This window comes from Maylandia zebra, linkage group LG22 (genome assembly GCF_041146795.1).
Source record: "Maylandia zebra isolate NMK-2024a linkage group LG22, Mzebra_GT3a, whole genome shotgun sequence".
NCBI classification, from domain to species: Eukaryota; Metazoa; Chordata; class Actinopteri; order Cichliformes; family Cichlidae; genus Maylandia; species Maylandia zebra.
The window spans coordinates 20210296-20331073 of NC_135187.1; the positions used below are offsets into that span (position 1 = coordinate 20210296).

Below are 120778 nucleotides of genomic sequence, written 5' to 3' on the forward strand. Positions count from 1 at the left end.
CTCCATTAAACCTACAGTATTGTCCGTGACTACCATACAATACGATGTTTTCCAAAAAAAAAAGGGTGAGAGAAGAAAAAATACAGATAAAAACTAGTTTGGTGAACACAGTGGGGAGTTTTTCTACTAGAGAGCAGGATTTTACACTCAGAAGTTTGTGGAAAACCAAAAACAGATACAAGTCAGAAATGTCCAGCCTATTACACCACCGACCAGAATCCAGGTGTACAGTGAAGGTAACAGTTATCGCTGAATTTGTAAGTTTACTCACAAAGAAACTAACAGTCTCAAAGGTTTACGATAGCTGAATATTAATGGAGAGAGACAGAAACTGATCGTCTACAACCTAGCAGGAATTCTGACTCTCACAGATTGGCCAGCAAGAAACTTGATGAGAAGGTGACAACTGTTGGTGAGATTATTCAGAAACAGAAGAAATATAAAATGACCTTCAGTCGCTCTCAGTCTGGCGAGCCCATAAGGCAAGATCTCGCCTCATGGGCTGAGGATGATCATGAAAGGTGGTGGTGGTGGTGGAACAACCCAAAACTACATGGGAAGAGCATCGGCGTAACTTTGTGCTGAACTCCGGGGCGGTCAAGATCTCTGTCTAAATAAATCTGGGTAAATTCCCAGATGATTAAACATGCAACTGTTTTGCTGGTAATACCTGAAACGAGTAAAGAAAATCAACAGAATATTTACGCAAGATAAATTATAATTTTATTGGGGGGGGGGGCTTATATTGGTTGGGTCTGATTATTGGCGGAGTCATAACCCCCCCCTAACCCCCATGGAAATTACGCCCCTGGGGAAGAGCTTGATAATGATTTGAAGCCACTTGGGACCACAGAGACCAAGAACACCACTGGTAATACACAACACCATAATGTACTGAAATCTTGCAGTGCCCGCAAGGTTCCCCTGCAGAAGACGGCACATGGTGCTTGTAATGTGTTTTTTTTTTTTGTTGTTCATTTTGTTGCAAATTACCAAACTTACAAATACAGCAGGGGATCAATTATTTCACCCACTGTGCTTGATGATGACGTGGCTGTAGCTCAGGAGGTACGAGGTCACATACTAATCGGAAGGTTGTTGGTTCGATCCCTGGCTGCTCTAGTATGCATGCCGAATATCCTTGAGCAACATACTAACCCTAAATTGCTCTCTAATGCATCCATCCATCAAATGTTAGAAAGCACTTACGTAAGGAAAAAACAAAAAAACAGACAAAAGTGCCTGTGTGAATGGATGAAAGAGACAAGTTGCATAAAGCGCATTGAGTGCTCAGCTAGAGAGGACAACCATTTACCATGAGAACAGCCCGGCGACAGACAATCTTACCTGGTTTCATTTCACGAGAAAGAAAAAAAAAAAACTCCTCGAAACATGCTAAAAACTTTCCATCATTTTTTCTAAGTCAAATTTTGGACTTCCTTTGTAAAGCACTTTACTGTAATTTTTCACAAAAATATGTTGAGTGCACTGGATTACAGAATGCCTGCAAGGTAGGAGAAATCTATTAAAAAGTCAAGAGACAGCAGCAATATTTGCAAAATGGTCATCTTTAATACACTCACGTTTCCACAGAGGATAAAAATGTGATCCCTAGTGTCTAGCAGTCATATATCATTGCTGCGTACTGGACTGCTTGCACACTACCTATACACATACGTGACATACATGAAAGACATTTAATCAACTGATCCCAAGGCACAAACATGCAACACAAGCCCTGCCTCTGATGGCACTCAGAATTGAATTGTTCCTTCAAGAATACAGTTCGCCATGCCAATGGTTACTTGGATGACCTGTATAAATACGCAGTCTGTATAGAAATCCTGCTGAGTCTTCTTCTTTGAATCTAAAACACTTTGAAGTGTCTAAGCAAAATACCGCCCAAAGGTCATGGTGTTTTTACCATCTTGCTTCCACCCATCAAATCCGTTCAGCTGTGTGCAGACAGACTGCAGGGCATGTGTGCTGTGGGTTTGTCCTGTGACTGACCCATGACTTAACTGGCTGTCACAGGGACTGCATGGCATGCCAGCAAGCAGCTGTGGCCTCGGTGCCTCAGTTAGGCCTGTGGCCCTCAGTCAAAGTGTCTCTCTGGGTGTGAGAGACATAATAGTGTCAGTGTTGGTGGTGCTAAAGAGCCCGTTTGTTGATGTTGAAGATTTTGACAGAGTGGTCGGCACTGGCGCTGGCGAGCTGGACCCAGGAGCTCTCCTCCTCGATTTCACTCTCTCCATCACCCTGTCCATCCTTCTTGCCATTCCCCCGACCTGCTCGGCCAGTCTTGGGCCTCCAGCGGAGCCGTTTTACTGCCAGAGTGTGGCTTTGTCTGTGAGAGGATGTGTGATGAAAGGAGACAACAGAATACTTGTCTGGATGACAAAACAAGCTTTCAGACAAAATCTACACAACTGACATCCCATCTATTTTACACTAAACCATAATTTTTCTGTTAAACACACAACACAAAAACTTTGTTTGGTATATTTTGCTACACCTGGGTTTGACCATCTTTTCCCTTCACAACTACCTTAATTGTTCTTGGCAAAGATTCAGCAAGGTGTTTAAACAATCCTCAGAGGTCATATGAGTAATGTGGTCTCATTCTCATGTTTAAGAAACCAGTTTAAGATGATTTGAGCTTTGTGACATGGTGTGTTATCCTGCTGGAAGCAGCCATCAGAAAATGGGTACACTGTGGTCATAAAGGGATGGACTTGGTCTGCAACAATAGGCAGTTAAGTAGAAACAATGCTCAGTGGTTCCAGGGGCCGTAAATGTGGCAAGAAAGTACCTTTGATTTGTATTTATATTATTATAATACATATTAAAGTTCTTTTGTTATATGTTGTTCATTTTTACCTGCAGTAACCAATGAATTTTCCAACTTATATATCATCTTAAAATATGAAAAAAAAGGCGTATCTGAGGTGTGACTTCCTGATACAAAGACTGTGCAACCTATCTTGATCTTTACAGACTATAGTGGCATAGACCAGTGTGAGATAAAACATCGACAGAACCAAAATTAAGGTACCGGTTGATGCCATCTGCATCTCCTCTTCAAAAGGAAGCAGACATAATCTCCATCACACTTATCTAATTTTTTATTATTATTATTATTTAAATGGTAAATGACAGAAAGCTTCTGGTTCTCAACAGCAATCAGAGTGAAGACCTACAACTGACACTGTGATGAACCTCAGATCGACTGCATGTGTGCAGTAAGGATACGAGGTGTCTGTTTCTCTGCAGCAGCTCCAGTCGTCTCCTGCAGGCTCGCTGCCAGGGCTCCACCTGTACAGCCGGATCCTGCCACACTCCAGGCCAACTGCAAGCAGGTAGCTGCGGAAAGTAGGAAGGAAACACAACAAAATCGAACTTCAGAGCAGACCTCGTTTTCCTTTGCTCTGACCTAGATGTCTTGAACCAGTACTGTCACTCTTCGCTACAAGAGTTAGACATTTTTACCACATTTAATTCCATTTCAGCACAGTATGAGTGAACCTCCGGGGTCTTTAGATGAGAACATGAAGCAGTTTAGTGTCAGCCACAGTCATGTCATGTGTTTAAATTAATTGGATATAATGTTTCTTTATGTGAGGTTAACAGCTTCTAAACCAATTAAACAATCAGTTAACTGATGAGCAGTTTAAGGGAGAAGAAAATAGTTCAAAACTGCAGCTTCAAATTAATGAAACAAACTTCCAAAGTACCGAAGACAGATATAAGACCTGGCCAGTCGATATGATGGTAGTTGGATGTCATGTAACACAAACCTGTCACTAGAGCAGAGTACAGGGCAGAACGCTATAGCAGTAGCAGAATCGCCCACATCTAAGATGGAAGAGCACGGTTTAATCTCAGGAGGCAGCACAGGGTCTCCAGAGTCCAAACTACATGGGCCCCATACTATCACCTGGACACACACACACACACACACACACACACACACACACACACACACACACACACACACACACACACACACACACACACACACACACTTTGTTTAGAAAAAAATGCTACAACTCAAGGGTGCAACCAGGTGGTATTATTGTCAACGCATAATGTGACGCAACATTTAAAAATTACCTTCTTGTCTCGACTTGATGTTACAAAGAATTTGCCGTCAGGGCTCCAGTCACATGACCAGATGATTCGGCTGTGTATGGCTGTGTCCTTCTCTGTGTGCGCATACAGCGAGAACAGGGGCTCTATATGGAAACGGGAACAAAGAGCAAGAGAGATCATACAAACAACTGCATTCAAACGATGGTATGAGTGCCGGCACTACATGTATTGTGTCACATTTCATCTCCACAACAACACTTTTCCAACAGAGGATGAGCTGGTAGCAAAACTTTGTGTTATGATTACTGCAGCATGACATCAGCACGTTTAGATCCCTGCCTCACAGCTCAGTAGCAACAAAGACTCTCCCGAGCGACAAATAAACAACCGAACAAGACAGAGAACCTCATTCCAGCCCTCCATTTCACTCAGTTTTGGTTTATGACCTGCTGCTGTTTATTTCCCTAGCCTAAGTCATTTCAGCCTCCAGATTGGTTTCCCTAGAGAGCTTGTTTGTATGCTGCTGGCAGCTGCCTGCCTGCATGTCTGCAGTAGTCCTGCTCTCCACTGGCTCTCTCTCACACACGCACACACGCACACACACACACATAGCATAATTATTGTAAAACATCAGCACTGCCACAAAAGTCCGAGTTAACCAAAGTGTTGAGGTTTGTGTTCAAAGGATTCTCCTTCTCCCTCCTTCACAATCTTTCATTAACACGACTGGCTGTTGAGCTATATCACATCACACACAGATGGGGACTGGAGACACAGACTATAGAGAAAGTGTCCATTTTGATAAAACACACAAAACGTATCAAGAAGACTAAAAGGTAGAACATATAAAAGCCCACTCAGGTTAAAAAAAAACAAAAAGGAGGAGGAGAGAGAAGGTGACAATGTCTCCAAGGCCAAGACAAAATAGGGCGGTGGAGGGAAACGCTCAGGCAAAACAGGTAGGGGCCAGAAGATGTGTGAATAGAATAGAGGTAGTCATTTGTTTGATCAGCTCTGACTTCATTTAACCTTCCCTAGTCTGAAGGTAGGAGACTGTGCGTGTCCTCGTGCGTGCTCCTCACAATCACCTTGAGTGATTCAGCAGTCAACCAGAACAGACGGGGAGCCCCCCGCCCCTGGAAAAAGCAAAAAAACAAAAAACCCTGTAATCCCTTGCCATTTCTCTTAAAGAGAAACCAAAGACCAACACACACACACACACACACACACACACACACACACACACACACACACACACACACTCAGCTATCTTAGTGAGGACCTTCATTGACATAATGGTTTTCCTAGCCCCTTACCCTAACCATTAAAAATGAATGCCTAACCCTAAACCTAACCAAAACCTAATTGTAACCCTGACACTAAAACCACATTTTGAGCCTCAAAAAGGCCTTTAAACCTGTGAAGACCGGTTAGTGTGTCCTCACAAGTGACTGTTGGTTCTCACAAGTATAGTAGAATGCAGATTTCGGACCTCACAAAGATAGCTAGACAGGAACACACACACACACACACACACCACCCTGCCTCTGCGTAGCCCACCATTCAGGCGAACAGAGGAGTGCGGGACGCCTCTGTCAGTGCCCATTAACACCATCCGGAGAAGCCAAGAGAAACATAAGATGCTTTACCAGGTGCAGGAGGAGGTAATCCTTAGGGCTTAAATGTCGTTTTCTGTTCACCTTAAATGCAGGATTGAGTTATTTGTAGAGTCTGTGTGCTGAGGTTCTCTCATATAAACATCCTCTCCAAGAACACACTCCTGTTGACAACAGCAACAGCTCTACACAGAACTTAGGCCAACAGAAATCCAATATCTGAGCTAGTTTTTTCTTTCTCTTTTAAATAAAATGTTTGATTGTTTTCAAATGTATTGTTTCTCAAGGTTTATTGATTATCTGGATCTATATTCACAATGTTTCAGATGTTTGAGAATTAGATTTGGGAGATGTTTTCTACCTACTTAGAGTGAAAGTATAAAATTAAGAGCACCTCTCACAGTATCACACCATTAGTAAACACATATATGTAGGGGAGGTGTGGGAAGCCAGATCGGGCGCCCCCCCCTTCCGGCTCTCCTCTTTGCTCTCTCCCATCTCGTCCCTTTTGTCTCACTTCTCTCTATCACCTTTTCTATCCCTTTGAACAAGTGAGGCTCCATAAATGCTAAAGAGGTAAGTATTATTTCTCAGTTGCAGTGAATAGATAGGAGCAATTAAACTGTAGAAAACTAAACAGAAGAAAGAACAAGAGAAATAATAATTTAACATAAACCAGTGACACACTCAACCCTGATCAACCCCAGCAGGGCCTCCTTGGATGAGGGTGTCTAATGATAATGGCCGAAACACCCGATGAATCCAAGGTCCACTACTGACGATGTGTCCCAAATCTTAATACGATAACCTAGATCAGATCTCTACTTACTCTGAATTCAGAAGTATTATGAGGACATGGTCGGTAGTAACAATGGTCATAAAAAGTATAAAAACATGTCAATACCTCGGCATGTCAGAGCACTGACTGTATTGCTGATGTTACTGATGGTGACAGGAAGGCTCTAACATTTGGAGGATGTGGTCAACCAGTAAGACCACGCCCCCATGATCATAACCTATCAGTTGATTATCATCATCTAAGAGGATACAAGTCGTATGGAAAATCTGTAGCAAAGCGATATCACTTCATACATGAAACATGTATCAACACCAAAAATCTCATGCTAATGACTTTGCCATATTAATATTGCTCAGTACACTAGGAGCGAGAACTTGTAATTGTAAGTAGTGTGCATGAAGCATATGCTGTGAAAATGGAGAAATGTTTGCAAAACAACAAAGCACAGCTTGGGTGAAGATCCATTAGGTGATCACTGTGTGCAATTTTGATTAAATTCTGACCAATCCTCCAGTGCAATCTATTACAATTTGGCTTTTATCCACCAATGTCTTCAAATTCAACTATGATTTATGGTTGAAAATTCAGAAAAAGTTTTATAACTTATGTTAAACCTATGTTTTTGACAAGTGAGATGTGTAATGTCATAATATAGAAAGAACCCTATAAAGATTTTAAATATGCTACATTTGAACTCTGACCTCTTCTTCAAGGCCAATAGAGTCATCTAAAGGTCAAAGTGATAACACTATATAGTTATTTAAAAAAACCTTTCTTTCTATCAGTTTATATTTAAAGCATACAGGCTTAATCCCTGGCCTCTTCTTCAAGGTCAAATAAGGCCATAAAATGTCTCACTTTTACATTTTACATCTGTCTTTCTTTCAAGTTGACTCCAAAATGCATTATATGTTTCAAGAAAGTATTGTTAAGAGAAAGTAAATAAGCTGCCTAGTTAGTTAGAAATATATTGTGGTACATTTCTAGATACTAGATAGTAGATGTAGTAGACAAATATAGTAAGCTCAATTTATTTATGTCCAGTTATTTACAAATCATTGCCTATTACGTAGTATTACCTACTCCTTCATGATGTTCGTACAATTAGAGTATCTGTCATGCTACCTTTATCTGATTTTAATTCCACAGTTTTTAAAGTATGTCTAAAAAGAGCAAAGAAAACAAAACAAAATGAATATACAGAAAACACAACAATGTTGCCTTAAAAGTAAATGCTGCCCAGAAAGCGAGCTGCCTTAGCCGAGGTTTGTACTCTGTGACTGCCGGGTGAACAGACAGATGATGATCTTTCAGCTGGATGAGCTAAAAACTCTGTAATGTCGGGATTACAGCTTCATACCACTTCTGGCAGAGCTCCTTTTTATCATCAGTGAATATTTATCACCCTTTATCACTCTGCTCGTGTGTCTGGAGACTCTGACTGAATAAATCTGGGACCAAACAGATACCTTATGCCAGATGTGACTGGTTAGAATCTAAGTTGTACTGATTATGTAATAAAATGAAATCAACAAATTTATTTATTTAATAGATCATAAAAAGGCAAAAAAAAAAAAAACATTAAAAAGACAAGCAAAGTGAGACTGTTTTATTGGATGGTTGTTCCATGGCATCGTTTAAGATTTGAGTCCAGAGACGATTTCTCACTCAGAAAGCTCTCACCCAATGTGAATCCTGACAGTGTTGACCTTAGAGAGACAAATCTATTTCTCTGACCATGTCAAAACCACTGAGTTAAGTCACAAAGGAGGGTAAAGGTCAAAAGAAATTGACAAAATGACTGAGAGAGCGCTAAAACTGAGACTTTTCAGCTGATATTTGCTGGGTTAAATTGGGCCAATTTCATCTGTAGCTGACCGCAGCATGACTACTCTTCAAGGTAATTGGGGGATATTTAACCTCATTATCTCCACTTTCAGCAGTGTATACACTCTTAAATTTGCTCTTAATAGTTTAATATTTAATAGTTTTCAGTGAGTCACCATCAGTGAGTGATGGTTGGCAAATCCTGTCTAATGACAGGATTTGCCAACCATCACATTTTTAGTGCAAGACACCAGCTCTCAAAGTGCGTAAACAAATCTCACACCTACCGCAAGGAAGCATCAAAGTATCCTCTTTATGGGTTAAACTGGCTTTTTGCACACAGCACACAATCTGAAGATCACACTTTTTAAACATTTTAGCACCTACACTGACCCACAAACACCACTGGAAGTGGGAAAGACAGTTTTTGTGGCTTTAGCTGAAGTTGGCAAACACACAGAGGCCTCTTTATATTCACAAACCGTTCATGTACCTTCAGTGTTTTCTCATTTACTTCTCTACAATTTCACAGATCAGAGCCCCAATATCACAAATCCCAGTTTAACACGAAACTATAAATATCATTGTGGTTTGTCTTTATCAGCGCATGCAAAGGCTACTGCATCGTGCTTTATGTCTGTATTTATTCAAAGTGTTACTTCAGAATTTTCTTTTCAAGCTTCATCCCAGAGAGCATAGATTTGATGAGATCTCTGCAATCCACCGCAGAGGATTTGATGTATTCTGCATGGTAATTACCCATTTGAAAGCCTGTTTCAAATCACTGCTCTACCTACAAATGTGGAATTATAAGCCTTGAAGGAGGGAAGTAAGCACCAATCGTTCATTTTGGTCAGTCTGGTCAGTTTCAAATCTTTCCTATATTAAATCCATTTTGGACTCGATTCATTCAGTGCATCACTTGTTTGGCTCTTCATAGTATTAATGAGGGGAGTCCTTCCAATAAGGCCAGCTTGACTCGAAATTCAATTTGGAGGAAATCTGCTCTGTGGGTTTACCTTATTTTAATTATTTGGAATTAGGGGAGCAATTCCATGTGCCAGAAGGCATTGTCGTTTTTTCTTAATATTCACTCAAGCACATTTTTTAATTAAACTGAATTTATTTACAAAGCATTATGAGGAACTAACGTCTCATCCTGAGTCACGCTGCATTTGAAAATCTAATCCTGAAGACCAAACACTAATAACCCTGTAAAACAGACTTCCTTATTAGTCTGTGTTGTCCTCATTTCTCACCTGGACTTTCAGGTGTGGGGAGATTCCTTCTCCATAAAGACCAAGTGCGATCTCGGGAAACAGCCAACAGGAGCTGTGCATCAGGTGAAAAGGCCATTTGGGTAACCGTGAGGGTGTGACATGGAAGAACCTGCAGCTGACGCCATGTGGTTGTACTCCACAGCAGCACTGCTGCATGCTCAGCTTTGGATGCCTGGAAAGATAGTAAGGGGTCAGTTCATTGTCAGACATAAAACACACAATGCTTTATAAAAGCACCTGTGTCTACTTTATAAGCTACTTCCACAGTTGAAGTGTTCCACAATGAAACAAGATTATTTCACAAAAAACAAAAACTACCACGATCAAAACAATTAGCACCCCTGATGCTAACAGTCAGTTCTGTATCATTTTCTCAAGCTCCTCCAGATTTGATGGTCTTCTGGCATGGACTTTGGTCTTCGGTGCACCTTACAGGTTTTCAGTGGAATTCAAGTTGGGGCTTCTTGCAGGCCACTCAGTAACATTTACTTTGGTCTTATGGAGGTAGTTCTTCACCAGGAGCGACGTATGTTTTAGGTGGTTGTTGTGTTAAAAGACAAAGAGACAACCCAGACCCAGTTTTGCTGCCAACTACTTGAGGTTGTCTTTCAAAATCTTTACATATTATAGCATCCCCATAATACATCCACCTCCGTGTTTCACTGTGAGGACGGGGGTTTGGGTTGTACACCTTTCTCTTCTTCTTTCAAACATAAACAGTGCCTCTGTGGCCAAAGAGCTCTCGTTTCCAGTACGCATAAACTTTCTGCAGGTCGTTCTTTCTTACTTTAGTCTAGATTCAAGCTGTCTCATCTGCAGAAGTTTCCTTGGTATGCAACCTCACACTTCATTCCAGTGCAGGGATCTAGTGGTTGTCTTCTTTGAGACCACAGTTCCTGACCTGGCTAAGTCATTCAATGATATCTTAGCAGTTGTTCTGGTGTCTTTAGACTCACACTTGTTTTCTTTCCAGAGTCTTTCAAACCTTTTGCTTCCTACCCTCTGCCAAATTTGTTCTGTACTGTGTGGTACTCTGTGATGATACTTCTCACTCCAGATCTTAACACTTGGAAATGCTGTGATAACTTTGCATATCCATCTCTGCTTTGTGAGCATCAACAAATCTTTTTATCAAATCTAAACTGATTGATTTTGTTTTGGGCATGATGCTTTCTCAAGTAACTGATCAAACTCTCACTGAAGTTTTTATAGTGTGTAAATTGGAAGATAACTCTCAGTTTGAACTTGATTTTTAGAAGCTTTGAGCATTACAAAGTTAAAGTACACCATTGCACAGCAGTGGTTTCTGCTTTGACTCAAAGAGGTCCGTTTTTCAGGGGGTCTAATAATATAGACCCTGGTAATCTCGTTTTTTTTCCTGAAATAATTCTGTTATTGTGTGCAAACAAAAATGATTTATGCTTTCTAAAGAAAACTTTTTTAAAAAAGTCTAGAAATACTATGTTGAAAATCCCACGGTCTGTTGAAAAGAAAAAAACATTTTTGACAAAAACCTTCAATTTCACAGGGGCTTAATAATTCTGTCTGAGTCTGATGTTTTGCACAAAATATATCTTGAAGAGTAAAGGGATTCCATTTAATAAATACTGGATCAAAAATATACATTCACCCACATAGAAATAAATCTGGTGTTGCTGAAATTAAGAGAATATCTTAACGTAGTGCCTCTTAATGGTCTATGAAGTATCCGTGATTAACTACAGCTGGTAATTTATTTGTGCAAACATAAAGGGTTTCACAGCTCACACAGTAAAATGTTAACGTTCAAGGATCTCAGTGAGGATCCGAGAAAGAGGATCACAGATTTAGACAAGTTAGTAATGTCTCTTTCTGCATAATTCAAGATGATCTGTTCAAACAGCTGCACAAGATCTGAAAACACCCTCAGTTATAAGGAAGTTGGTTTGGGTGGTCAGAAACAATCCAGACACCACAAAGGTACAGGTCTGCATAAACTGGAAGCTGCTGGACATTGCTGTCTACTCTCAAGTGAGTCTTACATGGCTACGTAAGGACAGGCTGCTGTCCAATAAAGAAGGACCTGGCTCGTAGCTAATGCTAATGCTTGTAGCTGACCACATGGACGAAGAAATAAAACCTCTGAAGGAAAGTGTTATGATCAGATGAGACCAAAATTAAGTTGTTTGGCTACAAGTATTGTCAGGTCAGCCTGGGATTTTAGAAAATATTGGGACCTAGAGGAAAATAAATCAACATACGGACTGGAAAGCAAACCAAGTAGAACCAATCTGCAGTCTGATTTGCCAAGCAGAGCGTTAAAAAGACCCACAAAGCAACAAGAGCAGCAGCAGTCCAGAAGTTTTGAGATATACGTGCACAGAGTGATGAAAATAAAAATTAACTGTATTTAAAGCACATTTGGGTCACTTTGTCACAAACTTTGTATACAGGAAATTATGGGCTTATGGTGATGTGTACATTTATTAGCATATAGGTTTTTATTTTTACATCTGGTTTTTGCTTTGAAGGTTTTTCATCTAAAGATCTATTGACCCGATGATTAGTGTTGAACTAATTGAATCTATTAAAAAAGAAAATCAATTAAAATTTACATGGTTATTGAGGGGAATCTAATAAAACCCATTTGGGTAAATGAAAACAATCTCTTAAGCAACGAAAATGCACAAATTTACATAACTGGACAAATAAATCTAGTGAAGTAAAGGTATCATAGTGCTGGGCAATAGAATCTGTGGGACTGGCATACGTGGTTGTAGTAATTAAGGCAAACTACCTCAGAAATCTTCAACATAACTTCAAACCATCAGCCTGACAGCTGAAGCTTGAACACAGTGGGTGCTTCAAAAGGTCACTGAGCCCAAACACACATTAAATGTGGTTGTGGAATAAGTAAAACAGCCAAAGTCCTGTCCTCAAGTCCTGTCCTCAAACTTATTTACAAGTGTGTGGACTGTGCTTACAGCCATGTGAAAGTCAAAGTATACCTCGATGCTTCCAAAGGAATTAAGAGGGTAAGCAGCAGCCAGATGTTGCTGATCAAATGCATGCGATTAATTGATCATCAGCAGGTGTGAGTCTTGGCAGTTTGCTGGTCTGGAGCATTTGGGTATGTGTGAACACAATTCCACCAGTGGATGTCCCAAGGTCAAACCACACAATGCTCAGAGAAATTATATTTAAAACAAACAAACAAAAACACTTTAGAGCTATATCTCAGACTCTACAGACCTCAGTTGCCATGTTATGACAGCACAATTAGAAGAAGACTGAGGCTGCCTCTTCTCTCTAAAAAGAACAAGGCGACGTCACACAGAAAACGATTATTTCGAGTTATTGCTGTTAAGGTGGTTCTACAAGCTACTGAATGATGGTTGTACTTGGTTTTTCACAGGACTCTGTGAAACTGTGCTTATAAGAGTATTCAAATATTAAACTGGAAATATATTAAGTGTCTTCCATGTATAATTGTGATTCTGTATGTATTGGGGCGGCAATCTTTTTATTCCTAACTGTGGGTTTTGCCCAATCATTGAGCCCCATAAAAGGTCAAAGAAAGCATTGAAAGCCTGATATTGCCTTGGCAATCATTTGTATGATGACTGTAATTAAACTTTCGACTGCAATTGCAGGGCTGACTGTGACATGCAGTCCGGCCTGGAGCTTATCAAACTGACCTTGCATGCAGATGCCACCACTGTTCTGCTGCTGTCAGACGCAAGACAGAACATCTCAAAGCCGTGCCCGTACCTGTGGACAGGGGACAATCATACAGAGGTTAACCATGAACAGCCACTCTGACTGTGCAGAAGGACAGATATATGTTACAGACAGACAGGGAAGGGATGCATGGTGAGGCAGAACAGAGGAAGAGCTCCCAGTGTGACAGTAAATTAAATATTCTTTTATTCCAGAGTGTCACTCCAACAAGCTTCCAGGCTCGAGCCGTCGCCACTTGCTGACAGGTAAATAATTAGAGTGTGAAATTAAAATACTGATCTGTGATGACTAGTCCTTCTCCTGCTGACACAGATGAACAATGATGATGCTCTAGCTAATCACTCACGGCCTAATTGCTTTTAGCTTGCCATCACCTGGTTGTTTTAAAATGCCAACAAGCTCAAACTGCAGTCTGCAACTCAGTGGAAAGAATTTCCAGCCTCTACCAGCCAGCTTTCAAACACTGCAGCAATTTGGCCACAACAGGGAGAGGATTATTTATGCCACAAAAAATAATTTAGTCACTTACTCATTTTAATGTTTCTATTCTGCACTAAATGATTCAAGGGATGAAGCCAAATGAAGGTAGAAAAATGCTTTTCAACACACACAGTGTTCGCACCTCAAATAAATGGCCGTGTCGTCTGTCATGTTTATGGTGGAATGACCGGTAAATGGATTTAACATTGGCCAAAGTGTGGCAATATATTCAATCTGGAGAAGTGGCTCATGGGAAGCCGAGTAGCTGGATTCTGACTGATGAATATGCCGCTGGAGTTGTGGGTGCAGAGGTGAGGGGGTAACAAAGAAGTCTATGTAGGGAAATCTATTATTTTCAGATAGAGTAGAAACTTTTCAATAGAAGACACAAGGAAACACTGATGTCTTTATAGACACAAATATATCAATAAGTATGTCAGCATTTCACTTACAGCAGGTAACAGAAAATACATGTAAGATTTAGATACTCACAGTTTCTGGACCTCAGGCCAAAGTGTGTTCTGGAGAAGATGATCCTCTGGTGGTGGCTCTGCACACACACACACACACACACACACACACACACACACACACACACAAAATACAAATAGTTTGCTGTTATTTGTAATGCCCTGAAATCTTAGTTGTTCAAAAATAATCAACAATCAGCTGAATAAACAAGGAATGACTGTTATAATCTGAATTTAAATGTGTATCTGGAATCCACACAAATTAAAGAGCAAAGAAAGACCTTAAAGGATTATAAGGGGGTTTAGTAAAGCCCTTTCAGAAACAACATCACTAGTATTTGCGGAACATAATGTACCACACTCAGTAGCTACACTGGGACACAGCTACGTGTTAATAGCTGCTTTGATAGTTACAGGCATGTAAACACACACGCTCCAGAGTTTAGTAGACTGAATAAGACGATTACGAGACTGTAGATTACAAACTGTGACTAAGCACACATCATCATTTGCTTTCAGATCCTGATCGATCCCGTCTCCAAGTCAGGGATAATTTCTGAAGGTATTTAAACAGCCTCCAGATGTGGTGTGAATAAATGAGTGGCAATGTTTTTTGATTCTGTTGATGTCCGATGCTGCAGATATGTAAGAAACTCAAAGACTTTTAAACTGCAGAAATCAGAATAACAAGTTGGTTATTCAGTTTGTTAACACTTCACCAGAAAGTTTGTTGAGCATAAGAAAAAAAATCTGATCCTAAGATTTTATACTATTTGCAGAAAATAAAATTATAATATATTTTTTAGAATTCAAAGGAGTTCTTTGGGGGAGAGGGAGACTGGAAACAGGTGTCTCCTGCTCTTGCCAAATTTTGTTTTCTTAACTTGTGAACAGGCTGCACTTTCAGACATTAGGTAGGCACACTCAAAAGCTCTCAGAAAATTGGAATTTAGACTAAAACTAAGCTTTAGTCTAAATTCAACCTAGACTCAAGCTGTTTATTAGCGTACAGATAGTGTGCAAACAGGGCAGGATACTGAAAGATGTTTAAATACTTAAGAATATTTAGAATAATTAGAAAAGTGCAGATTGTGTATTGTACCTGTGCATTAAAAAGTAGACATGTAACGTCCAATAAGTTAGTGTATATACAAGCTGAGAAAAGTAATGCGCAGTTATAACAGTAGAAGTTGCTACAGCGCTGATGTAAACATCTATGTTTGTTGGGAGCAGTTCTGATTGTACAGTCTGACAGCTGCAGGGAGGAAGGACATGCATCGAGGATGCAGCAGTCTCGCACTGAAGGAGCTCTGGTGCACATTAGGTTAGGGTGTAGTGTTTCAGAAGGGTTTGTGGTTAGGCTGTAACTATGACAGAAGTGTGTGACTATCCCCTTTCAAAAAGGTTTATGATACAGACTGAAAAGGAGAAACACTAAGAACATGATAATCAGCTCAAGACAATGTCTCACATTCGCATGTTTACATTTAATTGCATGAAATCCTGAGAAATAAAACCCATCACCCTAAAAGCAACACATTATTTTGCAATAACAACCTGTTTCTTTCTACTGTGTGTTTCTTAACATTTGCTGGTGTTCATGGGGGATTAAATGATGCCCAACTCTTTCCCTCACATCACCGGATCTGCACAAGTTCAGTTTCCCTTTCTGAGGCATGTAGTCGATAGCTGCACTTTTTGCGTTTTTGCTATCGGACATGGGCTCCCCTTTTAGCCTGATTATTCATTTCTCTCCTTGCCCGCAGAACCCAATCAAACAAGTAAAAATGCATTGTTAACAGCGGTCTCCACACTTGGTTGCTCCCGACATAGCCCGGGGTCATCAATACTTAAACTTTGCAATCACATAAACCCGCTTTCTAATTAGCATTGCAGATTAAGGAGTGGCTTCAATCATGCTGATGACAGCCCTTGACACCCTCTAGCCCAGGGGTTTTAAAAGGCTGCACTACTTTCTTTTCATTTGACTCTCGTTCAATTCCCATTTGCCTGTTTCCTACAATTACCTTCTCTTTTGTTCCCCTAGTTTTCCTTTTCCTCGGTGACCGTTTTAAACCTTCTCTGTTTTTAAATGATCAGTTTTCAAACTTTTTTTCTGGCTCCTGTCTTTATTAATTTATTTTCTTGTTGCTTCTGCTTGCATTACTGGCTCCAGACCGCTCTTCTTTTTCCAAACTTTCTCCTGCTGTGATACCATCAGCCTTCAGCAGCCCACCTCCCCAAGAGAAAACACAGTGGACTCTATAAATAAAGCTCTAACTAACTGCATATCATCGGCTCTTATAAGAGCAACCAGCAATAGGCATATCTCTCAAACTCTTAAATGACGAGTATGACTCAGGCTTTTAGACTCGAGAGGGAAACAGGGATGCCCTTTTGGCTTCAAAATTATTTATCAGAGAGGTTTACCACATTTTAAGTGAGACTAGGTCATCTGTAAAAATACTTGAAAGTGTAGATCATGCAGCAGTACCTGTCAGGTTGAGTGGGTGGAAGTAAGACTCCTGGTATTGGTCAGATACCCTGTTGAACTGCTCCCCCTCTTCTTTGTTTTTCGGCACAAGGTCACCTGGAAATTGAAATTATACTGTTACATTATGCAAAAGCGATGAACAAACCCGCATATGAATAAGCTTTCTCAAACTACAGAGTGAAGCGAAATTGATTTTTGATGGAAATCATCAAACAAAACTGTGGTGTAATTTTTTTATTTTACCCTGAAATACAGCCTTGTTGGACAGCCCGAGGGCAGGTGTGCTGGCTCCTTCTGGGAGGTCGGCAGAGTCCTGACATAGTTGAAACAAACGCAGAAGGTATATTCATGTGTTAGAGACTGCAAAGGCTTTTTAAGGGGACTGAACAGTCCATTAAGTACTTTTCAGAGAATAAAGCTTTCGTAAGATTTAATTCCAAACATTTCCACCAATGGGAATAATATACCTTCAGAATAAAATCAAATATTCTTTAGATACACATTTAGCTGAACACTTACACAGGATGTTAACAGAGTTTCTTTTGAAGTCCCAGATATATTAGCAAAGTTCTCCACAAAGTTACGAGGTGCTTGAAATACTCTCAGGACCTTCTCATCAGCTCCAGACACAAACTGAAACCTCCCGATCATGGCCAGACACTGCATGTCGTATCCATGGATCTGCGGCCGAGAGATTTCATGCCACGTGACCTGCAGTGATGACAGCCACAAAAACATATGCTGAACACGTGGCTCTGTTCATTTGGTCGCGTTGGGCAGTGCCTCCCTTTTCGATAGATCTCTGATGTTTGGGGATTTATTTTCTTGGCCCAAAACCCAGGCCTTTGAAACGACGCCAAATACACCATTGATTCTCTCGTGCAAGTGAAACATTTCCAGCTTAAGATTCAAAGTGTTCTCACAGGGGACGATGGAAGCCTCCATTGTGATAACTAGATTTCATTTGGCACTAGAATCAGGTGGTATTGTGGCAATAATCCAAACTGGCAACTTGAATAATGTAGTGGAAGCAGGAAGCGTGACTACAAATGTTTCTACCCCAACTGAATGCTAAACTGGTATGTCTTGCCCTGCTTCTAAAATGCTAGGTGGATGACTATATTGGCAATTTAGAAGTGTAATCTTTTACTTTAATATATTACCCCACTGCAATATTGGTTTCAGTCCCAGCTGAGTCATCTTAGAATATATATAGTGTTGAAACTAAATTAGATATAGCCTAAAGACATTTTAAAAAAAATGGAAAGAATAATACACTAGAACCTGCATATATATTTTGGCGTAGGCAAACGGCCTACGCCAAAAAAGAACAACACGCTAAGTAGCAACTGTTAGGACGAGCCAAGACGAAGCAAATCATTTGAATGGCAACGATATTCATTAAATACAAGTGCATGAAATATGATTGATATATTAAATGATGAAAAAAAATAAATGCAGTGCGGCCACAAGTAGTCGTTTTTTAACTAAAATTCTAAATCTTAATTAAATCTGAATTTACTGTAAGGAATATGAACTTTTGATGGGTATGTTTTCTATTATCAGTGTATCCCAAGCATTCATCATATAGAGCGAGCAAAGTATAATTAAACTGTGAAATATTACTGTACTGTTAATAACTGGGCACCTATTTCTTTAATCTTGCCACTGAATGAGGATACACGTAGAAATCAGAACGGTTTTATTTCATGACAATGTGAGATTTAACATGTATCCAAATCACTAGACAAAGATTACCATTTGGCACAGTCACACAGTCATGGTCAGCAACTCCTGTTAACATCTAATCGCTGCCAGATACTGGATGAAATCATTCCTGTGATTACTTTGATGGCAAGCAGACTGCTGCAGTTGCCCCTTGTTTGCATGGAAGACTCTGGCTTGCGCACACTTGCCATTTTTTCTCTGAGCTGGAGTGAAACTTGAAAAAGTGTGCAGAGTACACACATTCCCCATAGCATTCCTGTATAAAGTACCATTCCCTGAAATGTAAGACCTCCCACTGGTCTCTAGGCCTGTGTGACTGGGGCCTGAGAAGTAGTAAGTCATTAATCATGTGGTTCAACACAAGTTAAGAACCTTGGGATAATCTTTAACACAAATTTGACATCTGAGAGACAAAAAAACATACTGTGGATGTTGTGCATGTTTTGTTACATCTAAACTGGACTGCTGTGATACACTGGAGTTAGTCAATCATCTTTTACCCCTTTTCAATGAGTCCAAAAATAAAAAACCAAGAACCAAGAGAGCCTTGCACTGCCTCCTTGTGCATTACAGAGTTAAAAAGTGGTGCTGTTTCTGTTTAAATCCTTATATGGTCTTGTACCGGCAAATGTGGTAGATATGCCGGTACAAGACCAAAACACCTCAGACAAGTATCAGCTGACCATTTTTAAATCTAAGTAGAAGACATAACTTTTCGGTCAAGCTTTCAGAAACGAATGATTTCTGGAACTGAGATTGAAGGATTGGCTGCTGTTGGATTATTTCAGGGAAACACTGAATGTGTGCATGTTCGACACGGCACGGATTGTAGGGTTTATGCTAAACGAAGCTTGAATTTTTGTTGAGCAGCGAGAAAAAAAGAAATAACTAATATACCTCAAACACATTTTCATGGTATCATATCTCTAAAGCCATATAGTGAGACGGAAAGGTCACTGTAACTGCTGTTGTTATGATTCAATGCTGCTAATTTTGCATCTGTTTTTACCTTTTTGCTCTCTTGTGTCCTCCATGGAGTAAATAGCCTGGTGGTCTGGTCAGAGCCCACACTGAGGATGAACTCACCCTCAGGATCCCAGCTCAGGTCCTGAACTGCATTAAAGTGACCTGATATCACAACTCCAGGTCTCCACTCTCCCTGGAAGAAAGGATCCTAACTGCTCAGCTGGTTTTAGACATTAACAGCTATATCAGTGGTACATGTTCCTGTCTCAGAGGCAAATTTATTTTAAAACACAACCTCAGGTTTGTGTTGAACTGTAAATGTAAGTTCCAACTGGGTATAAATGTAAACCCAGTTGTCTCAGAATTAAATCATTGGGCCTTGAGACATTTATTCAATTTCAGGGACAAGCAACAAAGACAAATGCTAAGCCAGTCATACTGAGTGGCAGGCAGGAAACCTGGTGTGACTAATTACACTCAAATACACTCTCACAGTGAAGCCGAGGGGAAATGCACAAACAGTGAATCTTATTTCAAATTGAACTGCCACTCTGCTTCAACATAAAAACGATGTATACTTCTTCTGGAAATAATGGGGGAAAAAAACGTTAAGATGCAACTAAGTAAAGGACATTGACTTGAAAGTTTGAGTATAATCACCACATCTATGGCTCTCACCTCTTTGTCTAGGTCCTTGCACCAGAGATGTAGTGCACCGTGAAAAGCATGAGCTAGAATCATGGAGCCGTCTGCACTCATCTGGCAGCCGTAGAAGCCTAAAGTGTTACCACCAACCTCCCCAACACGCACCTGGCGGGAAAGGAAAAAAAAATAACTGAGGGAAAACTTATTGGGATGCATTATTTAAAAAAAAAAACTTTGTGAGGAACCTAGAAGTAATGCTAAAACTAGCTTCTTTTTATCTCAGTCTACTCACAAAAGTGAAGCCACTCCTCTGTTTCGACTCGACTACTGTAATAAGCTTTATTCATGTGTCAGTGTGTCACTGCTTAGCCGACTGCAGCTGCTCCAAAGCACTGCTGCGTGGTTATCAACTGGCACGTGCAATTGAGACCCCACATATCTCCCACATTATCTCAGTGTCCCTATACTGGTTGCCTGTGAGTTCAAAATAAAAGTCAAGATTTTATTATTCGCTTTTAAGGCATTATATGGGTTGGGGCCTTCTTGGCTCTCTGATCTTTCAACATATCACAGAGGTCTGCAAATGCTCCTATCTGTACAGAGGTCCAGATTAAAGCATGGAGGAGATCAGGCCTTTGCAGTTGCTCTACTCACAAAATGTGGCTGCCAAACTGCCTCTTCACATCTGGACCCTTTTGTATTCTTTGGCTTTTAAATCAGAATGAGCTGCGAGCCTTTTGTGTGTGAGGGTTGCTCATCTTATGTTTCCTTTCTTAAACTATGTCAATTTGTCCCATGCTTTTATGTTATTTGATTATTTAAGATGTATAGTAGATTTCTATATAAGTAAACTTGACTCAACAATCATCGCTGACATTAACGTGCATTAAGTGTCACATACAGAGAAATAGCAGCGGCGTAAAGAAAGGATCCTGCTGCATATAACAATCTCACATGCAGTAGTGCATAAAGCTCATGTGTCTCCTCTTGGTTCTATGTAAGCCTACACGCTGAGGTTTATGCAAAACAGGTTGAGGGAGGGAGAAGTTAGGATTGTCAAAGCTCTTCTCAGTCTCCCTCTAAGACTTATTAACTAACAGACTCCGTAATAGCAGACAGAAGCAGGAAAAAAATAAAAACCTAACAAATTAAGCCAGCAAGCCAGATGAGAAATTATGTAAAATGAGACTTATTAGTCTCATTGAATAATAATAAGAAATTAAAAATTAAAATAATAAAAATTGAGTTGAATAAACTCTGCCCCCCTCCAAACAAATACATTTGTCTAATACATAATGAATGCAATTGCAGCCCAGCGTATCACATTAAACAAATAATGATGAAAAATGTTTGAGCTTAAAAACACTGAGAGATTTGCATAAATTGGATTTGGTTGAGAGCTCGTGACCCGTACATCATGCTATATAGAGACTAAACCCTCCATGTGGTGTGAGCTCGCAGTACAAAAGACATCCAATTTTAAAATTACCAGTAATCGTGGCCAGAAAAACGACTGACTCCTTTAGGATTTTCATCACCTGTCCAATCACGTGCACCTTGCCTTTGTGCATACAGACAGTTTTGTATTGAATTTTGTGGATTCAAATCGCTGCCTGTAACAGAAAACCCATTTTGATTTAAGTGCAGTTACCAATTACCCAAACAAATGAAAATTCACTGTTTAAACCTATGAGGTCATCCGAACTCACTTTAAGTTTCTTTAAAGTTTATTCTAAGGCAAGAAGAGAAAAGAAGCGAAATACATAAATCAAGTTTGATATAAGAAGTTAAAGGAGAACTGCAACAACAAAAAATTTATATTCCACAAGAACTAGATGGCAACAAGAATACAGACTATAAAGCTTTGCTTTAGTTCCAAAGATAAACTGCACTGGATTAATTCAACCATTCATTGAAATTAATACCCAAAGAAAATTTAAATTACATCCTGAAATAGACGACAATATTAGTATTGTGCTGTTGCTTATATAACCAGTACAATTCAATGTGGGATTACGCGACAGAAATAACTTAAAAACAATGCAGAAATTAATCAGAGTATTCAGGCCACAGGGAGCCGTTTTAACCATGAGCTGTCAAGTGATGCAACCAGAACTACCTTCATCCTTCAACAGTGATAGACACACCGAGTCTGTACACTTCAAGGACAGCGGGCATATTGCAGACCAGGTTAACTTCTCACTGCCATGAAGAATTCAAACAATTAAAAGCTTTATTGGGCCTTGAGGCCTTGGAGGCAAACTGGGCCCAAAGGGGAGATCTATTCAAATCGATAGCAGTCAAACCAAACCTCGAGTGTTACGCTGCTCCCTCAGCAGCACTGTGTTCTGTATCCAGGTATCTCTTCCATCTTTAATTAGCCCATGCCTTAAAATGATATATGTACTGGCTATGAGGAAATTTGAGAATTGCTAAATTCACACTTTTTCCCCTATTGTACAGCTTGGTCAGTAACCTTTGTTTTGTTTTGTTTTTAAAAAGGGTAGTTTATTGTCACCAGTGACCTGAGGCAAACTGCAGAACACACAGTGAACAATGTGTATCAAACAAAGACCTTAAGAGGCTACGCAAAAACACAGTATCAGCAGAACATACATAATTTAGCTACGGCAGTGTACTGTATGTGGAAGTAAACTGAGGATCTCAATCATCCTACGTTCTCGCCTGCATATACTGGTCAACAGTGACCTTCAAAATAATGCCCGTATGCAGGCTGAAACACAGCGGAACTAATGGCAGCGATAAAGGCATGCCTTTACTTTGAATGGCACAATCTTCCAGCCATCTAGAAAGAGACAGAGTAAGAGAGAGGAAAGAGAGACCGCCTGGAAGAAACATAGATGCCGAGATTGAGAGAGAACGGGATGCAACATTAAGCAGATTGATTTTAAAATTCTGCACACAAGGGGCAGCCGTAAATCGTGTAAAAACTCGCAGAGGCAAAAAGCCGTCATCTGTCTTGTTTACGAGAGCAGGAACAATATGGATGTGTGGTGTGCCTTATCGCTGGACAGTGGGTAGTGGGAGTATTTGGGAGTAATAGAACAAGGACGGTAAAAATGGGGAGGTATATATCATTCTCAGAGAGAGAGAGCTTAGCCATACTGAGAAAACCCATTCAGCATGAAGCACAGGTATTAAAACCCATTTTTTTTTTTTTTTTTTGGAGCAACACTGAAAGATGGTGAGAGCGGCTTTTCGGTTTTTCTCAGTCCTGTAAAAAAATACAATGCGTGTAAAATATAATAAAAGATATAGTGAATGATTATTTCCATGATATATGCAAAAATGGACTTCTCTTAATTATCTTGGCAGACATTTAGCATAATCTACAGTGTGGGAATATTTGTGCTTGCCTCAGAAAAGATCTGACAGAATAAGAATGAATCAATGACGTGTACACTATTTGTAACAGAAAAGGGCCGCCTATTTATTACAGTGCTCTCAGTATAAAGTTTGCAGGGTGTTTAACTGAGTTCAGACTGTCACGTGTGGGTTATTACTTGAAATATTATTTGGCAATTCATTTTCAACTTGAAAGTGGTTCATTAGGAAGTACAGATAAAAATGTTTTCGTGTAAAAGAATATTTTTTTTTAGCTTTTTGTGTTTATGATTTGGTTTTGTCTTTGTTAATTCTTTTTAAAAACACTTTTTTAGTACTTTAACGCTTGTGTACACATAATGTTAACAGCAACAGAAACTAATGTCTTTAATTTTTAGAGAAAACTGATACATCTCAGAACCCAATGCAACTTCTTCAGGTTTTCAATTTTCAGTAACGCAGTAGTGTGCAAAAGTCTTGGGCCGCCTATCGTTTCTTAATTTTGCTCAAGAATGATGGGAAATGGCTGCAGTGATTTCATGAAACATACAAAACTACATGGAAAAACAGTACGTAAGGAACAAACGACCATTTTAACGAACTTTAAAATTAATATTTGGTTTGTTCTTCAGCGCAGCCTGATCGTGTTGCAATATGGATCATGCTGGTGAAATGCAGCTCCAAACCATGAAAAGCATGGCTGTAGATACTCACTATTGTACCTCCTTTCTAATGCCACACCTAAACCTTGACAGCCACCTTTCCACTGAGACCATTTCTGATGAGTCTTCAGTGAAGAGCAGACACAAAGACGATGCAGAAATTCCAAATGCCTCCATCAGGTCTTTGCTTTATTTCTTCCTTTGGTATTTTCCAACTAACGTAACGGCAGAATATGTGCTTTTGTGACAGACTGCTAGTAATAAAGGGTCTAAAGATGCAAGTTAAAAATGGTTGTTTGCTGCGTTGTTTGTCATGTGTGGTTCATTTCTCGAATTAGGTGCCCTTTTTGTGCCTGAATGATTCGTAGGTCAACATTAGGTAGCTTATCATAAACTTAAAACAAACACATTCCTATGAAAATGGTCATGTACAAACCTCGAAGAACTATTGCTCAAGACCTCTTTAAAAACTTACAAGAAAGTCTGGGTCCTTGGAAAAAATATAAAGAAATGGCATGTAGCTCAAGATTTTTGCAAAAAGAAAATAATAAAAATCACATGTTTTGCATTACTGACACGGTTGACTTGCTGATTTTTTTTTAACTACAGACTCACTTTGCATGAAATGAACTACTTGTAGCGTCATCTATAAAACAGAACTCTCTTTGGACTTTGTTGCTTTCTGTGATCTGCCATGCGACTAAGTGTACCCTGAGGAGGATACATACGCCAAGGTCTAAATAAAAGGTTATCTTCAGACACACACGCACACACAAACTGATAATCCCTCTAGGTGTTGTGGTGGCCCACTGTGGTCAGTTGAAGATGTTAATTACCAGTGTGCCTCGTTAGTGAGATGTGCTTTACGCAGCGGTGGGCCCCAACCATCCCACTGCTAGCCCTGCTCTCCATTAAATCTCACCAATTACTCTAATCAGCGTAAAGAAGTGGAGCGCTTCTTTGTAAAAAACAGCTAATTAAGGCACACATGTCTGGTCATTTAGCTCTGTGGGACCCCCCCCCAAAAAAATGCTAGTCTCAAAAAAGAAAACCTTTGTGAGGGTAGAGAAAACACTCAAATGCCTTTAATTCCCAAAAACATATCATTATATAAATTGAGTTTAATTCAATTCAAGGTGTCATTGTTGTACCTGTGTGTTTCTGGTGTAAGTGACAAAGCGTCTGCAGGCAGGGGAAACTGTCAGTTCAAAGGGTTTGAATCTCAAAAAGAAATGGAGGGGAGAGCAAAGAGAGGAAGAGACTCGTATGCTATGCACTCTTACATTCAGCAAAAAGCTTATTTCAGGTATGGGGGTTATTTCTTTATTCTTGGTATCAAGAGAAAAAAATCTGGCTATGGAGGGAGATTGGCTGCACTAAACTTGACGCCCATCGCTGCTTATTCTTTCCCCTCTGACTGCTTTGTCTAATCATACTGGGAAGAATTTGTGACATCAATGCTCGCTTCAGGTCGTAATCATCGTCCCTTTGTCGGATTCTAGACTTTTAGAATTTTCTCCTTTCTGTAGTCTTTGTTGCTCGTCGCTCTGAATGTGGACGATGAGATCAAAGGTGCAAAAATGCAACTGATCAAGTGTGGAATCTTATTCATTACTGCAGAATGTGATCACAGCCGAGGTGCCTGCCATGACGAGGTCAGCCACTTCTGTTCAACTGGATGAGTGCGATGTGTGTGTGAGAGCATTTTTGGTCCACCATTCTGGGATGCCTCTGCGTCCGAGCATATCTTTGGCAGTAGTTTGTATCAGACGCCTATGCAGTAAGTGTCAGGTATGAAGGAAGGTACTCTGAGGTAGCCCTGAACCACATGAGAATAGGCTTTGCACAAAAAAAGAAAAAGCTGTGGGGCAGATGGGCAGAGAACTGTTTTTTCTTTGCCATCCACACTTGAGTTAAATTTAGTCTCATTCTAGCACAACAGCAGCTGTTTGGGCACCAAAGACACGAGGTGGAGGGGGGAGGAAGAAAAGGAGGCCAGAGATGATGTCAGAAGGGGATAGAAAAAGAAAGGGAGGAGAACATTATGAAAGGTGGGTGTAAAGAGTCAAAAAGAAAGACTGATGATTAAAAAAAAAAAAAATAGGAAAGGTGCTGCAGTCAGAGGCTATGGCACATCTTCCACCAGCAGCCTCTCCATCTCTTGTTGGATGTGTTAGGGAATGGGCTGTTAAAAAAGGGGGGCTCAGTGTGAGTAAGTAATAGAAGGGAGGATGGGGGGAGGACAACACCGGCTTTGCTAAACTCACAGTGCTGGGCTCAGCGCCTCTTCATCACTGTCTATCACTTCTATTCCTGACACTTCAATGTCAGGGAGAGTGGAAACTGACGCAAGGGCACTGACAGCAGGAGAAGGGATACTGTGGACGGAGGGTGCAGGGTGGGGGGTGGGGGGATTCAGGCTCCAGATCATGTCACAAGCAACTGAAAGGAAAACTGGCCAAAATAGACTGAGGAGGTGGGTGTGCGAGTCTCCGTGGATGTGTGAACAAACCCTGTGCTGACTATCAAGAATGACTGAATTCACTTATTGTATATGTGTGTAGGCTCTGTGGACCTGCATGCACAACACTGACCTTCTCTATCCACACTCCAGAACCCTCCTCAGGAGCCCAGAGGATCATGGTTTTGTCCATAGAGGCGGAGAGCAAACAGAGACGCTGTTGCAGCTCGCCACCTGCAGGAGGAGATAAAGAGATCTATTTTCAGGAAAAGCATGGAGATCAAAAAATTGCTTAACAGTTGATCATTAGGCCAGTGCTTCTCCATCTTTATCACGTTTCAGCTGAAGTACATCCTACTCCCAACATCCTTTGTTCTCGGCCGCATGTGCAAATTATTTGAACAGTCAAATTTTCATAGCATGTTTTTTTTTTAACTACTTATTTTAATCATCTCAGCGACCTCTTTACTTTTAGTGCAGCACAAAAACTCAAGGAGTACTGATGAACATGTTTTGCTCTTTTCAAACTGACTGCTCTCTATTTACAACAAACACCAAGAACAAGACAAGATCACAAATGATGGTGCTGTGGTTAAAAGCTCTCTGCTCCCCAAACACACAGATAGCTGCAGGCATGACTGCTTTCCATGCAAAGACCACCAAACTGCAGGGAGAGTGCAACTGTCATTTCGTGAAGTGTTTTTCAGTTTGGACACATGTGTCTGCATCATAATTATTGTAACTTATGTTGACTTATAAATTAAAAATAAAAGATTGTTTGTATTGATGTATCTGAAGCAAAGATATATGTAAACCAGAGTTTAAAGCAAGAATTTATCGCATACATCGGTCATTCCTTTGAGGACTAATTAAGTCAATAACTTTTAACACTTCTATTTTTCTTTTTCCTTTTAAAATGTCACAGTCTCTCGCTGGCTTTTGTAAGCCAAGACTGAAAGACAAAAGGGGAAAAAAAACATGCCTCTTGTGTCCAAGCCAATTCATTTACTTCCACCAGCTGTGGAAATTGAGTAAGTGATTGAAATGTTTTTTTCTCTGAATCTATAATAAATGGTCTGATTGTGTTTTTGACTAACTAATAGATTGTAGCAATGACCTACTGGCAAATTTATGCAAGTGCATGCCCAAAAATGGGCGTCATAGCAGGCATTTCCTCCCAGGTTTTAATCAAGGTACCTTGATAGAGAGGAGGCTGCCAGTGAACCCCATACACCCAGTTCTCATGGCCTGCCAGCACCGTTTCAAGGGACACAGCATACACCGAGGACTTATCTGTAGAAAGAACACAAATGAAGCCTAAAAAAAACAGCTTAAAAACAACAACAAAAAAACCTCCACAGGAAATAGTGTCTGATTACGAGAACAACTGCATGAAATTTGAAAAATTCCACACACAAAAAAACAATTATGTATAAACATACATACAGGTCTGTAACCATCATGTGCCATTAAACCTTCAAAAACCTTCTCTCTTCATTTGGCTAATTAGCGCCCCTTTTATAATCAAGCCTGGGTGGCCCACTCACCTCTCTCCTTCACTTCAAAAATGTCCTCTTTCATTTTGATGATGCTGTGATTGTCCTCTGCATGGGTGTCTGTGCCAGACTTGGCACACAGCCTCCACACTCTGATGAGAGAGTCCTGCGAACAGCTGGCTAATAACAGCTCCCCACCTGAATGAGTGAGAGTTAAAAACCCAAAAACCTTCACTACAAAGTTATTTTGTGTCGGCTCTTAAAATATTCTATTGCAGAATCTATCCTCACTTTGCATCGTTTTATTTAATCAGATCATGTCCTTCAATGAAATGTGTGGTATTATGAAATATAGTTGTATTGTTTTGGTGCGAACAGAAGCAATGACAGTCCAAAAAACCATAGAGAGATCAGACACATTAGTATACTTGAACGTGTTGAAAACCTCATCACTTCTTTGTACTGTTCTGTGTGGAATAATTGTACATCTTCCGTGACTTTAAATAACAAGAACTGGGTGTACAAATTTAAAATTATTTGAGATTGGTGTCCACAGACCCGGCTTTTAAGCGTAGTCCACAGATTTTCAATAGGGTTGAGGTCAGGGCTTAGACAAGTCTCTTTCAGAAGCTTTTCTAAACAGCTGCAGATTCCACAATCACCAGTTTATAGAACTGTACAACTTATCTGGGCATGTCAAAACTTTGCCAAGGTCTGGAAGAAGACCCAAACTGTTACCCTCAAATAAGACGAAGTTGGTTAGAAGCAACCCATGAACCATCAAGGCTCAACCCCTTCATGAACTGGAAAGCATGGTGGTGGTAGCATCATGCTCTGGATGGAATGAATGAGATGGAATAACAAAGTTGGAAGAATACCTTCAAATTCTTCAACTTCACTGCAAAACAACAACTAGATGGTTAAAATGCGGATATTTGGCAGAAGAGTGGCAAATATCCAGTCAGAATTATGCCAGAAGCTTGTTGGTGGCTAAAACAAAATATATAAAGTTATGCAGAGTGTAGGCTAATTTCCCACAGACAGTCATTTGATTCATCATAAATTTAAAATCATTATTTATAGCACCTTTGAATAAAACTTCCACTGATTTCTAACAGAAGTCAGCGTGCTTCAGCACTCAGTTTCAAGCAGAGCTCATCGTGCTTAAAGTGGTCAAAGGCGAGCCACGTGGGACAATTAAATACTGAGCCTTAGTTTTCAGCCTTGTAATGAGCATTAAAGCCTCAGCTAGATGTTTAATTTCACTTTGATCACTTATCTGTTAGTTAGGAGAAGATTGCTGCTGAGTGTGATGTAGCCAGTCAGAACACAGGTATGCGGGTCAAATACGCGCCGACAAGTGGCAAACAAAGCACATGCCACTATTCCTGAGTGTGCCCGTCTCTCACACTGGTGTTTTAGTTTTAGTGCAGTAACCACCGTTCCATTTTTATCTCTGCCAAGATAAACAGATATAACAAAAAAAAAAAATCCTGTGTTGCTACCACCAAAGGCCTCCAGAATGCTGGGATAAGAAGGATGAAGCCATTATAGTTTGTCAATCATAGCATAATGACACTAATGATAACGACAGCCATGATTTGTTTTGCTACTCGCCTCAAACTGTGCCGAAACGACGCGCAGTGGTGACTACTTCTTATGCAACAGTGTTTTTAAAACGAGAACTGGGCATCAAAGTCATTTTTAACTTTGACTTTTAATTTATGATACTTTCACTATCTTAATCTTGCAGTTTCTGCACAGTCTGCGAAAAGGCCAACACGGCCATGTTTTCTGACCATTTAATTATGAGGAAAAATAGCAAACATATTAAAAGCCTTTCAAGTGAGACTTCTTTCTACAAAGCTTTTAGTGCATGACAGATGTCAAGCTGATTTTAAAGTAACGTATAATTAAACCTAGTGAAAAAAAAACAGATTAAAAGAGAGAAATACAAAACTAGAAATCATGTTCTGAACCCCAATATTGTACAGCTATGATAAACTGCTCCTCTACTGCTCCAATTTGCCATCTGTCGAATCATAAAAGAACAGACTGATTTATTTAACTACCCTCGCAGCAGAGAGAGGGTTTTTGTCATTCCTGTGAGAATACTTCATATAAACAAACTTCATTCTCTCTCTTTTTTGGCTCGTAGCTTGGCAGCACCGAGTAGGTCATAGACTGTGAGTAGGAAGGAGACACTGGTGAAGAGGGTTGGTTAAGGAGATGAAATAGCTTTTACACAGTCAGAACAGTGCAGTAATGAAGTGCCCTTGAAGAGGGTTACACAATTAGTAGAGCCTGGATTGGATCCATGCATTACCGGGTGCTATCAAAATAGTCTGAATGCAGTGGATGGTGAGGCTGGACTTTGGCATGGAAAGATGGAAACCACATGCATGCTTTAGACATTTTCTGGGTCTGTGAGGAGAAAATTGCCTTTCCACTTCTTTGTTTTTCAATTTGCAAAGGTCAAAGACCACATGTCAGCCTTTCTTGTCAAATTGGTTAAAGGCCAGGACAGGAAATCTACTCCCACCTCTCAGCATTTACTCAGCAACATGTTATCTAACTCTTTCAACGCCCAGAAACTGCATTATCCCGCTTTCTTAAGATCGACTAAAGATAAGTGAGAAATCAAGCGCATGCTTTTCAAGCTCTGGAAGATAAAACACTACCATAACAGAAAAAAGAAAATAAGATAAAAAGGGTAAATAAAGGGATAAAGGGACTCCAGACCACAAAGTTATCAAGTCCTTTTTTCTTTAATATGTTCGGTGCCCGTAACAGGTCCCTTTTTAGTAAGCTTAGTACATTTATTACCCACAGAACTCTTTGACCAGTAACAAACATTATTTTATTCAATTTTTAATAACTAAAAATGATAAAATAATGATTGTTACTGAATGTTGATTCAGCATGATTGTGTCTTTGTGCAAAACCTTTTAGTCAGCCGTCAGATCTTTACATTTTGCTTCTAAGGAGAAAGACTTCCAGTTTTTCAAAGCCGTCTTTAGCAATAGTTTTCCAGGTTTTCAAAGTTATTCCTTGGCAAACATCCAAAGAAGAGCTTTAAATGTCCTTCAAGAAGGTTTTTGAAATATTCCTAAAACTACATAAAGAAATTACAAGAGAGCTCGAAAGAGTTCAGCCTATGTTGAAGAATAAAGGTGGCCATACCAACGGCTGACTTTGTTTGCCTTACATACTGTGTTTACATATATAACTGCAAACGTTTCAATCAATTGTTGCATCTATTATAACTATTATAATAAAATGAAGTGAGAGATCGCTCAAGACTTACTGTACTTTGATTTTTAATTAAATGTGTCACACGTACACTCTACTACGATACTAACCTTCTTATACAGCTGATACAAAGAGTCTACACACATTACCACTCACCTGTAGATGCCCACTCCACTCCACGAACCCAGTCTTCATGTCCTTGCAGGGACATGGCTCTCTGCAGCTATTGTAGAGGGATTAAAAAGGGTCAGACACTGCCCTCTAACTGTGGAAATTCAAAGGAAAGCGTACACACAAAGAACATAAAAGAGCATTTCCTGAAAGAAATATCAACCCGAGCTTACCTGCCCATCGGCCTGCACATAGAGATGCACCCGAGAGTCATCACCCCCACAGGCCAATATGGGAACTGTGAGAAGAAGTTTTCACACAGTCACAAAAGCACGCGCATACACACACACACACACACACACACACTCTCGCTCTCACAGCAGGCTTCATGCATTTACATCCCCATCTAGGTTTTATAAACAGAAGCGGAATGGAAAGGAAGCAGCACAGCATGAATCAGACAGAAAAGCGTGTAAAATTGCGAGGCAAAATGACGCGAGACACTTCAAACGGAGACAGAGTTTTGAATGTTTGAATATGATGTTCAGTTACAGGCTCTAAAGCAGTCGTGTAAATTGAGATGGATGACAAGAGAGGAAAAAAGAATGTATGTGTGAGTGTGTGTGTCTCATAACTTAAGAGATGTCTATGGATGAACGGCTTAGGCTTACCTCTGCTGCCTGGCAACAGTACCAGAGAGACATCCATCATGAAACCGCTGCCAAAGGACAAGTTATGGAGGCACTCAGCTGAGGAAAGGAAACATACATGAAATTAAACTTTAAACACGATGTAATAACAGGAAATAATTTAAGATAATACAGATGACATTATACATGTGGACACAGAGTTTTCCCCCCGCCGATGAAGAGAGTACATTTCGAGCCACTGCTCTTCAAACAGCACCGATCTGAAATAGACTGTATTCTTAACTGGGAATATAACCCAAGGTGATGCCTAGTGCACAAAAACGCACGCTTGAGCTCGACAACTGTCAGGCTTCATTAATGTTTTTCTGCACTGAGACCTGGACGAGAACTCTCAGCAAAGAGGAGACGTTACGGGGGACAGCTAGAAACAAGGGAAGGATCATGGATGACAGACAGGAACACGAAAGATGCTCACAGTTTTTACCAGGGATAATTCTACAGCTTTGTATGATACGGGGTATAAAAAATTCCATCTAAAATTTGGCCTTTTTATTTCTTTTTTAAATCACCAGCAAGTTGTTTTACCTACGTTTAGAAACATACACGTTACCCTTTAGAAGAACAATCAGATAATGAAGCCTTTAGATGTTCAAGGGGAATTTATGACTCTAGTTAGGAAAGTCTGAGGCTCATTCAGTTTGCAAGGTGATCGGTACCTGTAACCAATTATTGTGCACATGGTGACTTAGTTTTAAGATTTATATCAGAGAGAAGAGTGAGTTAGTTTGGAAGCTTTGAAGGTAAAGCTTTACAAATAAATACATCTAATTCTTCTTAAATGTAAGTAAGTCCACTGAACCATGAAGACAGTCTACTGTAAGTGCTGTGGCATACATGACAAGCCTAAATAGTTTTGCAGCACAGCGCTAATCAAGTTACAAACATTGCCATGCTCTCTGAAAGCCATTACTAGACAGGTAATCAGAAACAGTATGATAAACTCAAATAATTAACATTTTATATGTCAGTTAATAGTTGGTATATAGAGGGGAAAGGATGCTGAAGCATTCTAGCTTGTGGCTGTAGACCCCCTACGTTTCCAGGTCATGTAATTTAGTTAATATCTTGTGAAATCTTAAAGGACACAAAAATGTTGTTCTTTTAAAGCTCTTCACAAATGATTGCTTTTTCTTTGTGGTAAACGCTTTGCAGTGCTACCACTTTAGGGATCTCTGTTGAAACACATCAAACAATATGTGAAGAGAACTATAGATCTTTAGAGTAGCCATGCCTCATAAGAAGAAGACATAACTTCTGACTAATCACACTCTTAACCAGCTCCATATTGTTTCAGACTGAACTGCAGTAGCTTTGAATGATTCATCGTTCAAAATTATCCTCATTTAGCTTATCTTTGGTCTTGACGCAGCCCCTCAGTTCATCCACTGTATGAAATAAGATCTTCTAGCTTCTCTCCTTTTAATTCAATTACTCTTGATTTTGTGTCGGGCTTCTGTGATTATGCTGCCTTCCAGTTACAAAGGAAGTTAGCTGTTGGGAACTCGGGAGTTACTCCTGAGTTAATGAATTCCAGGAAAAGCGTATTTAGCTTATTTGGCTTATTTAGTGAGCCACAAATACACAACAGTGGCAGGACAGAATATTATTATGTGTTTACTACTGTTTATGGTCATTGCAGCCATCTCGGACTATTAACTCTGGGTTCTTGGGGCTGCTTCAACATCCTAAGCAGGAAATCCAAGCTGAGGGGCTGTTCCTCTCTATGGGAACATCATTCAAGTTTAATATAAGTAGAATTGTAGTGTAACTATCAATTTCAGGAATCACAGCAACTGTAATTGATGAATAAATCAGTCACTCTTTTTTTTGTCTCTTACCTTGTTTGGCATCACAGCAGAGCCAGAGTTTAACTGTGGAGTCTGATGCTGAGGAGGCCACCAGTATCTTTGAGTCCTCCACGTAGATGGCATCAGCAGCACATACTGGACCAGTGTGGCCCTTACACTCAACAGACTGGATAAACTGGAAACATCACATTTTATTTATTTTTTTAATCCACCTGTGCTACCCTATATGCTGCCAAATCATGATGGAGATCACTTCAGAAAGTATGGCCATTATTATGGAGAGGAATCAAACATTTCTCCAAGGAGCATGCACTTGCTTTACTAGCTGTTTAAAGAGGTGGCAAGGTGTAAGAAACAGTATGAGCAATATGTGCTGCGGCTGCTTCACCTTTCCATCCTGTTGAGCTTCCCAGAGGATGAGCCGATTGTCTGATCCTCCTGAGACTAGATGACCCTCTGGAGCTGTGACAATAACAGTAACACGGTTTTGATGGTTTGGCGCACATAACACAGTAACAACTACTGTAAACATAAATCTTGTAGCATATGGCAACGTTTTTGGAATATAGTTTCTCAATGTGCCAGGAGTCTCTGAAGAGCTCGCTGTAGGCTTCCTGCAGAATAAGGTGACTAACCTGCACAGTGTCCTGACAGGAATATAGCTCAACACGAGTGCAACCTCTGCGAGGCTCTTAAAGAACAGCTGCCTTTGTGGCAGCACGAGCAGCATTGGATCAACAACGGAAACAAACAAACAAACACACACACACACACACACACACACACACACACACACACACACACAAGCAGTTTGACAGCCATCAGCTCCATTCTCTCCACACTCACCGCTGTCCTCTCTGTGAACCCACTGGACCGCATTAACTCTGCTGGTGTGTCCGTTTAGAAGAGCTACAACTCTCCTCTCCTAAAGAAAGAACAAGTTTACTGGAGTAATAAAAACAAATATCGGCCCATTTAAAACTTCAGCATGCTCGTCGCTGGCTGTGACAGCTAACAGCGGGTTCTCAGTAGAAAGTGACGGCCTGTCCTACCTCTGGGTCGTATAGAGCCACCGAGTTACATGTCCCATAAGCGATAGTTCCTCCGCGACCCCAAGAAACAACATTTGGCGTCCTGTTTGCACAACAAGCTACATGGCATGTTTCAATTACGGCCGCCGCCATCTTGAAAGCTGAAGTTGTGGAGTTACTGTAAATGTGGCCGGGGCTAAACGGTACCGTTGTGACAACGGTTCCACATTTTGAGCACAGTGAATGTTATTTTTTTTAAAACAATTTACACACGTCTATAACGTGACTTATTTTAATAATATTAATATTTTAATTACAATATGGGTGCTTACTGTGGACTAGTGACAGATATCTCGGGGAGGATTAGTTGTAGTTGCGCTACCGATTGGAGTCCAGTAGATGGCGTAATGCTATCACAAATCCATAGACACGCTACAGACGCGCAACAATTTGAAGGCAAAACCTGAACTTTTGACTCCTGAAGTGAGAATATCGAGCGACACTGTTGACTAGAGTAGTAGGAGCGAAAAGTGAAGAATTAATGCCAAGATGTACTGAAGCTGCCTCAAAACATCACTAAGACAGGAAGGGAAGGGTTTTCCCCTTTATTAAGTCACAAAGGACATTTTATAACTCATTGTAACACCTTATGCATAATATGCTCTAATTTGTATTGTATTGATATTATAACATTAATAAAATAGTATACATAATAAGCTATTTGTGTGATCTTCGATCTCTAGCATGGCTGAATTAAAGTAAAATAGGATAACAGTGAGGTGATTATTTGTTATTCTGTGGAGATTTCGTTTCATCTCCCCTACAGGGAATTTTGAAGGCCAGACAAAAACAAAACTGTTGGAGATTTAGAGCCTTATTTGGAGATATTTTAGCAGGATGGATGATTGGAGATTTTCTCTTGTCTTGTGCCTGAAGGACAGTCACACTGCATCAGACAATGTACAAATATATACAACTGTGGATTTGTATAAAATATGTGTATGTACTATAGAGACGCTAGCTCTTATAGGGCAAGTGAGTGCCATTTCAATTAAAATCTCAATTAAAACTCTCTCTCAACAATCAACACGCCATAGCATAAGCACAGAGCTGTGTCAGACTGCATCATCTACTTGTCACTCTATATTGAGGGTGAGTGATCGCAGCTGAGCTAGCTGCTAGCCAGACAACCTTACTTGTAATGAAAAAAAAAAGAAAAAGAAAAAAGCCCCCTGGGTCTTTTGGGCTTGCACAGCTGACACTTTTGTAACAAGGAGTTTTCGGGGCACCTATTTGACAGGATCAGAGGGGAAAATGATGGTGACTGTGAGGCCTTAAGTCATATCATAAATGACAGTGTAGCAAAGACAAACAGGAACAGGCCCAAATAATAAGGAAAGAGAGAAAGGATGAAGAAAGGGAGAGTGTTGGGCCTGTGTTGGCTCACCTCTGACCAAGCTGACTTACGGTATACGGGTGTGACAAAGACAAAACAGACACCCTGTCACCAACACTTCAGCAGAAAATAGATTATGCCCGACTTGCTATTGTTGTCCCTCCTCATTCACAGTGAAGCAGGATTTAGACAGACTTGGCAGGGTGAGACAACCTCTCTATGGGGCGCACGCCATGTGGAGGATACCCTATGGCTCTCATCTTTGGAGTGTCAGCTCATGAGTGGCAGAAAAGCCATTTTCAGATGCAGCCAAAGAGCTTCATCTGTGACGAAGTATCTGTATTATCTCTCATCCGCTTGTGTCTCTGTGGTTGCTTACATAATGCATGATTAATTTGATCAAATGTAACAGGTCATTGGAGGAGAGGGGAGATTTACTTAGGAAAGATCCCATTCATCTCTCATAAAGTGGAAAACGGGGTGTATATGGTTATGTGAACACATCTTTACACAGTACAAACTCTTGTAATTCAATTTACAAAGAAAGTACTTTAATTTATCCAGCTGATGCACTCTGCATCAGTTCTGATGGCCTCATCATGTGGTTATGATTGGAAGATAAAAACGTTGTTTCCTGCTATTCTGTGTATGTCAGCAAGGTCAGTTTGATAAGAAATCCACAGTAATGGATTTATGATTATTTAACAGAGTCTGGAGTCTGTATCATGACAAAGGTTGTGGATATAAATGCAGGTTTCTTTACTTTTTCTGTGTTTTCATTAAATATAGAACTTTTCATGTTACATTAATGATAAACTTAATACTATTCTTTCTGTTGTTACTTCAGAAAGTCTGAATTGTGACAGAAATGTATAAACACACTTCTAAATAATGTCTACAAAATTGTGAAAATCTCACAAGGATGAATGAATGCACAAAATGTCTTTAAATGTTCCACTCATTCATTTTATTGTACCATTTGTTACCTACAGGTGCAACCAAGGATCTCTGAAGATAGTTTTGTTAGAATATAGCAAATTATGGAATCACTGGATTAAATTTTATATTCTACAAGAGTACTTATGGGCTGATGGATGATGAAGAGACCTAATATATTTTTTAAATATCTAATAAAATAGTGTTCTGGTTTTTCAAACCCAGAAAAAGGCATACTTTGCCTCTGTGGTTGCAAGAGTCTACAAAAGCACACCTAATGAGTCTATAGTCATGCTTTTACAATTCCAAACTCCCACGTGATAACAGCATTTTGCAACAGCTTACTGTGAATACTTTCTCCGAGCTCTTTCTTCAAGGTGAAAGGAGTGGGATTATCTTGGTGCGCACTTGCGTGCGAGAATGCAAATTAAACTAATAACCATTTATGTGTGTCATCTCCACACGGCCCCATGTGTTTGTTATTTCAAACAGCAGAAAGCATCTCTGACAAGCGAGGCAGCCTTCAGAAAAAGGGGGGGGGGGAAAGGAAAAAAGATGGTCTGGATGAAAACAGAATGATAATGAGGCTATGTGAGGTGTCCGCGATTATGTAACAGCAGAAATAGAGACGTGGAAAAGCCGAGATTGCAGGGCCGGGGTGTCTGCATGCCACTTTGCTGCTGCCTGGTTTTGTTTATGTACAATTAAATTTGTCTTGTCCCCGAGGGCGCCTCCTTGGCAGAAGGATAGCATGACCCGCTTCTTATTAGCACTTGTACTTAACTCTCCTTTTTATTTTGAACATATTAAAATGTCTTTCCAGCCAGTGTCTGTTATTCTCTGCATATTGTTTTCACTCAGGCAGTGCAATATCCTCTGACCACCACAGCTTTTATTAACATAAACACCTGGGATTAAACTCATCTAACATTACAAACAACTGAAACCTTTAAGCCGTAACATAACCATAGGTAAGTTAAATAAAGTCAATGCAAATCCAGCTGAACAGCCAAACAGGACGCCTGACCTCAGCCTGAACTCCTCTCTTTCACAGAGGTCTCCGCGGTCACTGTATCGTGCTAAGGGGATGAGTTCAGCTGCAGGTCTCTGTCAAGGCCACGGCAGCTTTACGTGCAAGACCTAAGTTCATCTGATCGGCGCGCTGTAGGTTACATGAATTTCTAAGCTGTGCATAAAAACTGCATTAAGCTGCTAAGAAAAACAATGAAAAATAATGTTGTACGAATGTGTGAGGAAGATTGTGATCACAAACGTGCGCGTTAAAAGCATGCTTTCGTGCAGGCATGGGTTGTTTCCTCCAGCTGAAAATGTTCTACTGTTTTAAAAAAATGCAAGGGGAAAAAAATCCATCAACATTCCACTACAATCCTCCCTTTGAAATCCCCAAATTTCAATCTACTTATCCAGCAGGGGACTATGACTGAGTGCACTCATTTTACATCTTGTAGACTGCGAAATCACTATCTCTTTAGCCTCAGCAGTTCCCGTCCCAGGAGCTGTACGACCAGAAGGAATGATCCAGCGAGAGAGGGAAGTCAGCACTTCTAAAGCACGGGAAGAGACAGTAGCAGCTGTTAGCAACACAATCACACCACGCACAAGCATCTTTTATTTAATGAGCAATACCTTTGGACTGTGCGAGACGAACATACACATCAGGGACTCCCTGCTTATGTGCCGTTTCAGGCAAATTGTCAAAAATGGAGCATGCCTCAAAGAGATTAGAGGCAAAAGAGCAAATATTGAACATTCCAGAACAAATGAGATGCTGTTTAGAAAAACAAGTCAGTGTCACAGCTCAGATGTGGCGATGACAAAAAAGGGAAAGAAACAAGAACAGACACGCAACTGCGTTTGGTTGAGATTGTGTACTCGAAGCTATCCGTCTTGGTGATAACTAATCTATTTCAGTCAAAATGTTACAGGATGTATCATATTTCTTATCTCAGTCTTCCACTCGAACTTAAAAGCTGTGACCAGCATAATTTCAGCCAAAACGAGCTAATACACCACAATGCAAAAAGGAGCCCAAGTGGAGTTTATCGCCTTATCAGCTGGAAAAGAGCCTCAGTGCAGATTACCAAGAAACATACAGATACTATCTAGCTGGTAGTAGAGCCATTCATCAAGGTGGAACAGAACCTTGTCCACACAACAGCCAACCTACTTGCATGCCTTCATAATGATGCATTGCAAACGTGTGTATTTGTGTGGGTGTGTACATGTCTGCTTGTGTATATATGTGTGTATGTGTGTGGAGTGAAACCAATGTAAACAGGGAGGGTTAGACTAAAGCATAGCTCTGGGGCTTTAAATAAATACTGGCTAGGCCTGACAGTGGCAGACACATACACTCACACAAACACAATAGTTGTCTCCACTGCTGACACAAGAGTGCCAGCCAGCCACCATAGGTGATGATAAAGCAGGCAGCAAAAGACGTCACTAACAGTGCCACGGTGCTTATAAGCCGTATCTGGTCTCTGCCATCTGCTGTGTTTGTAATGTGAATCGTTTCTCACCACTTGTCATCCACTGACTGCACTTGTAAAGTTAGAAATAGCTTCCGGACCTGCTTGAGGAAACTGAGAATTTTGGCAGTCGTTTGGTCGGCCTCGGATACAGGCAACCATAAAGTACACTCGGTTCTGTTCTGCGGATACAAGTCACCAGGTTACGAAATAAGAAGAGGCATTACAAGGATGAGACGTTTCCTCCTCATTTCGGAGTGTGAAAGAAAAGATTTAAAGAGCCTCAGGTTTGTAGAATTCAAACATAGGCTGTGATCTGTAAAAGGACTGGACATTTGGGAGATACATCTGGGTAAGTTCAGTAGAGATACATATTTTGACTCTCTCTCATGGCCAAATAATGAAAAGCAGAGGGGGGGAAAGGGTTGTAAAAGGAAGTCAGCAACACCTCTAACTGAAATGACTGTCATTAGTGATGCAAAGCTTTCATAACTAAATTTTCAGTCATTTATTAAAGTCTGAGTAGGAAATACTTGTTTTCATTGTAGGAATTCAGGCAGATCCAGACAACAAAATATCGGCGTTCAGTGCCGTTTAGCTGATTTCCACCAAAATAAGGAGGCAGAATTAAAACACAAGAACTTTACTGCAGGCTTACCAATGCAGTCACTCGAGATCCCTTTTTAGTTTCACAGCCTAGAGGACATCAAATGGTACATCATGAAAATGAATGTTTTCCCTCAAGACAGACAAAGGGTAACATTTGTAACTTCATAAGATCCCAGTCCATGTGCTTTAGTGCTGCCTGGCTTTAATTGGTATATCTGGTGAGGCTTTCCAGAGGGAGAGTAAGGCATTCTCACACTCCAGGGGATAACATAGGATTCTGTGTCTCAGAGATCAAACCAGAGCTGTGGTGTGAGGGAGGCAATGCCCCTTCCTCTCTGATGCCCAGAACCATGAAATCTCCATTCAATAGCAATAAAAAAAAGTACATTTACATCAATTAATGATACATTTCCCTTTATAATGTCCCTTCTGTTGCACACGAGGCGCACTATAGATCATTTTGAAATGTAATTAATACTTAAATGACGTAAGTGTAATTGCCACGTGCGTGAACACGTACTGTATATTAAAACATAAATAGCTCGTCACTGTGCAGTGCACGCAATGATGAACTGCTCAGCGCTCCCCACTTAAGCAGTCAGCAGTGAAAACCCGACTGCGTGTGCGTGCTCTGTGCGTGGTTGCCCACAGTGGTGTGCTGCAGTCCGCTCCCTGCCGTAGTTGAGTAAAGTACATGGACATTAGCGGGCGCAGCGGCACAACCACCGAGCTGGAGTGGATTAAAACTGCGTGCGTGCGTGGAGAGCCACTCGACGACCGACTGCGAAACCCCCGGAGTGTAATCCCAAGTCCGTTATACCAGTTTGCAAATGCGAAACAGCAAAGCAGAGGCTGTCGGTAAACTCAGTTAGTGGCGTGCATTGTGTGTGCGTGTATGTGTGTGTGAGAGTGTGTGTCAATCAGGGAGAGAGGGAGAGAAAGCTCGGCGGGAATGGCTTCATCTCCGTGCGGCAACAGTAACTTTGATTCCGGTCTGGAAATCAAAACTCGCTCGGTGGAGCAGACGCTTATTCCTTTAGTTTCGCAGGTGAGTACTCCGGAAACCTAAACCGTGACGTTTAGTTATCGCATTCGAAGCCCTTGTGCTCTCAAACCACACTTCGACTTTACAGCTGTGTCGAGCACATGACACCGATTCTGTTGTTTACCTATTTGTGCACTGTGTCTGCAGTGCGTGCTTCCTTCCCGTGCTGCGTTTAAAAGCAGTCCCACGTGCGAATAGTTTATCAAGTTACGACACTGTGGTAGTCCTGTAACTGTTGTAGAAAACGGAAAAAGTAACGATACTCAAAGTTGTCTTAAGTTACAAAGGTGGGCACAGCCAAGTCTGAGGAAAATAAGCTGTGGATACGCTGAACGGGTAACTTGGGAAGTTTGTGATTTACAGAATTACATAACAGACTAGAATAATGCAGGGTAGTGAAACTGTTCACACCCAGAAGGCAATAAAATGAATTATGATGATGGTTCTTTATCTTTTTGAGACGATCACAAACTCTCCAGGAAGTCTTCACACTCTTCAGAGAGTAGCCCAGAAGCCGTAAGTTTTCCCTGAAGTCCTCCTTCGCTGTTCCCGAGCTGTGGCTCTCTCTTCTCTAATTGAGCCACTTTGAAGCACGTGCTTTGTTTTTCAATAAACACAGGAAAATGAAGGACCCACTTAAGGCCACTGCACTCCCTCAGCAACTCTCCACTCTTACACACTTTAACAGTCCCCGGATTAAACAAAACAAGGAGCTTAGGTCAATAAGTTAATGAATCGTTTTACTGTATGTTGGTTAGAAGCTGGAGGCTGTTTGGGCCATTTTAGGCTTTAATTTGCATGACTATCTTCCGCTCTTGTTTCCAGCATGTCACAAAAATGGGGAAGTCGTCTGCTCCTGAATAGGGAAGTGACCACTAGTCTTATAAATGCTAATATCCCCCTGTTTTGTAGGACAGGGTTGTGGTTTTCACATGAAAGACAGTGGGAGAAATCAGCATCTCACTGCTGGGTGAACAGAGTCTGGATAATACCACACTGGGAGGCCCATGACACTGTCCCTGCCCCTCCTGTGCTCACTGGCAACCTGCTTCCTCCCTCTCATTGCACAGGCTCATTTGAAAGATATAAGGTCATCCTGTCCCGAATAGATATGGGTTACTTATCAGAAAAGGACATCTGTTAGAGGGATGTGCTTTCCATGTAGTATGATAACTCAGGGCTAAATCTGTGCGAGCGTATACCGGCAGTGCAAGCAGGAGTTTGGGGAACAATATTCACACTAAGTACTGCTGTAATAATGCGCAAAAGTGTACAATAAATGTCCCATCCCTTGTGTTAGTGTAATATTTGCTGTCCAGCAAACTTATGGTGCACTCCTGCCTGCTGAGTTATTGGCTGGGCTCCCGTCTGTAGAGGGGTAAACTGTAATATGCATTCAGCTTATTACAGTCCATAGAGGGCCTCAAGGACAGTGTTTCCTAATTTTCTTTTTTTCTCAGTGTAAGGCCTGTCCCCATAGCAACAGAGCTCTGCAATGCTGAAAGAAACCACATTTTCAAGGACCGTCAACTCCATATGTAACATTTTGTTGTTGTTTTGTCATAAGATCAAGGTCACTGTTAACTGATACACAGGTTCCTCTTTGTGTGCAAAAATGCACAACTTTTCCTTTTATTTTTATTATTATTTTTTTTTTTTTAAAGAAATGATTCTGAGCATGAAATGATTAGTCTATTTTACCGAAGTAATAATTTTGACAATCTGATTCTGACAATGGATGTTATTTGAATTTAGATTATGAAATTAGACGTCCTCTGGGGGCTTAAGTCAGCCTTTTCTGCTGTTTGTGGAGATGCAATTGATTCAAAGAATAATTGCTGAAGGTAGAAAATTGTTTGTATGATTCTGATTTCCTAGAAATAGTTTCCATAAAAACCCCCAACAAAAAACGTATATTATAGTGAACTTCTTTACGGAGTCACTTAGTTGGATTTTACATGGATTGCTTAGTAAATCTCAAGCATTAGGTGTGGTAGTTTTTTTTTAATTTTTTTTTTTTACAGATTGTAAATAATCAGATAAATTGAATGAAATTATAAAATTTTTTAAGTCAAATCATTAATTTTGAAAGGTCATGATGGTTATTCTGACACTGGTGGTTGTAAATATGTGGTTTTTGGTGTTTGTGCACGCTAGGACAGTGCTAGGTTATAGTTCGTAACAATTGGGACTCTGATTTGAGTAATCGTGACCAGCTAGCCTTCATTTTCTGTCTAAAATGCAGTGAATAGAAAAGCAACAAAGCTGCTGTCTTGTCATAATTCAAGAAGGACCGTAAACTTTATTCTGATTGTAAGGATGGTGACTTGCAGGTGTCACGTATGATAATAAACTGCTTATTGAGATTCCACAATGAATGTGCAAAAATTATTGGCAACAAAACAACTGTTAGTATTCTAAATAGTTTTTCCAGTAAGAAACTGCTGTTGTAGATTACAGTAGGTACGCTGGAAAATAACGGCTAATATATTTGCAAGAACTTCACCGTAAATTACAGGAAAACAATCCTGGACACTTGCTGTTTATGTGTGTTTTTGTATATGCACTGAATGAGAGAAAAAGAAATCGCTTTGCGAGAAAAGTCAGTAGAAAGGCTGATGGTTAACCCAGCTGTGATAATAAAATTACCTGGCTTCAGGTGTGTATGATAACTTTGTTAACGGCGTTATGTGACATTTCTGAGAATGAGTATTGCCATACATGTGCATCAATTGAATTAGTGTGGGCTGTGCTCTGCAGCTTGTCTTCTTAAGGAGCGTTGTATGCATGCGCGTGTGTGTGTGTGTGTGTGTGTGGATCTCATAACTATCAAAGCGGAAATGAAAAAGCAGTGTCAGTCTGAGAGCCTACGTTTGATAAGGTTTTATGTTGTTTACTCTCCCCTTTTATTTTTTAATTATTTATTTCCTCTCCTCTCGCCTTGTTGACGTTGATATCCTCAGGCCTCTGTTATCAGCTTCACTCCCACCAGGGTGTAATTATAGGCCAGGGAAACCTCCCCGTCTTGCACTTCATACATATACACAAACTGGATAGATGCACGCAGTCCCACCTACGTCTTTCCTTTTTATGCATACTGATTATTTTGTGTATGCATTTTTTTTTTATGTTTGTCTGGGGTTTTTTTTTTTTTTTTTTTTTTGCACCAGTAGGTCAGAGTCATTCCCAACTTTCCAGCTGGTCTGAGATTCTGCAATTTAAATGAGTCCTGTTTTCTTAATGGACCACCTGGATGCTTTCGGGCTGCGTTCTTTATCATTTTGACCAGTTCCTTCCTTTTCTCCTTCGACTTCTTTTTTTCAAACTACAAAATGCATTTTCTTGATTTCTAAACGACACATTCTCCTATGTTAATACAAATTTTGTAATATGCTTTGCTTCACCTTTGCCATCGGTTTTGTATTCAGGGACATGGTGAGGCTAATGAATTGCTCTGGTGGTGGTCAAAATGTAATGGCCATCATGCAGAGAGAAGGGGAAACTAAAGCAAACACGTCTGCTGTTGTGTGTGCGTGCTACCTGTGATGTGGCCTATAGCCAGCTGGAAGGCAATTAGCAATACTCTGGATGCTTTTTCCTTGAGATCCGATTCCTGTTTTGAAGTGGTAATTAGTGGGGGGAAAAAACAGTTATGTTCCTGGGCTTTTATAATTGAGGTGTGTTTTCCTATTAAAAACGCAGCAGCCCAGTCTGGGTGCGGACATGGTGGTCCACACTGATGAAGTGTAAAGGTGCTGTTTTGAAGCAAAGACTTGTGGGAACGAATAGGAGCTTGGGAATAATCTCTAAGACTTTGATCAGATTGGTGTACGTTAAACACTCGTGACACCCTGGCCTTGTGATTACATAGCTCAGCTGTCTCCATCATTTTTCTTCAGGCCCGAGCCAGGAGTTTCTTAAAAGATTTTCTCCTATAATTGGGCCTGGAAAATCCGTTCTCTGTCTGCGTTTGTTAGCATCGACTTTGTCATGCTTCCAGGGGTTCTGTGGTGGTTGCAGTTTTGCTTTCTGAAGTGTTATAGAACACTGTGGGGGGGGAGAAAAAAGCTTTCCCGTGTTCTTTTTGCTCTCAACCTGGATTGAAATGGCATATTTATCACCCAAACAAATGCTCAGGGGAAAGTCGGAGGATGTGATTTTTCTCAAAGCTTTGCCATTTTGCCATAAATTTCAACATTAAACAAAAAAGCTGACAAAACACGCTTCATAAACATACTCCAAACTTAACGGCTTCGTAAGCACGGCCATCAGTCAAATTTCCGTTCCGCCCTCTGGAAATACTGGAAATTGAATTTTACTGAGGTACGAGGCTCTATTTCCTTCCTAATGTTCCTGGTCCTATAGTAGAGTGACATGACAAACGTCCAGGTAGTGAAGTTGTTTTTTATATCTAGACAGAGGCATTACTGTTGCCATGAGCCCTAACAGATCTCCGTCCTCGAGTCGTATGATGATAATGGAGACAAATGGGTCCCTGGCATGAAAGTAAAACCACATGAGGATAGCAACGCACTCCAAGCTTGCACGTGAATACACACTCATAAATCAGAGCATATAAATATAACATGATTGGGACAACATATGCCTTTATTGTATATGTGGGAGATGGGTGGGGAATTCCACAGTGGTTTGAGCGTCTTTGTATCTGTGTACTCTGATGTGTGTGATTGTCTGCTCACGGATAACAGAATCTACACAGATCTGTGGTGGTGGGATTGTGGTTTTCATGTGTCATCGTCTGTTTTGTGTTCTGCTGCTACAGGTTGTCACCCCGTCCAAGTTCAACCCACTGTGGTGGTGACTAAAACAGAACGCCTGATAACACAATTTGAGAGCAACCTTTTTTCCTGTTACGTCAGTATCAGTGAAAGATGCTGATTAATGGCCACGCTATTTACACAAACACTCCCAATCACCAGTGTTGGGAAGGTAAAATATATTCCACTACAGATTACAGAATACATGCCCCCAAAATGTAGTTTGTAACATATTTTGTTAAGTTACTCAATGCAAGGAACGTATTCTGAATACTTTAGATTACTTGATATAATGTCATGCTTTTTACAACTACATGAATGTACTATTGCTGTGTGATTTATTACTATTACTGAAGGTTACTTGCCACCAAGCTAACATTGTTAGCTGAGGTTAGTTCATAGACTGCTTTCCGAACTGCACATGATTATTTGCAGCTAGCAGGTTTTTAATGTTATCCAAGTCTAACAGTCAGCAGTCTATGAACTAACGCCAGCTAACAATGTTAGCTTGGTGGCGGGTAGCTTTTAGTAATAGTAATAAATCACACAGCAATAGTACATTGAAGTGGCACATAACCCAGGTAGCTACCACAACTAAAACATAATAGTTGCAGTAGGCTAGTGAACTTACTTTCAGATGTTTCTTTGGGTTGGAGGTGGAGGCTTTTGACGCTGAAAGTAGCTTGGTTGCTGGCAAACAGAGTTTGCATTGCACGGTCAGATTTGGCCCATCCCTTTTTTTTTTTTTTTCTTTAAATGTGAAGTGGTGTCAGAATTTCCAAGTAAGAAATGCATTCCTGCCTGTACACTGCTGGCTCTGGGTCCATTGTGTAACTGATGCCACCAGGATTAACATGACGCTTACATTAGAGCCTCTAATTCCGACAATGCGTGGAATTACCAGAATTAGAGAGGGGATAGCCTAACATATGAAACAGGAAAAGACCGCTGTGAAATCCATTTATTTCAACAAAGTAACTGTATTCCAATTATCATCTTTTTTTGGGTAACTGTAACGGAATACAGTTACTCTTATTGTGTATTTTAAATACGTAACGCTGGTACATGTATTCTGTTACTCCCCAACACTGCCAATCACTCATATTTCCATACAGTATATTAGGGCTGTTCAATATAACGATATATATGGGATGACGATATAAAAACGTCTATAGTTTCATTTTACGCTATCGTTGTTTCGTGGTGTCACAAAATAAACAGTTTACAGCAATATTTTTTCATTGTTTTGATGGTCACTGTAGTGGCTATATTAATTTCTTAAAGTTATCTCTTTCTCTTATATTTAATATAACTACACTACGGACGGACAAGCGCCTGTTTTTATGCGTTGTCGTTAACAACAACGATGGTAAAACCATCGCGTGTCCGCTCGTTTATTTTCCACATAAACCTTTCACAATAAAGCTCAAGATCCTGTTGAGACTTTTCAAAATAAACTGAATCAAGTGAAAGAGTAGGCAGATTATTTACAGATGAGGAGTAAAAAAGAGCCGCCAGGTGCTAAAAAATAAACCTTAGACTCAAACGTTAGAACAGGCTTTTCCCCACAGCACGCTGTGTAATAAATACTCACAAAGAAAACTGCGGCCGTTACAACTTATTTCTAAATGTATCGGTTAAAACACTCGACTCCAGGTACACGACGCCCAGCTGGAAACACTTCATGAAAGTTGAGCTGCCCGAGAGTCACAGAATTTACAGAAAATGTTAAATTTTGATTTTATATCGTTATCGGGACGATAGAATTCTTATATCGGGATATGAGATTTTGGTCATATCGCACAGTCCTACACTATATACCCTTTTCCCCTCTAAAGAAACTGGGAGATCGTGCGGTTTTGCAGGTTGGTTCTACACATGGGCTCTCAGCTGGTTTAAAGATCTAATATATGAATTGCAGTGAGCCTGACTCGCATTATTGTTGAATAAATGACGCTCTTTGGCATGTCCTTGTTCAGCAGTAGGAAGTAAACAGTCAACAAGCCTGTTTCATCAAAGTGAAATGAGATGCAATTCCACTCGGCTCCCCTTGTTTTCTAGTAAAGTGGTTGCATTAGGCAGCTAACTTTGTCAATTTGGAGAATCCACATTCTCTCTTCTGATGATTAAATCCACTCTTCTAAGCCTCCCACCCTGACTCATATTCACTTTTCATTGCATTTCTCTAACACAAACACACACTCAGTGTCATGTAAACACACATGTGCAGAGCTTAAATGATCGGTGTTTCCCCCTTGTCCCCTCGAGCGGTCTTTTCATTATTGCTATCAGGGGAGTCATTACAGATTGCTGTTCTCTTTAAGTGCAGATAAAAGGGTCTGTCTTACATGTCGAGCCGTTGACCTTTCCTCGGTTAATATACTTCCAGACGAGAAAAGTGCTTCTTTTTTTTTGCCTGTGTGTGTGTGTGTGTGTGTGTGTGTGTGTGTGTGTGTCTTCATTTATGTGTGTGCGCACCTGAAACCTCCAAATAACCTGGCCCAATGGGATCAGTCACCTAGAGGGAACAGCAGAGTTAATTTAATGGTGCAAGAAGGCAATCTCACGCTCTGCAATTTAACTTATTTGAAAGGTGAGGCTAATAGCAGAAGGTGCTTTTAATTGTCTAAGGAGAAGCCACTGCCTCTGACCGAGATGTATGGCTATATCCTGAAGGCTGATAAAGTATTGATTAAGCCCCTCTCCCATCATCAGTCAGCCTCAAATTGCTTTCATTCAGTCTTTCATTGACCATCAAATGAAAATGGGGAACAGACTCATTTTGTCAGTTTGTGAAAACTTGGGTCCTAGTTGTCTGCAGTAACACTGAGTGTTTGGTTTTTATCCGTCAAGGTTTTACAATTTTCCGCCGTCAGATTCCTGAGAGAAGAAGTGACAATAACAAAACTGCTGTCAGTGGATTCTTATCTCGACTAACCAGGATATTATTTTTGTAAAGATATGTTGCCATGCATTTTTTTTTTCTTTTTTGCAAATTACTATAAATTTTTTAAAATTCTGTTATCACCGCAACTTCCCTGAGCTCACTGTTAATATGATCTGCCACCGTGTTCACGCACTGTGTGTGAATGATCCTCCAAGACCTGCAGAGGCTCTTAGGTGCTTATTATTCCTGTTTAATATCAAGTGATTGTCTGGCCCATTGCCGCCCTGTGCTTACAGTATATTTTTCTGAGTTATGATGATGAGGTAGTGATGGGACATCTCATAAGTATGAGCACACAGGAGGAAATCTCTCTGTCGGTGAAGATGTGATGCCTAATGTGGCGTGATGTTTTGTGTTGTCCAGCCTCACACCCTGCGGATTAAGATGGATGTATAAACACATGGCTGAAGCACAAACAAGGACATATGTATTAAGAAACCTCACAACCGTTTCCTAGGCTCTCATTCTGTAGCTGTACATAAGGAATATTTTACTAAAATAGCACAGATACAGGTTGAATAGCTTTCTCTGTTTTTTAAACTGTGCTCGCTAAGAAGTAAGATATAGTGTTGCTGTACATGCTGTTAGGACATGCAGACTGAAGAGTGAGACAGGACAGGCCTCTTACTGTAATCTTGTAGGCATGCACTCTCCTATTTGCCTTGTCATGTACTGCTAGAGATATGACATGATATATCTATATTATCTGCTGCCTGGACAACCGCAGGTAAACACACCACTGTTTGGCAGGCAGCTGTTTGTTTCTTGTTGTTTTCCTCTTTGTGTGTCTGTGGCTGAGCATTGTGATCATTCTGGTCTTGAGCCCATGACATTGACCTGACAGTTTTACACACTGTGGGGTTTAGAGGTTAAGCTCTGCAAATCCTGGTTATGACAGGAACCCTTTCTACGTTTCCAGGTAAACCATTGCACCATCCTATAGTTTCATGGTAAGGGTGACGTCTTTATATGAAAGTGGAGGTTGCTGTCACTGAAAATATCGCACCAGTCAGTGTTACTATTCCTTTCTGTACTTGATCAGCCGGTCCTTGTCACGATCTTCTTACCTCTGTCCTCCTGGCTTGCATTGTAAGGAATGTAGAAATATCTCAAAGTGAAAAACAAAACCAAGTCTAGGAAACGAAGCAGTCTTTAAGCATTAGTTGGATATAAGTATAATTATCTTTTTGATCATGTATTATCTATAAAGGTTTTCTGACACTCATCCCAGAGCTGTCCAAGTCTTCCTGTTTGTTCTTCTCTCCTTCCCCATCAGCAACATTGCTAACTTTACCTCCGAGGAATCCTTCAGCCTGGCTTGTATGTGTTAATTGCTTTCTTCAAGCGTCTTTGAACTTCTCCCCCCCTCGATAATGAGTTCTTTTAAAAAGATGAGGTTTGACATGATAGAACAAAGACAGTGTGAAGGGCACAGGGAACATAGAATACCAAACATTTTCTGTAATTCAGAACAATTTCAAAGTTGCCGTGTCACCTTTGCCATCACTTAATGTCTGCACTGTTTGATTAAAAATTGATTTTTTATTTTATTTTAGTTTCTTTGTTAATCTTTTGATTACTTAAATGATAAATTTCACTTTATGCTAAATTGGCAAGCATGCCACTTTTAATTTAGTATTTAGTATTTATTTATTTATTGTCATTGTCAAGAACAATGAAATTGCGTTTGGGGCTTCCATACAACCCAAAAATTCAGTGCGATATCACTTTTAGTGACTACTTCAACCTCAAGCAGTCGTGTTGAGTGACTGCCAGATCACCTCACTTTGTGGGGTGATTCAGGGTGTGTCTGTAAGGAAGTATCAGTGTGTAAGATGCTGTAGCACCTCGTTTGTATGTCTTCCACCCTTCCTCTGTTGCTCTGCCCAATTTCCTGATTTCGTTTTCCTGTCACACCCCTTTCTCTTTTGGTCTTTAGTTCTGCCTTTAGCCTTGTGCCTGTTTTCTTCTCACCACTCTCCACTTACCTTTCAGTTTTCTAACTATTAATCTCAACTTCTCCAGAGAGTTAGGGGCTCTATATCACCTCATTAATTATGCAGCTTGCTGAAAACCTAGCTAGAGGCTGCAGGTATAGCCTCAGCTGAATAGCTCAGCCCAATCATTTCTTTGGATCTTTCCCTCTTTCTTCTCTACCGTAAAATGAGACGCAATCTTCGGGACTGCATCCATTCTGAAGAACACTAATGGGAATAGCATGTAACCAGCTGAGCCAGATTTGGCCGTCTCTTTCTCTGACATAGAATGGATGAAGATGATGCTATTCTTACCACGTTTTGTCTGAGCGTCACATATCTTCAGGGGAAATGTTTTCTGAAAGGAATGCAATGTTGAAAGCACAGCTGTAAAGAGATAGGATCTTGGACATTTTGAAAAGACTTTGTATCAAGAATGGGTTTATATAATTTTAACTTGCAGGATTGAGCTATGTTTGTAATTGTCAGATTTCCATGGGCTAACTATAATGAAATGGAAAAGCAATACATTCCCCTGTGTCAGTTTTGGCCGGCGGTCATAGGTTCTGTCCAATAATATGACGTGAGACTGGAGTAAAAGACCTCCATGGATTGGCACTTTATTAAAGAAGGAGCATGATAACAGCACAAACACTAACTACAACTAAACCAAATGGCTTCCTTTTATACTCTACCTTTTCAGGTGAACATCCGGAATAGCCCAAGTATGGGGGTTAACTAATCAACATGAAAACATAACCCTCCACACAAACAAACATACAATAACATTAAAGAACATCACAAACATATACATATTTCCAACACATACTATAAACAAACCAATAACATAAGCTTCACCCATTTCTATCTAAATTAAAACCCTCTTTAACCATACTCCCTAACCTGGCACATTGGTCTGCTCCAAGAGCTCTTAAACAGGTGATTGAGCCTCTTTTGCTCCACATCCTGCAAGAAGCAACCAGGACAGGTGAGTACCTTTACAAGTTCTCATTTCACATATGTTTAGGTTATTGATAAATGATTAACTGCAAACAGCTCTAACTTTGGCTCTTCTCCGACACAGGTAGGATGGCCAGTCCCACTGTCTCTTTTCAGTTAAAAGCTGTCAATTTAATCATATGTCAAATAACCTAATAAAAGACTCCATAAGAACTAATGTGTTTTCTTTATTACCCTATTTTAAATTCCTAATCCAACAATTAATCACTAACAATACCCCCCTGGTCTCCATTACACCCTGCCTCTCAAGCAGACTTTTATCCTTTTGATGAGCTCCAGTGCGATTGCCTAATGCTGCGTTCACACTGGAAGTGATGTGGCGACCGTATAAAGTGAATGAAACTATGAGCAAAAATACCCACTGGCGGCACAAAGTGGGAGGGACCCAAGATGAACTTTTCTCAAGTTATAAGTCAGCCAATGAGAATGTACCATACTGCTAATTGACAAATGACCTTATAGTAAATGCATTAATAGGTTACCTAGGCACCAGGAGGCTAGGATGTCTGTGAGCGACCAGCTGTCAGCTTCACAGCAATGCACGACGACTGAACCACTACCAGTGTGGGTACAACTTTAGACTACAGCTGGAGATGGTAGTTCTTGTTCTGTGGGCTCTGTGTAGGAGCCCATGAAATGGATAACCAGCTTCTGAATGTTCTGGTTAGAGCAGAACGTCTGTCAACAGGTGCAGTGGATAAAAGTGGCGTACAACAACATCCTTTCGTAGAAGCAGCAAAAAGAAATCAAGGACCACCCCAGCAATCTCGCCACAGCAGTCTGATTAGCAGCGCCAAAAACTTTCAGAATAACAGTGAGGCATCGATGGCAGATGGCATTATCTCAGTTGCATGAAAAGTAAGTCCCCTATACACTCAGGTGGCTATCAATATACCTGGGCAGCCTGCCAGGTAAAGTTCGTGTGCGGCAAACACTCTGACACCTAGCTCTTGGTATGAGGAAGATGTTCTCATCTTGTCACCGTTTCTAGATGACTGGAGCCAGCGGGTGACAGCTGGGGCCAGTCAGCTGGGATTCATAGCCCAGTGTGTACATGTGTACTTAAGAACACATACACCCAGGACCAACACCTATAAATAAGTTAAAGTCACTCTACTCCTATAAATAAAGTTCTAGTTGTTCTGGGCATTTCTCTGGATCTGCTATCTGAATGACTGAAAAGAGCTCTTGATATGAAAACTAATATTAAAATGTGAGTGTGAGAGTTAGTGATTTTAGAAAAGAGTGTTTACTGCATCGTCAGTAAACACTCGTCTATGGGTTGCAGGTACTGGTTCATGTTAATGTCGTTTGATGTTTAAATTCTGCACCGATGGACCTCAAACCACTTGAAGACATAGGTATGTGTCATGTAGTGAAAGCACGTTCCCGAAGCCCCTGTGAGAATGTGTTAGGGAGTCTGTGTGTGTCACAACACAGGCCTTTATACAGCCTGCAGTTAGGGGGGGCTGCATTCCTTTAAGGGCTCAAGTTTCGAGCTCCCACAATGTGCGTGTGTGCATGTGTGTGTGGTGTCTGAAATTGTGCCTCCATGTTCTTTAAAGGGCATCACGACTGAGGTCAAAAGTCAAAGTCTCAAAGGGCAAAAACCTTGATTCTGGCTGGTATGCATGTGTTTGTCTGCCCCCCCCCCCCCCCCCCTTCATTCATCGGTGAATCCTCCAGCTCAGCGTATAACGTTCCGTGTTGTGGCTTCTGATGTTTGGTCTGACACACTTCATTGCTTTATTAATGCAGTACTTCACTTTCTAAAGTCCCTTTCTTCTCACATGTCAAACCTTCAAGACAACATTCTTAGGAATTTATCTCCGTCTGTTCGAGAATGTCTCTTGCTCTGGGGCTAGTTTGTAGCTGCGTTGGCTTTTGTCTACACCTGACAACTCGCATTTCTAAATGCTTCCTTTCATTTTGTAAGAAGTTGACCCAAACCCTCCCCCCCCCCTCCAAAAAACGCAGTAGCCCAGAATTCCCAGAGGTAGCTTGTGGAAATCATTTTGGTGGTTTTCATCAGATTTGACCTTCAATAGGCAGCTGAGAAATGAAGCACATTTTTCTTTGTCACTTTGCTTTTTCATTCACCAAAAAACAAGCCGTGATTAGTTTCGGAACAGACCAGTGTTTCTGACAGGTGCATTTGGTCAGCTTCCCCTGCTCCTGCAGAACATGCTGTTGCTGAGTGAGGCCGTCACAGAGCCTGGTTAGGCCGCTTTCACACACTTTTCACTGCACACTACTACTTGTATTAGTTGTCCATTACTTGTAATTACTTGTAATTACCAATTATGATGACTGATGGAATGTTTTCCAGGCCAAGTTGGCAAGCAGTTCGGATTTTCCTGTTGAGGATTTTATACAATTACCCAGTCATTAAACATGGCTCAGCATGAGGACAACCTGAGGGGGGTGACTTTCATGTGTTTTGGTTGTATTGTTCATAACTTCGGGTTTCGTAGGGGGGCAGTCGTCGTCATGCAACACCGCATTCAAGAAAATCACCCAAAGACAAATATTAGCTGCAATGTTCCAGGCTAAAAAATAAGTCAACACTTCTAAGCAAACTCTCCTGTCTTTGTTTTACTCGCAGGATGTTGGTTTGCGAGCTTGTGATGATGTGAGAATATAAGCTTTAATACCCCTGATTGTTTTGGGTTATACTCGTGGTTTCATCTAAATAGATGTTGCTTGATGATGGATCTGGAGATGTATTTCTAGCAGGTTGCTTACGGTTATTATTCCAACTTTTATTTTCCTTGTACACAAGATACTCATCAATCTTTAGTGGTGGCTCAGGAGGTCTTGATTGAGATAATTAAAGGGCAGAATGAGGACTACGATAAAAGACTCATCAGGAGTTGGAGTTTGCCTTTTTCATGTGCTTTCAAATGTTTCAACAACAAAGATAAATCTTAGAGGGAAGTCAGATGCAAGGACAAAGCAGATACAGTGCTTAGGGCCACGTTGTGTTTGGTTTTTCTTTTTTTCTTTTTTTTATGGGTTCAGAGGTTTCAAAGAAAACAATTTGCCACAGTCCATTTGAATTTCTACACCCTATGTTTCTTTTGAAGGTGTATGTAGGGTGAAATTGACTAAAATATTTAACTTCTAGGAAGAAAATTGTTTCCATGTTTGACTTTGTGCCACTTCTCTGCTGTTATACCCGCTACAGAATACCAGACAGCTTTTAGACTGCAGGTTTAAGTTATTTATCAGTTGGAAATTTTGGTCTGTTTATGCACACCAACAACGGACCATGTCTGCAAATGAAGACATCCACTAAAATGGTATATATATATATATTTTTTTACTACTCCTTGATATGCAATGACTTGCCCAAAATGAATGTTACGAAACAAAACAAGACTTAGTGTCTAAGCAAAGGCTTCTGAGCAACACCGTCTGGAATTTCTAACCTGCTTCTGGATGTGAAAAGAGATTGAAGACTTCACATTTAGATATCATGAGTGATGTCTCGATGGTTTTTTTTTCTTCAGTGTTTTGCCGTCTTTGTGACATTGACTTGCCAGATTAAATAACTGCTGTACTCTGGTGAGGCTTTCTTGGGGTGGGGTAGGGAGGGGGTTTGGGGCCATGGGGTGGACGTCACTATGAAACTCCTCGGTCTTCAATGGAACAAAGAGCTCAGTGTAGCCTGGAGAAATCTCTAGCTGCATATGGTGTACGTTTCCAAATGGGTGGGATCTCATCTGCATTGCCTCGCTGCCTGAGCCAGAGATGTCTTTGATATTGCATCTTGGATGTTTTGCAAAAACGTGCTTAGATCAAAGATATCTGTGCTGCCAGGCTGGCTGTCTTGGTTTTACTTTGATAACAGCTTGATCCATGTAAAAACAGTTAGATCCAAGTAATTAGCGTCATTGTCCGCTATTCTTTCTGTCTGTTTTGAGTTGGTTAGAAGCTGACACGGCATGGTTTACACTCTGAGACTAGGATATGCCTCCTAGAAGCTTTCAGTAGATGAGGCTTTTGGCCATCCTTTTGATGTAAGTAGGAAAATCTAAGCTTTTTTTCTCTCTTTTTTAAATTCATCCAAAATATATTTGTTATACTATTTGTAAGTGGTAGTCTGTTACAGGTGTGCCAGCATTATGATGCTGAGAAAAAAATACTTTAGCACCATTCAGGCCGGAGCCACTCTTATAAAATATGAAAGGAGATATGTTTTGATTTCATTATTTAATATTCTTTTGAAAGAAGAACTTCATCTGCATTGTGTTTTGCTCAATAATAAAAGTGTCTCTCTCTCAGCTATAAACTCTCAGATGGTTTTAGCAAATTACTTTTTGTACTCTTTATGAATACTGCTTTTCAGTAGGTGACTTTTTTTGACTCCCCCAAAACATTTTTCACACTTCACTTGCAAAAACCTGAATCCACTCTGCATCACGTAGGACAGAAAATGGTCTCAGTAATACTGTACAGATGTTACTGAATAATTTATCATATTCACATGTAAGCAGCATTCAGTATGCGATTCAATCTTGAAACTGAGGGTAGGTGATAAAACTGCCTCCTGTTATTCCAAAAAAAGCAAATCCGAAGCTTCAGCTTGGCATAAAAACTCAGAAGAAAAATGGCTACATTGACACTGTTTTTATTATTATTCTTTGAATCCTAATTTATGTCTATATGCAATATGTCTTTGATACAGCAGTTGCAACACATAGCACACACTCAGATGCACAAAAAAACCAAAACAAAACACTGCTCTTAGTAAAGATAATGAGCTAAATGTTAACCAGCGTCGCTACCCGTAAAGAGAGATGATGTCCTAATTGCAAGTCTGTGGCACATATGATGGTGTGAATTTGTCCAAATGAAGCTGTAAGGAACTTTAATCTAAAATTACAGTTTTGTAAAGTCAGCAGTCTCACGAATCCCAAGCCTAGAATAGCTGCAGCTATGCCCGTGATGCTAACGATTTCCCAGACTTTATGCTAACTAACTGGTGGCTATAACTTCAGTGCTCTTAATTTTGATATGAAAATATTAAAACTTATAGTTATTTTATCTATACAAACAGTTGATTTTCTTCTACTTATCCAGTTTAGGGTCAGCCCGTGACCACACCCTACATATGTTGGCAGGCTGTTGCAGAAAGACACCGAGCAATCTTTGGACTGTGGGAGGAAGCCAGAGTACCTGGAGTGAACCCATGCAAACACAGGGAGAATGTGCAAATCGAACTCTGCAGTAAATTCTAATGGCTCCACGTGCACAGCAGCAAAGCCAGCGCAAGGGGTCTTTTCATAACGTGTAGCTTTTTAAAATCATTATAAAGGGTTTCACTTTTCAGTGAGGCTGTGTGATTAGGGGGCAGGGATAGCTCAGTAGGTAGAGTGGTGGCTTCATGATCGGAAGGTTAGTGGTTTGATTCCCCTGAACAGCTACCCTGAGGTACCCCTGAGCAAGGTACCGTTCCTGCTCCCCGGGCGCCCAGTGGCTGCCCACTGCTTCACTTGAGTGAATGGGTTAAATGCAGAGAAGAATTTCCCCACTGGGATCAATAAAGTATACGTTATTATTATTAATAGCTGACAATAAATTTGCAGATTAAAAAAAAAAAATACTATTATTGTGCTGCGACTGTAAAGGGTTTCAAAGCAAAACAAGGTCGTGAACCACAACAGCACTTTGTGTCATGGTCTAGTGCTCTACAAACCGAAGGGATCGATTCCCTTCTCTGCTCTCCTTCCCATCTTGGTTAACCTTGGATTGTGGTTAACAGAGCAAAAATTGATCCGCAGCTATGGTTTGTTTGTCTACCCCCCAGCAAGGACTACTGAATCAGAGGTCACTCTCCACACACTGCCTCATACACTCTATTCTCTAAACTTGCTCTTAATGGAAAAAGAGCAATATCTCTCAGAAAGTTTTCAGATAATGTAGAGTTTTTGGCTCCGTGCCTCCTCTCGGTCATATCTTTTGTGTTCCTGCCTTAGTTCTCTACCCTTTTCCTTATTTACTGTATATCCTCTTCATTCTCCTTTCTATCTCTTCATCACAGCTGTCCATCTGTTTCTCTCCCAGGTTTATCATTCTCTCTTATCAGCTGCTGGTTCCTCTAGACTTCCTGCACCTCATATCAGCCGTACTGATTACACTGTAGCAGCGCTTTGCTTTCAATAGACTATGTGTTACTGTCAGTGCATGCACAAACAAACCAGAGCGGTGGGGTGGGGTTTCATTTCTCTCATAGCTATGTTTTCTACTTAGTTAAGTAGTTCATCTACTCAAATGTCAAGGAAGCACGTTAGCACTAAGCAGCTTAATAAAGGTGTAAAATGGTCATTGGTTTAATAACCTTTGATTTGCTTTGGTTTGTGGGGGGAAAAAAAATAAAATTGTCAACTCACAGACTGCCTGAACCTCAGAGTGACTCTGGAGAGCTCTGTGCTCAGCCCACTCAATGGGCCCCACTTAAGACTTGATAGATTTCCCATTATTTTTAGACTGCAGTGATGGAGTACCAGGTAGCACACACCCATTTCTGCTTTCCTCTGAGCTTCTTGCTTCCTGTGTGGAAGCACTGCCCAACAATGGCACACAAACACTAAGCCAGTCTGCTGCAAAGCCCCAGAGATAAATGCTTCTTCATGTGAAACAATCACAAAAATGTAATCTGGAAACCCCGGGCCATGCTTCCATCCCTCTATTTGGAAATCTGTCTCTAAGAGGTTTCAGAGCAGCTTTGAACACTTGAACCGTGGCAGAACACGGCGGATCGATGCCAAGCAATAATTCCAGGCAATAAGTGGGATTATATTTGTCGTTTATTTGACAGTGAATGGTCCCTTGGAAAATATGAGCTCAGTTTATTGGTTTGTCTACTGTGTGCCAGCCATGCAATCTATTCGGCTACTCTGCTTTCCTCTGCATATTCGCGGCCAGACAGATCTGATTAACTGTCACACTGATACAATGTGGACCCACTTGCTCTTCGTAATCATACCAGCTGCAAAATAAGACGAGAATCCAAAGATGTTTAATTCTAACATTTCATTTTTGCTTTGTTTAATTTTGGGAACATGATAGAATAATATCAAAGGGTGTGAAGAGTGTTGTGGTAGAAGGGACAGATGTGTTCAAGGTGGGGGTGGTATGACATCAGGGATCGGCTCTGAGACGCTTCTTGTTTGAAATGGTGATGGACAGGCTGACACATGAGGTCAGGCAGGAGTCTCATTGGACTATGATGTTTGCACACGGCATAGTGATCTGTAGTGAGGGCAGGGAGCTGGTAAAAGACAACCTGGAGTGCTGGAGGTATGCTCTGGAGAGAAGAGAAATGAAAGTCAGTAAAAGCAGGACAGAATGTATCTGTGTGCGTGTGCGTGCGTGTGCGTGCGTGTGCGTGCGTGCGTGTGTGTGTGTGTGTGTGTGTGTGTGTGTGTGAGAAAAAAGGCAGACAGGTAAAATTAAAAAAAGATGAATATGCAAAGAGCAGAGGTATTGAAGGTGACTGAGTTTAAATACCTGGGGTCAACCATCCAAAGCAACAGACAGTAGGTGGAGATAAGCGTCAGGGGGGATTTATGACAGAAGGATAATAATAATGATAATAATAATAATAATAATGGATACTTTATTGATCCCCATGGGGAAATTACTTGTTTTTCTCTGCATTTGACCCATTCACTCAGTGAAGCAGTGGGCAGCCCACTAAGCAGGCGCCCGGGGAGCAGTGTGTAGGGACGGTACCTTGCTCAGGGGTAGCAGCAGGAGTGAAAGGGATGATTTACTAGAGTGTAGTGAGACTGTTATGATGCGTGGTTTTAGGGAAGGATTTAGAAGGATTTTATCGGGAGTGACCAGAATGAACATCAGATAGACAGCTCAGGTTGAGAGGTTTGGAGTTAAAGCTAGAGAGGCAAGGCTGAGATGGTCTGGACATATGGACAGGAAGGATGGTGAAGATGGACCTGCCAGGCAGGAGGAAAACCTCAGAGATGATTTGTGGATGTAATGAAGGAGGACTTGCACAGGGTTGGTGTGACAGAGGAGGAGGGAGAGCGAGATGGAGGTAGGTGATCCGCCCAAGAGACCACTAAAGGGAACAGTTGAAAAAAGATGATTTATGGAACATCATAAATGTAGTTTTTGGGGGTTGTTTTTGAGGCAGAGCCAAAAAAAAAGTTTTAAAGAAATCTGTGTAGTCAGCATTAAAAATATTTTTGATTGATTCACCCCCTTGTTTAATTGCTTCAAGTTCTTTGTCCAGTTAAACATATTTGCATTTTTTTTTTATTGTATTCAAAGGGCTCCCTGCAGAGTCAGATAATCTAGCCAAGGCTGAGTTCCTTTCACACACAAAAGCTGATGAAGCGCTTGCTGTTGTGCTCCGAAAAAAACAAGTTTAGTTTATAAAACACAATGTGCCAGAATACTGATTCAATTTCTAATGTATTTGTACCCCTTTGCTGTTCACATATGTTTCGCACATACAGTAAAGGGAAATGTTTTAATTAAGTTATTAAATGTCCTGTAAAGTACCATGTTTCCTCTTGCATGTTAAAGCCATCAGGCCTCATGGATATAAAAGCTGTGCGACTTTGGTGTTTTATTAGTTTGCTTTACATCGAGCCTACCCACACAGCTAAGACGACGGTGGAGAAAGTGTAGGTACAAGTCTGTCAATGTCTCTGAGTGCCCCAACAAGAGACTCGTCGTCAGCATGAAAAAAAAATTTCTGCAGAGATTGACAAATTTTATCACTGCTAAAAGTGCTTCCGTTAAGGAGCGAGTAAAATGTATGCATACTTATGCCAATAGGATATTTCAGTTCTCCTTTTTAATGCATTTGCAAACAGTTGCTGTGTCATTATGTAGAAGGGATGAAAAGAAGAAGAAATACTTTTGATAACCGATTGGAACATAAAAGTGCTATAATGCAGAACAACCATCATGTTAATCTTCACGAATGCTTATCCTAGGAAACAAATGCAATTTTGGTACATTTTGAAATGTAACATAGCAACCTAACATATGAGTGCGCCAGTCAGGAAGAAAAGGTTAGGAAACGAGATGAGCCGCCGCCTCGGGGCGTTCTGTACGGGGTGCTAACCCCCGCAGCACACGTATTCCTAGGCTACATCCCCCAAGTACACTGGGGGAGGAGGTGAACAGTTGAGACAGCCGAAGTGAGTTTGACCCAACAGTTACACTATGTTCAGATCACCCCTCTGCTCTCCTTGGTTGACCCCACTCGCTGACTTTCTCTTTGTCTCTCTCCATTTCTCTCTCCCTCCCTCTCTCTCCGTCTCCCTCCCACCGACTATCCACCGAATTACGTGAGCAAGAGGAATGAAAAGATGTATTGTGTTCTTTTGAATGCGAGCTGCGTGTGTTTGTGTTCGAGTAGCTGCCATCCTCTACCGCTATGCAGACATTGCGGCCTTAGCATGCTACAGTGGTCAGAGGAGAAAGGGATGTGTTTTAAGCACCATTGTATTTACCGCCCTTTTCATCATGTCATAAGTCCAGTGTTGCTTGCAGTGCACACAGAGGCTCCATTTCAACAGTCACACTTGTACACAAGTTATTTTACTCACTGAATCATGTGGAGAGTGGAAGTTAGCCCAGTGAAATTGCAACGTACACTCTGGTTACTGTATAGGTTTTGCATCAGAGTCCAAGTTGGCAAACTGCGTCCACTAAAACTACCATTTAGACAGCAATGTCGCTTTTTTCTTCTGTGCAGTCTTGAAATGGAGCCATCTGACTACTTTACAGTGATGATGAAGACACACCAGTCTTTAATTATCAAAAAAGGGTAAGAATTACCTCAAAAAACAAGAGATTGGGAAGGTTAGATTTATTTTTCACAGCTGCTTTCTTTTAATGTGCAGACAATTTTTTTTTTTTTTTTTTTTTTTTTTTTTTTCTGGAAATCTGAACGGCATGCGATGAGAAAAGGATTCGATGAACTGTTTATATTCATTTTGCAGTGATGGAAGCTTCTAGATGACATGAAAACTGCACTCTTAATTCAACTCCAGACCATTTTCACGATTTTTTTAAAAAAGATTTGTAACAAGAATATATCATATATTAGCACTTTTTTTTTCCCTGACAAAAAAACCATAAAATAAGAGAGCCTGTGACAAACACACTTTGCAGACATGATACTCTATTGTCCTTCTTGAGCAGCTGCTTAAACGCAGTGGGATGCAGCTAGTTTTTATTCATCAGCGATAACCTTTCTCGCTGATGTTTGCTGTGGATTCAATCTGTCTGTCCACATATTCAAATGTCACCTCTCATTGCTAAGCGAGAGCTTGAAGGCCAAAGAGTGCCCTTTTCTCATACAACTCAGATGGGGTACAGTCTGATGAAAATCCAACCTCATTCAACTGCTACACTGTATTCTGTTCAGGTTGTCTTTACTGTCAAAGAGCCCTTCTTTCTGTTTGCCTGCCTCTGCATCTGCAAGCCTCATTACGCCCCCACTTCTCCCTGTCTACCTCCATCAGTGTCCCCGCATGCTTGTCTGTCTCATCAGCTTCATCTCTGTTGGCATACATGAGCGAGTGGGCTACGGTTCATGCCATGTTCTCGTCTTCTGACTCGTGACCTTCGTCACTCGCGTCTAGACTTTAATCAAACAAAGGAAAGTAACACAGTGAGTTACAGATTTAACAATTTCGACTGACAAACAAGAAAACACGACTGTGTAAAACAAAAAAACCCAGCTTATTAAAGCTCGCTTGAGCAATAATAACAGAATTATATAAAAATACACTGAGGGAGCCCTGGTATTCACCACAACAGGGAATGCTCAATTCAAAGCCAGTTTGACAGGTTGTCAGCTCAGTTCAGTATAAACACTGGAAGCAAGGGAACCAGCTACATTGGCTTTGTCCGAAAATAACAAAAATCTAAATACTGGAACCTTTTGAGGACAATTTGTGGAGGTGAGAATCGGTTCTTTTGCTAGAACCAGCAACTTCCCTTCGGCCTTTTCTGGTTTCTTGCCAACATAACAGTACAAGTACAAAAGTTCAGGAAGATGCAGTTATTTTACAAAATTTTGAACTGTTCCGTCAAAATGACCCGAGGCGCCAGGTGTAAAAAATCTTGATAAATACTATGGGCAGCAATCCAATACCAACATTTACCAACATTTACTGACTCTATAAAATTGTACTGTAATTATTATATCTTTAGTATGACATTTTATGGCTTACATTTGTCATTCGTGAGGGAATTGAAATTTTACCAGATGTTTTGGTATTCTGTTTGGCTCACTTCAGAGGCCGGTTTTAACACAGTCTGTTTCAGAAAATCTCATCTTTTCCTGTTGTTGTAATCGTGTTCCTCTGTGAGCTCAGTGCCATCTGGGAATCCCTGTGCTCCCACATCGATGGAGTGTAGGGATCCCTCTAGAGACACAGTCACGCTCACAGTCTTGTGCTTTCGGCCCGTGAAGTACATTTTGTGACAAGGGAGGCATCAGCGGGCATAAACTGAGGTTCTGGTCTGAAGGCTGCCGTCTCGGGCTTCGGGAGCTTTTAATGGGGCCACCAAATCGAAGTGATCTGAAGTTGGTCTCCGAAAAAGATTTCCAAGGTCATAAACCTGTAGCTTTCTGCGTGGCCTCTGCAAGTTCATTACAGCAAGCACAGCTGTGTGTGCTGATAAGACCTACTTTTTCTGTCACTTTGTTCTCCTCTGTTTCTGTGGCTGATCTTCCCCTACGCACTTACATGTTATAAAGAGTAATAATGCATATCTGTAAGTGACAGGTATATAGTATGCATCTCTACCAAATAACCATGGACGGAGAGACAGATGGATATTCCAGCCTCGATTCGAGGGCTTATTAACTTCTTTAAGCTGCAGTGTTCTTCCTCGCTTCTGTTACTTTTCCTTACAGTACAAGTGGTTTGGGCATGGTGCCAAAATAAGGCTTTAAAAACAGCATAAAGATTAAAATTTACACTCCTCAGGGTGTTATATAGCACAGACAGACTTGTGGTACAGTAGGTGTGATGGTTCCTGCAGGTGTGTGTGTGAGTGTGCTAAATGAAAATAGCTCTGCATATGCAGTCTAATTCCCAAAGAATGCATGACTAGTCGAGACTACATATGGATGTGGTTTAGCTCGGCTTTAATGCTAAATTGAACTGCAGCCTTGTGGTTGTAATTTAACAAAGTCCACCACAAAAAACTTCTGGTGCGAAAGGTGAATTTTGCTGCATTAGCTGACTCTGTAGCGCTTACTGTTGTATTTGTAGGCAGCTGTAAGGGATTAAATTTAGTGTTTTTATATCTTTGTTAGACGTGGGCATGACGCGTTAATGCAGAATATTCCTGTTAACTGGCCACTGGCCATTGTTTAGCAGTGTTTGTGTTTAGTAATGACCGGTGCTGTCCTGAACACTGTCCATATCCATATGGGCCACTTTCCCAGTCAGTGTGCGTGTGTGTGTGCTTAGTTTAATCACTTGTACATTGAAATCACAAGGGATGAATGTGCATATGCTGTCTAAGTAATGTGTTAATGCAGAGTAAGAGTAGGATGGTGCAGTTATGCACATGTACGGTGTACCCTTAAGGATGCAGCTTAAGCACTGCAAGCTGTTACTGTACTGTATGTACTGCAGCAGTGCAGCTCTAGGGACAGACTAAAATCACTTGCTGCACACAGAAGGAGTGTAAAGAAGAGAGGGATGGAGGTAGAAGGGGAGACGGAAGACTTCTAAAGTCACAGAGGAAGGAAGTGTGAAACAGAGGATGACTGTAGGTATTCATTGAGGAAGAAATAAAGACGAGGTAAAGAGCGATGTAGATGTGACATGTCCTTGACTTTATTCTTTTCTTCCCTTCACCTCTCCTCATCTATCTGCGTTCGCGCTACTTCCAACTCCCTTGTCTCTCTTTTCATCTCTTCATATATTAGAGTCTGGCAGTCAACCAGCGCAGCATCGAACTCCTGTCTGCTTGCGGCCAATTTGGAAGGAATTGCTCACCCATTAAAGCGCATGTTCACTGCGACTTTCATCCCTTTCCTCTTATGTGTTTTTCTTCCTTCTCTTCCTCTCTCTCGCTGTCCTGGGTGAACAACCAGCCCGTCTCTCCTTGCATCAATAAAGACCAAACTGAAACTTGGATTTTTCAAGGGTACCACTGCTCATATTCAAAGACGGGGAAAGCAGGGGGGGAAACAAAAATAGTGGAAAACACAAACACTTATGGCGTCCTTTTGGGTGCAGTACTCCTCGCAACAATGATTCCTTTGTGCTGTAATAGGCTGAAATGAGACCTGGAAGTGTTCTTTTTCCCATTTCACAGTGATCCATAGGCTGTAGAGTCTATTTAATGAGAGATACAATCTTAGGCGCACACAAACAGACGGCTGCCAAAGTTTTAACAGATGGAACGTATTTTTTTCTTTACATATCAACAAGGACAAACACAAAAAGACAGTCAGATTAACTTGGTAAACCCTCAAAATCCCATCCTTTCGTGAACCTCGGGACCAAAAATGGTCCCGCCCCAAAAGTGCTCTAAAAATGTTATATATCAATATTTTTTTCTACTTTAAATTAGTCAATCTTTTAAAACTACTTCTGCTTAAAATATCCATGTCAAGTTTTAATTATATTTTCATTGTTTTAACCCTTTAAATCCCAGTTTTATTACATGAGCGCCCTGTTTTTTTAGCCCCAAAAAACAAAAAAACTAAATATTTTCCAAAAAAAACATTTGAAGTAATATTTTATTGTTATTATAATTAGGCCTTTAGATGGACAAAAGATTGGCACGAACATTAATTTCGATCCGGTTTTAATTTTTTTTCCAGAAGCCAAAAATGTCCCCAGGCGGCGCTGCTGCTCCTGCTCCCCCGGGGAGGAGTGCCTCTGCCGCGGGTGTGTTTCGCGCAGCGCCGGAGCATATGGTTCCGCTACCACGTGAAAACAAATACGTCATTTCCTGTTGATTTAAAAAAAAAAAAAAAAATCAAACGAACCTAAGGGCAGAAAATGGTCCGGAACGAGCAGCGGGCCAAGCTGCTGCTGTACGCGGGAAATTAGTGTGCCTTTTCCGGGTATCTGTCTCGAGCAGGCCGCTGGAGAACATGTGTATGTTCCAGCAGGCGTCACATGTGGAGCAAGGGCGCCACCCGGTGGACAAATAAAAAAATTACAACTCTAAGGCCTGTAGTCCAAAACGAAACCTAAGCCGGAAACCTGACGATCCCTTTGACCGTAATTTTTCTGGCGTGAAAAATAGCGTTTATAATGGGTTTCAATGGGGCACAAATCGGCCACGAGGTTCGGTAGTGGATGTATGCCTTTTATTCAGCCATTTAAGCTCATTTAAAAAACTCAGACTGAAATTTTAAAATAAAATGGGAAAAAAATACATGTTTGAAAATTTGGCTATACTCCATTAAACACAGTGGAAATGGCGTGGAATTAAAAAACGGAAAGGCCACGAAATGGTCCCAGGTTCTACCAAGGGTTTTAAAGGAAAAAGCACAACAAAACTCATTTTCATCCATTCAGCAGCTAAATATGACCAAGATGTCAAAACTCTCTTTTTAGTTCTTTCCACCTCATCCGCTTCTCTTTTCACGAGCTGTCACCTCCTTCTTTTGTACCCAAAAAGGGAGGAAAAAAACATGCAGCAGTTCTCCAGCAAATCAAATACCTGTATCTGCAAATATGCATGAAAATGCTTACGGGGGCAAAAAAGGGGAAAAGAGCTCTGCTGTCACCACACATGGATGGGTATTTTTCCCCCCCACATAGTTCCATTAGCTGGATTTGTAGCTATTTCTGTCTAAACTCTAGAAAAAAGTCTCTTTGCTTCAGATAAATTCCCTTTATCGGGAGGGAAAGTGAAGCTTAGAAGCACAGATATAAATTAGATGAATAAGGAGACCAACACAACACTTGCCGAGCAAGCAATTATTGTAATAAATGTCAACAATGTGTGTTTAATAGGGCCCCATCAGGGCTGTAGGATCAGCTTGTTCATACTCACGTTTATCTTGCTGCCTTTGCTTTTATTAAATGACAAGATTGATGCAAATTTGCCATCGGAGAAGAGGCTCTGAATTGATCTGTTTTGAGTAAATTCGATTTCTCCTCCACAGCAACACCCATTTATCTAGACGTTCATACATCTAAATGAGAACAGAAAAAAAACAGGCAGAGAAAAAGAAAAGAATGACTCAGATAATGCCAAACTTTCACCTAGTACTGCCATTCAGTCAGTAGCCACGGGAAGCAGCCGCAAATGTTCCCAGCTTTTGTTACCCTCTGATTTATAGTCAGTCACTGTGTCCTTGAGGTGTTAGTCTAGATTTCCTGCTTACCAGTGGGTGGACTCTGTGTATTGTGTTGCTAAGTGTATGCTGTTATCATTTCTTTTATGACCTTGTAATTGCTATCGTAATTATTCACAAGAGAAGAGAGGTAAATGGTTTGGAATTAACTGGTTGCGAACCAGTGTTACTGTGAGAGGGGAAAACGTGTATACAGAACTCTGTGTGTACTGTACACACTGTATGTAAGAGAGTACCAAGGGTAAATGGACCACTTCAAATAGCAACATGTGCATTGCAGCCTGGCTCCACACATTCATCAAGTCACATGGAAGATTAAGCTGTTTTTCCCCCACAGCAAAGCCTTCAGTATTCACGTCAGTAAAGCGCAAGGACTCAACTATTACAGGAGGGAGGATGTGCGGTTTTTTAATTTTGTTTTTTTAGGTTGCAGAGGTATTCAGTTATCCCCGTCCATAAACAGATCTGTCAGGGTTTTTGACTTTTTCATCTAGAGCAACGTTTGTGCTCATTCATTGGATTTCATACTATGTAAATCTTCAGTGGGGTTTGGAGGCTTTGGGCCCGATGCTGCTTGGTTCAGTGCTCATTGGCATTCAGACACAGCGTGCGTGCGTGTGTGTCAGAGGAGTGAAGTGAAGAAGGCTGAAATTGTAAGAGAGTATTCAGGTGTGTAAAATACAGTCAAATCATAACCTTTGACCTCAAAATAGTTTTAATTCTTCAAATCAAGACATCAGAAAGTATTGCTCGGGTCTAGAGGTAATTTCTATAAATGGGCCTAAATATAAAGTCATATGAAGGTGAGATTTGGGATGCAAAAGTATCCACTGGATTTCCAGTAGCTATAAGTTAAAACACCTAAAAAAATGCCATTTAGTTTTTTCAAAAACCTGAAAATTTAATCTTTTTTAAAAATAAATGTAAAATGAACATGAACTCTCCTCCCTCTGTGTTTGTGTCAAGTTCCTCTGACACACAAACACAGAGGCCTCTCTTCTGCGATGGCACTGTATCAATATTATGCTTTCTCCACCCTGCTCTGTTCCTGTTTGCACAGCCCAGTAAACGTACCCACCTAGTAATCCCTAATGGAGGAAATCCAACTCTCCCTTTGTGATTCGCTGAGATCTTTTCGTCTCTATTTGTTTCTCAGAGACCCGCCGTGTTAAATTTGTTCGACTCTTTCAACCTCAGCTGCAGCTTTTTTGTTAACACAGGAAGCTGTACTGGAGGTGTCTTTCTGTGTCACTTTTAACCTTCTTTTTGTTTCACTCTGTCTGTTTCACACAGTTTCCCTCCGTCACTTTCTCTTCCTCTCCTCTCACTTGAAAGTCTAGCTCCCTCCATTGTGCTCTCGCTGTGATCGGAAGCTTGTTTTTGGATTCGTGCCGTGTGTGTTCACGTCCCTTTCCTTGTACAAGTCTTTTAGGAAAAGCATGCGCACCGTGTTGTGCAGACATGCATGCACCCTGCTGAGTGAAACGCTTCAGTCATCAGAAATGCATTTTACATCACAAAAGCAACAATTAGGTCTGTTGTATAACATGAACTCCACTTAATATTGAACAACAGTCTCTTTATGACGTAGATGTGAATCATGTGTCACAGTGATCTAATATCTTCTGATAGGCTGCATAATGTCCAGCCAGACGGCACTGTTTTTTTTCGTTAGGAGTATCCCACTCTGTGTGGATGACTCAGTGAAAAACACTAGGCTTGCAGGAAGAGAGCCTCTTGTACTAAGGCAATATATAAAGTGACGAGTGACAGACTAAAAGAAGGGCTTTAAGAGCGCTTTAGGGTCATGATCTTGCTTGAAAACAATAGTGTGTCATTGGATGGAGAATGAGGGGAAAAATTGTGACAAGTGAAAGAGGGGTACGTGTAGAGAAAAACAACAGAGAATCAAGGCACAGATGATTTATTTCAGCCTTGTAGCTGCCAGTACAGCTTATCATGTGAAACCAATAGTGTATATATATTCAGAGACCACTTTATTAGTACTGGGTTGGACCCTTCAGAACTGCTTTAATTCCTTATTGTATAGCTTCAACAAGGTAGTGGAAGCAGTCCTCAGAGATTTTGGCCTGTGTGTATATAGGTGATAGCATCACACAGTTGCTGCAGATTCATCGGTTGCACATCCATGATATGAATCTCCTGTTCCAACAAAATCTCAAAGATGATCTTTTGGATTGAGATGCAGTATTATCCTGCTGGAAGCAACCATCAGAAGGTGGGCACACTGTGATTATAAAGAGATGGACATGTTCAGCACAATACTCAGGTAGGGTCTGATGCCCAAACAATGTTCAGCTGGTTCCAAGGGTGCCAAAGTGTGCCAAGAAAATGTGATCCGCACCATTACGCTTGTATCAGCCTGAACCGTTGATACAAGACAGGATGGATTCATGCTTTCATGTTGTTTATGCCAAAATTCTCACTTTTCCATTTGAATGTTGAGATTCATCAGACCAGACAACATTTTTTCAATCCTCTAATATCCAGTTTTGGGCTGTGTGAATTGTAGTCTCAATCTCCAGCTGCTGTAGCCCATCTGCTTCAAAGTTTGACATGCTGTACATTCAGAGGTCCTCTGCCTTGGTTGTAATGAGTAGTTATTTGAGTCAGTGTTGCTTTCTTACCATGTCTACCTGCCTAAATACAAGTTGCTGCCTTGAGATTGGCTGATTAGATTTGCATTATTGAGCCAGTGTAGCTAATTAAGTGTCTGGTGAATGTTTACGTCTAAATTTTTGACATTGTCAGAACTGCAAATTTATGTCATCGGCTCTTTCTGTTGATATAAGTTATTATCATTACAATGGAGGGACAAGAAACCACCTTTTATACCTTCCAGTATAACTCTGTTGAACAAATCCAGGTGGTGTGTGTTTTGCTTGTATATTGTGGTGCTTAAACTAACTACTCAACTTTGTGGCCTTGTTGGATGTGCTGTTTGGCTCATAAAGCTGGTTGTAGGTTTACAAAGGAGCGCTTCAAGCTGCTGACTGCCCACCCCGCGGTGGGGCAGGTAGAAGAAAATCCTTGCTTAAGATTATGTGGTGGAAATGTAATCGTGATAATTATTATCAAGGTACTTCGTCTTCAAGTAAAATATATTTTTAGTATTTTCTACGAGCAAACAAAAGACTTCCAAGTCATCATGAGGGTCTGAGAAACACTAAGTCTGAATGAAATACCGGACATGTTCTACCTCGGCTTCTACCTTTGTGTAACCCACAGAGGACACTAAAATGAAAGGATAACCCCCAAATGTGTTGGAGTGCAAAAGGGTCAAAGTAACACAAATCACTGAACAGTAAACAGCACTCAAAGGGGGAAAAAAGGACAAACACACATGCATCCTTGTCCTATTTTTTTGTTGTAAGGAAATGATGAGAGGTTGTGTACAGTGTGCACAAACGAAAATAAAACATTAAAATTGTCTTTACAGGCAATTTTCTTGTAGAATTCTTTGTTTTATCTTCCTGGTGCTGAAGTTAATCAAATCTAAATTGACATTAGGGCTGCCACAAACGATTATTTTGATAGTCGACTAGTCACCGATTATTTTTGCGATTAGTCGACTAATCAGATCATCATCCATTGGACATACAGCTTATTGCACCAGCAGCATCTGCTCTTATATAACTATCATTAGCTTACAGCTTTAAGTGTTTAAGGTATGTGCTAACTAAAAATAAAGACAAGATGATAGTTTATTAAATTTTAATGAAATCTGCAGATTGTTGTGGTTTAATAAACTCCTTGCTATCTAAAATATAACAGGACACCGGAGTAAATTCTTGAGCATCTCACACTTCTGATAATCAGCTGTCTGCTTGACGTTTATTCAGCTGTGTAAAAACTTTAATCTCAGCCAAACCGATTTACTCAGGAACAAATAAAATACTAAAAAAAGCCAAACAATAACATTTTGAAGTTATCTAAGTGACTTATATATATATTTAACCTGAGTAGCGAAAGACGGCGGTCGGTTTGAAAACGATTTGCCGGGAGTCCGGTGTTCTCACGGCTCTAGTTAGCCTAGCCTAGCCTCCGGCTAGCTATCGAGCTAGTGGGTAACAGACGTCTCTGAAAACGTCGGAGCACTTTTGAAAATATGTGGTGTCTTGATAAACTGAGCAGATATTTGAGGTTTACACAGCTACATTCTCGCCTAAAAATATGTTAAACATTTATTTTGTGACCCAGAAAGAATAATAAGAGTAAAACCAACTAGCTGCCACCATTGTTGGAAACTGAGCTGGGCCGCGCTATGAATTCTGGGACACAGCTTCTTCTTCTTCGGGGTTTAACGGCAGTTGGCATCCTTGTACATGCAGTGCTGCCATCTTCTGTTTCAGTCTGTTATTACACTCTTAAATCCTGCTACTTATTCCTGCGTCTTTCAGGATCTTACAAAGCTTCAAACGACACGTCGACTATTAAATCAGTCGTCGACGATTTTGATAGTCGACGTAATCGTGACTAGTCGACTAATCGTGGCAGCCCTAATTGACATTGGGTGAATCAGCACCGAAGTGAACACCAATAAAATCTTAAAATAAGACGGCAAAATAAATTACAAGTTACATGGCAAAAATGTTCCACGCAATGTTTCAAAGAGTGTCTCTTCAAGAGAAAGGGCTCCATTGTCCCACTCCATTGAAATGGACTGCCAAAGCACAGTTTAATCTACACAGATACTTAGATTTTACAGTAAGGCTGAGTTTTTCTGTATAAGTCTTGCACAGAAATGTATAGTTTCTTTGTCATGCAGATAAATATTTGTAAATTTGTGAAGTACATAAGTATTTTTTTCAATGGTTTAGGTTATGAACGTTCTAGATATGTGTTTTGTGTAGAAAAAGCTGCATGAAACATATTTTAAAATGATTTGCAATGTACACAAAAAAAAGATGAACTGAATGTTGGAAAATCTGAGCAAACATTAAAGAATCCTGCACAGAATGAGATGGCGCTGGTCGTTGACAGTCACGCCGAATGCATTTCACACCTTACATTACAAATGTACGAGTAAGAAAGTAACAGTTTTCCTGATGACACACTTGTGGGTTTTTTTTATGTTTTTTTTTAAATTTCTTTTTATTAAAAGAAACAGCTTTTCAAGACATCTGATATTTAAATGTGTTATAGTCGTTTAAATCTATCAGGTCACATTTCAAAGGGTCTCATTCAGAATCTTTTGGCAGAGGAAAATCCACAACCTGCTGCGTAACATTCCTGTGTCAGGATGCTGTTTGTTCAGCCATCTGAACTCAGCAGAGGCAGCATAGGTTCTGCAGCCCCTCAAAGACTTTACCACAAAAGCCCCCCCACCCCTACTTGGACCACCTACAGCCATAGACCAATTAAAATCACCACCCGCCATTTCCTGACCCAAATGGTTTGGCACACACACGTGCCCCTCATTCGTAGCCACATACTCAAAGTGATGATGATAGTAACAACTGGAGAGAATAGAAGCGATCAATAAATAATGGATGCTAATTGGTCCAGCTCATTTATTATTAATATTCTCAATTACCACTAAAGGGCCCACCTATACACGCGTTTCTGTGTATAGGTCACAGAAGATGTGCGTAAACATGAGCAAACTGGTGTTTGTAACTGGTCTTCTATCGTACTGGGTGCATGTCCCACAGACACATATGGCAGATGCTATATATTGTTTATAGAAGATGGTGTATGCTATAGGATAAACTATATTACAGCCTCAAAAACTGGCCCGTTGCTCAAAGACTCACCCCCTCCTCACTGTTTTTTAAACAAAAGCACGAGAATTACAGCCGAATCTGTTTTCTAACAAGGCTGTCCTGCTTTCCTGTTTTTTCCTTTCTCCACTCGTTCCTGCAGATCACCACTCTGATCAACCACAAAGACAAGCCAAAGAAGTCAGAGCGCACCCTGGCAGCTATACACAGGGTGGGCCAGGCGGTGAGTGTAGCAGTGGGGCGTTTTGTAGCAGTCGGGGAGGCCATCGCCGCAGAGAACCAGGAGCTGAAGGATGAGATGGGTCAAGCCTGCTTCGAAGCTCGCAGAGCAGGTGAGCATCTTTGGTTGGGCCTCGTTCTTACTTGACATTTTTACTGAACTGCTGCACATAAACGTAGCACATAGTGGAGTGTTTGTTTTCTAGCTTTCACTCCTTTTTATGTGTTTGATGTATAAAGTAAGTGTTGTTGGGTTGTTTTTTTTTTATCGTAAAGGCTTCTTCGTGATGGATCCTTTATTTTCCTGTAGTAAACTTGGTCATTTCTTTATGATGCTCTGTTTTTTCCACTGAGGGTGTATTGACCTGGTTATCCAATAAGCTGCAGGCTTCTCATCAGTGTTTTGTTAAGACAACCAACGGCAGTTTCATAAAGCATCGAGCATCACCTTCAGGCTTCAGTCTTATCAAATTTTATCAAATTTCGATTAGTCTGAACAGCCTGGCTGTCAAACAGTATTACACCAGAGGACCTCCAGAGTGCTCTAAACACATTGCCGTTATTAGGTTGGAAGTAAAATATGAAAAAGTGCTGCTGCACCCAAGGGTGCTGTGTAGAGTGAGGGAATTAATGTGTGTATGTGGGCTTGGGAAGCACTGCATAATGGATTCTGATAGAAGGAAATAGGAGACTTTATGCAGCAGGCTGTTGGTGAGATTAAAAGGGTTGTAGTTCCCCTAATATTCAGCACCTCAAACAGAAATTGATAGTTTCTTTGTTATGCAGATACATATTTATAACCTGTTTGAAGAACCAATCATATTTTCCCATCGATTTATATTAATTGACCTTTTCTGTGTTGATTTCTCTCCACGGCTGCATCTCTAAAGAGAGATTCTCTACTAACATCTCTACATTTGTAAAGATCTAAGTGTTCTGTAAATATTCTTCCCAAAAGCTATATCGATGTGGATAATCCTGGTGTCCTTGGAAGTTTAATTATTATGGATGAAACATTCTATGTAATGTGTCTTATGTTAAGGCACAGACATACAAACATACACTACAATCATTATATTAAGATTAGTGGTATTAGTAGTAGTAGCAATACTACAGATTATATAATATTGGATACCCTAATGGGATTTTTCTGATAAAGTTATTATGCTGAACATTTCAGGGTTTCAGCCCAAGTTCTAAAACATGCTCATGAGGTCCTGGAGTTGAGTTGAGCATTTAATAGTTGCCCTCTCTCCCGGGATGCAGTGCAAACCATTTCTTCATAACCCTGAGCAGATCGGAGCAGATTTGTTTGGATGTTTTCGGCAAATTTCATATGCATGCTATTTAAACCTGCTTTAACCTCCATCTCATTATTGAGATGGAGGTTGGAGACTATAGCACATGGTCAATATTTTGTTACCGCCCCAGCTTGTAATCTCTTTGCCATTTAAAGTATTGGCTTTGAAAAGAGGATCGAAGTTTGCGACCACTCGCAGCCAGGCGCAGCTAGTCTGTTATCAGTCTGGTATTAGTTTGGGTTGTGTTACATGCAGTCGGTTTTCTATAATACAGCAGTTTACGGTGATAAATCAGCACAAACTGTAAGTCTGGTAGCATCTTTTGAAAATCTGTTGCTGTCTACATACACAGAAATTCACATTAATTACTTACATTCAGAGTCCAGTTTGATTCTCATACATCTGAAACAGAAATTCCTCCAGAAATAGTGACATAGTTGCTGACTTACGCAATCTGCAACTATTGTTTTATGTAGGAATATACCAAGAAAAAGTTGATTTGAGTCTCCTGTAGTAAGGAGACGGGTTGCAGACGAGTCGTGTTCCTCAGCTCAGACTGATTGCAACGTGTTGGCAATTAAATGGCATTTGTTTGTAAACCTTCACCAGTCTGTCTGACAGACAGTTGTTTGAAGACAGGTTACCACCCAGCAGGAAACCCCTCATTTTTTTTCCATCCATCCGTCCTCTTCTGCTTATGTTTATCAGGGTCGGGGGCTATCCCAGCTATCATAGGGCAAAAGGCAAGGTACACCCTGGACAGGCTGCCAGTCTCATTTTCATTTATTAATTTTTTTCTTCCTGCTCATTGCAAGGCTACGGTCTTTTTATTTATTTCTTTATGACTAAGCTAGAAATGCATAACATATCTGTTGACACTGAAACCTGTACCTGGGGTTTGATGAGAGATGCTAGGAGGAGGTCAAAAAAGTAGCCACCAGTGTTAAAAGACAAGAAAGAGCGAACTGTTAGCTCTAACTGAAGATGGAAAAGACAAGGTGATGTTTTTGTGAGAGATTTGCTTTTCCCACTGTTTTTAGCACTTCCCTTTGTATTGCCTTTTTAAGATCCTGTCTAAAAATATAGACTCTCTGGCTTCCTGTCAGTCCAAATGTTCTCACAACCCTTAGTTTAGATAGTTGTTATCACTTGCAAGTGTAACTTTTCTTCATCTCTGCCAACTCTTGCAATCTTATCAGACAAAACAAGGACCTCATTTAGCCTTCTACAGAGCAAACCGGAAACAATATCGCAGCGGATAAGAATTTAGCCTCAACACCGTGATAATAGGTTTATGTTGTGGGAACCAGCTTGTGTAGCTTTAATCCTCTCACAGTGCTGATTTGTAAAGACTGCTAAAACTCAAACAAAGAGAGCGCTGGTGGGAGGAGGAGAATAGACTGATGAGAAAGTGTGTGTGTGTGTGTGTGTGTTTGTGAAGCTGTGTGCGCTGAGGTAAAACCAAGTAAAGTGTATGTGTGCACCTGTGTGTGCGTGTGTGTTGCTTGCCCACTGTGACTAATTTATTCCAGTTCTTGCTTTGCTCTCAGGGAGGTGTTTTCACAGTTTTCCCTCATACTTATACTGACAGTCGGTACAATTGTTCCCTGATTTAAAAAAAAAAACTTTCCCCCCCTTTTTTTTCCTAGTCTCTGACTATTTAAAAAAATAAAATAAAATAATGGAGGCGTCTTGAGGGATGATAAAAAAGGTCTTTTCTCTTAGATTTTGTTAAAGTCTCTGGGAGAAAGCAGGGCTAGTTAGTGAAGGATTGACATTTCTCTAATACCTAGCCGCAGGGAGAGTTTAATCAGGCAGGCTTCAGCCTTGTGTGCGCTGTAATGAATGAAATAAAAGCAGGCTGAAAGCACTAGTTTAATTAGATGCTACCCATCATCGGCGCGTCGCAGGGATCCAATGAGGCAGGTCAGTGAAGGCAATCTGTGCTGGATCTCTGTCTCTGTCAGTTTCACTCAGTTTCTTAGTGTCATTCTCACATTTCCCGGATTTCTGCCTTTCCCTTTCTTCCCAAGATGTCAAAGAAGGGTAGATGGGATCAGGATGAGAATGAATTTGCGTAAAGTAAACTATCAAAATGTTTTATCTAAGTAGCATATGACATATGAATGACACAGAAACACGGCTACAGCAATGTTGGCACCTATACACTCTCTGGCTTCCTGTCAGATGTCAGATTCCAAATGTTCTCACAACCCTTAGTTTAGATAGTTGTTATCACTTGCACTAGCCTGCACTACACACAGTACAACTGAGGTGGTGGGGTACATATTAATTTTGTAAGTTGTTATGTAGTTGAAAGTGAGATTATATAAGATTCTAAGTGTAATGTGCCTGATCCAGGCAATATACCAGCATACAACAGACTACACCGTCTGGTTTTCACTTATCAATAAAGAGTCGATGATTCAGGGAAAAAAAGCAGAATTCATTCACACGGCACACAACTTTTTGTGTTGGGCAAAACTGCTTTGTACATGAACAGATAGATTTGACACGTAAAGGCTCAGTAGGATAGGTTTGATTTCAACTCAAGATTATGAAAATCTGTGCCGGGCACAATTTATATTCTGCTAATGGAGAGGCGAGAGTTGGATCAGGCCTCTGTTATCTACCCTGGTCGTGGTCACGGGGGGGTTGTGCAGCATTCTTTGTGAGGCGGGCCTCAAATGTTTTAACTGGTTAGCAGAGCTGGCACTGAAAAGCAGCCTGTCGGATGCAATCAGTTCCTCACTGCAGCTTCTTTTAAAGGACCAGCCAAACATAATGGACAGCTAAGCTGCAGCACTTGCTAGCGACCTATCCCCTTCCCTTTCCTTTCTGAACTCTGAACTCTTGCTGGGATTTCTTAACTCTGTACATTTTCCTCTTGATAGAGGATATTTTGGTAATGGGTTTTCAGCCTGCTCTGTATAACTCTACATTCTTCCCTTTTGGGGGTAGTTCTAGTGCACAGTCTGTTCCAAAGTGTGCCCATTCGGAACTGGCTGATTGCTTGACCTCTGGTATAGCTGCTCGCAGCTTTCTCATAAGCACAGACCAACCGCCCAGCCGAAGAGAAACACTGCTGTGAGTCCTTTTTGTGTTGTTAGCCATATCTGTCTAAATAGTTGTCTGATCATCTAAAGGAGCCGGCAATGTGGTGTGTGATGCCGGCAATCTTTTAACCATTGTGCAACTGTAATAAAGTTGGGTACAACATCAGGTCCGTTGTATGTGGTCTATAAAGATAATAACACTTACTGAACCATAGGCTGGAATAAAGTCAGTTTCTCAGTTGTTTCCTTCATTTATTAGTGACATGAGCAATTATTATTTTCTGGTTGGGGGGTGGGGTGGGGGGTTGGAGCATTATGTATTAGTATTATCTGAACTAACTACTTTTTTTTAACTCTTAAAACAAGTCACATTGGAAGCATACCAGTAAGTTGGGGGCTGTGTTGTAATAGCAGACATGCTAATGTGCTAAGTTCCAGTCTGTCCAAGACTTTACTGCCAGAGGTGAAGAGTGACACACTGGAGCAACATAACAGTGTCATAACTAACAGGCCATGATCAATTGACTGGCCATCCGTCCAATTTCTTCCTCCTATCTGGGTCCAGATCTCAGTGACAGAAGGCAACAGAAAAATAGCCCTAGAGGTGTTTCTTCCTGCCACATCCTGCAAATCCTTCTGAGTACTTCCAGGCCAGATGGGATATGTAAACCCTGCAGCATGTTCTGTGCCTGACTCCACAAATAGGATAAGATCCTTTTTGGATAGCCTGACACAAAGTCAGAAAGTGTTCAGGGCCAACCAAGTTTCCATGGCCTCTTCAAAGTGAGCTTTTGGGCCGTGTGACTTGACCTTTCACTGCCTAATCTGATTTTTCAGTTTTTATAAACAGAGTTAAAAAGTCCAAAAAACGTCCCTGCTGGATATAGCCCAACTAGAACTGGACTTCTTACATAACATAAACACATTAAAAGCATTTAAAAAGCAGACTTGTACCGAGCACAACTTTTTTTTTTTTCTTCTTTCCCCCCCCCTGCTTCTCGGCCAATAGATCATTTCAAAATAACCTGTTTTCTTTTTGTTTCCAGCTCACGTATTTGGCGAGGTGTAGAAACAACCCCCCTCTAAAACAGATGGTGGATAGCAAAAAAAACCTCTGTTGGTATAATTACAATATACACAAGCTTATAAAGAACTGATGTCAAAAAAACAAACTATATTTAATTTTCATGTGTGAAGCTGTGTTTGATCTCAGAGATTAAGTTTAGTGAAACTACTTTTATTTTAACATACAATTAGGCTTTTTTTGGATGAGAATAAAAAAGAACACTCATAACCGTTAATATAGCATTCATCTTTATCTGCAGGTGAAGTAATGTCAAACAGTGTATCATCTCAGATGGTTTAAAGTTCTACCATTGTGGCTTGATGACCCACGCTGTCCCTCACAGGTGATGCCATAGCCCAGCTGACAGATGTTGGCTCGGCCTTGCCGTCCCAGTTGGATGGACGTGTCACAGTGTTCAGTGATAGGACAGCGATGGTGAAGGCTGCTCGATTGCTCCTCTCTTCTGTCACCAAAGTCCTGGTGCTGGCCGACCGCATCGTCATCAAACAGATAATCACATCACGCAACAAGGTGAGTCATAACGGACGTGAGCCATAGCCATATAACCACATGAATGGGTTCGCTTGCTTTGTTTATCTTCTACACGTTTTGGTCCACACAGAAATACACACACATGCACGTGCGCACGCGCACACACTAGCAAACTCCATCCTGAGTCCTTTATGTCCTAACAGATAAGCACTGGCTCTCTGAAGAAGTGCTCTGGAGGTAATTGAAGGGAAACAGCACATTTAGCAACCACATAAAAACGCAGAACCAGAGACTGTCTCTCTCTGTCGTACTTGGCTATGCTCTTAGCCAGACAATGTGATACAGATGTAGCTCTGTAGAATGAGTCAAGAATGGAAATGGGCCCTAATCATGACTGGTTAGCCTCGTTTCGACAGACAGTCGACAGCCCCCTGCTCTCCATTATTGGCAAACGCAATTATACCTCTTCCTCCTCTTTGCATGGCATGGATAAAAGCTGCTTATGCTCGGTATGCTAGCATGGCCTCATTGGCTAGCATAAATGTAATGCAAATCAATGTAAAAAAGATACTGCTAATACACTTCTATCACATTGAACTGTCAATGCAACAAACGGCAGGATGAGGTTGACAGAAATAAAAGCATATATTTACTCTAGTATGGCAAATCATGTTTTTAGTCTCCCTACTAATATTCTCATCAACATAGACAGTATAAAAGATGAATGTCGCTGCCATGAAATTTTTTTTTTTTACCGTTTTCTGAAGCACAGAGATCATTTTAAATGTTGCCAATTTGGTTTCAAAAACCCGACTGCGGCAAGGAGTGTGAAATAGCTTGCTCATTGGCTAACTGGGAATCACTTGTCAATAGCCAATGAGCTTACCATGGATAATCTTCCGGTATCCACTGACTAAGATTTGAAAATAGACTTAATTTTTTGTTCAATATGACCCAAAATGAGTGACTGGGTCCACAAAGTCACGAGGAACTTTCTAACAGAGGTCATGTCAAGGCATTCTTTCCCTCAAACTTCAATTCAGGTTTCTCGTATGATGTCTTGCACTCATTGCTCAATTGTTGGCCATTGCGTATGATACCACCAGTTGTTATGGGAAACATTTTTATTCTCCAACTGGTAATTATTGGCATTGCTGGCAGTGGATCCTGAAGGTTTGTGACTATTGCTGGATGAAATTGGTTGAAAAGAAAGTGCTACACCAAAGACATCCTAGTGACTGCTTTGGTTGCTACCAGATTGCCGTGGTTTCCTGTAGTTTTTTCGTGTTTGTCTGCAAGTGGGACACGCATCGGAAATGGAGAGGTTTCATCTTCAAAAATAAAAGTTGCACCTTTTTAACCATGAAGTTTCACTGCAGCTCAGAGGGTAGCTGGACAGTGTTTGTAGAGAAGTCCATTTCTTCCACATCAATATGCTAGCAACCAAAGTTATTTGCTAACTGACTGGGGACTTCTTATTTTTCCTTACAGGCAGGTCCTAGCCAACCTGCATGACTCCGACTTTGGCACTCATTTTCCACACGACTGCCTCAGCAACCATTCACCAACTATTCGGGGAATATTTGTTTTTTCTTCACAACTGGTGTTAATTTTGACAGCTGTTTTTGGTTTTGCTTTAGCTTTAGTCTTTTGACTAAAATTACATTTAGGTTTAGTCATAATTTAAGCCTCCAAATTCTATTTATTTTTAGTTTTGTGTTTTTACCGTGAGAGTTGCTCCACATGGTGGGTGACAAACAAGGAGCTTGGCTCCTTCGCACCCTGTTTGTCAACAGCAGATTAAATGTGTGCGTCTGACCTTACTGCACGAAGGGGATTACATCTGATTAGATCACCTTCAATCCAAACTTAGTTCTGATTGGAAATTGTCTTTTCAGAACATTTTCATCTTGTTTTTATTCATTGATGAAAGTGTCAGGACACTTCAACATTGCGTCTGAGCTCGTGCATTTGTTTTTATTAAGTGATCGTCTTGTTTTTTCATAAAAAGTGGTCGTGGATGAAAATTATTGCTTGACGTAATAAACACTGTTCACAACTGGTGGTTGCCAAATGATTGCAGACCTGCCTCTTGGCCTTTTGACCGAGTCCTTATTTACTTGATCCTAAACTGTCACCCATGATTGTCATGCGTTCAGAGTGTGACATGTGTTTGTAAAACCGGTCACCATTCGGTGGCCTTCAAGTAGAATCCAGGTTTAAAGCACTTCCACAGTGGCTTCATCTTTCTAACCCAAAAGCAACGACCAGGTTTTATACTGCCTATGATACCAAACTATGTGGCCATTTCCAGTGCTACTCTGATGTTCTTCCTGCTTTCAGGTTCTGGTAACGCTCGATCATCTGGAAAGAGTCAGCACCTTCCAGGAATTTGTTCAGATTTTCAGCCAGTTTGGCAACGAGATGGTGGAGTTTGCTCACCTGACGGGAGACAGACAGAATGTGAGTGGCATCTTAAGAAACACAATCTGGTTCTTTTTGCTTGAAGAGGATAAAAATCCTCAGTTTACTTAAAAAAAAAAAAATCCCTCATTAAATGAAAACGCTTGCAAATTTGTATCCGAAGTCTTTTCAATTCTGCAACACTGAAAAACATGTTTGTTTATTCATATCGGCCTAATCTTGCAAACATTGATTTCGTAAACGTGATTTTCTGAATGTGAAAGCAGGCGATGAAATTGCACTTTAAAACCTCATGTACCTACACTGTGAATGTGCCGGCAAACTCAGAACAAATCAATAACACACGTGTCAAATATTTACACTCCCCAGCAAATCAAACAATTACAGAGTAACAAGGCTTCCTCTGGTTTCTTTTGTTTCCATCAAGTTTCTTCATCTCTTTCAGTGTCTATTTATTCTCCCAACCAATGTCTCAATCCATAAAAGAAATGCACTGGTCAGTTATGACTCACATCTCTCAAATACAGTTTGCAACACGAGTCTGAGCTGTGCTTTTAGCAGTCCTTTCTCTTTGCAGTTTATCAGCTATCCAAATTTGCAAGACAAAACTTTTGCTCAAAGCTTCAAAAACAGTCCAACTTCAGGCAGCTAACTTTGTACTGTCAGAGAGTGCTAATCCTATTTTGATCCATACATCCAGCCTCTGCAGCTAAAGCGCTTTGCCTGCAGAAGTTGATGCAAAGTGCAACGGCTGCGATATCTCTACAGGGAGGGGAGGATCGACCATCCCTCTTTCTGAATTTCATCAGGTCTCGTGTTTTGACACACACGTCACGTCTCTCTCCAACGCTCCTCGTTGCTGTTAATGCTCTCTCCCCTCATTTGCCACCCTGTTTTGTGTGTGTGTGTGTGTGTGTGTGTGTGTGTGTGTGTGTGAGTGTCAACTCCAGCTCAAACACTCACACACGCACACATTGCTTTAGAAAATCTACCATCTTCATCTATTGAGGCCAGGCGAGCACAGAGGCAAAAATAATGACAGATAATCACACCGTCTTTGTAATCTATGGCGAAGTGCCCAGAAAGGAGTTGATTCAGCTGCCTTTTCCAAATCCAGTATCTACATAATTCAAGCTGCCTATTTCTGAGCGGAGTACACAAAGAAGATGCGGCAGGTCAGCCACAGTGTATGTTCTTTTCTATTCCGGTAGCATCTCTTTTTGATAGATGACAGCTCACCTATTAAGTTTCATGTGTGTAACTTGGAAACGGATCTGTGTTTCGTTTGGGCGTCCCTTCACACAGCATGAAAGATTTGTTGAATAGCTTTGATGCTTCATGTCCCTTGCTCACCCTGAGAGTTCTAAGACGCCGTAACTTAAGTAAAGCCACCCAAAGCCATCTGGTGTGTGTGTGCGTTTGCGCTGCAGGACTTGAAGGATGAGAAGAAGAAAGCCCGGATGGCAGCAGCTAGAGCAGTGCTGGAGAAGTGCACCATGATGCTCCTCACAGCCTCCAAGGTAAACTGCCGGCCCACCAACACTGGGCCTCGAGGCAAGGTTTATAAATTCTGTTCGCCTTAAAGATTTAAAGCCTTCTCGGGTTTCTCAAGACTCAAGATTTTTGGCCCACTTTGGCTTTATTATTAACACCAACCAAAGTCACATCATCATAAAAGAAAAATACTATCTGTGGTTGAAAAACATGAAAAATGACAGAAGTTCAGAAGAGCACGACAGGGTGTAGGTTTGACATTTCACATCTTATCCCTACCAAAGACTTGCCTGAGGCACCCAGACTGTGAGTCGGCGCGGATCAACAAAGACGCCGTGTTCCACCGAATGCGCTGTGCCCTGGAGCAGGTCATCGAGATTGTCACTGAAGCACGGAGCTGTGGGGAGAACAGGATCCTTCCTGCCAGCATCTACAATGGCATCAAGGAATTTAAGGTAGGTTTAGAGATTACACTTCGCACGAGTCATGGTGAAGGCTTCAGATTAATGACGCTGACGTGTGTTAGCCCGTGAAGTTAAGTAGTGATCCTCTTTTGTTAATGCAAAGCGCTATTTAAGCGTCACAGCAGTTACTCATCATCAGATTTTTGGAGTGTTGATTTGTGGTCGCACAATTGGCATTTGTTGCATTCACGGTGTTTGCTGTAGCTTCAGATGTGACTCAAACAATCAACACAGAGGAGCAGACCTACTCATTTAGTAATTTGGCTCATACGGTTGAGTGAATCACCAGTAAACCTACCTCATGCTTACTAATCTTCTCTCTCCTCCGTGTGCGCTGATGTGCAGATGAAACAAACGAATACTTGTAAAAACATTTTTAAGGAGGGGTTTTTTCCACTGAGATAAAAGAAAGAGGAAAGTATTTTAATGAAAAGACCTGAGATGCTTATTGCTTTTAATGATCGTCCCGGCTGCTTTTAATCTCTTCTCATCTACTCTCCAAATGCTCCTTCAATTCACCGCAATTCCCAACTTTCCCCCCACCCTGCCTTCTGCAGTCCGGCGTGGAGTGCCTGCGGGAGAACCTATACTCCTTGTCACCGCAGAGCATGTCCAGCCAGCTGGAGGCTCTGGTCGAGCGGACAGAGGACTTCACTGATTCGGCCTACACCAGTCATGAGCAGCGTCAGGCCATCCTTGGACTGTGCCAGCTGGCGCGCCAGGACACCCAGCAGCTGGTACACGCCTGGGTTGAGGCGGTATGTTGGCACATGCAGACAGGCTTTCACAGATGTACACAGAGACACAGGAATATTCATAAAAAACCATACATTTCTGTATAAAGACTATCCACAAGTTCTTATCAGATTCGATTAGATAAAACTTTATTAATCCCTCGGGTGGGTTCCTCCGGGAAATTCGGTTTCCAATAGCACAGCACCGACAGAAGTTACAGAATGTGAGCAGAAATATACCATATATACAGATATATAAATACAGAGACATATACAGAGTATACAAGGGATAAATAGAAAAAGAATCCAAGGGAATTGCACATTTCAAGTATTCTGTAAGAGGCTTCAAGTATTGGTAGGTTAAAAAGATGCAAAGAGTAGGAGCTATAGATGCTGATGTTGAGTTATTGCAAAGAAAATACAATATGTATTTATTCTGATCCTTTTAAGACTGCTGTTTATCATATACAGGACTGTACAGAAGACTTGAGCAGCCCTAATTTCTTTATATTTTGCTACGAAAATAGGAAATGGGTGCAGTAATTAAAAAAACATCTGCAAACATATATGGAAATGCAGAATATAAGGCGAGAACAATTCTAATAAGCCTGAATATCAATATTTGGCATGACGACTTTTGTTCTGAACTCTCTTAGGCAGCTTTCTTGTAATTTGTTGAAATAGTCTTCGGGAATAGACGTCGAGGCTACTTGAGGAACATTCAAAGCCCTTCTTTGGATGTTGGCTGCCATTAGTTCTGTTCTCTGTCATCATGATCACATCCCAAGATGCTTAAAAAATGTTGCGGTACAGACTCTGGAGAGGTGAATCCATGACTGATAGTGCTGCTTTCTGTGTTTTCCTATCTAAGTATGCTTTTACTGCACCGATGATGTTTTCCAGATGCTATTACATGGTGGATCAAATCAGATTGTAGACAGACGGAGCCTCCACCATGTTTTGCAGATGGTTGTAGACTATTACTGTTGCACCTCTCTCCCAACTTCAGACCAGTTGCTACTGATTTTCAGTTAAGTTCTTGTGTAATTTGGCAAACCTCAGACCAATTCTGATAAGGCTTTGACCAACAGTGCTGATGAAAAGATCACCTTACCACTAACAGGTTCTGTGTCGGTTGGGTTTTTTTTCCTATTGCTTGACCTGCAGACACTGTTCATCTAATTTTTATTTTTAAAACCCGACACTTCTCCAATCCTCCACACAATTTCCTCATTTTTTTTAAAGAGACACTGCACACAATTATGAGAGATGCAGAGTTTTCCGTTAATAGCTCTTTAGGTTGGTCCAGAAATATTTTTTTGGGGAACAAATGATGTGTTTTGGTGACTGGCTTTTACTAACAGTGTCTGATGATGCATTTTAACTTTGATTCTTTGCTAAGTTGTCTGCTAAGCGTAGTTTGATCCCTTTTTATGTTTGAATGATTGATAGGCCTCTTGACTTAACAAACAAAAAAATGGTCAGGCACAAGGACTGGACGGAAAATGAGTTTTAAACAGCCCATGTCAAAAGAAAAACTTCAGAAAGCTTGAAGAACTATTGCTTAATACCATTTTACAAAAGCAGTCTGGCTCCTTGGAGCCAGTACTGTATGAACATTCACTGCATTTGTTTTTAGTCTATTAGTCAGACAAAACAAGCACATTTAAACCACCACAGTGACCTCAGATAAATTCTGAAGTCAAAATGTAATAGATTTGAAAAATTAAAATATTAAGAAATTGTTAAAGAACATAATAGTCAGGCTTTGATAAATGTATTCTCAAGTGGAAACAATCTTGTTTTTATCTCTGCGCAGCATGCAGTGTGGCTGTTTAAACACAGCTCCGCAGACAGAAACTCATACAGGCAGACCCACACACATTAACATTAGGCCCCCCTCCTCCTACAAACTCACTTACTCATTCACCTTGCCTCCTCAGTTTCTTTTCACACATCTCTCCTGGAACAACATAGCATAATAACCCACCTGAATCACTGTTTTTACCGAGGCTCATTGAGCTGTGAAAGAAAATGTTGTGTTCCTCCTCATTCAGCGGTGGCTCCTTGGCCTTCAGAATTGATGGACTTGCGAAACGCAAGTCATTATGTTGCAGTTTCTAGTTGTAAACTTTTTTTTTTCCAGTGTACTCGGAGTACACAGAGATGCTACTGCTGCAAAACTGTACAGTACTGCCTCATCAAGCATTTGCAGCTGAAGGTCGTGTGGGGACTGGAACACTGCAATGTTTTCAAACTGCTCAGAAAGATGTGCAAATACTCTAGGATCTTTAATTTGTGCTTTTCAGTGTTGTTGTAGCACATTTAGCAGCATTTCTGTCTGAAATTTGGAGAAATTGCAGTGAATTACTTCAATTATGTAATTGCTTTGAATCTTTTTATTCATATTGCACTGAATCATGCGCTCTAATGCCTCCTTCTCTCCTCATATCCAGGATATAATGAGCCACAAATGTAATTAAAATATCAAAACCTGTGCTGCTAATGCACTCAATTCCTCTCTTTTTCCAGTCATATCTCATACTCTACTCATGTAAATTTGTGTTTGTGTTAGTCTTCTGCTGCATGTTTATCTAATGGATGGAGCATGTAAAAGCACACGGTGTCTCATGTTTTATTCTCCTCTTCTTCTGTCATCGGAGCAGCAGTCTGTCCACGCCAAAGAGGCCACAAAGGACATGGAGGTGGCCATCCTGAAGACGTCCCAGAGTGTCAGCGACCTCAGACGTGAGGTGAGCAGCAGTCTGTTGCTGACTGTGAAAAGATGTTCCCGGTTACAGAATCGGACATAACTGAAATGCCTCTGACTTGCTGGTGGTGCCTCTGTAGCTGCTTTCCTCGCTTTTATTTTCCCAGCACCTCAGCCCACCTGCTGCTGCCTGTGTCACCTCTGCTCTTCTTACCTTTTTTTTGTTAGGTTTTTTGGTCCCCGTTTCTCTTCAAATGATCATTCTCATTTGTGCCTTTTTTTAAAAGCTCTTTTATTTAACCTTTGTTGACTCCGTCAGCTCCACAAGGTTGCGGTGGGCCGAGCCTCAGATTTGCTGAAAGTTCATGGGGAGCAGCTGCCTCTGCGGGCTCTCAAAGCAGCAGGCGCCGAGGGAAACCTGGAGGAAGTGGCAGAGTATTCGCGCACGCTCACTGAGCAGAAGGAGCAGCTGGTGGAGGTAGGTGGGATCAGGGGCACAGGGAGCAGAGGAACTAGTAGGAGGGTGACGGCTACTTGAATCTGTGGATGGAAATCAGTAGTAATGTTTGCATTTATCTGGTTCATTACCTTCTGATGTCACAGTAATCACTGCGCCTTTTTAGGAAAACATACTCATAAAATAAAAAAATTAAAATAGCACATTAAAAAAAACAGGTGCTTAAAAGAAAAAAAATGTTTTAAAATGTTAAAAATCAAAAACAATACTGATCATTGAGGTGCTCAGAAGATGACTTTGAGTGGATTATTGGTGAAAATGGAAGGGATTTTGTTTCTAATAGGTGAGATTCCACAATGCTTGAGCACAAAGGGTAGTTTATGCAAGACTTTTGTCTATAATTTTAATCATTTGGCCAAATGATTGCGTTTTTGCCGCCGAGTGTCATGCCGTTAGCATGTTCCTCTGCCAACAAGGTCATGTGATCTGACAGGTTTGTTACCAGTTACTCAAAAAACATTAAGGACAGATTTGCATGAAAACTTCACCAGGTTGGCCTCATTTTAAGAGATTGGTCCAAATAGAAGTGATTAAATGGAAGTGGAGCTGATTCAGATTTGCAGCCAGGAATTTTTTGGAAGGATTGTTTACCATTGTGGGAGAGGGCAAAACTGGATCGTCACAATCTTCACACAAACATGTCAAGTATTTTAAAAAAAGAATTGCACATTCTTAATTTAGAGCTGTGGACTTTTTGTGCTGGGGGTATACATACTGCTCTTTTTAGGGATTGCCTCATGTATGCTTTATGTCAGAAGCTTTATTTTCCATCTGTTTCACTCCAGACGTGTCGGCTGTTGTGCCATGTGTCGGGCACAGAGCCATTAGAGATCACCTGCATACACGCTGAGGAGACCTTCCATGTCATTGGTCCACAGGTAACACAATCTGTCTAAACATTATCCGTATAAATAATTACTTTATTAAATTCAGCACTATTAATATACGCCCTTGACCGAATGTGTAAATAGCAGTAGATGGGAGTAAAGAGTCTGGTAAGTAATAAAAGTTGACTTAATTAAACTGCAGATACGGGTCGTTCCATTCAGCACTTTAATTGTGTGTCTATTAAGTCAAACTGGTCATTCTGTGGTTCAGGTGTAAAAATCAAACATGGGTAATAGTCTTCTTAATACGGAGGAAAAGTAGACGCTTAACTTCCCATCTCCTCCGTCTTCCTCCCACATCTTCAGTCCTTGGCTGAGAACATGCTGTCCACTTAGTCCCTCATCCCAGATCTAATTATGTTTGCTCTTAGAAACCATCCATGCCCGTAATTATCCGGCAATGTAGAATGTTCCCGCCTTGCAGCGCTAATGTCAGGCCCCACATGACTCCGCAGTAATGACTCCGCTCCTAAGTTCAAAGGTCAGCCAATCAATAACCGTGCGGCATGAGGGTGGTAGTGGTGATATCTCTCTCTCTCTCTCTCTCTGCACCCAGAGTAATGCGGGGGTGGCCCAGAGGGTAATTGGCTATTAAATACTACACTGTAGAGGATGGACATTGGGGGAAGGGAGGTGGTGAATAAGTGCGCTGGTGGTCATGTTTCATATTTGTCAAATTTTTCGAACATCGTACGTCAGTTTGATGTCAGGACCAGAAGTGTAGATATAAATTGCTACATATGTGTGAAACCGCTTCAGCGTGACTCATGCTGAACTGTACTTAGCTGCCTGAACCCATTTTATGATGATAAGTCCTTAAATACTTAACAGTTATACAAGCTCAATTTATGAGCTTCATTCACAGGCACTTGGTTTACATTTTAGATCAACAGCAGCATATGTATGAATGTAGAATGTATCAGAATTGTTCACTCTTCTGCTCAGATCATCTCAGCAGCCCAGACGCTGGCTCTCCACCCATCTAGTAAAATTGCAAAGGAGAACCTGGAAGTGTTCTGCGAGGCCTGGGAGTCGCAGCTCTGTGACATGGCTCTGCTGCTGAGAGAGATCAACGACGTCTTTGAAGGCAGGCGAGGTCAGTTGAAATCACTTCATTGGTTGTCTGTGTCCATTCAGGTGAGTTGTGGTAAAAGGAGAGTACAAGTATGGGTGAGTTATAAAGGGCAAGGGAGTAGAGGTCAATGTGCCATCTGTGGTGTCTTAACTTTGGGGGGGGGACAAAAAAAAGAAAGGAAAGAAAAGAAGATCCAATTCTATGAGAAACCTTGATGAATCATTTTCTTCTTGAAATTTTCAGCTGTATTAATAAAACTTAAGGCAGGCAGTATGAATGTATCTTTTCAAAATTAGTCATCACAGACCGTGGGAAGCTTTCTATCAAAGGAGTAACATCAATGCCATTGAACATCCCTGTATTCATTCCACCTCTTTACACTTTCTCTATTTATTATTGTGCCAATAACCAGAAGTGTCCGAGTCATGGACAACCGCTCTGACGAGCTCTGCTGTTTGCACACTCGGTCACACACGCAGAGACAGAAAGTAGATACTCGAGTGTATTCACGTGTGCTGCGCAGAAGTCTGTGTGCACGTATTTGTTTGAAAGTTAGATCCAAGTACTTTTACACGCTGTCCTTATAACAACAATAACTCTTTCTTCCTAGGAGACAAAAGGCCTTATTTGTCACTTCCTAGACCTGGGGTGAGTGTCACACCATTCATCCTCATAAATGTCTCAATGATACAAACGTTTGTAATCCTCTGATTAATACCGCTCTCTTTTTCTCCACAGAAGCACTTGGCGAACATGAAGACTGCCAAGGCTGTCAAGTTGGATGCAGAGGTAGCGCACACACCACCAAATCCTCGGGCTTTCAGCACAATACATCACGTCTCATCTTGTACCGTCTTTTGGCAGCAGTATATTCATCTCTAGGAAACATTGTGTCACTCTCTTGAAGAATTGATCGAGTTTGTATGGTAATGTGCTGCAATTTTGTTGGGCAGCACTTTTTCACACGCTGTACCGCCACAGAAAGCAGGATTATGCTGATTACAGGCTTTCCGAGTGTGTAAACAAGTGAAAAGTACCCTGCTGGCTAATATACACTTTTAAAAAGACATCAATTACACTTCATCAAAAAGATTTGTGTGGTTTTTAAATTTTTTATTTATTTATTTTTTCCTTTTGCGCTTCTGCGTGCCCAGGAGCAGACAAGTATGGCCAAGCTGGGTCTGGAACTTCGTCTTCTGTCGTCAGATGTAGACACAGAGGTGGAAAAGTGGGAGGACCAGGAGCATGAAATTGTCCGGCAGAGCCAGAGCCTCGCCAGTATGGCCTACAACATGTACCTGTTCACCAGGTAGCCTTCTAGTATCGCACTGACACATGCACACAAATTTTTTTTATATTATTTTAAAGCTCAGTGTTGTCAATCCCCTTAATCATCCCCGTTAATCTCTTAAGAGACATACAGAGCAAAAGTCTTGAGCCACCACTCTTTATATTTTGCTAGGAAAATGTGTCTGTGATCATTATCGTGCTGAAAAATGAAACTGAAGCCACTCAGACACTTCCCAAATGCTACTGCAAAAACGTGAACTGTGTTCATAACTCCCAAAAGGTTGATTCTGTTCATCTGGACGTAGCGTTTTCAGTGGGAGAAATGTTTCGTCATTTATCCAAGTGACTGATCAAAGACCATTAATCATTGATCTTAGTGTTTTAAGAAGATCCCCAAACCCAACAACAGCAGTGTTTTTACAGATGAATGTAGACATTCAGTGTTGTAGCTCTCTTCTGACTTCCTCTGTACATATCGACAGTGATTCGAGCCATTAGATTCAAATTTTGATTCATCACTCTCTTGGGGTGGCTGTAGCTCAGGAGTTTGAGCACGATGCTAAATCCCAGGTTGTTCTCCAAATGCATTCATTGCAGCGTGAAAGTTAGAAAGTACTTAGGCATAGAAAAAAGTGCCATATGAATGGAGGTGAATGGGTGAATGTTATATAAAGTACTTTGAGTGCTCTAGTAAAGTAGAAAAGCGCTATATAAGAACCAATCCATTTACCATTTACCACACTATAAGACCCGTTGTCACTCATTTTTCAATTGAGGTCTTGTGTAATTTAGCACACCTCAGTCTTTTATCCCACTTTCCCTTCTTGAAGGATTGCCTTGACAGACACACTTCCACCAAGAACAAGGTCCAGATGCATCTCAGGTCTTGGGTTGTGTTTTGTTCCCATTTCTTAAAGACACGACTTTGAGCTACTTTTCATCTGCTGTAGATAGTATTTTTTTTTTAGCCGTGCTATTTCTTCTCTTGGTGCAAAAATGCTATTTCATGCCTGTCAGACTGTGTTATCTTTGACGGTTTTTTTTCTGGATTCGACTTATAAATGGGAACTTTTTTTTTTTTTTTAATTTTCCAACAGGCTGCTAGTAACAAAGTGTCTAAAAACACAATTTGCTAAGTTGTCAGTTATGTGCAGATGCAACACTGGTTCATCGCTTGATTTAGGTGACTTTTTATGCTTAAATGATTCATAAAGTGTAACGTCCATTAACAAATAAACAGCAAAAACATTGTACTGAAAATGGTCCGGTACAAGGACTGGACTGGAAATGAGTGAAAAAGCAGCCAATGTCCAAAAAACCAACTTTTAGAGACCTTCAGAAAACCTGGAGAACTATTTCTCAAGACCACCTTTAAAAACTTACAAGAACATTTCAGTCATTTGAAGCAAATTCTAAAGAAATGTGGCTTGTCTCAAGACTTCTGCACGGTACTGTATTTTCACAGATATTTTCTAAACAGAGTTGATTGCTTTGGAAGATGTTTGCCCTTGTGCATATTTCTAATCCGAGCTTCTCTTTATTATTTCCTGCATGATTGATCCACAGAGGGGAGGGACTGTTGAAAACAACGCTAGATCTTTTTCATCAAGCTGAGGTATTTTTCATTAAGCTTGCTCTGTTTGTTTTCCTTCTATTTTATTGAAGTTGTAAATGAACGCATCTATCGTCCCGTTCCACCTGATACACGCTGAAGCTCGCAGATCGATAGGTTAGTAAATGCAAGGATCCCTTCATTCACGACCCTGAAATGCAGATTTCACCGGGCATTACGGGGATTTATGAGTGCAGTGGGAATATAGCGTGGCAGATTCCCGGCCATCTCTGGCACATGGTGTAACAAGGTTTGTGCGTACGAGTGTTTCCTATTGAACTGGGATCTTTGCCAGTAATGTACAGTCATTTGTAGAATCAGGGACCGAAATGTCAGACAGGATTTATTCAATTTGTGTTGAGCAGGGGAGATAAGCGAGGAAGAGGAGCGAGAGGGGAAAGAGACGGGAAGGCACACTGATAAGAAGAGCCAAGAAAAATCATAGTATTTACTGACTAGGCTTCTTTTTAGTTAAGAGAGCTTTAGTTTTTCTTCTGTGTGTGTGTGCAAGTTGTTTGATTTTTGTCTCTTTTCTGACCTACTCTTAAGGTTCTTTCTGAAGAGGGGCTCCAGCTGTGCTCATCTCTCCGCACTTTTTCCTCTCAGGTATATTCCCATGCAATTAATCTATCTTGAACACACCAAAGCACAACGATTCATATAATGCAATTCCAAATAATGTTTTTTTTCTACAGTAGGCATTTATAAAGAAATCTAATATAAAGAACAAAAGGGTTTTTTTTCCAAGTAGAAATAAAATGAATACAGTTGAGTATGAACCAGGAGAGAAGTTCACTTTATGCACAGTATTTTCTTGCTTGTCTTGTAGCATGTGATTGGCTGCAGCGTAGTAAGACAGAGCTAAGGAGATCGTTATAGCAAAGCTATAATGAAAGAATTGTTTATTTTCTCCTGAAAATGGGGAGATACTAACCAACTCTGTGCACACACACACACACACACACACACCCTCCGATACTAATACACACCCGTATCACACGTTGTGGCATGCCACGGTGCCAGGTCTGGCTTATAAATCACACAGCGAGAGCAGGAAATTAAGGCTGTCACACACTTTCACCATCCTCTTGTCCTCCTCTCAGACTCCAGTTTCAACAAAAGTAGCCTTGGTGCTTTCCTTCCTTTTAGCTCTCAACAAACTTCTTCCTCAGGTCCTCCAAGTTTAATTAAATGGCTCCTTTTGACAGCCTTTAACGACTGCCATTTGTCACCGCCGTGTGTCCGAGGCTGCGTGTGTTTGCGCACATGTGAATGGGCAGAGGGGGGTGAGAGCGGAGGGGGAGGTGGGTTGACTGCGACCGCCCAGGAGCAATTCATAATCAGGAGGCCCGGCTCTTCAGCTTCCTTCATGCTTTCTGATTAATTACATCAAACAAACTGGTGCTAATGGAGTCCCTCTGTCTCACCCTCCACTCCTGTAGTTCTTTGGCACCAAACACACAAAGCACATCTGTGTAGCTCTAATTATGCAGATGAGATTAAGCATTTTTTTTCTTACTAAGGTTTAAGAGGTTTTATATGTTGTTGCTGGGCATGAATGACAAGGGATTGAGGTCTTGGGTCATTGGTGGCATGTATCTGTGTAGACTACGATCTGGGGATTAACTCGGATGGATAACAGACTTAAGCAGCAGATCATGGCTATTGCTGATGGATTACATCAAGCAGCCCTTTTTTTAAAAAAAAAACGTCTTTTTCTTTAATCCACTTCTCCTTTTCCCGATGCTTAATTTGTATTTGACCACGAGCCCTGTGAATCTCGTTCAGTAAATCTATCAACGTCTGCACATATTAACTCTCCCAGCGAAGTGCCGTTATAAAACAGTGTCTTCTGTTCTGAAAGACATCCCACCCTCCCTCTGTGTGTACCTCTCTCTGTTCCAGTTGGTTGATGAGGAAAAGACTGTGGTGATGACAGAAATGGAGAAGCTGCTGGCTTTGTGCCAACAGCTGCAGATGGGGGCTAAGACTCCTGTACAGGGCAAGGCTGCCACCTTCCAGAAGGTAACCATACTACACCTGTCTGTGTTTTTATCTCTCTTCTTGTTAGTGTCTGCACTCTTTATTAGGAAAAAAAGAAAACCAATTACTTATTTTTGCCTGAAGTCTGTTCGGTTTGGTGGACGTTAAATAAGTAATATCACAGAGATCGAACAAAGCAGATAAAGAGTGTTTCCACTGAAGGACCGAAGAAGCTCTGACACTATCACAACTATCACCCCAACAACCAATGGGTATCATTGGCTGAACACACAATAGGGCATGACTAATTGTGTTCATTACTGGCTTCAGAATAATCTTTCAGTTATCTTTGAGTAATACGAACATCTAACGCAGGATGCTGGGTTAATGAATGTCTATGAGGAATTAATGAGCACCTTGGACGGGGATGAGCTGCCTTTGCTCACCTTGTAATAAAGGCGCTGGTTTGGAATCAAAAGGACACGATGAAGAGTAGCATGCTCAAGGCTGATTAATTAGTGCCTCTTTTATATGTATTGGCTCCCGCCTCTATATCTCTTTACCTTCACATCGACCGTATCATTTATCTCGAACGGTAGAGAGAGCCTGTCTTACGGGGGTTGGTAGGACATGGATGAGGAAACGTTAAATTACAGGGTCAGTGTAGTTTAGTGCTGCTGCTGCAGTGAATCTCTATGCGTGGACCCTTAGTGATGTATTATTTTACGTCTGTGCTTTCAGGTGGACTCATTCATTCAGGCAACCAGGAGCATCCTGAGTGTGGTCCTCTCCCTCCTGCCATGCTGTAACAAGCTCAATAGAAAGGTGACATCCACTGACCTGGACACTTTATTGACAGGCAGCTTGAACATATATACGAAAGTATAGAAAAAGCTTGGAGATCTTATTATCCAGATACATATGCAAACATCACAGCACGCTGACACTTGCAAACATGTACCTTTTATTTTTAGCACGCAGCAGATATACAGCAGCGCCTGTGTTCATTTCTAGCTATGTTTTGCAGGGGATGGTCAATATCTTTGCCTCCTTTTTTTGCTGTCTATCAAAAAAGTCTCCAGTGAGTTGGTAAGTGTCTGCGATTTTGAGCTGAAATCCTTGTTGAAGCTAAAAGGTGTCAGTTGTTGGACTGATTGCCACTGAAGCACATTCACAAGATCAAACCGTAGACTGTAAGCAGAAAGCTGCAGCTGGCATTGGCAACTTTTTACTCGAAGCCACTCTTTGGGCTTTAAGTTCAACACATCATGATTTTCGAGAGCCACAAGTGACCGCATCTACACCAGCGCGTGAAGGAGTGCTATGTTACCGGCTAGGTAGTGAGTTCAATTAAATTCAGTTTTATTTATAAAACAGTTGCCTCAAGACGCTTTAAAGTTGCATCCAGAGATGGTATAGATTTCCATAACTAATATCTGAAAAAAAAAAAAGCTTGGTGATGTAGTTTTTTTTGGGTTTTTTTAATAACAAACACAGCAACATAAAAAGAACTGACTCCAGTACAAGCAATCAATATTTCATATAAAAATATTGATTATGCCAGCTTTGTGTGTATAAACAGTTAGAAACGGGCCATTGTATTTTGCCGTTTGTTTGTTTTTTCACTTTTACTCTCCTGTGTCATTTACTTTCAGTACAAGTCAGAGAGGAACAGCCTCAGTTCCCCGCAGGATTGGAGAGAAAGGCAAGACGCATCCACACCTGTCAAAGAGGAAGGAGCTCTCAACACCAAGAACAGCAACGGATTTGGCGTTAAATCTTTGGAGCAGCACATGGCTGGTCTCAACCTCCTTGAGAGCAAATAATCCCAGGCAATCTCTTCCTTTGTCCACTCTTCCCGATAAAGCAGCACATAGCTGACCTCACCTCTCTGGAGAAAATATGATCTTAGAAATAGCCCCAGTCCCCACCCCCATCCGTCATTCAGTACTAGTCTGGTAAAGATGGTTGACTTGGCTCAACCGGAATTTGCATTTCCTGCCTGGATGATGTTTGCACAAGGAAAAAAAAAAAGGAAAAGCAAGTCTATGCTCTCTTTCCCACTGAGGTTGATTTAATCCAAGGTAGCGTTTCACCTGAAGCACCAGTTCCACCCCAGTCCACAAGATGGAGTTATTACTACACACACACAAAAAAAAGTTTTCAAAAAAAGTGAGGCCTGTCACAAACCTGATTTTTTTTTTTTTTTTTATATTTTTTCTTGCTTCTGAATTAATAAACTAATTAAAAGTCAGGAGAGAACTCCACTTGATGCTCAGCTCAGCCATACATCTATCTTCACTATGTGCCTCTGTGTGACAAGCCTCTGTGTTTTGTGGTGTTCTGTAATTGTGTTGCACAAGTTATGTAAAAAAAAAAGTAAAATTAAGATCCACAATGCATGACGCCATCATTACCAAACCCCCGTGTTTGAGTCTCCTGTGGTCACAGCCTTGTAATGTGACACTTTCTTTGTAATGCGCGCCACAGCAGTACACCACGATCACTTGCATTATATTGAGCACCTCATTTACATTAGGTTTTACAAGCTGACCACACTACATAACATGCAATGGATGTCTAATAGCCATTATTGTACGACATTCCCCATGTGCCATGCTAGTAGGAAAATGCAAAAAAACAAAAAAAAACAAAAACAAATGCCAAATACGATTGTTCTTGCGTCTTCTTACTGTTATAAAATATAAAACATAGTCCTCCAGTGTTAATGGAGACACTTTTATTTAAGCCGGGTTTCTCGACTTGATCGAACCTCTGTTTATATTGTCCTGAGAATTATACGAACCAGTCTACATGGCATACTTTCTCTCAAAGAAATGAAACAAGTTTGAACTGGCACACGTGTAAAGTGGAACCTTGAAGTGTACTTGTTATGAAGACTATCATTGTGAAGCTGCCTAACAGACCATTATGTATTAAATGGTATATATTACTTGGTACTTGAAGCATATGTATCCCGAGGTAATCACTTTGGTACTAGGAGAGGGAGTTAGAATGAATGAAATGTATAACCACACAGGAAGCTTTAGAGAATCACTGTACAGTGTGAGAGCAGCTAAGACTGCTGGGTAACGTAGTGCCGCCAGAGATGTGACGAAATTGTATCTAGTTTTGGACCACCGTTTCTTTTGACGATTCAAAGGTTAATAAAAGTGACACAAAAAAATAAACAATATTTTTCTTAAATTATTGTTTGTCTTTCTTTATATTCAACAGAAATACTTCAAACTCATGATTAGTATGTAACAAGAAAATAAAAGCCACTGTTCATGCGTTCTACTAGTTCCTTATTATATTTATCAAATTGGCAAATCCAAGCATAGACAAATTACTTGAAATCTGACTGCTTCTTGGATCCTTAAAATGTTAAACACTTTAAAAAAAAAAGAAAAAAAAAAGGAAAAATATAGAATAACCTAGATACACAGTGCTTCATTATAAACAAAAGCCTTTCAGTCTTCTGCTAACTTTTAAGTGCATGAGGGAAAGAAACTCTCCCACAATAGAACGGGCTTGAATAAGGCAGGAATGTGGGGAACTGTCAAGATGGTTGGGACTGGGCAGAGCTGCGTTTGGAGACGATGTTCTCAAACTCGTCTCTGTTTAGAAGATTTTCTGTGATGCTCTTGCTCTCTTCAAACTTTGGCAGGATGACGGCGATGTATCCTTCGGTGGATGGCTGTAGAGATTTGACAAACCAAGCATTGTTACATGTGTTTATGAACCTTTACTAGTGTTATCTAATCTCCTCATAGGCATATGAAGCCGTGTCACCATCAGGTATGCTAAATTAATGTCAACTACTCATGTAAGGGTGTTTAACAGGGAAAAAAAAAAAGGTACAGTACGCAGTAATAGTATGCAGATGGAGACATGTTAAAGATGACATGTAATGTACTTTACATTTACATGTGTAAGGTAAAATTGTAGGTTTTACCTTTTCCAGCAAGAGATTCGGAGTTTCTAAAATGTTCTCATTGACTTCCAGAAGACGACCCCGAATGCAGCTAAAACAGCCAGTGATGAAGATGTATGAGCACGTGGAAGATAAATATATACTTTAACAGTCAAAGACAGACTTTTACCTGTAGATTGTGTACTCTGTTTCATCTGTGCATGTTATCCTGCATAACGGTGCAAAATCAGTAAGGAACTGTCCCCCCTGTCGTACAGGCCAAAAAAGGAATGTTAGGATAAATGTACGAGCACACAGACCAAAATCCAGAGCTTTATTAACTTACCCGCTTGGACTTCCCAGAGACTTTATTTTCCAGCCGACTGCAGCCATTACTGATCTGGTAATTGATGCTTTTGATTGTGTGTCCGTTTTGTAGAATTGGGTGAGTCTCTGCTAAAGTGATGACACATATTCTGCCAAGAAAAACATTTTAAGAATCTATCAAGCGCCTTTTAAAATCTATATTTCTCTAGCGACATACTGATGTAGAAGTGATATAAATCACTCATACCGAGCAGGGACTATGTTGTGTAACAAATACAGTGTAATGTAGAATCAAATTATTATTATTCCCCATTTTCTCAATTTCTTTCCTGAGAAAACTTCCACTTAGTCATGATCAGGCCTACAAAATACATTAAGCTGCTGTTCTTCTTTTAGCTGTTCCCTTTAGGGGTTTCTTCAAACCACTCAACTTGAACTGTCCCTCCAATGAACTCATTTCTAATCTTGTCTATTCAGGTCACTCCCAATGAAAATCTTAACACCTCCAGCTCAGAGCTTCCTGTCTTTTTGTCAAAGCCACCGTCTCCAACCATACATCATAGTAGGTCTCACTACGATCAGAAAAATATTCCCTTTCACTCTTGCTGCTATCACTCTGCCACAAATCACCTCTGACATTCATCTCCACCCCGCTTGCACTCTCTTCTTCACCTCTTTTTTGTGCTGTCTGTTGCTTTTGACACCAGGTATTTATACTCTTCTACTGTCACTACCTCTACTCCTTGCATGTTCATCTTTCCATCTGTCTTCATTTTCATTCACACACATATCAAGTCTCGCGTCAACTGACTTTCATCCCTCTTCTCACCAATGTGTATGTCTACCTTATCAGGTTCTCTTTCACCTGCGCCCTATAGAGCACAATGTTGTCTGCAAACATCATAGTCCACAGAGACCCCTGGCTGACCTCATCTGTGAACCTGTCCATTACCACTGCAAACAAGGAAGGGGCTCAGAGTGGTGATGTCATGCCATGCCACTGCTACCTTGAACTCATCTGCGAGTCCTACCAAAGACCTCACTGTTGTCTCCCGGTCCTCATACATGTTCTGCACCACTCTCACATACTTCTCTCCTACCCCTGATTTCCTCATGTAGTACCGCACTTCATCTCTTGGCACTGTATCACATTCTTTTTCTTGATCCAACTCCTGACCTTCCCTGTACTCCTTCATCACTCTCAAAGCATATTTGTAACTGTAGTGCTCTTTCTTAGCGTACTTCCTCTCTTCTTAACATAGCTTCAATAAATCTTTCCCATATCTTCATGGTATGGCTCATCAACTTTACCCCTCTGCAGTAACTAAAGCTCACACTTGTTCTTGAAAATCTGTACCAATACACGTCTTCTGTATTCCTCAGGTATTCTCTGACTTTCCAAGATCGTGCCAAACAAATCTTAGTCCAAGACAATTCCATACCTCCACGGGTATGTCTTCTGGACCAACTTCCTTTCCACTCTTCATCTTTTTCATGGCTATTCTCACTCCCTAATTCACCACCTGTCTTCTCTCATGCGTCAGGAAGAGCATCCAGCGTAAAATCTTAGCCAAATCAAACATACAAAAGGGCCATTAACATACAGTGAATCATAGCAATTGGTGTGACTCATGGTCACTTGGTCAACCTCCTGTTACCTGTTTGAATGCTGTAAGATGCAATGGTCCTCGCATGGCTTTCCCTTCATGTCTAAAAACAAAAAATGAAAAAAGGTGTTCGTGACATTAAAAGCAAAATTAAAAAAAAACCCATCTATTCAGACTAAAACTAAAAGTTAACGCCATCTCCCCCTGAACACTTAAGTTCACCTAACGTTAGCTCACTTAGCTTAGCTACTTAGCAAGTATAGATGAGACACGTTCACATGGACGTTATTTACCGGCTCTGTACCAGCGTGTGTAATATCGGTCGATAACTGAAGGAGCATTTGCTTTGGTATCTTCATGTTCCACGCTCTCCATGTAAAATAATAACACTGGAAAATTAATTTAAGGTATTAGCTTGGCGTCAACTTGTCTTGTCGGACAGTAAATAGTGCAGCACCGGGCAGTCCGTCCTTGAAATATATCCGAAAACCCCAAAGGCAAATAATTCTGGCTGTTCTTTTGTTTTGTACAGCGATTCGCATTTCTTTGTAGTGAATCTTCATTGACAGCAATAAACAATAAATTATTAAGTTTAATATGTTCACCAGAAGAGCTGGTAACTAACTACAGATAGTATCTTTTGAACAGTCTCTCACTTTTCACTAATCACAATATATAAGATTGAGACAAAACAAAAAAACTTCAACCCTCCAGAAAAAAGGTCTTTCAAAACTTTAAAAAACGGTCTTTATTATTTCTATGCATGGAAACGTGCTTTAAGCGTTCAAATCTTACACAACAGAAAAAAGGGAAATCCACATTAAGTTATAGTGGAATAAACACACAAGTACATTTATTTACAAGTAAGTGTGTGTGTGTGTGTGTGTGTGTGTGTGTGTGTGTGTGTGTGTGTGTGTGTGTATATATATATATATATATATATATATATATATATATATATATATATATATATATATATACATATATATATATATATATATATATACATATACATACATACATACATAAACATTTCATAAGGTTGTACAGGAGCTGCACATTTCTGCACCTTAAGACTGCTCTGAGTCAAACTTGACCAGTACCTGCTTAAATTTTAGATACACAAATGTCAAATGTGGGTCAAATCAAGGAAAATTGTGATTTTAGAAGAATGTTTGTGAAATTGTGAAACTATACATATTATGGCTGTGCATATTTTTAATGGAACAGTGGTTGATCTTGACACTGTCATTAGAATTGTATGCATTCCCACAGCATTTGCCATATTGGTTCCTTCAGAGACAAGAACCTGCTGGTCTCTGAAGAATCACGGTGGAATCTTTGAATAGTGAATTAGTAAAAAGCCAAGAGTGATCATATATGATCCACCCATGAAACAGAGGTCAGAGTGTGCCTTGAAAGATGGTGCTTCCACACAGACACAGGACTTGAAATAGGGCAGAACAAAAGTGGGATGGTCAGCACTGTTGCTTCCCAGGAAAAGCATTACAGTTTCACATCCTGCCTGTGTGTATTTTGCATATCTGGGTAGATATTCTGGCTTCGTCCCACAGTCCAAAACATGCATGTTATTTGAGGTTCTCAACTGGCACACAGATAGATTTTGCATCTCATCATGTAATCTTTATAGCTGTTGTATTTTTAGGTCTTAGATAAAACAGGACATGATGATGTTTTCTGACAAAAAACAATTCTTGTAAAACCTTAAAGTAAATAAACTCTCCCTGCTCTTGGAAACATTAATTAAGGATTAATACTCCATTTATTGATGTCAGACAGGCTAGTAATGCATTCTAAACAGACCTGCAGTTTGAAATTAGTTATAGACAATTATTATGAGGGAATTCTTAGACCTGGGTAAAAAAAAAAAAAAAAAACATATTGTGAAGGCATACAATAAGAACAGTATGTAAGGGGTAATGTTATTTCACTTAAAAAAAAAAAAAAAAAAAATATATATATATATATATATATATATATATATATATATATATATATATATTTTATGGTCATCCATGCCTCATGCCTTTATGCCGTATCAGCTTGAGAGCCACTGTTGTAGAAGGACTGTGGCCCTCACCTGAACATGAATTCCTTTGTACTAAATTTTCTTAGAACAGCAGCAGTAATCATCTTCAATCTGTATCCATAATCCTTTCAATATTTAAAACCAGTACAGAGTACTGTAGTCATTTTTGAAAAAGCGAGAGCTCAAGTCTCCATAAAGCCTGACCAGGCAAGGCTTAAAGTGTCTCGAGGTGGGGCCCAATGTCAGAATCACTGCCACTTTGTTATTTTTTCTATTGCAAAACCAGGAGAAACCCAACCTTATTTTTAAACGCTGATCCCATCGCAGATTCATTCACCATGCTCATTCTGTGGTAAAGTGAGGTTGAGCTGCACATGTGGAAAACACTATTGTCATCATGATTTTTCACAATGCCCACTAGATGTCAGGCAACGGCAAACAACCAGAGTACAGTACTGTTAATGCAACTTAACTTCTCGCCAGAAGCATAACCATCTATATGAAAGAAATGTATTATTTTATTTCCAGATAAATATTTTCACATTTAATCAGCACCAATTAGTTTCTATGTAAACCAGCGCCAGGAGGCATAATATTGCTCTATTGCCACATCACAGATTCCCAGTTTGGCCCATTTTGTTTAATTTCCATACTTTGAACTGCACGTAATTTTTCTTTTCACGTAGCTCTAATGATTCTTGCAGATGGCGTATAAGTATGTTGAGTCTGCATCCTTATTATGTAATCAAGAGATCTGGGAGAAAATGGATGGAGGAATGAAGGAATGTTTCCCTCTCTAGACCTGATAAATAGCTTCTCTCATCCACATGCTGGACATATCTGGCATGAAATGCCACTCGTACACTGTGGACACTGCTGAGAGAACAGTTTTGGGGCACTGGTATCGGCACGGGGCAGTAATGATGACTTCATCTAGGGCACGTACTTGGGAGAGAGAGAGTGAGACTCGGCTGACGTTTGGATTCACAACGTGAGTTTTCCATTTATCTGCTCACCACCACTACCCAGACTTGGAAAGTTTTGCTGTCAAGATCCATCCTAATGAGTGTTTCCATTACTCTTTCGCCTGTGGTATGCTCTAGTCTGCAATTAATTTGCAATGAAAAGACAAAACTATCGTAGAAAGAGTGGCTGCAGAGCCAGTAAAAATGGAGTCATGCCCAATAAACATATCCATACCTAATATAAACTAACATTGCTCCTTATGAACCCTGCATTTGTCATGTTATGCGGTCTTTTGTCACATCAGAGGACAATCTGTGAAACCCACAAAAATGCCCAATTTCTTCTCATCTCCGATTGTTATATCATAATGAAAGAGGTTTGCACTGTATGACCTCACTTTAAATGTTTCCTTGTGGTGTGTGTCTGCATCTGTGTATCAGTCTGCCTATCCCCATATGTACTTGTCAGTTTGTGTACATTTCCATCCCATTTAACACTGATTACTGGAACAAAATACTGCTCACTTCTCCACTCTCAGAGTCGATGTCGAGGTTCACTTGCAGGCTGTTAGACAAGCATCTCTAGGGCCTCCAGCAGCACGGGCTTCTGTGTGGGATGCACACGTAGGTCCACGTCAGCTACTGCAATAGCAAGCAGCCATTCTTCTCTGGGCGGCTATTTGTCTGTTTGGCTCCAGCAGTCCTTCCCCAGATAGTTCCCTTTGCCAGATGACTGCCTGATAAGGGAAGACTAGGGCTCCAACCAAGAAGGAGGTGATGCCTGCGTGGCTTATCAAAACTCTGGCTTCTTCTGCACTTACCTAAAAAGAATTATTATGGGGGAGGGGATGGAAGTGGTTCATGCAGACAAGGCGTCAGAAAGACATCCAGCAGTTCATTATCAGGGAGAGACATTTTATGAAATCCAGGTTTGTTCTTCACTTTTCATCATTCAATAAAAGTCCAGGAAAACAGGAGGTATGCTGCTCTTAGACATACTGCCTGTCTTTTTTCTTTCCCTGGAAAGCGCCACGGCACATCTGTATCTGACATTAAACAGACTGGGTCACATGCTGCCAAAATGCACATTTAAGCCCTTGATTCACGATTGCGTGTGAAAAAAAAAGGTGAAAACAAATAAGAAATGTAAATGTTATACTGTTTTTTGTTTTAATGTTGTCACATGTAACTTTCTGCATACATGAAATGCTCTAAATCAAGGAATCGTCAGTATCACAACTAAAAGAATACTTTTCTACAACTGATAGATTTAAATGGTTAATCTGCTAAAACGCAACACCATAGAAACTCCAGAGCGCCTTAATCTGGAGATCTCTTATTTTTTTAATAAAGAGATTGTATTTGCAGAGTGGAGTGATCACTTTGAGAAACTTGTGATAAGCCATGTTATTCTTCCTGGAACTATCTGTGCGGTAATCAGCAGCCAAAGGTGCAAACAACCATGTCAGAGCTTTTCTGTTGTTTCTGGTCTTTCTCCAAAAGCAGCACAGCCACAGGCACTGAAAAGTGTGCGTGTGTATGTGTGCGCTTACGTGTCAGTCAACAGGTCAGTGTCTTTAGCAGGAAGATAGTTTACAAGCAAATGTTTTAGAGGGGATGAATATGTGGTTGGCTGTTTAGAAAGTAATCACATTCTCGCAGTGGCAGTAATGTCTTTGAGCTCTTGAAATTTTTACCTTTTTGTTCTGTTAATGGGGATTTCTGAGCAGCAAAAAAAATAATGTGCCGAAGTGCACCTAATGCTGAATCAAAAGGAAAGTGTGAAGGCACATCTCAGAGCTTGAATCTCAGCAGCCGCTTGTCCCCGCATATTTAAGTGGGTTCATATGAGATATTTGTATAACTTTCCATCACCATGTGCGCTGCCCAAAATGTCTCTGATGGTGCAGTAGTTTGCATGAGGAACATGGTAATATTCAGAAAGCATGACCGCTGCCAGGAACTTTCACACCTGCATCGAATTAGAACGCTAAACGCAGAGAGCAGTATTTAAATATTTAAATGCGAGCTTTTAACTCATTCACTGCCAATGGCTGGCAGTGAATGAGTTAAGAGAAGCAGATTAGGTGTTCCTGGTAGTGGCTGTACTTTCAGGATCTCTCCAGAGCTGTTCAGGGCTCTCTAGTTGGATCGATAAAAAATTGGAGCACAAAGGCAAGTTGTTTCTGAAGTTGGTCCAGTGGTGACGTCATTTCAATGTGACCACTGAAGTGTGAAGACAAAAAAAGCTGCAGCTTATTTTGTTTGCATTCTGTCCTCTTGCACTGAAGGTGAACTATGATTCAGTCTTTTGTGCCATTGTAATGTCAAGTATGAGTGGTCACGTAAGCTATGTGATAGATTAATGTCCCAGTAGTTGTCTTGACATTTCTCCCTCTCATCAACTCTGTATTTTTTATTAATCGAGCATTCATCTCCAGCCCAGAGTCTGACCTGAAACCCATCCATCTTAACTGCCTTTTATTTTTCTTCATTTCACTGACTAGGAAGTGCGTCAGACTTGTTCCTGACGCTAATATGCTCACAACTGCCATCCTGCTTTTCACTGCCAGAGAGCGATGGGCTTCAACGGGAGCTGAAGGCAACGGAAAGAGTGACACAAAGTCCTCTTGCACGTTTAAGCAATTTTTCACAGGTATTGAGATATTAAATGTTTAAATTCTTGACACATGGTTTCACCTGCCAGAGCAGTGAAAATTTAACAAGACTTTTTATAGCATGCTGAAGGCAGTGTATGCTTGCATATTAAGTCACCAACTGGGCTTATTTAGGTTTACCAACAACTGAATTCCCATTTAGAAAGTGCCTGTGGAAAGCTTGTGTTAATTATTTAGAAGAAGCCACGTGGCAAACAGCTGCTTGAAAATCTCCTCACTGAAAATGAGCTTTTTTCCAAGAGGACCCATCCACCTCTTGTAATGGCTGTATAGCGCAGCAGGCAAGGATGCTCTGAGCTTTTACTCAGCTGGCGACTGAGTGACAGCAGAGCCGAGTTATCCTTCCCCCCCCCCCCCCCCCCTCTCCGAATACCTATCCTTCAACTACTTCCAGAAAATAATTTATGCCTCAGGCTGACTTTTCCCAGATTCAAGTGGCTGTTTTCATCATATTTACCCTCTTAGGTTTTTTTGCCCATTAAAGCAGGCTTTGCAGATTTCACAACATTTTATTTGGCAAATAAAACGTGCCTGTATTGTTTAGCTATGTTATGGTGGTAACTGGCTGTGAATGAAAGACACCAATCGCACCTAATAACTGTGAACTAAGTCACTCAAGTCTGGATAATAAGGTGTTAAAAGCAACGTTTTTTTTGTTATGTGGAAAATGATATTACAAAGCCGTCCCCTCCAGGATTACCACAGAAAGTGCACAGCATGGCGCTTGTGGGTAATAGCATCTGTCACTGTGTTTACTTTGGCTTTTTTTTGTAACCTTTCTATATTAAACATGTGAAAAAGTAATTCTGTAATGATCATGCACATCACTTCCTCATTCTTTGGTATTTATGTGAAAAAGCTTCAGAAATGGAAGTAGATAGAGATTCCTAGCAGCGCACATAAGACCTTCCCATTCCCTGGCGAAGATGTGGACCTTTGGAGTTTTTCTCTAGTGACTGTTCGGTTCTTGTTTGTTTTCTTCTTGGTCTCTGGACAGCCTTGGATTTGGTTGTGTGTATTGGCTGAGGCCCCTGGTTCAACATTAAAGGCCATGTTCTCATGTGCTGTTTCTGAGAAGAACACTCAGTGCTGTTGACGTTACTCTTTGGAGGAGGTTTTTCACCGGATTAGGAGAAACTGTCAAAAGCATTTACACTTGATTAGTGTAATTATTGAACCACTGGCTTCTTAGTAAAACCTTATTATTATCTTTCAATGTGCAGCTACCTTGTTCGTGTCTGTTTTGAGCCTAAAATGGGATAAACATTTGGGGTTTGTCCTAATAACCATGTGAAAATAACATGAAATGAAATATGCCAAAATGCCAGTATTCTACTACCACATCCTGCCAAATCTTGAAGTAGGCAAGCCAGCCATTTGTGACATTTGCCACATCAGTCCACAGACAGGTGTTTAAACTAATACTGCAAAAGTTACTAAGTGCCCTCGTTATCTGTAAAATGTGAGCAAAAGAGTTACAGTTCATAGGGTCAGTGTCATGGCACAGCAGTGGCAAAGCAGTACAATATATGTCCCAATCATTTGCAATAACATATACTTGGAGTATGTACTCAAACTAAACAGAAAATGTTCAATTTCAAACTCAGGGTTAGGCTGATTTTTATTCTATGTCTGCAGGAAGTGGTAAGAGTTAAAGTTAGAGCGGGAAGCCACTTTTCACACCAAAATAAGCACAGGGTAACGTCAGCTCGCAGTGTGAGGTTTTCAGACAGGAAATGAACATACTAATGTCTATCTGCACCATACACTGATCTGCTACGACACTGAGGAAGCTGAAGTGCGTAACAATGATCATCTTATCTTTGCAATGCAACAAGTCCTGGGTGAAAAAAAACAAACAAAGAAAAAAAATACTTAAAAACCGATGATGACTGATGCAACGAGCAGACAAAGGATTCAAGACAACAACCCAGCATTCAAATTCCCCACGTCCTACTTTGATATAGCATTAAAAGGAATGTGGTGGAAAAAGCCAGAGCCAGAGAGTCAAAGCCAGAGCTGCTCTGATGACACGATCAACACTTAAATGAGCAAAATTCCTAAAGTTGATTATTAAGACCATATAGAAGTTAAAAAATAAGCCATAATGAAAGTGATAGTTTGGAGAAGGAAAGCAGCAATGTAAATTAAAACAGAATATTTCTAATTAAGCAAAGGAAACATTTATGTGGATTTTTAGGAGCTCACAAACAAGCACTGGGTCCCGCAGTGGCAAAGTCAGAGGTTTTTATAGCTGGGCCTTAGGGGTAGTGGAAAGGATGTGATGTGATCAGAAGAACGTGATTAACAGAAAGCAGGCTGTAGGATAAGGGATCCCCATCCATCTCTTCATTTCCTTCACTTATCCCCCTTTTTGTTCTGTGCCTTGATCCCATTTTTAGAGGCCGAGTTATGAGCAGGCTTCAACTCTTCTTCCTCTTTTTGTTTTCATTCAGGAAGAAGAAAAGAGGCCAGAGTGCGTTGTTGGAGTGTTTTTCTTGGTTCTAACATCCACTGCAACATCAAACAAAAATCAAGTTGAGAACAGGAGACTCAAGCTTGAATCCCTTTTGCTCATCATAAAGTCACAGAACCCGGGGGTTTCTCGTAAGTCGGCATGAGCTGCACGGGGATCTGGTTACGTTAAGTTTGAGCTGTATTTTTTCCTCTCTGCGCCTCACTGAGGGCAATTGTTTTCACCATGTACAACAAAAGTGTGATGATTGGCAGGGTGACGGGGTATCACCTTTCTTATCTGCATTAGTGTTACAGTAAGTGCTTGCATGGTTTCAGGGAACAGCTGTTTTTTCTGTGTTGGATCTTCACTGATTTGAATATGGATGAACAGAGTGATCAGAGGCAGAGTTTGTTTTGAATGTATAAGTGACCTTTGATGGACCATGCTTCCCATGGCTCTGCCTTCATTCTGATTCCAAGTTGAACTCTTCAACCCGCTTTCTTCACCTCAGTTGTTCAACTTTAAGCAGAAAATGTGTCATGTGGACAAACCGCACTAACAGCAAAACAGCAAAGTCGCTCAGCGCGCAATCTTCCTATGCTTTAGCCTCCAGTCTTTTCTCAACTGGTTGCACATGGTCTGCAGAGGGGGCCTTATGTGAGAAGTCACTAACGCTGACTGGAAAGCAGTCTCTGCATGGTGCAGCAGTAGGCTACCAGACGTGTGTGTCTGCATCACTGATTGTTCCATTCAACACACACACACTCACGCGCATACACCGTGTAACCCCACTTGCAGATATTTTACGAGACTTTAAAACAAGCCAACAGAACTATTTGATCTTGCTCTTTAACAGAGAAGAAAGTGCTGAGTTTGCCTGTACTGATTACACACAGTTGGCTCATAAATTTCACAAAAAAACAAATAAATACAATTTGGCAAGGTCGCCAAAGTTGTAGCGCATATGTTCTGGAACGTAAAGCAATTTCCTGAACTATTCTTCTACAACATACATTCTCTGCAAATGCTCCAAGGCTCATTTCATTTTCTCTAAACCCTTTCCTCTTCATCAAAATCATTTCATCATTTTTTTTTAAATATTTCAGAATGTAAAAGAGGTCAAACAGTCCAGTATTTCATATATTTTTGTTATTTTCTGTATGCAAACACAGGCCAAACGCAGACCTGTGCTTTAACCTCTAGGACACTGTTCCTTTTTCAGCCATAATGCACTACACGTAGTTGAAATTTTCCCACACATCTGACTGATTCGTCAGCTCTTCTGCTTGCTTCCTCGGACGCGTTCGTCATTCTTAGTTTCAGACTCGAAAACATCGGCAGTTTTGCTCGGGTTCATTGCAGATTTGCAGTAAGATATGATCTTATTAAAAAGAAGTTGTTCCATAAGACCTTGCAGAATAGCGGAAGTTGAGCAAATATCAATAGGCCGACTGTGTGTTTGTGAAGAAATCAGAATTCAGAAGTTCTCAGAAATTTCCCATCATGCCGCCACATCAGATGAACAGGGTGAATGAAAAACAGGATGCTTTGACTTTTGTTCTCATGGGCTCACATTTGCCTAAAGAAATCTCATGCTAAATAGGGGGAAGCCCAAATCCCTTTCTATTTGGTTAACAGCTCATTTTCTCAAAAGGGGCAGTCTTTTTTTTTTTTAAATATCTTTTTTCTCTCCATTTTTCAGCACTGGTGCAGAAAGTGCAAAATATATGCATGAGTTGCAAATGGTGCACAGACAAGCATGATGATAAGAGATTGGTAATGAAACTAATTGATGACTATTCGCTAATTTGGTTCAGTGAACTGTTACGTTAACAGTAAACCTAACCTTGAATCACAATATGCTTTTTTGATGTTGTTGTTTTTGGGGTTTTTATACGCAGCAGTCGTCCTCGGGTTGAGTCCTGAGCTTCACACACCTTCACAGATGGTGGGATATTTTTGTCTTACTTTTAGGTCATGTGCGTGTTTTTCTGCTTAAATTTAAACATGCAGTACACCGATGTTTACCAGAAATACTGTGACCTCTCTAATGGTTAGTATTGCAGTTGACTGGTCTTTATTCCCATGAAACATTAAATAAAACATAAGGCAAAAAAGCATCAGACTATTACCATAACAGCCATACCTGTAATTGATTGATACATGAAACATGATAACTGGTACATATTAATTATATACAGTATTCACACGATCCTGTTGCACTAGTAACACTAAAATATTGTTACCAAGCCCGGTAACGATATTTGTAACCTGAGTTGCTCAAGTTAGATAAATTATTACACAGGAACATACATTTCAGTGTTTAGGAAACATTAATAAACTAAAAGAAAATTACAAGAAGAAGAAAAAAAACTATTTTGTGAACAACCCACACAGCATATATTATTGAGAAACCATTTGGAGCCTTATCGTGCTTCACAGAAGTGATTATTTTCCACCCTCTGGGGATATTTAAAGGGCCAGTTCACTCAAATTACTAAAGCGGATTATATTTTTTACAACCTCTGTCTATACACATGGTCTCACTCTCTTGATCGGTGGGTCACACCACAATGAAAGCCATTAATTAGAGGTTGGTTGTTGATAACTGCGACACTGGCTTGTGTAGTGAATCTCATAGTGAGAATTAATATTGAATGACAAATCGTAGGATGGCAACTATAAGAGGAAGCCACATTTCGCTCAATCCCCCCTATATTTGTGTGTGAATAAATCACTGGTTGAGACACACTCATTATATGATCTTCATCTTCAATGCATCAATTTAGCCCCCAAATTCAAATGATCTGAGTTTGCCTGTGTCTCAATATGACCATTTTACCATAGTAATAAAACTTAAAATAGTTTGAAAGCCACAAAAAGCCATATGCATATAATTAGAATCTCTCCCACATCACTCATCACACCATAATGCCAAGCTTTGTTTTTCCGCCCTGCGTTCGGGTATTCACATCTAAATTGCACCGTCATCCAGTTCAACTACTTCACAAGTGTAATTGGTCATGCGATTTGCGTTATTGTTAAAAGTACTTCAAAGTGCTCAAAGTAGAAACAATGAAACGCCTCGATGTTTTGGGGTAATAGTTTCGGCTCAGTACTGTTCTCTGCTGGCTCTGAAGGAATCGTTAGTAGATTTCAGAGGAAGTTGTCTACTGGCCTCCACTTAAAAATAGTCCGGTCTTTTTAGCTTCACTGTTGCATCTAGAAGTCCTCGTCATAGTCAGTGTTCGGAAGGCCATTTTCAGGAAGCACATACAGCGATTTGCTTTTCTTCTTCCTGCTATCTGATTTCACCTGTGAAGGGTCTTGATCGCCAGCAAAGGACAGGTAGGCAGCGATGCTGTTCCTGACTCCATAGCTCACCATGTTTTCGTTGCAGGCGTCTGTGCTGACCAGCTGGTTCCTGTAAAGTGTAGAGATGAATACAATTAATCCCACCTTAGAATAAGGACAAACCTTCAGTAAAATGCTGGATTTGAGTGCAGTGGTCAGGTTCTTTGTTTTTTTTACTCAGTTTCAGCATTTAATGTGTTTTCTAACCTGTAGCCTCATTCACACATTTTTTCTTCTTCACATACGTAAGCACTTTTAACCTAACATTTAAACAGGTGCATTAGGGACAATTCAAAGTTCAGTCTGTCGCCCAAAGAAATTTCAAAATGGAGCCAGAGGCTGAACCACTGACCTTCACATTTAACCGTTAAACCAGGCTCCACCTCCACAGCTGCCTCAGATATTCATTGCTGCCTCTTGTTTAGTGTCATGATTCACCGATTTCTTTATAAAATATCTTTTGCATATTTAATAAAGATTAAAAAAAGGAAACTTATAACCGTCATACCATGGTTATTATAACTAAACTTAAAATGTAACTTAAAACTTAAATGGAAACTAAATATTAAAAAATAATAATTTCTGAAAACCAAAATTAAAGTGAAAAATAGACTTTTGAAAAAAAAAACATGAATGGAAACAATTTTGTGATCTTAGAAAAATATGTAACATAAAGTGAAAATAATGAGGAAATACTGTATCATGGGTTTTAGTATTTGTTCGTTTGGTAAAGATTTAATTACAGCTTGTCAGATGAGACACTGGTGGACATGTTGATTGTGGCTCCTGAGTGTCAGCTGTTTTTTTCCTGCTTTTCCTAAATCTTGCCTCTGACAAATGCCCTCCATACAATAATAAATAAAGAATAAACAGTGTAAACAGTTACGGTGAATTAACAGAAACAGAACATCCAGGGCAACAGTGCTTTGTTCTGTTACTCCACTGTGAGCTTTCTGTTGTTGAAGCTCAAATATATCCCCATGGTACTGTTGCACAAAGTTGGTTAGATGCTGGCTGTAGATTTTTTTTTAACAGTGCTTAAATGTGTTTTTCATTAAAATGCATTAAAATTGTATCTCAAAGGCTTAACGTTAAGGCGGGACAAAGATGGCAATTTTGAATTTTATTCAGTTCAGTTCAGCTCAGTGTTATTTATATCGTGCCAAATCACCATAATAGTCACCTCAATGCACTTTGTACAGTAAGGTAAAAACCCTACAGTAATACAAGAGAACCTTATTAATCAGACCACCCTCTATGAGGCAACACTTGGCATCAGTGGGAAGGAAAACCTCCCTTTTAACAGGAAGACCGAAGAACCAGCTTCAGGGAGGGGCACACAACATGCACTGTCACACTAACATGCTTCTAACTTGATCTTCTGACAAAGGCCAGCTCCCAATGTTGCAGTTTTAAAATAAAGTGGACAGACTTTTCCCCCCAGTTCTTCCCTGCACATGCTCCTCCACTGGGCAGCTTTTGTGCAATTCTGGCTCACAAATATTCAAATAAACACACTTCATGGCTGTCGCCTTCATAGCAAAATATTTATTTGAATCTCATCTGTACCTGTCTACTTTGTTCCAGTCAAAGTTGCGTCGCATCACTACAGGTGGAGCTCCAAGACTTGCATCTGGCGGCTGAATCGTGCCAGACAGGCAGGGCGAGGTCAGCACACAGCATAACCCATCTGCAGAATCTGAAAATGCAACAATAGGGGAAGTAAAATACAGCCCCCAGGCAAGACGAGCAAAGAACAAACATAAAGTTGCAAAATTTGCATGAACCACTCAACACTTGACCGCTCTAGCAAACATACAAAGCAAACTTATATATGTGTCAAGAGTATTGCACTACTTCAGCAATTATCACAACCGCTTTTCCTCACTGTGTACACAACAGTGCTTATCAAACATGCAAGTTGTATCTCATTTCCCGTTGTGTTCCAAAAATATTCTTTCAGTGGAGGAAATATATATAGAGGCTGAAACACTGATAACAAATACTTCTATATTAAGAACATGAAACTGTATTTTTGTTCATCTAAGCGTGTGTGGTTTCTGAAGTTCGTTAGTACTTATATGTGTGTGTGTGTGCCCCTACACATGATGAGTTTGTTTACTGTCTCACAAGTGAACTAAAGGTCTATGAGAAAGCAACATATTTACGTATCTACTCACCAGAATAATGATTGATCATATCTTCAAGGCATTGGAAAGTGAGACGTGGGGAGATGTAGTACCAGCTGTTGTCAAGTCTGAAGATACGATAGTGCTTTACACTCCTGTGCCTCACTGAGAGCGAATACAGACCTGAGGATGTGACACGCATCGCATGCTTTGAAGACAGGCTTTCAATAATGACATCAATCTTGAAACAAGACCATATGATTAATAACAATAACATCAATAACTACGGCTTTGAGACAAAGCAGAAGCAACGTGAAGTTCAGTCATGTGGTGTAGTTTCCATCTCCTGTCAAGTTTAGTCATTGGATTTATTTATTTATCACAGGTCAATGGGACTTTGGCCCAGTTAGAAGTCATTTCCCTTTTTACGTGTCTTTACAGATATATTTTGACATTTTGGGAGATAGGCTGTTTGCTTTCCATTCAGCCTAAAGATGCAACCAGCAGGCATTTGGCTCAGCTTAGCTTAGCAGTCATTGGCCTGCTTTATCTAGACCTCAGTAGCAGCTTGCTGCTTCCTCCCCTTTCCAGCTATGGTTAACTGAGCGGTTAATGGTGTGACTATGCTGATGTCCTGTGTCGGTAGTTAAGTCTCAGAGGTAGTTCACGATTGCTTTTAACTTATTCACAGAAACCAAGAATTGGAATCAAATGAAAGTAGTCGTTTACTTGTTCTTACCTCTCTCCCTTGTGCTTTCTCGGACCAGAAAAGAACCCACTCTGTTCCCGGGTAGAAGAAGCAGTTCTTCCGCCTTCTGCCTCTCCACACCTTCAAACAGCCAGCTGATTGAACCAAAAGAAAAATAAAACCCAAATGAGTATTTAATTCCAGATTAAATACTAGTGGGGATAATAATATAAATCACCATATTTATTAAATCAGCACAAACGCAGCTGTAATATAGGGCGCATCACCAATATGTCATGCCCATTCTATTAAAACGACAACTCGTAAAGCAGAAGGACCTATTTTTATCAAGTTCAAGCAAACCAACCAGACCAGTGGAACGGAAGATAGTGTCAGTGAGGTGTTACTTACCCATGGTACACTCGTGCTACATGGCTGCCGGGTATGTAGTTCTCCTTCCCCGTTTGGATAGAGCGCACTCTCCACCAATAAGCCTCCCTGACAACGACACAGAAGCAAAGAGGAATTAAAAACTGACCTTTTGCCGAGCCACTTCTCTAAATTACACATTTAGAACACTCCATTACAAACAAACCTTTCTTTTTGACTTTGGTTTCCTTTTGCTGCACATAATCTCCAAAACTTTTCTCTTTTCTTTTCTTTTCTTTTTTTCAATTAGAAAAGCAAGCACATGAACTTACTGCGCAACCACTTTGAGCTTTTCTCCCAGTCTGTAGATCGGCTCGCTGATTTCAGGAGCAGGATAGTCCTGGAGCACCACCACCACCTCGTCTTCTGTGCCTGCAAAAACAGTAATATTTGCAGCCTTTACTGGCAGCCAAATGTTGCCGTTGTGATTTAGAAATAACTAAAACTGTCCGAAATCAGTTTTTAAGACTAGATTTGTGATTTCTTATGTATGTGTACTCGTGATTTGTGTTTAATTGCCTAGGTTCAATTGCCACATCATCATAGGCATGCATAATGAAACATGGCGAAACAGTAAATTCTGGTATTCAAGATATCAGTGTCTCTTCGGTCAGGGATTATCACAGTGACTGTTGTTGCTGCCAAGAGTGCAGAAAGCTCCCAATCTGTAGTTTTTATCAGCCTGCGCTATTTATACACTAAAAGGACATCTTACCCTTCAGAGAGGTTTCAGGGTTTCCGGTGTTGACCTTGTTCTCAGCACTCACACCTCGCATCACATTCCCCATCCTCCAGATGGACTAGACTCCAGCCTGAAGTCAGGACAAAAAGAAAATAGACAGACAGGAATCACTAGTACACGTCTCTCTGCTCTTGATCTTGTAGTCTACATACTGACCATTGAGCTATATCTCAACTGACACATTTGTTGCAAAATGGGGAAGCTGAGGCTAGATGTTATCGAACCTATTTTTCCATTGCAGCACCGAGCTTTGTGTACTAACTAACAGACTGTGAATTTAGATATTGCCACATCATATACCTAAACTTCAAATGATCTTACATAACGCATATTATGATTAATCCATGAAAGCATTTCGACAGATCCTGCCTGTATTTATAAGTCACAGTATGTAGCAAGACAGCTGGCTAGTATGAAGAAGCGACAGGTCCGCTTGAGCAGATGCAGCTCAGCAAAGTGTGAACACTTACTTGCAAAATTTGTGGCTCGTTGTTTCCGATGGCATCAAGGCCAGCGAGAGAGATGATGACCCAAACAGGGCATCGCGGCAGCAGCAGAATCTGGAACTAGAACGGCACCATCTTCACAAGAGTTTACAGGAATGATATGTCACCCACTGGGGTGACAGCTCTGCATCTGACTGCAAACTCACTTCCTGTAATGAAATGAGGAAGAGAGCAGGCAAGAGTGTTGTTGAGAAACACGGTGAAACATGCAAGAAGAGACTTCACAACAGCCTCGCTGTTAGGGAAACCAAAAGCGCCGCTGGGGTTTTTTGTTGTTGACATTTTAAATTTATAGGTGGGCTTTCTTTCATAATGTTTTGGTTTCACAAAGTCAGTGCTGATCGCCAATAGTGAGTGTGCTTTTCCCCCAAAATAACGATGACAGTAATAATCTGTTCAAATCATTCAAGCCCCATGGGGAAGTTTCAAACTTGGTTAGGTGAAACCAGTAGTATTCAAAATGCTAAAATCATATCAGTGTAGTTCTCTTCTTGAAAACCCCTCAAGGGAAGAATAAGAATACTTTGACAGAATCAGCAAAACTACCCTTATTGTTTGTAGACTGTGGGAATTAAGTATCCAGAGAGAAACATCTGACTGTTAGGCAACACTGCTTTTACAACAACTGTCCGTATTTTCAAATCATATACAAAGTTTATAATAGCCTATAGCTTATATTCCATGTTACATGAAAAAAATATATATAAAAAAATACACACAAGCTTCTCTGGCAGTCATGCAACACTTGTGACATCACAAGTGTTTTTCTTGCAGTCTCGAGGTGTTTGTCTCAGGCAGGAACTCATATTACCCTGCATGTTGAAAAGCGGCACTGAAGATGTGTTACAATGGTACCAAACATCCCAATGTGACAAACTGGGAACGTGAGGCTGCGGTAATGTATCCTTTTATTTCTGATCCCACAAATGGAACATGTGGGGTACCACAAAAATGCCAAAAAGTGCTTGGCAGGCCCCCGGCACTGGCAGAGCCCAGTATGTGTCTCCTATGTGCCTTAATTCAACCAACTAACTCTGGACAGCTATTTATAATCTCAGCTAATGTTTAAAAATGTAGTACAAAATATGGTTATGTAACTGTATTTTTCATATTAAAACCTGGATTATTCTTCTTCAAAACTACGCTTTAGTGAAATCTTTAAAAGACTGAGTTAGTCCTTCCTTTTGGTTTTTGGTGGAAAGGGGGATAAGGTTAGCTCTGAGTGATAAAATTCCTAAGAGGAAGTACACAGAGTCATGCATCACATCATGTACCAACTGAACTGCGACTAAACCATGCTTTACGCAGTTCTGTTCTGCGTAGCAGCAGATACTGTGGCTTGGTGGCTACCGTGAGACTCCAGGACTCTAACAGCTGTGGTTGCCAGGAAGGAAGTCTCCACCAGCTTAGAATGAAAATAAATACCAGGTAGTTTGTGTGCTGACCAAATTTACTTTTATCTTTAGAATTTTTAGCACTTCTATGTAGTTTTTTTTTAGCTTTCACAGGACAGTTATCTGTTATGCCATCTCTGTCCTATTCAGGCATTAACAGTCATATGTGGATGACTAAATAGAGAAGAAGGTTTAGCAGTGTGACATGCATCACATTTCACACTAAGCTAACTATAGCTGTACTATTAGAGTGTTACCCGCTATAAACGTGGCAGGGCGTAAAGTAGTGTAAAGAAATGTTGAAAAAGTTGGAAAAGTGATACCAATATAAAATGTTAGTTTAAAAAACAATTTGTATGAATGAAGCTGAAAAAGATGTAAGTAGTAAAAGATGTAAGTAGTAAAAGATGTAAGTAGTATTAGAGCACACAAAGGTAATCGATAATTCTGTAAAGCCTGGAACATTTTTCTTTTTTCTTTCATTACACAGACTTTCTACTTCTTCAGGTCCTGGTTGCTGTCTCTTGCAGTGCCAGGGCGATGTGTGTTTTTGAGTGAATCATACTTTCATCAGACATTACACACGTGAACCAGCGGGGCTGTCCACATTAGCCTCACTTCAATGAGCCTCTTTGTTACTTAAAGATCAGATATTTATTTCCCCTCTTCTTTAAGGCAATTCATTCTCCATCACATGTCTTCCTTTTGAGATCTTTCTAGACTAAGTATTTGTTTACTTGGTCATTTAGACTAACAACAGTGTGTGGGCTAGTGCAGTTATTTAAAAACATAGGAAATGAAATTATAAGTGGGCATTACACCACCAAACGCTGTTATTGTTTCCATTACTTGTAAAACAATGACTTGAAACCCAGTCCTGTTTTTACTGAGATCTGCGTTCTATGATCTCTTATACATTGTTCTTTATTATTTATCCATACATCCAACCATTTATCTTCTCCTGCTTACCCAGTTACCAGTGGAGGAAATATACATAGATGGTGAAACACTTCATATGTATTGCAGGTGCTGCAGTTTAAGCAGAGAAGTCCAGGTTTTCCCCTCCATGGCGACTTCTTCCATCCCACTCAGGAGCACATAAAGGTCAGTTAAAATTCCAAGACAACTGCCTTGGTTCAGTTGGCTCGGGAAAATATTTCCTTTATTATACATTTCTTAAATAAAAAGACCTATTTCAAGATGTTGTCTGTGAAGTCATAAATATATCCTGTAGATCATTCATCGGATAATCCATTGTTTTACATTTATGTCTGTGAAGGTTCTCAGTCATCCAGGTCATTGTAGCCTAGAACTGAAGAAGCTTCTCGGATGAGAGGTGAAATGTCTTAAAGCAACTTAAAGAAGTCCAGACGTTTTACATTTATCTGATTCAGCGTCATGGTGGAGGGGGATGGAACCTATCCCAGCTGTCAAGGGGCAAGAAGCAGGGTACATCCAGGACAGGTCACTGGTCTGATAGCACTCACACTTAGTGTCAGTTTAAAATCACTAATTAGTCTAAACCCACTAACTGCATGACTTTAGGAGGAACCCAGAGAACCCACACAGACACAAGGAGAACATATAAACTTCACACAGAAAGACCCTGGCCAGATGTTGGAGTCGAACCCTCCCCTCACCCGCCTGCTGTGAGGAAATAGTACTAACTACTGTGCAACCATTCTACACAGCTGTAAAGGCATATTTCCTAAAATATGCTTATCAGCCCATCAGTACCCTTAGATCTGGGTCGTATAAAAAAACATGTCTTTATTCAAAAGATGCATACAGCTGCTGTATGTAGAGGTGTCACACTGGCTGTGTTATTATCTTTTGCTGCCAGTCAGTTTCCCATCTTTGATAAAAGTAAAATAGTTTTCAAGTGATTGATGCACCAGTGCTGGTGTATAACGCGTGTTGGGGAAGTTGTGAGGTTTCGCTTTGAAGATGGTCGATGATTTGTAAGCACTGTTTTTATGGGGGTTTGGGGAAGAGAGTAACACCGTTTTTTTTTCCTACTCCGACTCTCATAAAGACAAAAGCTGTCTGTCTGTGGCTGACGCTGGCCTCTGCTGCCAGAGGCTACTGTGCTGCAGTCTGGATGTGTTTGAACATTTCAAGGAGAATTGACCGCCACGCCCTCTTTCTAAAATTACTAAATTACTAGCTGTGAGGAATTCCCATCATATTTTTTTTCCTCTAAATCAAGACACACTCGGATGCCTTGAACCTCTTAAAGCAAGATGTGAGCGCTGCTGTAATGAATCGCTCCACAGTTCCTCTTTTTCCTAAAAAACAATACACATTCCTCTTGTTTGGACACCGAGACTTGGTCTTTATGTGGTCGCTGTGCTCTCCCACAGTAATAAGCAGTATCTAAATACAGAAGCAAAACTGACCCCACTGGACTCTAAACCACAGAACTGACAGGAACGGGCGTGAACTGCTTACATTTGCTTCTGAATATATCTGAACATTTTTAATGTTTTTTGAGAACAGTTTTTATCCACAGGCTTTATATGTTTGTAGCACTTTTACGTTTTAAAAAATGAAAATCCAAATTATGCGTGCAAAAAAAGCTAAAATCCTTCAGCAGTTAACCTGTTATTATTAATATAATGTAGTCACTGTATGTGGGTCATTCAGGCATCTGGAGCATCTTATCCACTAAACCGTCTGTGGGAGTAATCGTCCCTCCCTGCTTCTCCCATCTATTAATGCATTCCTCTGAACTTCCAATGATATTCCTTTGAATTTTGGCAGCAGTGTTATTTCTATTTGCTAATTTAACAAATCAAAACAATCGTATTGACCAAGAGTTTTCCCCAAAGTCTGTTTCAGCAGACCCGTTTTGGGGATTTTAATGGCAACATAATTGGACAAATTTGCATGCAGAAATGTGTTTTTGCAAACCACTGTATCATTATCATGGACTTTGTGA

The 120778-nt window shown here is 40.6% G+C and overlaps 4 protein-coding genes across 6 annotated transcripts; 1 reads left to right on the forward strand and 3 right to left on the reverse strand.

Moving 5' to 3' along the window:
- Positions 1–1548: 1548 nt before the first annotated feature.
- On the reverse strand, positions 1549–35181 carry elp2 (elongator acetyltransferase complex subunit 2). The gene is made up of 22 exons (XM_004547984.2): positions 35015–35181; positions 34809–34887; positions 34351–34424; positions 33993–34137; positions 32116–32193; positions 31678–31742; positions 31490–31556; positions 28133–28279; positions 27783–27878; positions 26719–26819; positions 20151–20282; positions 19516–19665; positions 17298–17489; positions 17022–17091; positions 16779–16874; positions 14307–14364; positions 13292–13364; positions 9594–9786; positions 4114–4235; positions 3798–3937; positions 3253–3363; positions 1549–2347 (listed from the first exon to the last, which is right to left on the reverse strand). Exons 1-22 carry the CDS (start codon positions 35144–35146, stop codon positions 2152–2154), a joined length of 2517 nt encoding a protein of 838 aa, XP_004548041.2. The 5' UTR covers positions 35147–35181; the 3' UTR covers positions 1549–2151.
- A 4684-nt stretch (positions 35182–39865) lies between these two features.
- Positions 39866–97801, forward strand: ctnnal1 (catenin (cadherin-associated protein), alpha-like 1). Of its 2 annotated transcripts, none has more exons than XM_076878863.1 (19): positions 39866–40104; positions 73413–73602; positions 79256–79443; positions 81748–81867; positions 83259–83348; positions 83607–83777; positions 84344–84544; positions 87187–87273; positions 87550–87708; positions 88533–88625; positions 89580–89730; positions 90320–90357; positions 90448–90498; positions 90864–91018; positions 92566–92614; positions 93161–93217; positions 94517–94636; positions 95336–95419; positions 96250–97801. In XM_076878863.1, the coding sequence occupies exons 2-19, from the start codon at positions 73569–73571 to the stop codon at positions 96418–96420; spliced, it is 2019 nt and encodes a 672-aa protein (XP_076734978.1). In that variant the 5' UTR covers positions 39866–40104; positions 73413–73568; the 3' UTR covers positions 96421–97801. The 2 variants fall into 2 exon arrangements, with proteins under 2 accessions (XP_076734978.1, XP_004548040.3); XM_004547983.3 differs by lacking the exon at positions 39866–40104 and adding an exon at positions 41008–41474.
- On the reverse strand, positions 97386–100921 carry abitram (actin binding transcription modulator). The gene is made up of 6 exons (XM_004547982.3): positions 100738–100921; positions 100496–100547; positions 98857–98986; positions 98701–98777; positions 98553–98622; positions 97386–98294 (listed from the first exon to the last, which is right to left on the reverse strand). Exons 1-6 carry the CDS (start codon positions 100817–100819, stop codon positions 98157–98159), a joined length of 549 nt encoding a protein of 182 aa, XP_004548039.2. The 5' UTR covers positions 100820–100921; the 3' UTR covers positions 97386–98156.
- Positions 100922–110655: 9734 nt separating this feature from the next.
- sla1a (Src like adaptor 1a) lies at positions 110656–116585 on the reverse strand. 2 transcript variants are annotated; one of them, XM_004547980.3, is made up of 8 exons: positions 116408–116585; positions 115911–116000; positions 115468–115567; positions 115178–115264; positions 114818–114921; positions 114130–114261; positions 113519–113648; positions 110656–112019 (listed from the first exon to the last, which is right to left on the reverse strand). In XM_004547980.3, exons 2-8 carry the CDS (start codon positions 115981–115983, stop codon positions 111818–111820), a joined length of 828 nt encoding a protein of 275 aa, XP_004548037.1. In that variant the 5' UTR covers positions 115984–116000; positions 116408–116585; the 3' UTR covers positions 110656–111817. The 2 variants fall into 2 exon arrangements, with proteins under 2 accessions (XP_004548037.1, XP_004548036.1); XM_004547979.3 differs by having other exon boundaries at positions 115911–116007.
- Between the last annotated feature and the right edge of the window lie 4193 nt (positions 116586–120778).

What these genes read in the sequence shown, in the direction of transcription:
- elp2 (XM_004547984.2), bottom strand. Translation starts at nt 35,146, where the DNA reads ATGGCGGCGGCCGTAATTGAAACATGCCATGTAGCTTGTTGTGCAAAC. An exon ending in TGGCTCTATACGACCCAGAG is followed by an intron (nt 34,888 to 35,014) that starts GTAGGACAGGCC and finishes TTCTTTCTTTAG; the next exon opens with GAGAGGAGAGTTGTAGCTCT. An exon ending in AAGCTCAACAGGATGGAAAG is followed by an intron (nt 34,138 to 34,350) that starts GTGAAGCAGCCG and finishes TGATGTTTCCAG; the next exon opens with TTTATCCAGTCTGTTGAGTG.
- ctnnal1 (XM_004547983.3), top strand. Translation starts at nt 41,379, where the DNA reads ATGGCTTCATCTCCGTGCGGCAACAGTAACTTTGATTCCGGTCTGGAA. An exon ending in TAATCACATCACGCAACAAG is followed by an intron (nt 79,444 to 81,747) that starts GTGAGTCATAAC and finishes TCCTGCTTTCAG; the next exon opens with GTTCTGGTAACGCTCGATCA. An exon ending in TGCTCCTCACAGCCTCCAAG is followed by an intron (nt 83,349 to 83,606) that starts GTAAACTGCCGG and finishes TCCCTACCAAAG; the next exon opens with ACTTGCCTGAGGCACCCAGA.
- abitram (XM_004547982.3), bottom strand. Translation starts at nt 100,819, where the DNA reads ATGGAGAGCGTGGAACATGAAGATACCAAAGCAAATGCTCCTTCAGTT. An exon ending in TCTCTGGGAAGTCCAAGCGG is followed by an intron (nt 98,778 to 98,856) that starts GTAAGTTAATAA and finishes CCTGTACGACAG; the next exon opens with GGGGGACAGTTCCTTACTGA. An exon ending in CGAATCTCTTGCTGGAAAAG is followed by an intron (nt 98,295 to 98,552) that starts GTAAAACCTACA and finishes AAATCTCTACAG; the next exon opens with CCATCCACCGAAGGATACAT.
- sla1a (XM_004547980.3), bottom strand. Translation starts at nt 115,983, where the DNA reads ATGGGGAATGTGATGCGAGGTGTGAGTGCTGAGAACAAGGTCAACACC. An exon ending in CCCTGAAACCTCTCTGAAGG is followed by an intron (nt 115,568 to 115,910) that starts GTAAGATGTCCT and finishes CTGTTTTTGCAG; the next exon opens with GCACAGAAGACGAGGTGGTG. An exon ending in GACTGGAACAAAGTAGACAG is followed by an intron (nt 112,020 to 113,518) that starts GTACAGATGAGA and finishes TACACTTTACAG; the next exon opens with GAACCAGCTGGTCAGCACAG.